Consider the following 144,179-nt stretch of genomic DNA (forward strand, 5'->3'; position numbering starts at 1 on the left):
TATCTGTTAGGAAACAATACTTAAGAGTCCAAATGAAGAAGTTAATAAAAATAAAATAATAAAACTTTAGATAAAAAGAAGGAAATAATCAAGATCAGAGCAAACATTAATGAAATAGACAATAAAGATAAAATAGAAAGGATCAACAAACTCAAAAAGGTAGTTCTTTGAAAATACTAATAAAAATAAACAAACCGCTAGAACAAATGATGAAGAGAATGAAAAGAGAAAAAATATTAGCATATAATATACGGACTCAAGAGGATATAATTTTCAAAAGAACAGAAAATTTAAAGGTAACTATAGATCATTATAATGCCAATGCATTTGAAAACATTTAGAAAATGGACAATAACTTGAAGAAACAAAACTTTTTACAGAGTCTCACAAAGAAAGAGAAAACCTGAATATGCCTTGAACATTAAGAATTTAAAATCAGGGGGCCCCTTCAAGATGGTGGAGGAGTAAGATGTGGGGATCACCTTCCTCCCCACAAATACATCAAAACTACATCTACATGTGGAACAACTCCTACAGAACACCTACTGAATGCCAGCAGAAGATCTCAGACTTCCCAAAAGTCAAGAAACTCCCTACGTACCTGAGTAGGGCAAAAGAAAAAAGAAAAAACAGAGACAAAAGAATAGGGACGGGACCTGCACCAGTGGGAAGGAGCTGTGAAGGAGGAAAAGTTTCCATACACTAGGAAGCCCCTTCGCTGGTGGAGACGGCGGGAGGTGGGGGAAGCTTCGGAGCCATGGAGGAGAGCGCAGCAACAGGGGTGTGGAGGGCAAAGCAGAGAGATGCCCACACAGAGGATCTGTGCCAACCAGCACTCACCAGCCCAAGAGGCTTGTCTGTTCACCCACTGGGGCAGGTAGGGGCTGGGAGCTGAGGCTCAGGCTTTGGAGGTCAGACCCCAGGGAGAGGACTGGAGTTGGCTGCGTGATCACAGCCTGAAGGGGGCTAGTGTGCCACAGCTAGCCAGGAGGGAGTCCGGGGAAAAGTCTGGACCTGCCTAAGTGGCAAGAGACCATTGTTTCGGGGTGCGCAAGGAGAGGAGATTCAGAGCACCGCCTAAACGGGTTCCAGAGACGGGCGCAAGCTGCGGCTATCAGTGTGGACACCAGACACGGGCATGAAATGCTAAGGCTGCTGCTGCAGCCACCAGGAAACCTGTGTGCGAGCACAGGACACTATCCACAACTCCCCTCCCGGGAGCATGTGCAGCTTGCCACTGCCAGGGTCCTGTGATCCAGGGACAACTTCTCCAGGAGAACACACGGCACGTCTCAGGCTGGTGCAACGTCATGCCAGCCTCTGCCACCGCAGGCTCGCCCCGCATTCCGTACCCCTCCCTCCCCCCGGCCTGAGTGAGCCAGAGCCCCCTAATCAGCTGCTCCTTTAACCCCGTCCTATCTGGTCGGGGAAAAGACACCCTCAGTCGACATACATGCAGAGGTGGGGCCAAATCCAGAGCTGAAACCCAGGAGCTGGGCGAACAAAGAAGAGAAAGGGAAATCTCTCCCAGCAGCCTCAGGAGCAGTGAGTTAAATCTCCACAGTCAACTTGATGTACCCTGCATCTGTAGAATACCTGAATACACAACAAATCACCCCATAATTGAGGCGGTGGACTTTGGGAGCAACTGTAGACTTGGGGTTTGCTTTCTGCCTGTAATTTGTTTCTGGTTTTATGATTATCTTAGTTTAGTATTCAGAGCTTATTATCATTGGTAGATTTGTTTATTGATTTAGTTGCTCTCTTCCTTATATATATTTTTTTCCTTTTTCTCTTTTTGTGAGTATAGATGTATATGCTTCTTTGTGTGATTTTTTCTGTATAGCTTTGCTTTTGCCATTTGTCCTAGGGTTCTGACTGTCTACTTTTTTGTTGTTGGTGGTAGTGGTGTTTTAGTATAGTTTTTAGCACTTGTTATCATTGGTGGATTTGTTTTTTGGTTTGGTTGCTCTCTTCTTTCTTTCTCTATTTCTTTTTTTTAATTACCTTTTAACTTTTTTATTTTTAATAATTTTTTCTATTTTAATAACTTTATTTTGTTTTATTTTTCTTTCTTTCTTTCTTTCTTTTCTCCCTTTTCTTCTGAGCCGTGTAGCTGACAGGAGCTTGGCGCTCTGGAGGGGTATCAGGCCTGAGCCTCTGAGGTGAGAGAGCTGCATTCAGGACACTGGTCCACCAGAGATCTCCCAGCCCCATGTAATAACAAACAGCGAAAGTTCTCCCAGAGATCTCCATCTCAACGCTAAGACCCATTTCCACTCAACGACCAGCAAGCTACAGTGCTGGACACCCTATGCCAAACAACTAGCAAGGCAGGAACAAAACCACACCCATTAGCAGAGAGGCTGCCTAAAATCATAATAAGGTCACAGACACCCCAAAACACACCACGAGACGTGGTCCTGAGCACCAGAAAGAGAAGATCCAGCCTCATCCACCAGAACACAGGCACCAGGCCCCTCCACCAGGAAGCCTATGCAACCCACTGAACCAAACTTAGCCACTGGGAGCAGACATCAAAAACAATGGGAACTACGAATCTGAAGCCTGCGAAAAGGAGACCCCAAACACAGTAAGTTAAGCAAAATGAGAAGACAGAGAAATACACAGCAGATGAAGGAGAAAGGTAAAAAACCACCAGACCAAACAAATGAAGAGGAAATAGGCAGTCTACCTGAAAAAGAATTCAGAGTAGTGATACTAAAGATGATCCAAAATCTTGGAAATAGAATGGAGAAAACATTTAACAAGGACCTAGAGGAACTAAAGAGCAAACAAACAATGATGAACTGCACAATAAATGAAATTAAAAGTTCTCTAGAAGGAATCAATAGCAGAATAACTGAGGCAGAAGAACTGATAAGTGACCTGGAAGATAAAATAATGGAAATAACTACCGCAGAGCAGAATAAAGAATGAAGAATGAAAATAATTGAGGACAATCTCAGAGACCTCTGGGACAACATTAAACGCACCAACATTCGAATTATAGGGGTCCCAGAAGAAGAAGAGAAAAAAAAAGGGACTGAGAAAATATTTGAAGAGATTATAGTTGAAAACTTCCCTAATATGGGTAAGAAAATAGTCAGTCAAATCCAGGAAGTGCAGAGAGTCCCATACAGGATAAATCCAAGGAGAAACACACAAAGACACATATTAATCAAACTATCAAAAATTAAATACAAAGAAAAAATATTAAAAGCAGCAAGGGAAAAGCAACAATTAACATACAAGGGAATCACCATAAGGTTAACAGCTGATCTTTCAGCAGAAACTGTGCAAGCAAGAAGGGAGAGGCAGGACATATTTAAAGTGATGAAAGGGAAAAACCTACAACCAAGATTACACTACACAGCAAGGATCTCATTCAGATTTGACAGAGAAATTAAAACCTTTACAGATAAGCAAAAGCTAAGAGAATTCAGCACCACCAAACCAGCTCTACAACAAAGGCTAAAGGAACTTCTCTAGGCAGAAAACACAAGAGAAGGGAAAGACTTACAATAACAAACCCAAAACAATTAAGAAAATGGTAATAGGAACATACATATCGATAACTACCTTAAATGTAAATAGATTAAATGCTCCAACCAAAAGACATAGACTGGCTGAATGGATACAAAATCAAGATCCGTACATATGCTGTCTACAAGAGACCCACTTCAGACCTAGGGACACATACAGACTGAAAGTGAGGGGATGGAAAAAGATATCCCATGCAAATGGAAATCAAAAGAAAGCTGGAGTAGCAGTTCTCATATGAGACAAAATAGACTTTAAAATAAAGACTATTAGAAGAGACAAAGAAGGACACTACATAATGATCAAGGGATCAATCCAAGAAGAAGATATAACAATTGTAAATATTTATGCACCCAACATAGGAGCACCTCAATACATAAGGCAAATGCTAACAGCCATAAAAGGGGAAACTGACAGTAACACAATAACACTAGGGGACTTTAACACCCCACTTTCACCAATGAACAGATCATCCAAAATGAAAATAAATAAGGAAACACAAGCTTTAAATGATGCATTAAACAAGATGGACTTAATTGATATTTATAGGACATTCCATTCCAAAACAGCAGATTACTTTCTTCTCAAGTGCTCATGGAACATTCTCCAGGATAGATCATATCTTGGGTCACAAATCAACCCTTGGTAAATTTAAGAAAATTGACATTGTATCAAGTATCCTTTCTGACCACAACTCTATGAGATTATATATCAATTATACGAAAAACTCTGCAAAAAATACAAACACATGGAGGCTAAACAATACAGTACTAAATAACCAAGAGATCACTGAAGAAATCAAAGAGGAAATCAAAAAATACCTAGAAACAAATGATAATGAAAACACGACGACCCAAAACCTATGGGATGCAGCAAAAGCAGTTCAAAGATGGAAGTTTATAGCAATACAATCCAACCTCAAGAAACAAGAAAAATCTCAAACAAACAACCTAAACTTACACCTAAAGCAATTAGAGAAAGAAGAACAAAACAACTGCAAAGTTAGCAGAAGGAAAGAAATCATAAAGATCAGATTAGAAATAAATGAAAAAGTAATGAAGGAAATGATAGCAAAGATCAATAAAAGTAAAACATGGTTCCTTAAGAAGATAAACAAAATTGATAAACCATTAGCCAGACTCATCAAGAAAAAAAGGGAGAAGACTCAAATCAATAGAATTAGAAATGAAAAAGGAGAAGTAACAATTGACACTGCAGAAATACAAAGGATCATGGGAGATTACTACAAGCAACTATATGCCAACAAAATGGACAACCTGGAAGAAATGGACAAATTCTTAGAAAAGCACACCTTCCAAAACTGAACCAGGAAGAAATAGAAAATATAAACAGACCAATCACAAGCACTGAAATTGAAACTGTGATTAAAAATCTTCCAACAAACAAAAGCCCAGGACCAGATGGCTTCATAGGCGAATTCTAGCAAACATTTAGAGAAGAGCTAACACCTATCCTTCTCAAACTCTTCCAAAATATAGCAGAGGGAGGAACACTCCCAAACTCATTCTATGAGGCCACCATCACCCTGATAGCAAAATCAGACAAAGATGTCACAAAGAAAGAAAACCACAGACCAATATAACTGATGAACATAGATGCAAAAATCCTCAACTAATAGTAGCAAACAGAATCCAACAGCAGATTCAAAGGATCATACACCATGATCAAGTGGGGTTTATCCCAGGGATGCAAGGATTCTTCAGTATATGCAAATCAATCAATGCGATACACCATATTAACAAATTGAACAATAAAAACCATCTGATCATCTCAACAGATGCAGAAAAAGCTTTTGACAAAATTCAACACCCATTTATGATAAAACCCCCCAGAAAGTAGGCATAGAGGGAACTTTCCTCAACATAATAAAGGCCATATATGACAAACCCACAGCCAACATCGTTCTCAATGGTGAAATACTGAAACCATTTCCACTAAGATCAGGAACAAGACAATGTTGCCCACTCTCACCACTATTATTCAACATAGTCTGCACAGCAATCAGAGAAGAAAAAGAAATAAAAGGAATCTAAATCAGAAAAGAAGAAGTAAAACTGTCACTGTTTGCAAATGACATGATACTATACATAGAGAATCCTAAAGACGCCACCAGAAAACTACTAGAGCTAATCAATGAATTTGGTAAAGTAGCAGGATACAAAATTAATGCACAGAAATCTCTTGAATTCCCATACACTAATGATGAAAAATCTGAAAGATAAATTAGGGAAACACTCCCATTTACCACTGCAACAAAAAGAATAAAATACCTAGGAATAAACCTACCTAAGAAGACAAAAGACCTGTATGCAGAAAACTATAATACTCTGATGAAATAAATTAAAGATGATACAAACAGATGGAGAGATATACCATGTTCTTGGATTGGAAGAATGAACATTGTGAAAATGACTATACTACCCAAAGCAATCTACATATTCAATGCAATCCCTATCACACTACCACTGGCATTTTTCACAGAACTAGAACAAAAAGTTTCACAAGTTGTATGGAAACACAAAAGATCCAGAATAGCCAAAGCAATCTTGAGAAAGAAAAATGGAGCTGGAGGAATCAGGCTCCCTGACTTCAGACTACACTACAAAGCTACAGTCATCAAGAGAGTAAGGTACTGGCACAAAAACAGAAATATAGATCAATGGAACAGGATAGAAAGCCCAGAGATAAACCCACGCACATATGGTCACCTTATCTTTGATAATGAAGGCAAGCATATACAATGGAGAAAAGACAGCCTCTTCAATAAGTGGTGCTAGGAAAACTGGACAGCTACATGTAAAAAAATGAAATTAGAACACTCCCTAACACCATACACAAAAATAAACTCAAAATGGATTCAAGACCTAAATGTAAGACCAGACACTATAAAACTCTTAGAGGAAAACATAGGCAGAACACTCCATGACATCACTCACAGCAAGACCCTTTGGACCTACCTCCTAGAGAAATGGAAATAAAAACAAAAATAAACAAATGGGACCTAATGAAACTTCAAAGCTTTGGCACAGCAAAGGAAACCATAAACAAGAAAAAAAGGCATTCCTCAGAATGGGAGAAAATATTTGCAAACGAAGCCACTGAGAAAGGAGTAATCTCCAAAATATACAAGCAGCTGATGCAGCTCAATATCAAAAAAACAAACAACCCAATCCAAAATGGGCAGAAGACCTAAACAAACATTTCTCCAAAGAAGATATACAGATTGCCAACAAACACATGAAAAGATACTCAACATCACTAATCATTAGAGAAATGCAAATCAAAACTACAATGAGGTATCACCTCACACCAGTCAGAATGGTCATTATCAAAAAATCTACAAACAATAAATGCTGGAGAGGGTGTGGAGAAAAGGGGACCCTGTTGCACTGTTGGTGGGAATGTACATTGATATAGCCACTATGGAAAACAGTATGGAGGTTCCTCAAAAAACTAAAAATAGAACTACCATACGACCCAGAAATCCCATTACTGGGCATATACCCTGACAAAACCATAATTCAAAAAGAGTCATGTACCATAAAGCTCATTGCAGCTCTATGTACAAGAGCCAGGACATGGAAGCAACCTAAGTGTCCATCAACAGATGAAGGGATAAAGAAGATGTGGCACATATATACAATGGAATATTACTCAGCCATAAAAAGAAACAAAATTGAGTTATTTGTAGTGAGGTGGATGGACCTAGAGACTGTCATACAGAGTGAAGTAAGTCAGAAAGAGAAAAACAGATACCGTATGCTACCACATATACATGGAATCTAAAAAAAAAAAAAAAAGTGGTTCTGAAGAACCTAGGGGCAGGACAGGAATAAAGATGCAGACATAGAGAATGGACTTGAGGACATGGGGAGGGGGAAAGGTAAGCTGGGACAAAGTGAGAGAGTGGCATGGACATATATACACTACCAAACGTAAAATAGATAGCTAGTTGGAAACAGCCGCATAGCACAGGGAGATCAGCTCAGTGCTTTGTGACCACCTAGAGGGGTGGGATAGGGAGGGTGGGAGGGAGACACAAGAGGAAGTATATATAGGGATACATGTATATGTATAGCTGATTCACTTTTTATACAGCAGAAACTAACACACCCTTGTAAAGGAATTATACTCCAATAGCGATGTTAAAAAAAAAAATGAAAAAAAAAAGAATTTAAAATCTACTCACAGAACCAACAACAACGAAGTCAGGTTCAGAGATCCCCACAGCTGTGTTTATGAAATGTTTTCAGACATAATCTGATCTCAGACAAGCTCTGCCAGTTTGTGGACAAGGGGACCTGCCACTTCACTCACGCTAGGAGACTGAGGGAGCAGTGATGTCCAGGGTCTCCCCTGGGCGGGGTCCGCCTGGCCGGCCCTCCTCCTCCAGCACCCTTGGCTTTGTCTCTCATTCTTGCACACTCACGCCACCAAGGAAGGTAATGAGGCAGCTGTTCACCCACTTGGGGAACCAGTGGCCACACCACTGTCTCCACTGGTTCATGCTGGTCTCCCCATGAAGCAGCAAACTGGCAAACCTGAAGGACCCCCTTCCGTCTGTTGTCCCCTCCCTGGCCCTGATGGCCACCTCTCCCCTCTGCTGTCCATGCCCCATGCCCCCCTCCATGGGGCCCCCTTGCTCTCCCCACCCCCACCTGCCCGCCAGCTGCCCTCAGTCTGCACACTCCCAGGGGCCTCTGGACCTTCAGTGACCAGCTCACTGGGAACACTGCGATCACGGTGACTCCAGCTTGGGTCCCCCGCACTTCTGTCTCACCCAGTCAAGGACACCTCCTGTTCCATGGGTCCAACACAGAGCCAGCCAGCTCCCCTGGAGGAATGGATCCCCTCGACCCAGCCCTGGACACCCGAGCCGCACTCTGGGCAGGCCCTTGCCTCACCTCAATGCCCGTTGGGTCCCCGAGTCCTTGATCTCGCCTCCTGCCTGCCTCCCCTTCCCCCACTGTGGCCGACTCAAGGGACTTTGACACCTGGCCTTGATCACCAGAAGCCTCCTGGCCGACCTCTGCCTCCCCCTGCCTGTCGTCCTTGACTGCAGCCTCAGGACCTTCCAGAAGCACAGTCTGACCCCGTGGGCCCCCTGGATCAAACCTATTGGTGGCTCCACACCACACAAGGGCCCAGTTGAAGCTCCTGGGCATGTCTGTCACCCTCTGAGCTGGGCCTGCTTTCCTGGCCTCTCCTCTTATACCCACACCCTGCCTCCCAGCAGGGGGACCAACCATCCCATTTGGGCTTAGTTTTCTGGCCCGTGGGATTTTTATTGCTAAAACTAGGGAAGTCCTGGTCAGAGGGACGAGCTTTTCACTCTGCCCACCGTGTCCCTCACCTCCAGTCTTGTGCTGTCTGTCGCCTCAGCCTGGATCACCCTCTCCCCCTCGAGGTCAGCTCCTCCCTCTCTAGGGCTTACCTGGGGAGCCTGTCGCCCCCTGACCCCGATCCTGTGTGCTCCTGAAGTCCCCCAAGAACTTAATGCCTTAACCCCGTAGGCTTTGGCTCCTGGAGAGAAGGGGCCACAGTTTTTAACTCTGCGTCCCCCATCCAGTTAGTGCCTGCAGGCATGGGGACATATTCACTTACAGCTTGTTTAATAAGCATGAAAGATGGATTTGGTGTGTCTCTGACCTCAGCCCTCGGTCTCTCTTGGGGGAAGCAGAACCATGGAGAACATGGTAAGGCTCAGTGCCTGATTCTCATGACTCACATCCACCTACAGGGAGAGGGGGACGTGGCGGGAGGGACAACAGGGATGCCCACAGAGGCACCTCTTAGGCTGGGCTGTGAATGCGACGGCGATCCCTTAGAGCCCAGAAAGGGGCGAGGCTCCAGGGAGGGGCCCCAAATGCCTTAAGGGTCAGCCCTGGGTCCCTGGGTGTGGGGCAGACACACAGAGAGCCCTTGGTGACTAAGAGCTCCAGGAGGGAGGTGTAGGTGGCACAGGAGGGCCGGGCCGACTCCAGATCTCTGTCCTCTGACATGAGCACGCCTCTGGCCTCGCGTCTCTGACATAGCCCCATCCACCCCTGTTTCCAGCTGCCCAAGGGGCACTTCCAGCTGTCGCCACTTACGTAGTAACAGGGGTGGGGGCAGCGAGCAAAAGCTGCCCCACGAACCTGCCAGGAGTGACTGTGGGTGAGGCGTGGCCCAGTTCCCACGTGATGCCCACCAAGGTGGCGGAAGGGGCTCATCTCTAGGTACCATGCCGGCACCAGGGACTCTCAGCTCCCCATTGGCTGAGGCCATCCATCGCTTACCAGGCCCTGTGCCATACTCCTGACTCCTGCTAGGGGCCAGGAAGACTGCAGGTAACGCTGTGGAAAGACCAGGTGAAGGAGCGTGATGGGCCCTCTGGGCCTGGGCAGGAAGCATGACACTGTCACGAGGAGAGGAAAATAGAAGATGCCCCAGGGAGGGAGGCGGAGCGGGATGCTCCACATCCTCAGAGCCCGGCAAGGGCTGCGGCTCACGCCTCCCCTGCCCTGGGCAGTCTCTGCCTCAGTGCCTCCTGTAGGATGTAATGAAGACCGAAGATACAGCCCATCAGCCTGGCCAAGTGCCAGCTGCCCTGTCTGGGGTGGCTCCTGTGGGGGCTGGCAGCTCCCCAAGCCCCGTGCTGCTCCACGGACCTGCTGAGCTTCTCCCACCTTTGCACCCGCAGCCCCCCATGAGGCGGGTGGTGCCCACAGTGCTCTGTCCTCTACAGAGGCTGGCCATCCTCATGCATCCCCCCAGCATTGCCATGGCCCTGCCGCTGCCGGCACAGGGTCCACCCTCTGCGCCTCTCTACTCATTCGCCAAGAACTCAAGCCCCATGAGGACAGACAGGCAGCTTGTCCCTCCCTGGTTCCCTAGACCAGGGCCCAGCGCAGGGAGGCACTCAGTGAGTGTTTTTTGGATGAAGAAAAGGGAGCAATTCGTGCTTGGAAAGTTTTCCTACTTAATTCCAACAGGGATATTTCATCTGTTTTGTTTTGTTTTTCATGGCTGGCTGGGCTGTTTTGATCACCTTCATATCTATGTTAGTCAGGGTTCTTCAGAAAAAACAGAACTAATAGGAAATGATAGATAGATAGATTAGATAGATAGATGATAGAGATAGATAGATGATAGATGATGATAGAGAGAGAGATGATAGATAGATGATAGATGATATATAGATAGATAGATGATATAGATAGATAGATGATAGAGAGAGAGGTGACAGATGATAGGTAGAGAGAGAGATGGTAGGTAGATAGATAGATAGATAGATAGATAGATGATAGACGATGATAGAGAGAGAGAGAGATGACAGATGATAGATAGATAGGTAGAGAGAGAGATGATAGATAGATAGATATAGATATATATATATATATAGAGAGAGAGAGATAAGTGACTGACGACTTATGAGGAATTGGCTCCTGTGGCTATGGAAGCTAAGAAGCCCCAGGATCTGCAAGCTGGAGACTCAAGAGAGCCAGTGCTGTAATTCCAGCCTGAGTCCAAAGGCCTGAGAACTGGGGAGCTGATGATGTTAGCCTGAGTCCAAGGACAGGAGAAGACTGGTGTCCCAGCTCAATCAGACAGGCAGGAAGGGAACAAATCCCCTCTCCACTTTTTGTTCTATTCAGGCCTTCAACTGATTATATGAGGCCCACCCACATGGGAGGGCAATCTGCTTTACTCAGTCTAATCTCATCCATAAACAGCCTCACAGACACACCCAGGAATCATGTTTAATCTGGGTGCCCCATCATCCAGTCAAGTTGACACATAAAATTAGCCACAATATCTTAGTTATCCATACCTCATGCCTCATGGCTGGTGCTCTCTTTGTCCTGTTGACAGAGGCTGCCAGAACTTCAGGGACATTGTCAAGCAAAAGGACCCCCATCCATCAACGTAAATGCCAGTCACAGCACCTCGTGTTCCAGGCTCACGTGGCCCAAGGAGGACAGTGTTGAGAGGGTAGGCCACACAACTCACTAGTGCAGAGCTGCAATTTGAACACCGGTCCAGCAGGCCTCAAAGCCAAAGCTCCCAACCATTGGTCCACTGACTATCAAGGGTCCTGCAACTCTGTGCTTCCAATGCAGGGGGCACGGGTTCAATCCCTGGTTGGGGAACTAAGATTCCCCCATGCCGCGATGCAGCCAAAAAAAAGAAAAAAAATTGAACATCACAGCTAGACCATGGTTGTGTGTGTGTGTTTATGGAACTGTATCATACAAATACCGATTTGTTGGCTCATGCAGGCACACGTGTGTGTATCAGCCACAAGCCCACATGCACACGGGTCTGCCTATTCTTCTAGAAATGGAGCAGGCACAGCCTTCCGACCATCAGCAGCGGACTCGCCTTGCATTTGGAAAATGCATTTGATGAGAAAGTCCAGGAAAAGAAAATGGCAGTGTGAGGCTGCAATGATTTCTTAAGGACATGTTGCTAAATGATTTAATCCCTTCCTGAGACACTGCCCATGAATTGATGACCTCTGCTTTTCCTTTCTCCAGTCTGATGAGCGATGGCTTTTCTGACAGGCCAGTAAATTTCTCCCATTGCTTCTGTTAAGAAAAATTTTTTAAAAGATGATGAGGGGGAAGTGCTTTATTGCAAAGCACTCTGCACCCTGCCCCCATTTTTCACAGAAGCATAAAGCTACAGTAGAAGGAAGGACAAACCAGTGGCCGTGCTCCCAGAATGAGCCGAGTCCCGTTAAATTAAAACAAATGAGGGCAACTTGCAGATGGTGACTCATACACAAAGGAGGCCGGAGACAGGGGGAAGTCTGGCTGCCTTCCGGAACTGTGCCCAGGCTCTGCAGTGAGGCAGAAAAGGAGCACCTCCCAGCCTCCCACTCCACTCAGAGCACCCTGAACTCCACACTCCCATCTTAAGGGGCTGAGGGGAATCCCACAGGGACCTGAAGGGAACCTCACTTGCCTGCCAGAACCTACCATCCAACAAACACATTAGTCTGACAACCACCTACTGCGCCTAGCTGTGGGCCGTGTACACTGCCAGCCTGTGCCTGCAGGGACACCTCTACCAGGAAGTCCTCCAGGATGCCGCGCCAAGGAAGCATTGCACAGAGGCCTGGGGATCGACTGCAGCAGCCGGCAAGGGAAGGGTCGTGGGGAGAGGACAGTACGTGATCAGCGAGACTGTCTGCCAAGGAGCCCCAAGGGGAGGGCGAGGTGGGCAGAAGGCTGAGGAGATGCTGGGTCTGCAGAACAAGAAGAGCTAGGAGGGGTCTTGCTCAGTGCCTGTGACTCAGCCCCTCCCTGTTTCTGACTCTGCCGCACAAAACCCTCCACTAGGGGTGCTCCCCACCCCACCCCTACAGTGTCCTCCAGGGCTCGTCCAGCACAGACCAGCATGGAGGGCCATGTGGCCCCTGAGGGTCATGGGACCTCCCTTCTCAGGTGGGGGTGGAGAGCCACACAGCGCAGGTAAGAATTCCTTTTCAGGGGCTTTCCTGGTGGTGCAGTGGTTAAGCATCCGCCTGCCAATGCAGGGGACGCAGGTTCGAGCCCTTGTCTGGGAAGATCCCACATGCCGCAGAGCAACAAAGCCCGTGTGCCACAACTACTGAGCCTGAGCTCTAGAGCCTGCAAGCCACAACTACTGAGCCCGCATGTCATAACTACTAAAGCCTGTGCGTCTAGAGCCCGTGCTCCGCAACAAGAGAAGCCACTGCATTGAGAAGCCCGCGCACCGCAACGAAGAGTAGCCCCCGCTCGCTGCAACTAGAGAAAGCCCGCGCACAGAAACGAAGACCCAACGCAGCCAAAAATAAATAAATTAATTAATTAATTGAAAAAAAAAAAGAACTCCTGGGCTTCCCTGGTGGCGCAGTGGTTGGGAGTCCGCCTGCTGATGCAGGGGACGCGGGTTCGTGCCCCGGTCCGGGAGGATCCCGCATGCCGCGGATTGGCTGGACCTGTGAGCCATGGCCGCTGAGCCTGCGCGTCCGGAACCTGTGCTTCGCAATGGTAGAGGCCACAACAGTGAGAGGCCCGTGTATCACACACAAAAAAATAAAACATTCCTTTGCAACCGCCCTCCCGGGGCTGAGTGGGAAGCTCACCCACCCTGGTCCTTCAGGAGGCACCGTGTGCCCCCAACCCCTGTCCAGGTGTCCACCTTGCCCCAGGTCCCAGGCCTCTGGGGCCCGAGTGGGAATAAAGCACGATACGTCCAGGCCTCAGTTCCACAGGATGTGCCCCCCAAGACCCCTCCCAGCCAGGCTCAGTTGGCCCCCAGACTCGGGGTGGAGAACTGCATCGGGACAGGGACGGTCCCCTCTCACCAGCAAAATCAGGGCCTTGACTTGAGTAGAAAACAATCTGAATTTCTAAGAAAAAAACTAAAATTAGAAGGAAACCAGCCTAGACACTGTCTCTATCAAATATGACTGACCTATAGCTAGTTTTACAAAATATTCACTCAAATTTTAATGAATTCAGCAAGTCCTTGATTGATAAAGGTGTGATGGGTCTGAACAGATAGTTTGTGAGAATGAAACACAAATGGAAAAAAAAAAATCGCACAAGAACAAAAACTAGAGCAAACTGTCCAAGCACATAGCAGCCAAAGAAATTCAGATTCAGTGCTACACCAAATTAGTGTCTTAATGCCAAACCCAGCAGTGACAAGTTTGGGGTACAAGAGCAAGCATCTGGGGGGGCATGGCCTGGGAACTGGCCCCGTCCTTCAGGCTGGTCCCACACATTGCCTGCATTCAAATGCTCCTCCTCGGGCACACTAATTCCACATTTGGGCGATTACCCCCAGAAATGACTGAAGAGAAGGGAAATGCTCTAGGCTCCAGCAGGCGCACTGTAGCACTATCTTCATCAGGGGAAAAAAATAGGGAAAATCTGGGTCTCAGCAAGACGTAAGAAGGCCACTGTCAGACACGAGCTGGTGTAAAGCCTGAGGCTTCTCTTTCTGCCACAAGGTTAGTGAGCAAAGCACAACACAGACACATGCAATGTCGCCACAAGTACAAGCCAAGACAGTCAAGAAACAGGAAAGTAGTGACCACTGTGATCCGGTTTTCCCTCCTGTGCACAGTGAGGTTCAGTCATGCTCATCTGGAACACTTCTGTGTAACTCTAGTGTCCATGTCACATGACATGCCACGACACCCCTGTAGGTGTGTGCTCCTTGACACTTGTTCCCGGGTTACCACCCCTGAGGCCTTCGGTCCCACTCCTTCCCAGCCCATAAGCCATAACTCATCTTGGGCAGAGAGCCTTTCAAGGACAAAGTCACCTGCTGTCATTTCTTACTCACTCTTTATGCCTGACCTCCTTCCAGAAAAGATGTCCCACAATCCGCAATAATGGGGGAAAATGTACGAAAATTGAGCAACAGCCTCATGCGATAGAGAGAGACCAGGGGCCGTACCAGAGAACCAGGCCAAGGAAAGTCAGTCTGGAGCTGAGCATAAAACTTGGCGCTGAGCTTCCTAGAAGCCAAGGTAAAAAGGAAAACAGGATATATTATAATTCTCATTACCCAGGACAAGCAGCCATAGTCATTTGTTCGGAAAGATCAGTATTTTCCCAACCCACTGCAGGAGACCTGTTACTGCGTGTTTGCTCATACAAAGGCCTGAAGACATCGGAGGGTCCCCAGTGGTTGCGTGACTAATACAGGGACGTTCTTCGTGGGACCAGATCTCACTCCAACCTCCTCAGAATGCCATGTTTTAAGTTCTGGTTCTGGACACATTTCTGTGGGAACTCAGTAATGTAATCAATGTAGGTCACTTTCCGAATTAATCCAAAAGTGAGTACTGTCAGAAACTGGTGGCAGGCAGGAAGCCAAACCGTGGGGCTTTCCAGAGGAAAAAAAAAAAGAGAGAGAAATGGGTGGCAGTCTTGGCCACCGCCCTGGTTCCCTGACACAGCCTTGCTTTTTGTTCTGTGACAGGCACGAACATAAAGGAGGAAGAAGTGGCAGAGCAGCAAGCAGTGCTCGGGCTCCTGGGCCAGGAGATGGGAGGACGCCCGCCTCTCAGGGGTCCTGGTCCCCTCGGGGGCACAGAAAAGCTCACCGCCATGTGGCCCGAAGGCACCCAGAGGACTCAGGCAGAAAGTAGGAAGGAGGGAGTGCCCGCCCTCCAAGCTCCCCCAGGGAGCCCAGCATGCGGTGGCTGGCAGGTCGTGGGGACCCAGCTCTCCCAAGGGAGCTAAGCCCACCGTCCACTGACACCCTTTCCTCTCACAGCGCTGCCTGTGGAGGGAGGGCCAGGGACCTGGACAAACCTGCCTCCAATCCCAGCCTCACTTCCGCGTCGGCACTGCCATCTGGGCCAGGTTACCTGGACCCTCAGGGGAGGGTCACTGAGCCTCCAGGAGCCCCATTTCCTCCTGTGTCACCGGGAGGGTGATGGAGCATAACCTGCAAGATTGTTTTAGGGAATCTTAAAGCTCCTGGCATGTAGTAGGGTCTCAACACATGGTAACGGTACTTTTTTCTAATTTCCTGGGTTCCATCCTGACCCACAGAAAGAGCAACCGTCCCAGCTCTCACTTCAGGCCTGGAGCCCCCAGAACTGTTAAGCAGGAAAGGGAGAGAAGTCACAGGTGGGACTGGATCAGGCTTGTGTGGAAATCAACGACGACGTGGCCGTGTCATCATCACCATCCTGTCCATGATTGCCCCCAGGTCCAAGGCCCCGTCTGTTCTCTGTCCAACCGACAGCTACTCTGCCTGGTCAGAAAGCGGGGCCGTGGAGTGGGCTCGTGGGGACCTCTGCTGAAGCCAGCGGCATCTGTCGGGGGACCCTCAGCCCATGTGCAGATCCGGGCCCAGAGCCCAGGGCTAAGAAACCCCCAGGGGACAGCTAACATCGCACCTCCTTCCTGACAGCTCCACTCTCAGAAGCCACAGCGCGCTGCAGAGGGTGCAAGGAGTGAGGAGGCCAGGCCAGAGGGAATTCCACTCGGGTCACATGGAGAGGGCACATGGGACAGGCAGCATGTGCCCCTGGAGCCGGGCCCCGGCCGCCCGATGCACCTGGAGAAGTGGCTCTTCCGGCCACCTCTTGGGAAACCTCCGCTGGTCCTGCATCATCCTCACCTTCAACCTCTAGCTCCTGCCGGGCTGGGAAAACCCAGACCCTCAACTCAGCCCCAGACCCTGACCACCACCTACTCTGCACTGCCCCCAAGGCCCCCGCTTGCCCAGCTGCAGCGCACACTCATCCCTGGAGGCCCTGTCCCCACGTTTTCAGATGGCACGACACCGAGTTGCCTCTGAGGTCAGTCCTGGGTGCAGACTGGAGCGAGGAGGTAGAGGCACAGGGAAACCAAGAGCAAGGTGTGCCCCAGCCCTACCCGTATCTGCTTCCCGGACTGTTTCACCCCATCAGTGCCCTCTCACCCCGACTCCCCGTGTCTGCTGACGCCACACTCTGGGCAATCCCAGGAAGAGAACCCACGGGAATTAATACATCTCTTTGGTTCTGATTACAGATTATACTGGAGAGAATTTCTGGACTCTCCCCAATTTTCCTCTCTTCTTAAAATCTTCAATTAAGAGCCTAACCTTGATGGAAAATGGCCATTGTCTGGAAGGTCTAAGGTACTGATTCCTCATTGCTGAGTGCTTTCTCTAAACAGATAAAGACTCTCCATGATTCTGAATAAAACCAGAGCCAAGGCCCTCAAAGGGTGGGAGGAGAGAGGAAAGCAACAACAAGACACTCTGGCGAGGCCGTGCCCCAGAGCCGGCCCCTCCCTGTGGGCACTGGCGTGGATGGTGGAGGGTCTCTGAGGCCCGTCCAGCCTGGACAGAAGCCGTGAGCCAAGGAGCAGCGTGGTCATCCAGGGAGCCAGGCCCAGTTGCCGGCAAAGCAGCTGAAGTCTTGAGGAAACTTCCTGATTGCATTTGCGAGGTGGCACCACCAGGACATAAGCAAATCTCCCTGGAGGATGTGGTTTCTAGAAGGGCTACTGCTCACGCGGGGCCGATTTAGGGCAACCAGTGCCAGAGAGAGCAGAAGGAGGGAAGGCCGGGGCTTGGGACCCAGGGCAGGAGGTTGGAGGGGCCGCCCCACCTGGGATCAGGGCCATCAAGCGGGTAGCGTTGGTTGCCAAGCCCCAGGCACTCTCCCCAGCGATCACGTGTGCAGACACCTGTCAGGCAAAGGCCCAGTTACCTGCCCAGCGGGCCCACATCCTAGGCCCTCCTAGTTTTACAGGTAAGGAGGGCTGCCTAGAAAACCTGCGTGCAGCAGGTAGGCGTGGATCTGAGTCCACCCCCTCACATCAGGGCCCCCTGCTCAGGGGAACGAGCTCTGGACTCTCTTTCCAGCTCCACCATCCTCGCTCCAGCCTGCCTGCGCCTCAGTGGGGCAGGACCAATCACATCTGCTTGTCAAGACTGCTGTGAAGAGACTGGCACAGAGATAATACGATGCGGCTTTGTGGGTATAAGCCCCGGAGCTCTGGGGATGAAGCCAACTGTAGTGCTGCCACCTACTGGCTACGGGACCTTGGGGAAATCTACTTAACCTCAATGGGGCTCAATATCCTCATCTGTGAAATGGGGATAAGTATAGGGTTGTTTTGAGGTTCAAAATAACAGAATATATATAAAGCACTAAACACAGAGCCTGGCCCAGAGAGATTACTCAGTAGATGATAGCGGCTGTCTTTAGTTGATTGTTATTAGAAAGAGAAGACAGGACCATCCCTCCTGGAGTTAGTGGCTGGGGTGGGATGGGGTGAGGGTGAGGGGATGATCTCAAAGTCTGCTTCTACATTTTTGCAGTTCAGTACCCTGGGGACACAACTCCTATTAACCCAACCACAGAAGACTAAGGGATACACCCAAGGCCAATGTCCTATAATGCTGCCTCCTGGTTTCCTCTCTAAGAATACTTTATGTTAGCTGCCCAGAGTAGCTAACTCTATAGTCCTATGTCCTGACCATGGTGAGAAAGTACATATGAGAGTTTCTCAACATCAATTTGTTGAACAAATGTACAAATGCAGGCATGAAGGAACACACCTAGAGACTAGGACACAGACCTGCTGATGCACACAGGGGCAGCCCACCATGGGACTCCCAGAGGAGCCTGGGCTCGGCACACAGATTGCACTTGGTAGCTGCACCTGACACAGGAGGGCCCGGCACTCACTAAGCACCTAACGAACGTTTGGTGACAGAGGACAGCATCACTTCTTCTATGAGGAAGGGAAGAAAAGAGAACCAGAGATGGCTGAGATGGGGTTTTGAGGATGGTCCTGAAGGATAGGCAAGAATGGGCAGGGGAGCGTATAATTCAAGGTTCAGAGACAAGAGGGCATGGGGGTGCGTGTGTACATACGTGTGTGCATGTGTGTGTGCACACGTGCAGGGTGGGGGGCTCATAGAACAAGATCTCTCCAGGACCCCATGCCAGGCCCTGTGGAGACCCTGATGGCAAGACGCGCACCTTCCCAGAGCTGGGAGAGACCAGTCAGCTCTGTACCTCAGGGAAGCCCAGGGACTGAGGGGCTGATGGAGCCCCCAGAGCCCCCTGGCTGGACCCAGCGAGGCTCCTGATGGTATCTCTGTTAAGGTGGGAAGGGACGTGGACACAGGGAGAAGGGCTGGGCTGGTGGCAAACCAGATAGAAAGTGATGCCTTTGGTCTTGTCACTTAACCTCTGCAAGCTCCAGCACATCATCAGTAAAGGAAGTGACGACCATGCCTCTGCTTCTAGTACAAGGGCTGAGAGAAAATTCCTGTAAAGCACCTGAAACTGGGCTTGGTGCATGGAAAGCTGTCCACCAGTGCTGGCAGTGACGGTGAGGATGGGGACAGCAACGCAGTGCAGAGCGTGGTCCACCCCGTAAAGTCCACGCCAGCCGGCCTCAGGGAAGCCCCGAGGCGGGAGAGCAGAATGCTGACGACAACCAGAGTGCCCAGCCGCAGGGAGGTCTCAGCAACAGCAACAGCCGGACTAAGCAGTATCATAAGAGAGAGATCCAAGTCCTAAAATTAAGTGGACTGGGACTTCCCTGGCGGTCCAGTGGTTGGGGCTCTGCGCTCTCACTGCAGGGGGCCTGGGTTCAATCCCTGGTTGGGGAACTAGAAGCCCACAAGCTGCATGGCCAAAAAATAAAAATTAAAAATAATAAAATAAAGTGGATAAGTCAAGACTGCTTAGCAGCATACCCTTCCATGATTGCAACCATGGAAAAATATGTGGACCTAAAAAAGGCGTGGAAGGGTCTAAGCAAGTTCAAATAGGTCCTCAAGCCGCAGTCTCCAGGTCGGGACTTTTCTCTCCTTCCCAAACCTACGGCAGCAGGTGCCCAGGACACTCTCCGGGGCCCCTGACTTCAGATGCTGCATCTCACCTAACGCTTCTCTTACCTGACTCAGGGAGACTGTGTGTGCGAGGCATCCAGACCTCAGAAGACCTTCTGGGGGAAGCAGTGGCAGGAGGAACCCCGATGAAGCTGTCAGCCTCAAAGTCCCACAGTCAGCATCTGACCCACCTCCTCCCGTCTCCACTCGCTCACTCCTGCTTCCTGGGATAATCCCCCAATTAACCACCTTCTCACAAGTCTCTTCAGTTTTCCTCTTTTTTTTTATATTTAAAGTTTTAATCTATCTGGAATTTATGTTAACCATAGTGTAAGGAGTGACTTTATGTTTTTTCAGTGGATTAACTAGTTGTCCCAACCACACTTGTGGAATAACCCACCTCTCTCCTGCTTGTGGCACCGTCACTGCCTTATGCCCACTCGGCCGTACTTCATGGGCCTCCTTCTAGGGCTTCTGCTCCAACCGGCGAGCACAGTCCCTACGGCAGCCTCCTTCCCAAGGGACAGCGTCAGCCCAGGTGCCGAGATGCCCTCCCGGCAGCCTGTGCATTTCTCGACGCCCCCTATTTCCACTCCCTTCTCTGACCACTCTCTCCATGTTCTCAGGCATGCTCTCCACCTCCCCGAAGCACAGGACTGCCATGGTCCAGCCCCCAGCGCCCCTCTTTCCTTACTGTAAGCAGGTTCTGAGCCTCTCTCCCCAGAACACCCCCCGCAGGATGCATGGGGATCGCTGCTTCTCTCCTGGGCACCAAATGCCTGGTGTCAACTGCCTTCCTGGCATGTCCTCTAGACTCCTCAAACTCCAACTCCAGGGTCTTTAATGTACACGTGCAAACACACACACACATCCATGAAAACACATGTGTGCATGCACACACGCACACACTTGCACACACCTGTGTGTATGTACACACAGTTAGGCTAAAAAAATCTATTTTATGTAGAAGAATCTCAGGCTCAAAGACGTGTCCAGAGTCACACAACTACTGAGTGGCAGAACTAGCTCAACTCTGGGAGCTTTTTAATAACAGACAGGGTTCCAAATAGGAACGAAATAATGCACGTTATGCAGTCAGCCCGGTGCCTGGGAGCATAAGCGCTAAATAAGCAGTAACTGTCGTGTTTAATAATTATTATTATTCCCATTGTCAGCGGCAGGCAAGGATCCGAGTCGTGCGCTACCCCGTCCCTGGCAATCAGGCGGAGGCCCACCTGCCGTCACCCTGCATTTGCTTGTCTGGGGCGCCCCCTCCCGGCCTCTGCGTGTAGCTCCCCGAGGAGCCCAAGCAGAGCGAGCGGCGAGTTTAGAGCGAGCGGCGAGCTTACTCACCGAAGAGTTCGGAAACGGCCCTCCTCCTCTACGCTCCAGGGTCTGGAGAGGAAGAAAGCCTCCCGCCCTGCTGGGAGCTGGGGCCTTCCTCCGTCTGAACACACAAATATGCATATTTGCCCGCACGTACACGCGGCGCAGTCGCACCCACGCACACGCACGCACACGTGTGCACGTACAATCTCTCTCACCTGGGTGGCCCCGCTAAGCTTACACGGGCTTGACACCGCTCCCCGTCAGAAAGGCACACGGTATCAGAGCTACGAAGACCTCGTTGGTTTACATCACCGACGGGGAAAGTGAGGCCCCCAGAAGAGGACCAGTCCAGCCCACAGCATTTGCGGACAGGCAGCAGGGCCGGGTGTTAGGGCAGCAAAGAACGCGATATCTTGGTCAGTTCCCGGGAGGGGGTCGCACTGCCGAGCCCGGTAGGCAGGCAGGCTGCGGTAGCGGAGGACCCAAGAGGAGCCCGCGGCCTCGGTCAATCACAGCCGAGCACCTTGTCCAGGACGTTGACGGCCAGTGGGGGAAGCAGGTGTCTCAACAAACAGATGCAATAAAGTGTTGGGAGAAATCAGATGGACGCCTGCGCCGAGCCCACGGGGAACCGAGACGCCAATGGTCAGGGGCTGGTGCCTGCCACTCTAGAGCTGAGCATGAACGAGATGTTATTAGAGGTCAATGAACAAGTAGGGCACGATGGGCAGGGGTGCTGAGGCTTGGGTGGGAGGAGAAGCATGGCCAAGCCCTCCTGGAAGAGGGCTGAGGATAAACAAGATGGTAAAAAGAGCTCCTTTCTCGCAATCCCAGCCCCATGGAGGCAGCCCAGGGAAGGTGGCTGCAGTTGTCCCTAACACTGGGCCAGGCCGCTTTAACAACTCTGCCAGTGTTACCCACCAGAGCCACGCTTTAAACACTAGGATTCCCATGTTACAGATGAGGAATGAGGAACAAGGAGGTTTAGCAACCTGCTTAATGCCCAGCGACTTAATGGCCAAGGCAGGATTTGATACAGGCAGACTGGCTCCAAAATCCATGCGTTTTTTTTAAAATTTTAATTGTGATAAAATATGTATAAAACTTACATTTTAACGATTTTTAAGTATCCAGTTCAGTGGTATTAAGTACATTCACAATGTTGTGCAAACGTCCCCACCATCCATCTCCAGAAAATTTTCACCTTCCCAACCTGAAACTCCAAACCCATGAAACAATTCCCCGTTCTCCCTCCCCCCAGCCCCTGGCAACCACTGTTCTATTTTCTATCCCTTCGAATTTGTCTTTTCTGGGTACCAATATAAGTGGCATCACATCATATTTGCCCTTTTGTGTCTGGCTTATTTTACTAAGCATATCTTCAAGGTTCATTCACCTCATAGCATATGTTGGAATTTCCTTCCCTTTTTAAGGCTGAATAATAGTCCATTGTGTGGATACACCACATTTTGTTTATCCATTCATCCACTGACGGACAATTAGTTGCTTCTAAGTTTTGGCTATTGGGAATAATGCTGCTGGGAACATGGGTGTGCAAATATCTGTTTGAGTCCCTGATTTCAGAAACTCCAACTCTTAGCACCCTGCTAGAGCACCATGCTAGAGCTGTTTCTCATAAACCTCAGGGAAGACGTGAGTCAGTTTGGGAGAGCAGAGGATAAGGAGGTGACGGAGTGGGGTAAGACGGAGTGCAAGGCAGACAGCTGCAGGCTGAGGGGGGCACCCTGAGAATCACCACAGGAGGAGGACGGCCCGCTGGGGAAGACGTGTGGGGCTTCCCAGACACGCTGGTGTCAGAGCAGCAGTGGCCCTGGGAGGCCCTGGTACTCTCCCAGGAGCCTGCATTCCTCTCCATCCCTGCGGGGACCATCTCCACACAGTGGGCCGGCCAGGAGCCCAGGCCAGGTGGGAGCCACCTGACCAACAATATCTGTCACGAGGCAGGGAAGTGGGCAGTGTCTCCCCTACAACAGCAGAGATGGCACACACACCCCCAACCCAGGAGAAATGCACCCCACCCTGCAACTCCTGCCTACTGTGCTCACTACGCTCTGAGACAGGGGAGCACTTACCTGGCAATACGCAAGGAGAGCAAATGAGAAGGTGCCAGTCCTGGACAACAGGTATCTGGCCTCTCTCCACTCTACCCCTTCAGCCTAAGCAGAGAAACATCCTGGATATGTTAAAAGATTCACCAGCGCCAGAGATTTCAGCAAACAAAACAAGTGAGGCTATTACAAAACAGTAAAATAGCTCAGAATATCTGTAACTCGCTTTTTACAGAAAGATTTGAACCCAACAGAGAACATATGTTCTTGTCAGGCTCCCGTAGAGCATTTGGAAACATTGATGCTGTGCTGGGTGAGCAAGAAGCCCTCAGCATCTTTCACAGATCACATTCGGTCCCCAGGTTGCAATACAATTAGGGACAATAAGAATGTTAAAAATGCATTTTGGAAACAAAATTAATTTCCACAATGGGAATTATAAAATGTTTGGATCTCAATAGCAGTAAGGTATTCATATAAAAATATGGAATTCAACAAAACTGGCATTTAGAGGGAAATCTCTATCCTCAAATGAATTTGTAATAAACAGAATAAAAGGGGAAAAAAGAGAAAGGCAACTTATGTTAAAGAGAAAATAAAAACTGAAATGAAAAACTCTTTAGAAACAGACTATACAGATGGTCCCTGACTTAAAATGTTTTGACTTAACGATTTTTCAACTTCACAATAGTGTGAAAGCAATGTGTATTCAGTAGAACTGTACTTCAGATTTTGAATTTTGGTCTTTTCCTGGGCTAGCGAAATGCAATATGGTACCCTCTCGCAATGCCGGGCCACAGCTCCCAGTCAGCCACATGATCAAAAGGATAAACAACTGATAACTTTCAACCATTCTGTACCCAGACAACTGTTCTGTTTTTTACTTTCAGTACAGTACTCAATAAATTACATGAGCTATTCAACACTTTATTATAAAATAGGCTTTGTGTTAACATGATTTTGCCCAACTATAGGCTAATGTGAGTGTTCTAAGCATGTTTAAGGTAGGCCAGGCTAAGCTATGACGTTTGGTAGATTAGGTATACTAAATACAGTTTCAACTTATGATATTTTTTACTTACAATGGCTTTATCAGGATGTAACCTCATTGTAAGTTGAGGAAGAGATGTACAATAAGAGCATGACCTATCAAAACCTGTGGCATATGTCCAAAGGGACATTTTATAGCCTTGATATACACATGTATACTTAAATATAAGAAAGATATAACTAAGCTTTTTTAAAAAGGATGAAATAAGTTAATTTAATTTGAAAACAGCAGTAATAAAAGTAGATTTGATAAATAAAACCAAAAGCCAGTTCTTTGAAAAGACCATTAAGATAAGCAAGCCTCTGGAAAGTCAAGCAAAAGAAAAAAGGGGAAAGGTACGAAACTGAAAATGTGAGGTTAAACAAAGGGACACGACTGCAGATATGAAGGAGGTGATTTCAACCACAAGAAGATGGTAGGCACAGCTTCACCCTGGTCGGTTTTGTTGTATCTGGATGAAATGGAAGATTTTCCTGCAATATCTAAATCACCAAAATAGGCTTAACAAGAGGCAGAAAACCTGAAAAGAACAATAAACATAGAATGAAAAAGGTAAAAAGGGATTAGAGGGGCTCCATCAGCCTCCAGGGACAGGGGATGCTGTTACGGATGTCACCAAAACACAGGGGAAAATGTGAAGCTCCCAGTTCTCTACAGGATTAGCAAACCAAACAAGGATCACACACACACACACACACACACACACACACACACTGCAATGATATAGAAAGATCCTCTGAGACACATACAGTAGTTAAAAATAGAAAGCTTCCAAAAGGAATAAAATTGGGTCATTTGTAGACACGTGGATGGACCTAGAGACTGTCATACAGAGTGAAGTTAAGTCAGAAAGAGAAAAACAAATATTGTGTATTAATGCATATATGTGGAATCTAGAAAAATGGTACAGATGAACCAGTTTGCAAGGCAGAGATAGAGACACAGATGTAGAGAACAAATGTATGGACACCAAGGGGGGAAGGGAGGATGGGATGAACTGGGAGATTGGGATTGACATATATACACTAATATGTATAAAACAGGTAACTAATGAGAATCTGCTGTATAACACAGGGAACTCTACTTCGCTGTACAGTAGAAACTAACACAACATTGTAAAACAACTCTACCCCAATTAAAAAAAAAAGTAGAAAGCTTCCAAACAAGACAATCCTATTTGTGTTTTTTTTTTTAAAGATAACACACGGAGGAAAATAAATATACATGAATATAAGTGTCCAGAAAAGATCTGGAATATACACATCAATCGGATCACTGTGGCTAGCTGTGAAGCAGAGAGTTTGGAAGGAAGTTAAAGAGAAAGGCATTCTTTTTACACTATTCCTGTAACGTTGGAATGTTTACAAACTAAAAATGTGCATATATTACTTCAAAATAAACTAAATGAAAAACAAATCAATAAAAGTAAATTAAACCAATAATTAATAGCTTGATAATATTAATTTGAAGAGAAAAGTAATACTTTAATAATTGCGAGTTAAATATTTTAAGCTAAAAATTAAAAATTTAGAAAACAAATGGAAAGATTTTTTTTACAATAGGAGGATATTTAAAATAGAGGGTCATTTTTGTAATTAAATAGGTAGGAATGACTCACCCTGACAAGACACAAAACCTCAAAGCCATAAAGGAAAATACCAGATTTGATTGTTATGGACATTTAAAACCTCTATACAAAGAAAGGCATCATGGACTTGTCAAAAGACAAGTGTCAGGGCTTCCCTGGTGGCATAGTGGTTAAGAATCCGCCTGCCAATGCAGGGGACACGGGTTCAAGCCCTGGCCCGGGAAGATCCCACATGCTGTGGAGCAACTAAGCACGTGCGCCACAACTACTGAGCCTGCGCTCTAGAGCCCACGAGCCACAACTACTGAGCCCATGAGCCACAGCTACTGAGCCCATGCGCCTAGAGCCCGTGCTCTGCAACAGGAGAAGCCACCGCGATGAGAAGCCCGCACATCACAATGAAGACCCAACGCAACCAAAAATAAATAAATAATATATATATGTGTATAAAAATCTTAAAAAAAAACCCAAAAGACAAGTGTCATATTAGGGAAAAAATATTTATAAGGTTTGTAAACAGCCACAGGGTTTACATCCAGAATATATAGGGAGCATTTGCAAAGTCACTAATGGCCAAGAACCCAACAGAAAAATGAGCAAAGGAGATGCACAAATTACAGAAGATATGAGAATGGCCGATAAACACTTGAAGAGATGCTAAAGCCCTCTAGTTATCTGATAAAAATGCAAATTTAAACAATAATGAAATATTTCTTGTACCCAGCAGACTGGCAAAAATTAAAAGCATTGAGCACATGCATCGCTGGCAGGAATCAGAAATGGGAAAATTCTCAGTTACTTTACAAAGATTTCCTCTTATCTGTTGATCTTTTCCTCCCCCTCTGGCACTCCTAGGAGATGAATGTGAACAAGCTTTCCCTTCCCGCCTCCGCCCCTCCTTAGCTCTCCGTCTCGAGCCCTCAACCCCTTCATGTTCATTCGTTTGTTCTTCTGCCCTTTAACCTTCCCATTGAGTTAACCATTTCAGCACTTCCATTGTTCACAGCCATGTAACCCCAGCTGGTTCTTCTTCATAACTGCATCATCTAGCCTCGTATTTCCAATATCCTCCTGAGGACATGTGTCATGCACATGTAAATGCTTTTCCTGTCTGTTTACCTGTCCCCTCTGGTGTTCAGTTTGCTTGTGGTCTTTGTCTCTCGGAGTTTACTCTTCTCACAGTCTCCTTTTTCCCTACAGTTGCTCACTTGCCCTGAGGAAGGTGAGCCACCTTAGCTGGTCACTTGGGAGGAGGAGCCGGCAGCCATAGCCCCAGGCAGCACCTTCCAGGGACGGCTAGGGAAGGTGGGCAGGATGCTCCTCAGGGCAGAGAGTAGGGTGAGATTACCTGGCTCAGCCTCCCCTTTTCCACTCATTTCCAAGGGGCTAGTCTGGGCCTCAGGGAACTTCCCTGTCTTCCAGCCTGGGTGCTGTCTTTGTCCAGCGGCTGTCAACCTGCATCATAGTTGACTATCCGCTCAGGTAGGGACGTGCCATGGGGCAGCCCGCTAACCTGCCGAGGTGGTGTGGCACTCACTCCAGGTAGGTTCCGGGCTACTCTGGCATTGCCTAGATGCCTGTGTCTGGCACAGGATCTCCTCCTCACAAGAGCAGTGCTGGGCAGGCAGGGACCCCAGGGAGCGGGTAGGAAAGAAGCTGTCCCAGCCTGGTTCTCGTTAGCTAAGCAGCAGCTTCCAAACTGGAATGTGCCTCCCCTCCCCTCCCTCACCCCTCTGGGCTCTGCCTCCATGGGATTTCTCCTGGGTTTTCATCTTCGTTCTGGGCTCTATCAATTAATTATCCCTCTTGTGGCATCTCCAAGGTTTGGATTCATAGACTAGAGCCAGCAGCCCATATTAATTAATCATCTTATTAGGAACAAGAAGCAAAATTTAAAAACAAAATCACAGCATCAGATGCTTTTTCATGGAAGAAGAAAATGGATGCATGCAGACATTGCCAGTGGGAGTATGAATTGTTACACCTTTCCCAAGGGACAGACATTGTGACGATACGTTCCAAACACTTGAAAGATTGACTGGGCATTCCATGACAAGATGGTGTACACCACTCACCACTCACTCCTTCCCTCGAAATGTGACTAAATGCGCTGGAAATAATCTAAGAGACGATCGTAAAAGGAATCTGTAAGGTGGAAAGAGAAACTAACACAACCTTGTAAAGCAACTATACCCCAATAAAAATTAATAGATAAAAAATAAATAAATAAAATATAAGGTGGAAAGAGGAAAGCAGACTGGCTGGGAAGCAGAGGACTTGAGGGATGACACTGCACTGAACTCCTGGGTTTTCTTTTTATCTCCCATTGTCTTAGTCCATTTGGGCTCCTAGACCAAAAACACCATTCAGCTGGGTGGCTTAAACAACCAAGGTTTCTCTCTTACAGTTCTGGAGGCTGAGAAGTCCAGGATCAAGGCACTGGCAGAAGGGGAGGGGAAAGGAGAGACTAGGCAAAGAGTTCTTAGACTTGACACCAAAAGTATAATCCATAAAAGAAAAAGTTGATAAATCTGGACCACACTCCATCAAAATTAAAATTATTTTTGCTCTGCAAAAGATCCTAAGATGATGAAAAGAGAAATTACAGATGGGATAAAATACTTGCAAATCACATACCTAACAAAGAACTTATGTCTAGAATTTATAAAGAACTCTCAGGAGTCAACATTAAATAAACAAAATTGAAAATGTACAAAAGATTTGAACAGATATTTGACCAAAGAGGCTATATAGATGGCAAATAAGCACATGAAAGGATGGCCAACATAATTAGTCATTAAGAAAGTTCAAACTAGAACCACAATGAATTATGACTACACACCTATTAGAATGGCTTTTAAAAAGCAATAACACTAAATGGTTGCAAGGATGCAGAGAGCTGGAGCATTCATACGTTGCTGGTGAGAATGTAAAATGGTACAGCCACTCTGGAAAATTGTTTGGAAGTTCCCTTCTTTTTCTTTTTCATTTTTTTTGCGGTACGCGGGCCTCTCACTGTGTGGCCTCTCCCGTTGCGGAGCACAGGCTCCGGACGCGCACGCCCAGCGGCCACGGCTCACGGGCCCAGCCGCTCCGTGGCATGTGGGATCTTCCCGGACCGGGGCACGAACCTGCATCCCCTGCATCGGCAGGCGGACTCTCAACCACTGTGCCACCTGGGAAGCCCTCCACTATTTTCTTTTTAATTTTTGGCCACACTGCGCCACATGAGGGATCTTAGTTCTCCGACCAGGGATCAAACCTGTAGCCCTGGCAATGGAGGCACAGAGTCTTAACCACTGGACCGCCAGGGAAGTCCCTTGAAGTACCTTTTAAAATTAAAAATGGACTTTCCAGTTGACCCAGAAAATACAATCTTGGGCGTTTTTACAGGAGAAATGTAAACTTACTTTCACACAGAATCTTATACGTGTATATTCATTCATAGCAGCTTTGTTTGTAATAGCCAAAAACTGGAAACTACTCAAATGTCCTTCAATGGTGAATGCTGAACTGCAGAACATAATAGACATTATGGAATACTATCCAGCATTAAACAGGAAGAGACTATTAATACTAGCAACAACTTGGATGAACTCAAGGAAATTATGCTTAGTGAAATAAGCCAGTTTTAAAAGGACACAAACTATATGATTCCATAAAGTTGTGAAGTAACATAAATATAGAGATACAATACAGACTAATAGTTGTTAGAGGTTACGGATGCGGTGAGGGTGTGTGGCTCTAAAGTGGTAGCATGAGGAAGCCTTGTAGTGATGGCACAGTTTTGTATCATGATTGTATCATGATTGTGATCATCAAAGCTACACACATACAAAGCTACACACGTGATAATACCACAGAGTAACACACACACAAAAATTAGTACATGAACAACGCATGAGATCTGAATAAGCTCTGTGGATTGTACCAAGGTCAATTTCCTGATTTTGATATTGTATTACAGTTATGCTAGATGATAGCATTGGAGGAATGGCACAAGGAACCTCCCTGTAATTTTTTGGCAACTTCCTGTGAATCTTTAATTATTTCCAAATAAAAAGCATTTTTTAAAAAATGGCCTCAGAATCTTACTTGTAGGAATTTAAGGAGAAAAACAAAGAGGATTTCAGATCAGGGAAAAACAGAGTAAGTAAGTACATTTTGCTCTGTTTCCCACTGAAACGCAAGTGTAAAAGCTGAATAGAATGCACGGAGAAGCTATTTGAGGACTTTTAAAATCAAATAACAGCAGGAGAATTGGGACACGAGACCATAATTCAAAGTAACACTGAGCTGGTGGTGAGTTGTACCATTTTCCCTTCCCTAGAATCTCACAGTTATCCTCACTCTAGGCAGCCTGAACTCGGAGGTGGACATAGGTGCAAACAGAGCGCTCAGGAAAGCCCTCTGGTTCTGGCTGAGGAGCAGAAAAGTGTCTCCTAACACCCAGAGAGAGTGCAAGAAATACCCCCTCTTCTCTACTCCATTTTCTCCTGCCCCAGCCCCCTGCAGCCCACAGGCACACCCTTTTTTTTTTGATCCAAGTAGGGTGGGTTTGTTTTTTTCTTTTAACCATTGTTTTCTTACTCTCTGTCCTTTGACTGCTTGACCCTGGATGTGGGCACAGTCATGGTAAGGAAGCTGCAGTGTCTTGGATGGAGGGCTAAAAAGGAGAGCCCAGGTGACTGGAAAGTACCGGGAAATCATGGAACGGGAGGAGTTCAAGACAGTGACCCCCCAGATTTGTTAATGATCTCCTGGGCTCCCTCCTTAGCTGTGCATGCATAGATCTGACTCTAAAGAGCGTATCATTGACTCTGAGAATGGGCCTAAGAGATAGATCAATGTCCCGGTCCTACCCAGGCTACGGGTAATCCACACGTGGGACTGACCCAAATAACACTGCAAGGACTTTGTAAATGGAACTGACACTGTGACCACAGCCCACAGAAGTTTGGTTGGGACGTGCAGCTACACAGTGCTTACAGGGACATGTATGGCACTGAATGCTTATATTAAAAAAGAAGAAAGGTCTCAAATCATTAATCTAAGCTTCAACCTTAAGACATTAGGAAAAAAGAACAGAAAAAAATCAAGGCAAGTGCAAGAAAAGAAATAAAGAGCAGACACCAATGAAATTGAAAACAGCAAAAGAAAAGAGAAAATCAATGAAACCCAAAGCTCATTCTTTGAAAATAAATCAATAAAATTAATAAACTTCTAGGAAGACTAAACAAAAGAACAAAAGTAGAGAAGACACAAATTACCGATATCAGGAACGAAAGAGGTGATATCACTACAGACCCAAAAGATAGTAAAAGGGTAGTAAGGGAATCCTTCCTACAAATAACTTTATACTTATAAATTTGACAACTTAGGTGAAATAAATCAATTCCATTTCATAACCTACCATAATTCACTCAAGATAAAATAATCTGAATAGCCCTGTAACTATTAAAGATATTAAATTCATTGTTAAAAAAAATTTTTTTTAAATGTCCAAGCCTAGATGGTTTCATTGACAAATTCTGTTTTGTTTTGTTGTTTTTGGCTGTACCACGCAGCTTGTGGGATCTTATTTCCCTGACTAGGGATCAAACCCATGCCCCCTGCAGTGGAAGCACAGAGTCCTAACCACTGGACCGCCAGGGAATTCCCTCATTGACAAATTCCATCAAACATTTAATGAAGAAATAACAACAATTCTACCCAATCAATTCCAGAATATAAAAGGGGAGGGAACATTTCCCAAATCATCTTATAAGGCCAGCATTACCCTGATACCATCATCAGATAAAAGACAAAAGAACTCTACAGAACCATATCCCTTATAAATATAGATGCAAACATCCTCAACAAAACATTAGTGCATGAAATCTAGCAAAATATTAAAATAATAATACACCATCCAGGGATACAATATTGGGATAAACGTCACTCAATTGTAAATATTATTTTTTAATATTTTGTTTGCTACACTTGATGCAATATCTATGTAGGTTCATCCATGTAGGTTCAAATATGGTTTGAAAAATAAATCAATGTAATCATTATATTAACAGTCGAAAGATGAAAAACTACATGATTATATAAATTGATGAAGAAAAAGCATTTGGCAAAATTCAACATTCATTCATGATAAAGATTCCCAGCTAACCAGGCACAGAAAGGAATTTCCTCAAACTGAGAAGGAGCATCTACAAAAAACTTGGGACCAAAGCAAGGATGCCCACATTGAACAGTCCAATTTCCCATTATACTGGAAGTCCTATCCAGTGTAACACATAAGAAAAGAAGGCATACAGTTGGAAAGGAAGGAATAAAAACTGTCTCTGCTTGCAGACAACATGATAGTCTAAGTATAAAATCCCAAGGAATGTGTTCCCCTCCCCCACAAGAAAGATCGAGAACTAATAAATGGGCCTAGTAACATCACAGAATGTAAGCTCAACATACAAAAATTAATCGTTTTTCTAAAAACTAGCAGTAAACAGTTTGAAGCCAAAAACAGTCCTAAATAAATGGGGAGATATGCCATGGACTGGAGGACCCAACAGAGTGAAAATGTCAATGCTCTCCAAGTTGATCTACAGATTTAATGCAATCAAAATCACAGCAGGATTTTTTGGTAAATGTAGGCAAGCTTATTAAAATTTATACCAAAAGGGAAAGGCCCTAGAACAGCTGAAACAATTTTGAAAAAGAGAAATAAATTTATTTAGAGGAATCACACTTCCCAATTTTAAGACTTACTGTAAAGCTACAATAATCAAGATCTTGCAGCAACAGTATAGACGCATCAATCAACGAACGGAACAGAACAGAGAGCCCAGGATATACCCTCACAAATATGCCCAAATGATTTTGGCAAGGATGCAAATGTATCTCAATGGAGAAAGGATAGCCTTTCAACAAATGGTATTAGAACAATTTGTTGTCTGTAAGTTTAAAAAAAATACCCCAATCTAAATCTCACACCTTATACAAAAGTTAACTCAAAATGAAAATCGTAAAGCTACAAAGTTTTTAGAAGAAAACATAGAAAATCTTCATGATCTGTGGTTAGGAAAAGAGTTCTGAGCCATGACACCAAATGCACGATTCATAAAAGAAAAAAAGCAATAAATTAGTCTTGACAAATATTTTAAATTTTGCAAAAGACACCGTTAAGAGAACGAAAAGACAGCAACAGACTAGGAGAAAGTATTTGTAAATCACATATGTGACAAAGGACTGCTTCCAAAATATATTAAAAACTCTCAAAATCAACAATAAGAAAACGATCCAGGGCTTCCCTGGAGGCGCAGTGGTTGAGAGTCCGCCTGCCAATGCAGGGGACACAGGTTCGTGCCCCAGTCTGGGAAGATCCCGCATGCCGCAGAGCAGCTGGGCCCGTGAGCCATGGCCGCTGAGCCTGCGCGTCCGGAGCCTGTGCTCCGCAACAGGAGAGGCCACAACGGTGAGAGGCCCACGTACCGCAAAAAAAAAAAAAAAAAAAATGATCCAAATAAAAAGTAGCAAAAGACTTGAACATAAACTTCACCAAAGAGGACATAGTATATGAAAGGCAAGTAAGCATAGGCAAAGATGCTCAATATTATTGGTCATTAGGGAAATGCAAATTAAAACCAGTGAGATGGAATGCAAAATGGTACAGCCCCTCCAGAAGAGTCTGACAGTTCTTTTAAACCATATGACCCAGAAGTGCTACTCCTGGGTATTTTTACCCTGGAGTAATGAAAACTTATGTTCACACGAAAACCTCTACACAGATATTTACAGCAGCCACATTCATAACTGCCCAAAACTAGAAACAACCACAATGCTCTTCCACTGGAGAATGGATAACCAACTGTGGCCTGTCTGTACAGCTGGTAACTATTTAGTAATCAAAAGGAATGCACCATTGATACACAGGACAATTGGGACGAATCTCAAAGATATGATCCCAATTTCAAAAGATTACATACCGTATTGTTCCACTTACATGATATTCTTGAAATGACAAAGTTGTAGTGATGAAAAACACATCAGTTTTTTTGGTAGTGGGGAGTGGGGAAGCGGGGAAGGCTTGGGTTGCATAGCATGAGGAAGTGCTTTGGAAAGATGGGACTGTTTGGTATCTTGATAGTGGTGTTGATTACATGAATATATAGGTATGTTTTAAAACCTATATAAGTGTTCAAATTCACAGACCTATACAACTCTTTAAAATGGGACCAGAAGGAGAAACAAAAAATTTAAAAATCTGTTCTGTACCAGTCACTTTGCATTTTGTCTCATTAAATCCTCACAGACTGCCAGATTAGTTTATCATCCCCATATTACTTGGGGATGATAAACTAATCCCCATAAGAAACTTGAAACTCCAAGATACTCAGGAACTTACCCAGTCACACCATGAAGAGTGGCAGAGCCTGGAGCCCTACCCAGACCCTCCCTGCACCTAGCACTGGGATGGTCAAGTCTGCAGGAAGTAGTTTAAGACACTGGGAAAGACAGGCTGCCCTCTTTGTTCATGTCACTTACGTGTCTGGCTTCTGTGCACAGCCTTGCTAAGCTGGACCTGCTCAGCTTTTGGTCAAATGGACATCTCGGCAGGATCATCTGGGCTTCTTGGGCGCTGGCCTGCATATGCGGATTGGACTTGGTGATGTTCTTTGAGGTAGTGAAGATACTGAGGAAAGAATGCTGGACTAAGACCTGACTGTTTCATCTTGATCCCTTCCTATTCCTAGAAGATTCTACCCACTCCCACCCAGCAAGGTGCTGATGGCTCTCAGGCATGCATTTTAGACCCAGAGGGTATATCAACATGAACTTCAGAGAGAATGCTAACTACCTCCACAGATGTCATCCCTAGTCTAAAAGCATTAAAACAGTATTTAGTGTTAACTAGCTATTATACTAACTTGAAAAACATGTGAAATAAGATGTAAAATGTCCATTAGGGTCAATAATCAAAGAATATAACATATGACAGACAAAAAAATAAAAATAACTATATATCCTTCTCTAAAATTTTACCTTAATGCTGAGGATTCAAGTTAATATTTTTTCCCTTCTGGAAGACTCATCATGAAGGTGGTAGAGTAAGCAATTATCAAGCATTCATTCCCTAATGAAAACTACTAAGCCAAAATTAACAAGAAAATATTTTAATGATACTTTTGTAGCACAAAATTAAACTGAGACAGGTTAAGAGGAATGTGAGAGAATCTAGAAAACCATCAATTATATTGCTTTATTGTGACATAACCCAGATGTTGAGAATGAACAGGTGTCCTATCAGCAGTCTCCATTTCTCCTCTCAAAGGCACAGTCTAGGCAATATATCCAACAAAGAGGTTGTGCTTAGGCTCCAGTCCCCTGACTTGTTATTTAAAAGTACTACAATATATGAAACCATTTATCACTGCAGATTCAAATGACTGTCTGTCTGTCTGTCTGTCTGGAGATCACTTCAATTGCTCCTCAGGCCCCTTCAGGCTGGACTTTTGATTTCTTCTTTCTTTCTGACCCTGAATTCGGTAGAGCTTCTTCCTGAGGTCCTTCTGTCGCTTCAGTTTCTCTTCTTCCTCCTTCTGCTTCACTTTGAAGTGTTCTTTGTTGTGCAGATGCCGTTGCTCCTTGGCTTTCTTCATCTTCTCACTGTGCACTGTACTCAGAGCATCCAGCAGCGCAAGGATCTGACAATGGCAAAACCCAGTGAGCATCAGAATATTCTTACAGCTACAGCATGCTTTCCTTCTAAGTTTCAGGAGGCCTAAACACCACAGCTGATGGCATCCAAGTTACAATCAATTCATGATCCAAATGAATATTAACCTAGTGAAAATTTATCCTGAACTAGGAAATTATAATTTGCATGGAAATATAAGTAGGAGCATATTTACTTAGTAAAATACTTAAATAATGGCCTTGACCACAAAACCACCTTTGTTAAATCACTCTGTGGATACTCTGTACAACTAAGAGCGACTTGCCAGCTGTGTGCCTATTATTCCCCATTAAAATGCATAAGGCAGAGCATGACTAAACAAAAGAAGCGAAATGGACTCCGGCCTTTCTTCTAACTTCCAGATCAAGTGCCTTGAATAAGTCTGGCCCTTATCCCTTCCTAATGAAAAGTGAGAATGCAGTAAAAATGCCACGTGTGTTACTGAAAGCATTATTTTCACATCTAAATGCAACATGCTGGAAGCCATCCATCAACAGTACCTTCCTTTCATGAGGCTCCCGTACGACAGCTGGTCTCAGTCTGTCCTTCGGAATCTTGCCTGCCTTTGCTTGGGTCTTGGGCTTGCTCTTAAATGGCAGGGCCTTCTGCAAGGCTTTTGGAATGTGCAGTGAATTAAAATGTTTCTTTTGCCTCACAATTGGCTGAAAAAGAAAAATAAAACAAAGACTGTGACATATATTATGATCTATGTACATTTAAAACTTGCATAAAATCTTCTCAATGGGTTGATTTTTCCACAAGATCAGTAACACCACAGTTTGCTGACCATCAGAAATGAGGACTCAATCATCCATCAGATATATATTGCCTCAATGGCCATGCACAGCTGCAAACAAAGGAATATACAGAATATACATATTTACAATTCTTCCAAGAAATCAACTGTGCCCATATCTACAGTATGGACGATAGGATCTCAACAGAGCAGATGAAAAGATCCAAAGTTTCTGTTAATGAAAAACTCTGGCCTTATCTTTGGGGCACTGAGATGGTTTTTTCTAGCCTAACAAGAATAACTAGCTTTTCATCTTGACTATAAACCTCTCTGGATTTAAGGACATAGTTATTCCTCCAATGAGCAGCTGAAATGCCCCCATCCCTGATTCTCATTAAGAAGTTTAACTTTATTCTGTTTCTAATAGAAGGCTGGTTGAGAAAAGTGACATTTAAATGACTAATGAAGGCAAAACTCCTTCTACATTCAGTTTTCAAGCTAACCAAATTCTATGCTTAAATTGAGATGACCAAAATTCTTAACTGTCTCAGAAGTAGTTAATAAGTTGAAAGTTTTGCCCTAGATCTTTACCAAGGTCGGCAACTATATAGAGAATATGTCTGCTGTATCTTTATAAATTTACTGTTAAAGACATCACCCACAATAATATTCAATATTCTCTGTTTAAGACACCAAAATATTTTAGAATGAAAGAAATCAGAGAAATCTCCTTCTCAAAAACAAGTAAACACCACAGACCGGACAACAGGTACTATGTTCTGAAGTATATTTTAAGAGAAATTCATGGCAATGTGATTCAAATTTTATTAACTATTTTACAGAAAAACTAATGTCTGGAAAACTTCTGTTTCTAGCAGAATGGCAGACCGATACCCTGAATTACCCTCTTATTACAAAACAATTAAATATCCTGCATTATCACAAACAAATCTTCGAATGCATTGTTAACCTGTGAAAAAATAATGGACGTTCTCAGAGACCAAAACTTGAATGAAAATGGGAATCCAGACAGGCACTGAGAACTTAACATTTTAAAATACTGATGAGGCCAACTACTGGAAAGGATGTGGAATAACTAGAACTCTGATAAGCTGTTCAAGTCTAACCTGGTATTTCAGTATACTACAGGGATCACACACTGATGTTGAACACATGTACCCTGTAACCTGGCAATCCCACCCATGGGGATCTATGGAACGGAACTGTGTGCACATGCACACCAAACAAGTTGCATATAAGTGTTCAGGGCAGCATTTATAATAGCCAAAAATTGGAAACACTGTCCATCAATGGATAAAACCGACATTCTCATACAATGAAATTCTACTCAACAATAAAAACAAATAAATGTCTGCTATATACAAGAACATGGATGAATCTCATAATACTGAAGGAGAGAAACCAGGCAAAACAGTACATGGTATATTTTATAAAACTCAAAAAAAGGCAGAAGTAACTTCCGTGTCAGGGGTTGGGATAGCGGCTATCTCTGAGGTGGAGGTGGGGTAGTGACTGGGAGAGGTCACAAGGGGGACTTCTACTGTGCTGGTAATTCTATTGCTTGCTCCAGGCGATGGCAACTTAGGTATGCTAAAATTCGATGAGCTGTATACACTTATTATTTGTGTACTTTTCTGTGTGTATGTTAACACTTCAACAAAAAGTTTATTAAAACTCAAAAAAAACCCTCCCCCTTGCTTCAATAAGAATCAGTACATTAATGTTTTTCAAATTAATACATGTATATAGTACCAAAAAAAGTTCAAAAGAGGTATATAGTTCAAAAGAGGTGAAAAGTTTAAGTCTCCTTTCCAATCCACAGAAAACCACTATTACCACTTGTCCTGTGTTCCTTCCAAAACAGTCTATGAATATACAACATGTTCATTCAAATTTAATGTTAGACTTTCTACTTGAAAATTCAAACCACAAAAAACATTACATATGAAGCTTCTGGGTGACACCCATCTACAGAGCACATGGGTGATTGACTGTACCTTATACAGAGAATCCTTGCTAGCCTTTAGTTTGATGCCATGGGAGAGCCGGAGTTGACCAGTTGTCCGCATTCCTGACCAGGTGTCTTTCTCACCAGCTGGTTTCAACAAAGATGTTACTGGGTTATAGAAGGCTGGAACAGAGACAGGATACCAAGTTCTCATGAAGACAATGTCTGGAAAGAGAGAAAATTTACATTAACATTTTCAAAAGAAGATTCATATCCATCTCGGTAAACAAAAGAACAAAATATTCACTCCAAACTTCTCTAGCTGGTTGCACAGTATCTGAAGAGAGACTTCACCAAGTGAACTACTTTTGAATAACACAAAGCTTTTACTGGGTGTGGCTGGGCGTGCTACACAAGATGCTCCAGCTGGGGAGAGCTACAGCTGACGCCTGTTTCTAAAGACCTAAACTACCAGCTATAGTTCACACTGGCTAGAAATCAATAGTGAATGGTAGGTAACATGCTGTTAAGAACACACCACAAAGGATACTTACCACTCATCAGCAGTTTATCCTCAAAGGTGGCCCGGAAAGCTCCTTCTGGAGCCCGGAGCGCCTTCTTGATCTGTCCCCTTATTCCACTGACAGTTCGAATCACAGCACCTTCAAATTTGGCCACTTCCAAAGCAGAATTAAACATTCCCTACAGGTATATATATACATATACATATATATATTAAAAAAATACATACACACAAAGTCAGATATTTTACTTCTTAGTTCATAAATATATCCTTGGTTAAAAAACAAAAAATAATTCATTGAAAGGTGATAAAAAAATCAACTCTATTTTTCCCCCAAAGGTGGAATTACTAGGTCAAAAGGAATACAACTCTATCTTCCCTGAAATAACACTAATTAAGACTCTATTGTGGGCCCATTAACATGTTCATTACTGCTATCTTTGTAGAAGAGAAGATCAAAAAGATATTTATTGGTCTGAACTGGCCTAGATGGCCTTTGCTGTCATCTCACAGGGCTTGACTACAGTTCATATCCGAATACTTAGGTGCACACACTCAGAAAATAAAGAGACAGCAAGATAAATGCTGATGGTAGTATTATGTTATAAGAACATTTTATGATCATCTTAACTCTGTGTTTTTAATGGAAACACCCTCTACTGATGAAATTTTCAATAAATGTTGCTCAAACTACCCTCCCATATTATATTGCTCTGTGTTACTTAAATATGCTCAGAAATCTAAAGAAGTAAACTAAATATAAAGAATATAAAATATAAAGAAGTAAACTAAAAATATCAAAGACCAAGTTTATAAAAGATTTCAAATACTTTTCTGAAAACATTAGAACTATATCTTAGACCTATATTAGAATATTTCATTCCTCCTTTAAAAATATACACATTTATAAGCATATGAATATACAGATATATATATATATATACCTTAATGAATGAAGTGTTCTTGAAAATTTTATATGGAAAGCCAGTTAGCTTTAATTTCTTCACAATTTTTATAGATTTATCCAGATCAAGGACAACTCCTGTGGCAGCTATCCGGAAATCAGCCTAAAAAGGAACCCCCAAAATGTGAATACAGGAATAATGTCAGCAAGAGAAGAAATACATTTCTCTGTAATGCAACAAATTACCAAAGTGCAATTCGCTTACAATCACCTAAGAAAAAGTAAGAAAGAATATATGAACATGCAAAACAGTATTTTAACAAAAGCTATCTGAAACTATAATACACGTACGCCAAAATTAATGATGGTATCTTGAGCATTTTCCTGAGGGTGATTTCACAGTAACACAGTTTCACAAAGATGAATGAATGAAAAGGAATAATGAAGATTTGGTTACAATGTTTGAGAAATTAAATTTTGGACATTAAGGATGGATTCCATTTGCCCTTATTCTGTTTTCTTTTCTGTTAAATAAGGCCAATAAAACCTGCTCTGATTGGTCAAATGAAGACTGTGTGAACATACCTTGCTAAACCAGATTACTAGGGGGTAGTCTTATGTCTAGCTGGTATCCAATGTATGCCAGAACCTAGTCGAGTGGTTAGCTCATGGTGAGCACTGCTTAAATATTTTTAGAATAATATTAAAAAGCATAAAATATAAAAGCATAAAAATATAAAATGTCATCAGTACCATTACAATTCTTCTACTTCCCTTTTCTCTACTCTCACACCTTACTTAAAAGGATGCAGGAAAGGGCTTCCCTGGTGGCACAGTGGTTGGGAGTCTGCCTGCCGGTGCAGGGGGCAGGGGTTCGTGCCCCGGTCCGGGAGGATCCCACATACCGCAGAGCGGCTGGGCCCGTGGGCCATGGCCGCTGGGCCTGCACGTCCGGAGCCTGTGCTCCGAGGCGGTAGAGGCCGCAGTGGTGGGAGGCCCACGTACCGCAAAAAAAAAAAAAAAAAAAAATGCAGGAAATTTAAAAGCAAAGAGAAGTTTACTATAAATACTTAAAATGAATAATTTTCAACTTAAAGTTTCAGGTACATATTCCATAATCCAGACATTATTTCTCAAACACAATCTATAAAATAAACGATCAAAGATAGTTACCATTATGCCACTGACAGACTGTATTGCCAAGAACCCAGTACCCTGCGGAGTGATAGGACCTTAAAGGAAACAGGAAAAAAAAAAAAAATACAGTGAACCACACATTCTAGATCCTGCTTTACATATATACTCCAATCCAAAAAAAAAGAGAAAAATCTTATGAATTGGGATTTCATGAAAGGAAAAAAGCAAAACTACAATGATAAAGCTTAAAAGATTTAAATTAACCTACAAGCAAGTTTATTCTAATCCCTTTTTACCCCAAAAGGTTGCTCCACAATGCATGTGCTGTGGGGTGTATTTCAGAAGCCTCTGTCTTCCATTGTGGTCTTCAATATAATAAAGTGGGATGGTCTGAAACCTCCTCCACCCTACAGAAAAAATGACTGGATCTCGGGACTTGAGGATTTTCTTATACCAACGATGTTTCTTCAGACGCATCTGAAAGGAGAAGAGATTTCAGTAAGATTACTGGTACAAGTATGACCAAAGAACCTCAATCGTTAAGCATACAGTGAAGGGTACCTACCTGTACATATCCAACATTGCCCTCACTATTGCCCAAACCACCCAAAATAATTGGGTAATGTGGGTCAAAGTTAAGCACGAATTCACAGGGGACGTTTTCTATCTCAATTCGGACATACATCCCAGGTCGAAAACCCTCATACTGAACTCTGGCTTCATCATCTTGATCTTCGAATTCTGCCCGGTTAAGCTATACATGAGAGGGGGAAAATAAAACAAAAACAATTAAAAACCCATAATTCTGTTACTTTTAATAAATGTAAGATTAACATTAAAAAAAAAGAGCAATTTCTAAAGAAAGGAACCATGTACAGAATTATTTAGGCTTTATCCTAATTAAAAATAATATGTTTTATCTATACAGTTTGTTCAGGATATGCCCCGACTGTTTACTTCTCTGTTGCTCCAAGCTATACTATAGTAAATACAAACAACTCTGAAAGCAGCCCTTAATGTTGGTCGACACTCTGAACTTCCCCATCCACACTTTCTTTTCTTACTCTCCCAATTATTTCACACTTTTTCTCTTTTCATCAAACACCCAGTTATCTCCTCCCTCATCCTCACTCTCAGCTGTTGACTGTTTCCTAATTCACTCAAAATTTAAGCAACCTAAAAGAACTTCCACAGTTAGCCCCTCTACCAGGGTTTACACCCATATTCAGCCTTTTATTACAGCTCTGCACTGTTCAATATAGTAGCCACACATGGCTATTTAAGTTGAAATTAAATAAAATTTTAAAATTCAGTCATTTAATCACTTTAACTGTATTTCAAGTGGTCAGTATCAATATGTGGCTAGGTGGCTACAATATAAGACAGTAAGATATACATTTCCTTAATCACAGCAAGCTCTACTAGGCAGCTGTTAGAGATTATCCATGCCTCTATTTAATGCCAACCTTTACTTGCACCCTAGATCATCCACTCCTGTTGGACTTTATTCCAACAAATCTTTCCTGTTATTTCTCTCATCTTAAAACCTTTTGACTGCACGTCCTCTCACTATTGCCCCCTTTCTCCGCTTATCTTTGAAGCAAAATGCCACAGAAGTTTTCTAAAGTCTGGTTCCAGTTACGCTGCACATATTCTCATAAATCCCCTAAAATTGTACTTGAACCAATATTCCACTGAAATGCTTGCAAAAGTCACTAAAGGCCTCCATGTTCTAATCCAGTGGTCAATTCTGTCTTCACTGTAGTTAACACAACAGCAGGATTTGAAACAATTTATCACTTCCTTCTACAGTGGTTTCCAGCATACTGCACGTCCTCTTACATTTCTTCTATCTCCTGGGAGCCGCGCAGCCTCCACTGCTGCTTCCTTGTCTCTGCCCAGTCTCCTGAAGTACCCAGTCCTGGTCCTCTCCTCTCCTGACTCCATGCTTACTCCCCAGGTCATTCCACCCATCTCATAGTTTTAAAAAGCACCCAGATCCTGAGTACATCACATTTAAGTCCCTGGCCTCAACAGCTCTCCAGAACTGACCACCTGACACTCCTCTTGTCTGAAAGGTATCTCAAACCTAACAGATCCAAACTTCATCTTCCCAGGTAGACTGACATCAATGAAAGGCTTTCCTCTTACTGATGACAACCCAATGCCTCCAGTAAGTCATCCTTATCTTCCCTCTCACACATCTCACATTCAATCCACCAGGAAATCCTACTGATCTACCTTTCAAAAAAAGTATAGCCAGAATTTGACTCTTTCTTTCCTCTCATCACTGCAACCCCCCACCCCCTCCCCAGTGTAAGTCATGTTAATCTTACTGAACTTGTGCCAGGGTAATCCTTTCAAGGGGTAAGCAGATCATGCATGTCTCTCCTCTACTCAAAACCCCCGATGCGGGCTTCCCTGGTGGCGCAGTTGTTGAGAGTCCACCTGCCGATGCAGGGGACAACGGTTTGTGCCCCGGTCCGGGAAGATCCCACGTGCCGCGGAGCGGCTGGGCCCGTGAGCCATGGCCGCTGAGCCTGCGCGTCTGAAGCCTGTGCTCCGCAACGGGAGAGGCCACAACAGTGAGAGGCCCGCATACCGCAAACAAACAAACAAACAAAAAACCCGATGGACCCCCATTTCATTCACAGTAAAAAATTCGAAGTTCTTTACAATGACCCACAAGGTTTTAGGTGATTTTATTTTATTATTATTATTGTTTGGTTGCATTGGGTTTTCATTGCTGTGCACACACGGGCTTTCTCTAGTTGGGGTGAGCGGGGGCTACTCTTCATTACGGTGCGCGGGCTTCTCATTGCAGTGGCTTCTCTTGTTGCAGAGCACGGGCTCTAGGTGCGCAGGCATCAGTAGTTGTGGCTCGTGGGCTATAGAGCACAGGCTCAGTAGTTGTGGCACACGGGCTTAGTTGCTCTGCAGCATGTGGGATCTTCCCGGATCAGGGATCAAACCCATGTCCCCTGCACTGGCAGGTGGATTCTTAACCACTGCGCCACCAGGGAAGCCCCTAGGTGATTTTAAATTATAAATGGCCTAAAGCAAAGACTTCAGAACCAGCCTTACATTTCCTAGTCACTTCTATCAAAGGTCAGAACACACTTTGAATCACTATGTTAATGACTAACCAGGAGATACTTCTTTAACTAGATGAAGACCTAGGTTGAGCAAACCCTGTTAGCTGCATTTTCACAAATCATATACTTAATCTGCAGAAGACATATTAGGGTATGCTCCCGTTTACAGGGATTCTTGGTGGCCCCACTTGTCAAAGCGCATCTCAAACACTTGCCATCAACTGTACACATCTTTGCCTCCTTCAGAGTCAGTTCATCAACTCAAACAGCCTGCTCAGCATCCCCGGACGGCAGGGCCACACTATCTCCCTTTCAGCATTCCACAGGCTTTATCTTTGCATCTGACCTTACATTCGAAGTATCCTCTGAACTCTGACCAAGGTGGGTTTTCAGAAAACCATCCCCAGAGAGCACTGGTATATGCATAAGCCACACAGGCCAAGAATCACGTACACATTCAAATTATTCAGTTATGGTTCCAGGGAGTGGCAATCAGAATACTAAGGCAATGCTTGCATGTAAATAAACACACTGTCTCAAATCACTACTCTGTAAGATCCTCAAAAATGGTGGCCGTGTCTCAGCCATTTCTGCTTCCACAACATTTAATGCTTGGTACAAAACAGACACTGATATTTTTCTGGTGAATGTCTGACTGAAGAAACAATTAGATAACTGCATGAATAAACACACCTATTTGCATCTTGACCTAGGAGGCCCAGAAGCAGGCAGGGAGCAAAGACCTAAACAAAGTTACGTATTCACAGCACTATTACAGCCCTGAAATGAGGCTGATAGGAACTGAGTTTTCTCACCTGTGCTTGTTTCTGCATTTCTCCTTTAAGATCATCAAAGTATGTGCTTTCTCCTTCATCATATTCTGCATCAAACATCTCTTTCAATTTTCTCTTTTTATCCAAATGCTTTTTCCTGGCACTTTCCTCTGCATTGGGGTCAATTTCTTCTTTAACTTCTTCCTCCACATCTTCAACCTTAAATTTCCAGAAGAGAAAATTTTGTAAAAATTTGTGGAGAACTTCTTCTTTAAACATTAAGGCAGATTTTAAAAGTTCTATTTGAGCTGCGAAAATCTTAGTTATGATCATCATGAAAACAAAATAAAACAGCCTTTGTCTCTAAATAACATGTACTGCAACAAGAGACATTTAGACATCTGCATTACAATTAGCCGCCATTCCTTAATATGGCTGGGAATGCCAAACATGAATAAAAATAATAGCAACTGTTCCCAACCCAGATGCTCCCAGATACTGTTCTGAAGAAATTTTAGGGAGAACAGGGAATTATTATTTTTTTAAAGCGGCACTTAAAATTAAGTGGAGGAGAATGATGGCAAGACAGTGACCCAGGAGCTAAAACTTTCAATGACTGAAGAATCATAACAAGAAGAAGAGGTAATAGGTATCACTCAAGAAAATTAACAATAACAAATAAACCAACAACTTTTGGTCCGTTCCCACCCTCTTCACTTTTAGGAAGGAATCCATCCATCTCATATGGGGCCTCTTGCAGAACATACTGACCACAGATCAAGGACCAGTGGCTGATGGCTGGCCATGGCCAGGTCATACCTGAGTATCCGGGCCTGATTTTCCCTTGTGCACGTCCCCTGTTTCCAGGTCTTCAAAGTCACCATAGAGCTCCTCTGGGAAAAGAACATCCAAATGACTCCCCTGTAAGTAGGGCCTGCACGTGACACTCTAGCACCACCCAGCACCAAGTGGACTATGTGCTCGGCATCTCAAACTTCATTTTTACTGTGCTTATTGCTACACACCCCTAAAGAATCCCACACTTACACAGCCTTCTTTTTCTTGTTAAATTTTGTCAGTATTTCATCACCTGTTTAGGTTAAGGAAATGGGCCCAATCCACTTTTCCATATTCTATTTCAAAATGCCACTTAGCCACAAGCTATTTTTCCAGGATAGGTGATGAACATTCTGTAGCACTGATGCATACAGAGGTGGCATGCATGGCCCTGCATGTCAGTCCCCAAACCAACAGTTCAAAGAGTGACTTGAAAAGTCATGGCATGATAACAGCACATATGAAAAAGAGTCTCAACAATGAGATCAACACAGCACAACCATGTGACATACCTAGGAAAGATCTGAGATTACATAAAATACATCATTTAGAGTAACAGTAGTATCCAAAACAATGTCAAGCCCATAAGAAGAGCTCATTAATTTGTTTCTGGAGCTCTAAGTTTAGTTATGGATCCTACCCTTAAAAGAAACAGGCAAGTTAAAACCCTGGGAGGCAATATTTAGAAAGGTATCAAAACATTTTCATATAAGAAAGAGCCAAAGAACCAAAGGACGTATAAAAGATGGGAAGATTTCATTTGTAATAAAAAACAAAAAAGGATAAAGTACTTAGGAATAATCCCAACAAGAAATGTACTAGAACTTTAGTTTCAAAATTTTTTAAGTTTTAATATGCTTTTTTTTTTTGCGGTACACGGCCCTCTCACTGTTGTGGCCTCTCCGTTGCGGAGCACAGGCTCCGGACGCGCAGGCTCAGCGGCCATGGCTCACGGGCCCAGCCGCTCCGCGGCATGTGGGATCTTCCCGGACCGGGGAACGAACCCGTGTCCCCTGCATCGGCAGGCGGACTCTCAACCACTGCGCCACCAGGGAAGCCCTAATATGCTTTTTAAAGGACACATGGAGACACAACTAGGGTGCCAGTGGGACACTGGTGGGGGTCCTCGATGCCCAAGGTGACGGGAGGAACCCCAGAGCGACTGGGTAGGACATGGGGGAGTGAGGGGGGAGGAGAAGTGGAGGTCGGACAGGAATGGCACCCCTGAGGGATGGCTGGGATGGGGGGTGGGTTCCCACGCCTAGAGGAACCCTCAGGGGCTTGGAGGATCAGGCATTTCCCCTGTCCAATTGGGCCCCAGGAGGCCTGCGGGGCTCCCGGGCCAGGTCCTCCTCCCTCCAAGGCCTCCTCCAGTCCGCGTTGATCCCAGGGGCATAGGAGGGAGGTACAGGGAGGAGAGGTGGGATATTGGGGCCCTCCAAGACCAGAGGATCAGGGGAGGTGCCGTGGGCGTTTTCCCCCACTCACTCGGCCCTGGGAAGTCTGCTGGGCTCTCAGCCTAGTCATCCGTGCTCGTTCTCCAGGGTCCCCTCTGGCCTCATGGGTCCTAGGGGTGTGGGAGGGAGGGAGGAGGGGGTAAGAGGAAAAGAGGTGGACAGTGGGGGGGAACCCTCTAAGACCAGGTCAGAGGAGGTGCCACTGGTGTTTCCCCAGCCCACTTGGGCCAGGAGGCCTGCTGGGCTCCCAGGCCAGGTCCCCAGCCCTCTAAGGCCCCCTCCGGGCTGCATTGGTCCTAGGGGCGTAGGAGGAAGGGAGGAGGGGGGAAGAGGGAAAGAGGAGGAGAGGTGGACAGGGGAGACCCTCTGGGGCCGGGGGATCAGGGCAAGCACCGCGGGCATTTCCCCCGCCCACTCAGCTCCAGGAAGCCTGCTGGGGTCTGGTCCCCTGCCTTCCGGAGCCCTCTCCTGTCGCGTGGGTCCTAGGGGCATGGGGAGGGGTGGGGGTGGGGGGGACAAGAGAGGCCAATGGGGAGGGGTCCTCTGGGATCGGAGGACTAGGGGGAAGGCGCCTAGCATTTCCCCTGCCCACTCAGGCCCAGTGAGCCTGCTGGGGTCCTGGACCTGGTACTCTGCCCTCCAGGGACAGAGGCACTCCTGGCACCTCCTGCTGTGTTGAGCCTAAGCCCCAACCCCCACCACCCTGCAGGGCCTGTTCCAGCCCTGTGGGTTCTAAGCATAGGCCCCACCCACCACCTAAACCCTGTCCCTGCATAAGCCCCACCCCCATAGCCAAGGCCTTGTTTGGCTTTTTTTTTTTTTAACTCCTCTTTTTTACTACTGCAGTTTTCTTTTACCTTCTGGTTGCTTGTTTGAGCTATATTTTCCTTTTTTTATTCTTTCTAACATATCTGTTAGTTTTCTAATCTTATTTTATTTTCTCTTTGTTATTGTTCTGCTCCTTTTTTCCTTTTCCTTTTTTTTTTTTTTTTTTTTTGCCACCCCACATGGCTTGCAGGATCTTGGTTCACAAGCCAGGGGTTGGGCCAGAGCTCCTGTGGTGGGAACTCTGAGTCCGAACCACTGGAATAACAGAAAACCTCATACCCCAGGGAATAGTCATCAGAGTAAGGTCTCCCAGAGGTCCTCATCTCAGCACAAAGACCGAGCTCTACCCAAGAGCCTACAAACTCCAGTGCTGGAAGCCTTAGGCCAAACAACCAGTAAAATAGGAATACAATCCCACCCACTAAAAAAAAAAAAAAAAGAGAGAGACAATAAAAAAATATGTCAAGTGTCAAGATGAAGGAACAAGGTAAAAACCTACAAAACCAAGTAAATGAAGAGGAAATAGGGAACCTACCTGAAAAAGAATTCATAGTAATGATAGTAAAGATGATCCAGAACCTCGGAAATAGGATGAAGGCGCAGATTGAGAAAATTCAAGAAATGTTTAACAAAGAGCTAGAAGAACTAAAGAACAAACAGAGATGAACAACACAATACTGAAATGAAACATACACTAGAAGGAATCAATAACAGAATAACTGAGGCAGAAGAACGAATAAGTGACCTGGAAGACAAAATGGTGGAAATAACCGCCGAGGAGCAGAATAAAGAGAAAAGAATGAAAAGAACTGAAGACAATCTCAGACACCTCTGGGACAATGCTAAATGCACCAACACTTGAATTATAGGGGCCCCAGAAGAAGAAGAGAAAAAGAAAGGGTCTAAGAAAATATTTGAAGACATTATAATGGAAAACTTCCTTAACATGGGAAAGGAAACATGGGAAACCACCCAAGTCCAGGAAGCATAGAGAGTCGCATAAAAGATAAACCCTAGGAGAAACACACCAAGACACATATTAATCAAACTAACAAAAATTAAATTCAAAGAAAAAATATTAAAAGCAGCAAGGAAAAAACAACATACAAAGGATACCCATAAGGTTATCAGCTGATTTTTCAGCAGAAACTCTGCAGGCCAGAAGGGAGTGGCAGGATATACTTAAAGTGATGAAAGAGAAAAACCTACAACCAAGATTACTCTACCCAGCAAGGATCTCATTCAGATTCGACAGAGAAATCAAAAGCTTTTCAGACAAAGAAAAGCTAAGAATTCAGCACCACCAAACCAACAAGTGCTAAAGGAACTTCTCTAGGCGGGAAACACAAGAGAAGAAAAAGACCCACAAAAACAAACCCAAAACAATTAAGAAAATGGTAATAGGAACATACATATCGATAATAACTTTGAATGTAAATGGATTAAATACTCCAAACAAAAGACACAGGCTGGCTGAATGGATACAAAAACAAGACCCATATATATGCTGTCTACAAGAGACCCAATTCAGACCTAGGAACACATACAGACTGAAAGTGAAGGGATGGAAAAAGATATTCCATGCAAATGGAAATCAAAAGAAAGCTAGAGTAGCAATACTTGTATCAGATAAAATAGACTTTAAAATAAAGACTGTTACAAGAGATAAGGAAGGACACTACATAATGATCAAGGGATCAATCCAAGAAGAAGATATAACAATTATAAATATTTATGCATCCAACACAGAAGCACCTCAATACATAAGGCAAATGCTATCAACCATAAAAGGGGACATCGACAGTAACACAATAGTAGGGGACTTTAACACCCCATTTACACCAATGGACAGTTCATCAAAAAAGAAAATAAGTAAGGAAACACAAGCTTTAAATGACAAAATACACTAGATAGATTTAATTGATATCTATAGGACAATACACCCGAAATTGGCAGAATAGAGGTTTTTCTCAAGTGCACGTGGAACATTTTCCAGGATAGATCACACCCTGGGTCACAAATCAAGCCTCAGAAAATTTAAGAAAATTGAAATCGTACCAAGCATCTTTTCTGACCACAGTGCTATGAGACTGGAAATCAATTAAAGGAAAAAACCTGTAAAAAACAAATACATGGTAGCTAAACAGTGCACTACTATACGACCAAGAGATCGTTGAAGAAATCAAAGAAATAGAAAAAATACACAGAAACAAGTGACAACAAAAACACGACGACCCAAAACCTATGGGATGCAGCAAAAGCAGTTCTAAGACGGAAGTTTATAGCAATACAATCCAACGTCAAGAAACAAGAAAAATCTCAAATAAACTATCTAACCTTACATCTAAAGCAACTAGAGAAAGAAGAACAAAGAAAACCCAAAGTCAGTAGAAGGAAAGAAATCATAAAGATCATAGCAGGGTGGGATAGGGAAGGTGGGAGGGAGGGAGATGCAAGAGGGAAGAGATATGGGAACATATGTATATATATAACTGATTCATTTTGTTGTAGGGCAGAAACTAACACACCATTGGAAAGCAATTATACTCCAATAAAGATGTGAAAAAAAAAAGTTCGTAACAGAAATAAATGAAATAGAAATGGAGAAAACAATAGCAAAGATCAATAAAACTAAAAGTTGGTTCTTTGAGAAGATAAACAAAATGGATAAACCTTTAGCCAGACTCATCAAGAAAAAAAGGGAGAGGACACAAATCAACAAAATTAGAAATGAAAAAGAAGAAATCACAACTGACAATGCAGAAATACAAAGGATTTTAAGAGACTACTACAAACAACTATAACCCAATAAAATGAACAACCACAAAGAAATGTACAAATTCTTGGAAAGGTACAATTTACCAAGACTGAACCAGGAAGAATTAGAAAACATAAACAGACCTATCACAAGTAATGAAATTGAAACTGTAATTAAAAATCTTCTAACAAACAAAAGTCCAGGACCAGATGACTTAACAGGCAAATTTTATCAAACATTTAGAGAAGAGCTAACACCCATCCTTCTCAACCTCTTCCAAAAAATTGCAGAGGGAGGAATACTTCCAAATTCGTTCTACGAAACCACCATCACCCTGATACCAAAACCAGACAAAGATATCACAAAAAAAGAAAATTACAGACCAATATCACTGATGAATACAGATGCAAAAATCCTGAACAAAATACTAGCAAACAGAATCCAACAATGCATTAAAAGGATCATACACCATGATCAAGTGGGATTTATCCCAGGGATGCAAGGATTCTTCCATATATGCAAATCAATCAATGTGATACACCATATTAACAAATTAAGAAATAAAAACCATATGATAATCTCAACAGATGCAGAAAAAGCTTTTGACAAAATTCAACACCATTTATGATAAAAACTCTCCAGAAAATGGGCATAGAGGGAAACTACCTCAACATAATAAAGGCCATAAATGACAAACCCATAGCAAACATCACACTCAATGGTGAAAAACTGAAAGCATTTCCACTAAGATCAGGAACAAGGCAAGGATGTCCACTCTCGCCACTCTTATTCAACATAGTTTTGGAAGTCCTAGCCACAGCAATCAGAAGAAAAAGAAATAAAAGGAATACAAATTGGAAAAGAGGAAGTAAAACTGTCACTCTCTGCAGATGACATGATACTATACATAGAAAATCCTAAAGATGCCACCAGAAAACTACTAGAACTAATCAATGAATTTAGTAAGGTTGCAGGATACAAAATTAATGCACAGAAATCTCTGGCATTCCAATACACTAACAGTGAAAAATCAGAAAGAGAAATTAAGGAAACACTCCCATTTACCAATGCAACAAAAAGAATAAAATACCTAGGAATAAACCTACCTAAAGAGGTGAAAGACTTGTATTCAGAAAACTATAAAACACTGATGAAAGAAATCAAAGATGACATAAACAGATGGAGAAATATACATGTTCTTGGATTGGAAGAATCAACATTGTGAAAATGACTATACTGCCCAAAGCAATCTACAGATTCAGTGCAATCCCTACCAAACTACTGATGGCATTCTTCACAGAATTAGAACAAAAAAATTTTACAATTCGTATGGAACCATAAAAGACTCCAAATAGCCACAGCAATGTTGAGAAAGAAAAACAGAGCTGGAGGAATCAGGCTCCCTGACTTCAAACTATACTACAAAGCTAGTCATCAAGACAGTATGGTACTGGCACAAAAACAGAAATATAGATCAATAGTACAGGATAGAAAGCACAGAGATAAACCCACACAGACTAGTCACCTAATTTATGACCAAGTAGGCAAGAACATACAATGGAGAAAAGACAGCCTCTTTAATAAGTGAAGCTGGGAAAAGTGGACAGCTACATGTAAAAGAATGAACTTAGAACACTACCTAACACCATACACAAAAATAAACCCCAAATGGATTAAAGACCTAAATGTAAGACCAGACACTATAAAACTCCTACAGGAAAACATAGGAAAACACTCTTTGACATAAACCACAGCAAGTTCTTTTTTGACCCACCTCCTAAAGTAATGAAAATAAAAACAAAAATAAACAAATGGGACCTAATGAAAGTTAAAAGCTTTTGCACAGCAAAGGAAACCGTAAGCAAGACGAAAAGACAACCCTCAGAATGGGAGAAAATATTTGCAAGTGAAGCAACAAAGGATTAATCTCCAAAATATACAAACAGCTCATGGAGCTCAATATCAAGAAAACCCCAAACAACCCAATTAAAAATGGGCAGAAGACCTAAATAGACATTTCACCAAAGAAGACATACAGATGGCCAAGAGGCACATGAAAAGCTGCTCAGCATCACTAATTATTAGAGAAATGAAAATCAAAACTAAAATGAGGTATATCACCTCACACCAGTCAGAATGGCCATCATCAAAAAGTCTACAAACAATAAATGCTGGAGAGGGTGTGGAGAAAAGGGGACCCTGTTGCACTGTTTGTGGGAATGTAAATTGATACAGCCACTATGGAGAACAGTATGGGGAGGTTCCTTAAAAAACTAAAAATAGAACTACCATATGACCCAGCAATCCCATTACTGGGCATATAGCCTGAGAAAACCATAATTCAGAAGGACATATGTATCCCAATGTTCACTGCAGCACTACTTCCAATAGCCAGGACATGAAACAACCTAAATGTCCAATGATAGATGAATAGATAAAGAAGATGTGGTACATATATACAATGGAATATTACTCAGCCATAAAAAGGAATGAAATTGGGTCATTTGTAAAGATGTGGATGGACCTAGAGTCTGTCATACAGAGTGAAGTAAGCCAGAAAGAGAAAAACAAATATCGTGTATTAACACATATATGTGGAATCTAGAAAAAGGGTACAGATGAACCTATTTGTAGGGCAGGAATACAGACGTAGACATAGAGAACAGACATGTGGACACATTGGGAGAAGGGGAGGGTGGGACGAATTGGGAGATTAGGTTTGACATAATTACACTACCATGTGTAAAACAGATAGCTACTGGGAACCTGCTGTATAACACAGGGAGCTCAGCTTGGTGTTCTGTGACAACCTAGATGGGTGGGATGGGGGAGGTTGGGAGGCCAAGAGGGAGAGCATATAGGTATACATATAGCTGATTCACTTCACTGTACAGCAGAAGCTAACACAACACTGTAAAGCAATTTTACTCCAATAAAAAAATAAAATAAAATAAAGGACACATGGAATAACCTTAGCTAATGCTTTTAAGTGCTTCACATACCAGGCAGGCACTGCTCTAAGTGTTTTACACGCCTTAACTATATTCTTCAACATGACTCAATGAAGGAGGTATTATTAATGTTATCTACTGAACAAGTAAAACCACCATGTGTTTGGAAAGGAAGCCTCAATATCATGAAGACTCTAATTCTCTCTTTTACATAGTAACTGATTCACTTTGTTATAAAGCAGAAACTAACACACCATTGTAAAGCAATTATACCCCAATAAAGATGTTAAAAAAAAAAAGAAATAAAAGAAAATAACCACCAAGGATTTCCAGTCTGGAAAAGATGGTGTAGACATATCTCCTCTGTTCCTCCTGACTGTGTATAACCATCAACTCCAGAAACGATGCAAGAGCACAAGAGACAACCAAAGGAGAACTCTGAAAGGTGGAAAGACAAAGATGGGCTGGTGAGCGTCCCCATGACCAGAGGAATGACATAGTGGCCTATGTCTCACTATACCACAACCCACAGAAAGGCAACTTAGGGCCACCATTTCCCAATCCACAAGTGGCAACAGAAGGCAGCCGCAGAATGAGATAGGCCCATTCTTTCTTCAGATTGAACCAGATCTCACCAGCAATCCAGGTAAACTGGGTATCCCATTGACAGCAAGTGATGAAGGAAAGTGCTAGCCTTCCCAACGAATTTGAATCTCCTTTCCTCCACCAAGATGTACCAGGTGCCCAAGGGTTATCAGCAAGGAGGGATTCCACCAGGCATGAGACTCTCCTCTTCTACCTTAAAAACAATATGCGTCCAGGCAGGACCAAGCAAAGAAGATGCCCCCAGAACAAGTAAACTGGCCCCAGAGGCCAAAACAACTTTCCCCAACCTAGCCACACTAGGTGGCCCAGCCTAGGGAAGCTCCTCTGCTCCCCCCAGGTAGCACCAGCAGGAACAAGTAGCACCAGATAAACCAAGTACAGCAAAACAGTACCACAAAGGCTCTGAAATTAAATTGTCATTGGAACCACAGCCCATGAAGTAGACCAGGGCCTGTACATTAAACCTAAACAGGATGATCGCCCGATAAAATTTAAAAATTACATAGGACCCAGGGTCTCCAAACAAAATGTGTGGCTACAATAGAAAATCACCTGTCATACCCAGAACCAAGAAAATCATCATTTGAATGTGAAAAGACAACTGAAAACAACACTGAAATGAATCAGATGTTGGAACTATCTGACTTGTACCATGAAGCATCCATTATAAATAAAATTATAAAAGCCAAAAAAAAAAAACCCTTCAACAAGCAACTATAAATCTTACAGCAACAACCAAAAAACTGAAAACCTCAACAAGAAATTGAAGAACAAAATGAAACTATAGAACTGAAAAATACAGTAACAGAAATTAAAAAACTGGCTACATGAGCTCAATAGTAAGAGTAGAGATGAAAGAGGATGGACTTAGAGAACTTGAGGCCACATAACAGAATTCATTCAGTCTGAACAACATAGAGAAAGCCTAAAAACAAATGAAGAGCACCTCAAAGACCTGTGGGACAGAAACAAAAAAATCCCAACATCTGTATCATCAGAGTCTCATAAGGAGTCTGGAGCTGAAAGAAATAATGACTGCAGATTCCTAAATCTGTTGAAAGACACAAACTTACAGATTCAAGAAGATGAGTTAATCTCAAACAGAGTAAACCCAACAAAATTCACACCAATCAAACTTCTGAAAACTAAAAGCAAATAAAAAATATCTTAAAGCAGCCAGAAAGAAATGACAGATTACCTGTAGGCGCACACCAAGTAAAATGACAGCCTATGTATCTATTCTTTAGAAATGAAGAAGGAAACAGACATTCTCAGATGAAGGAAAGCTACAGGAATTTGTAGCTACCATACTTACCCTTAAAAAATGGCCAAAGGAAGTTCTTAGGCAGAAAGGAAATTATAAAAGGAGAAATCTGAGACCATCAGAAAAAAAAGAAAAAACAAAAGAGAAAAAGAACAGAAATATGGATACACAGAACAGACTATCCAGCTTATGAATTTGTAAAATCATATTTCATAGTCAAAAAAATTATACCACTATCTAATATTCAAGCCAATATTTAAAAGTGGGGAAACTACAACAAACTACTAAATATAACAAAAAAAAAAGCAAACTCACAGATACAGAGAACAAACTAGTGGTTACCAGTGGGAAGAGGGAAGTGGGGCGGGCCAATAGAGGGGTAGGGAATTAAGAAGTACAAACTATTAGGTATAAAATAAGCTACAAGGATATATTCCCCATACAACACAGGGAATATAGCCAATATTTTATAATAACTATAATGGAGTATAACCTGTTAAAAGTGTGGATCACTATATTGTACATCTGTAACTTACATAATAATAAAAAAAATCTTTTTAAGTGGGGAAGATAAAAGGGCCTAAATGGAAGAAAAGTTTCCACATGTTACTCAAAGTGGTAAAATGTTGGTTAACAGTAGGTGTAATATTACAATATGTACATAGTCTATTTTGACCACTTCTAATCAACATTGTACTGGAAGTTTAAGCCAGTGTACTAAGGCAAGAAAAATAAAGTCATCCAGATGGCACAGAAAGAAGTATAACTGTCTTCATTCACAGATCATATATGATGGTCTTTGTTACACAATGGGCAAAAATTGCAAATTCCATGTGATAAAGGATTGTATCAAAAGTAATTTAGAATTAAACTTCGATAATAACACACAACCAAAGTAAAATAATGGGCAAAAGATTTGACAGACACTTCACTGAAGAAACACAGATGACAAATACGCATGTGAAAAAAGGCTCATTATCATTAATCATTAGGAAAATAAAATGAGATACCACTCTAAACCTTAAAAAGTGTCTAAAATTAAAAAGACCAACATATCAAGCACTGGCAAGGATGTGGAGCAACTGGAAGTCTCATAAAGTGCTAGTGGCAATGCAAAATGGTACAACCACTAAGGAAAACAATTTGGCTATTTCTTAAAAAAAATTAGAACTACATCTACCATATGATTCATTTAGTCCACTCTGAGATATGTACCCAAGAGAAATGAATGCAGTTGTTCATACAAAGACTTGTAGAAGAATGTTCACAGTAGCTTTATTTGCAATAGCCCCAAACTGGAAATAACATAAATGTCGATCAAAAGGTGAACAGATAAACAAACTGTATTGCATTATACAATGGAACCCTACTCACCAATAAAAGGAAATTAACTACACAGCAATAAAAAGGAATGAAGATGCAACAGCATGGATGAATCTCAAAATGATTATGCTGAGTACAATAAGTTAGAAAAGACTGCATACCGTATGATTCCATTTATATCAAATTACAGAGGATACAAACTCTTGTATAGTGACAGAAAGCAGAAGAGTGGTTACCTGGTAATAGGGAAAGGACAGAAGGGAGGGATAACAAGTGGCATGAGGAAATTTTTGGGGTGAAAAGTATGTTCATTATCTTGATTGTGGTGATTGTATACTCATGTCAAAGCTTATCAAACTGTACACTTTAAATATGTGCAGTTTACTGTATATCCATTAAACCTCAATACAGCTACTATAAAAGACACAAATCCACCACACTTTCTTTTGGAAACGGAAAAGATGATTCTTAAGTTTCTGTGGAAAAGTAAGTAAGAGAATAGTCGGAAGAATTCTAAAAAACCTAGCAGAGACAGGGAGAGATAGGAACCAGTCATACCAGTTTTAATAGTTGGTGTCTTAATAGCATACTATAAAGCTATATAAGGGTTTTAAACATAGCAATGATGAATGAACCAACAGAAATCAATGACATAAACTAGAAAAGTCCAAAAACTTTTTTCTGTATCTATCAATTAAGAATACAACAAAAAGAGCATTTTAATCAGTTAGGAAAAGAACAAATAGTATTGGAAAGAACCTGGTGGCCACCTGGGAAAAACTCTATCTATGCCTCTCAACTCACACTAAAATAAACAGCAGATGAGTCGGTGATTTAAATGCTAAAAAAAAAAAAAAGGAAATCAGGAAGCACTAGAAAAAACAATGGAAGATTTTTCTTCTCCTTTTTTAGATTTTTTTTTTTTTTTTTACAAAAGACCTTTTTAAGTATAAGACAAATCCCAAAAGTCATTTAAGGCAAAACTGATAAATCTAATAACTTCATTAAAAAAAAAAAATTCCACATGAAAGAATCATAAAGTTAAAATACAAATGTTAAAATAAGGGGGTTAAATGTGGTACCTCATATCACAAAAGACTTATTTCTCTAATATATAAAAAATTCTTATAAGTAAGTATGAAAAAATATCAACAATAACCCAATAGAAAATGGGCAAAGCATATTCAAAGACAGTCATGGAAGGAAATACAAATGGCCCCCTAACACACAGAAAGGTGCTCAAACTGTCAGAGACCCAAGATTTTGTTAGTGCTCTGTTCATTAATTGTGACAAATGTACCATCCATATGTAAGATGATAATAATCGGGCAAACTGGGTGTGAGGTATGTGGGAACTCTGTACTATATTCACAATTTTTCTCTAAATGTAAACTATTATAAACTTTAAAAAAATAAGCAAAAGACTTAAATGGATACCTCACAAAGGAAGATATTAAATTGGCCAATATGCACATGAAAAGATATGCAACGTCCTTAGTCATCAGGGAATTACAAATTAAAACCACGAGATACTATTTCACACCCACTAGGATGTGAACTGAAATTGTCATCCACTGCTGGAGTTCTCTTTGAAGAACTGTGGGGCAGTTTACTTTGTAATCAACCCACAGAGACAGGATGAACCTCCCACCCAAAATATGGTTTGCATATTGAAACAGATGACACACACATGAATCAAGAGGATATGGAAAGATTTATAATTCACATAATGAGACTTTTTGGGGAGAGTTGGGCAGACCTCCCAAGCTAGTTCAAATACAGCTTGGGAGAGCGGGCAGAAAAGGAGAACAGCTTGAGCTATTGGTAGTTAGGAGGTGGTGGGACTTTGGTGACAGCTGGAGTGTATATGGTTTGAACTCCCTCCTGATGCCAAAAGAGGAGCAACTTGGCTTTTTTATCAGCTTGCCCAGATGCAGGACAGAAAGGGGGACAGAACAGGTGGGGCTTAAGAGCTGTCATCAGTCTAACATTAAAAATGGAGTCAAGGGCTTCCCTGGTGGCGCAGTGGTTGAGAGTCCGCCTGCCGATGCAGGGGACACGGGTTCGTGCCCTGGTCCGGGAAGATCCCACATGCCGCAGAGCGGCTGGGCCCACGAGCCATGGCTGCTGGGCCTGCGTGTCCGGAGCCTTGTGCTCCGCAACCGGAGAGGCCACAGCAGTGAGAGGCCCACGAACCGCAAAAAAAAAAAAAAAAAAAAAAAAAGGAGTCAAACTCTGTTAGTTTCTTATCAAGTTGGTTGTCCATCTACCCACCCCATAGCTCCGCCATTCTACTCCTAGGTATTACCAAGGAGAAATGAAAACCAATTTCCACAAAAAAAGACCTATACGTGAATGTTCAGAGCAGCCTTAATTGTAATAGTCAACTACTGGAAACAACCTAAATGGCCAACAAGAGAAAAATGGATAAATGATTGGCATACCCATGCAACAGAACACTTATTCAGCAATAAGAAGAAACAAATTATAATATGAATGAACCTCAAAAACAGTATGCTAAGTAAAAGAATCTACAGACAAAAGAGAGTATTTTTATTATGTAATTCTAGAAAAGGCAAAACTAATTTACAGTGAGAGAAAGCAGATCATTGGTTGCCTTGGGACTGCTGTGATGGTGGGAGTAGGGAATGACTGCAAAGGGGCATGAGGGTTCTTTCTGTGGTGATGGAAATACTTTATTTCTTGATTGTAATGGTAGTACATGAACATATACAATTGTCTAAACTAGCCAAATAAGAATATTCTTAAAACAGGTATACTTAACTGTATGTAAAACATATCTCAACAAGGTTGATTTATCAAAAAGTAAAACATTGTGTTGAGGGAAAGAATCCAAACACTAAAAAATACATACTGTCTGACTACATCTGTATGAAGTCCAAGATCAGGCAAAACAAATCTATGGTGATAGAAATCCAAAAGTGGCTGCCTGGGGTAGGGGGTGGGTGCTGACTGCAAAGGACACAGACAAACATTTAGGGTGTGACAGAAATGTTCTTATTCTCGTTTTGGGTGATGGATATAAATGTATGTAATTGTCAAAATATATTAGGTTGAACATTAAGCTATACCTTAATTTTTAAAAGTGCTTTCCTTGAAAACAAAACCAAAAAATTCCTTTTCTAATCCCACAACTAACAAATACAAGAAAAAGAGAAAAAACAAATCTTGTTAATTTTTTAATCATGAGAAAAATAGTAAAAAGAAAAACAAATCCAAAAGTTATGGATCTAACAAAATAGAGAATGTGCAAATCTAACTAAAACACACACAAAAAAGGAACAATGTTAGAAATGAGAAAGTGCAAATAACAGATGAGCGCTTTATTCTGTTATAAATTCAAAATTTCACTGAAAGTCTTGTCAGAAAATATTATGAAGAATATCTCATGGGCTTCTCTGGTGGCGCAGTGGTTGAGAGTCTGCCTGCTGATGCAGGGGTCACGGGTTCGTGCCCTGGTCCGGGAAGATCCCACATGCCACAGAGCGGCTGGGCCCGTGAGCCATGGCCGCTGAGCCTGCGCGTCCGGAGCCTGTGCTCCACAACGGGAGAGGCCACAGCAGTGAGAGGCCCGTGTACCGCAAAAAAAAAAAAAAAATCTCATGAAAATGTCAAAATATAAACACAAAAACCACAACCACCACTACAAGAAAGCCAAATTTGACCAATGATCATAGAAGAAACTGAAAATGTTTCTTAGGAAGCCTCTACATACCTATGCATGCCTGCCAAAAATGCTTAACCTGAATCTTAACGTGAATCTAACCACAGCACATAAACAAGAATGACTATTTTTAACAATGCATGATAAAATTTATGGAGAGCTTCCCACTCTTCTTCAATGTCCATATCTAATAAGTCAACTAACCAGAGGGAGAAAACAAGACCATCATGAAAGGAGGAACTAGAATGTTACTCCTGTCAGAACTCTTGTCAGAGTTCCCCAAGCCATTTCACAAGTGACTAATATTTTCAAGTTGACTATTAAAGATATGGAAGAAAATAATATAGAGAGAAGGCAGTCTTCTCTGAAGAATACAGCCGTTTACTTACCATCTTCTGCTAAGATCTTGGCTGCATCTTTATCCTCTTCCCACTTCCCAGTCACGAAGCAATCTCTGATACTGTTCATAACCTTATACAGAAAAGTCAGCTTAGTTGACAGGCTCCAATCATTCAATAAATAACTGCTTTGAGAAACAGTAGGTGACAATTTGCCTTTAAATACTTTTCAAGACAGTTCTATGGATATTTTCATTCCAAGTGGACCTATGAAATAACTTTGATGTATATAGTATAACAACAGATACAAAAACATAAATATTATAGCATTAACCAGTGGATAGGGAAAATAACGTCAGCCCACTGACTTCATAAGTAAAGAAACAGATATTTACTAATTCGTTAATCCAGACTTATCATGGCTATTTAAAAACATAATTCCTCTGCCAAAGACAAAATGTCTTGTATGAGCCCAACAGTACAAAGAGTATTGATGAGGCTCCCAGTCCCAGATCTGCCAGATCATCCGGTACACACATGTAGTGGATGCTGGATGCACCTCTCAAATACAGGCTAAAACTTGTACACAACTCCTATTTCAGACTGCTTCCTGGGGAACCTGACTTAGGACAGCACATGTCAGTCACTGCCAAGGGCTCAAAAGCACATATAAAGAAATCTTCACATGGGTCCCGGCTTTCAATCATATTTTGATCATGATTCACATTTTTCAGATACAACCTCACTCTCAAAAAGTAGCCTTGAAGCTAGCACGATTACAATGGATGCAAAAGCAAATCTGCTCATTTATTCATTCCTTCATGCCTATAATCACTCAGTATTTACTGAACATCTACTCTGAGCCAAGAAGCTTTGCAGGCACTGAATGGCAAACTGTTCCAAAAGATCCTTGCTTTCATGAAGCTTAACAATTGACTTAGGGGTACCAGGGACCAAATAAATTTTAAAAAATAGACCCTCCAAGATAAAAACCCTCAACAAACTTAGAAGGGCACTTCTTAAATCTGATAAGAGGCATCCATAAAAAACCCCACAGTTAACATCACACTTAATGGCGAAAGACTGAGAGCTTTCCCCTTACGATCAGGAGTAAGACAAGGATGTCTCCTCTCATCACTTGTATTCAACATTGTACTAGGCGTTCTAGTCAGGGCCATTAGGCAAGAAATTAAAATAAAAGGCATCCAGTTTAGAAAGAAAAACTATCTCTATTCACAGGTGGTATGATCTTGTATATAGAAAACCCTAAGGAATCTACTGAAAAACTATCAGAATAAATGACTTCAGCAAGATTGCAAGATACTAGATCAATACACAACAGTACGGCTTCCCTGGTGGCGCAGTGGTTGAGAGTCCGCCTGCCGATGCAGGGGACACGGGTTTATGCCCTGGCCGGGAGGATCCCGCATGCCGCGGAGCGGCTGGGCCCGGGAGCCATGGCTGCTGAGCCTGCGCGTCCGGAGGCTGTGCTCCGCAACGGGAGAGGCCACAACAGTGAGAGGCCCGCGTACCGCAAAAAAAAAAAAAAAAAAAAAAATATATATATATATACACACACACATACATATATATATATATATATATATACACAACAGTAAACTTTATTTGTATATACTAGGAATGAATATCCAAAAATGAAATTCAAAAAACAGTTCCTTTTACAATCACATCAAAAAGAATACTAGGAATAAATCCAACAAAAGACGTGCAAAGCTTATACTCTGATAACTACAAAACATTCTTGAAAGATCTAAATAAATGGAAAGGCATCCCATGTTAACATATTAGAAGACTTGGTATTGTTAAGGTCTCAATACTACCCAAGTCAGTGCAATCCCTATCAGAATCCCAGTTGGTTTCTTTGCAGAAGATTCTGCAAAGAATTCTTTGATTCTAAAATATAGAAAACCCAAGGGATCCAGAAAAGACAAAACAATCTTGAAAAAGAACAAAGTTGGAGGATTCACACTTCGTGATTTCAAAACTTATTACAAAACAATAGTAATCAAAATAGTATGGTACTAGCATAAGGACAGATGTATAGATCAATGGAATATAATTAAGAGTCCATAAATAAACCCATGTATCTACGGTCAAGTGATTTTCACCCCGGGTGCCAAGACAAGGCAATAGGGGAAAGAACAGACTTTTCAACAGGTGCTAGGACAACTAGATATCCACATGCAAAAGAATGAAGTTGGACTCATCACACACCAAATACAAAAATTAACTCAAAGTGTATCCAAGACCTAAACGTAAGAGCTAAATTATAAAACCCTTACACAAACCATAGAAGTAAATCTTCATGATTTTGGATTTGGCAATGGTTTCTTAGATATGATACCAACAACAACAAAAATACAGAGAAATTGGACTTCATCAAAATTTAAAACTTCATGCTTCAAAGGGCACAGAAAAGATAACCTACAGAATAGGAGAAAATATTTGCAAATCATATACCTGATAAGGGACTTGGATCCTGAATACATACTCAATGATAAAAAGACAAATAACCCAATTTTTTAAATGGGAAAATAGTATGAATAGATATTTCTTCAAATAATATATACAAATGGAAAACAAGCACATGAAAAGATGTCTAACATCATTAGCCACCAGGAAAAGGCGAATCAAAACTGCAATGAGATATTACATCACACCGCCTAGAATGGTTATAACAATAAAAAACAAGAAAAACAACAACAGGTAATAACAAGTGTTGGTGATGTTATTCCAATGTGGAGGACTCAAAAGCTATATATACTGCTGGTGGGAATGCAAAATGGTGTAGCCATTTTTGAAAAAACAAAAGGGAGAACATATAAGAAAAAAACTTCAGGGGACTTCCCTGGTGGTCCAGCAGTTATGACTCCATGCTCCCAATGCAGGGGGCCCGGGTTTGATCCCTGGTCAGGGAACTAGATCCCGCACGCTGTAACTAAAAGATACCGCACACGGCAACGAAGATCCCGCGTGCCAAAACTAACACCCCACACAGCCAAATAAATAAATATTTTTTTTTAAATAAAGGAAAAAACTTTAACTGTTTTTAGTAATCATATTAATAGAAACATGTGTAATGTTATTCTCACACTTCTATGTATAAATGGGATAAAGCAAATAATTACACAATTTTCTAATTTAATCATCTTCAAGTTCAAACAGGAACTAATTCTACAGTGGAAAAACAAGAGATATAAACAGGAGATAAAAGAGATTAAGTAAGAAGCCTGTAGTCCTGAATCTGAATTGAAAATGTATGTATGAATTTTCCTAGCTCTGGTCACTGAAAAGGCCTAGAAACAATGACCAACCCATAGCAATGAGTATACATAGACCTAGACTGTGATGTTGAAATACCATTTTGTACTAAGAAAAATCAGGACTTCTTATGGCTGTTTCCAAGTCTGGCATCAGAAATGTACAAGATGATACTGGAACACCTTATCATATCAGAAAGCAATGAAGCAATCTAAGAACTACTAGGATCATGTCAAAAGGACTCAGGAGCCAATTTGAAGAGACTCTCACTGGTCACAGATGGGATAAATATGATCATCAGCAAGGATAACAAGTGCAGTGAAAGGAAACACGTCAACTATATTTAAAGTCATAAGTTAAAAAAAAACACTTAAAAAAAAAAAGAGTCACCTTTGGAGAATAGTTCTGAAAACTGATAAAAATAATCAAGCATTTATACTGCTTATGTGGAACTGGGTAACCAAATAGTAGATGAGAAGTTTCTCTTTATAGAAGTATTCCGGCTAACAAGAGGAATTTGAACAAAATATCACCATTTTACATCCTTAACAAATGAATGGATCTAGGCATTGAGCATCAATAGCTAACATCACAAGATGACTTTATGTGCCTCCTAATGAAAAATCGCCACCACCTAGGAAGCAGTCTTGCCAAAAAATCCGAAAACAAAAAACGAAAACCTCAAACCTAAATCTAATCAAACTTCTAGATGCATTGTCCAGAGGGTAGCTACAACATGCGGTTATTTAAATTCTAATTAAAATTAAACAAAACTTAAATAAAATTAAAATTTTAGTTCTTCTGTCTCACTAGCCACATTTAAAGTGCTCAACAGCCACAAGTAGCCACATAAGACAATTCTTTACCCATCACCATAGACAATTCTATTGGTATTGCTCTGTACCAATTTATAGGACATACAGAGAAGAGTGAAGTCTGACAGACCGCACATAGGGATGCAATGCGCCCAGGAAATCCAGAATATGAGAAACTCTACACATCAAATACTTGGTTTCTTAAACAAGTGAAAAGGTAAGGAAAAAAGAGATGGGTGGAGGGGAATATTGTAGATTGAGAGATTTAAAAGGCATAGAAAAAAATAAACAAAAATAACCTGGTAAAACTAAACTTTGGTGTTCACTGATACATACTTGAAGGATGAAATTATAAAGAAAAGAAGGAAACGATTACCATAAGAGTCGTGATTCCTTCTGCAGGGAGGATAGGCCTATGACTAGGATGGACACATGGTGGTTACAGAGGTACTCACCTAGTAATCCATTAAGTTAAACAATTACTTTTATGTGGTTTTCTATAATCTGTATTAAATTTTACCCAAAAAATGCTTACATAAAAATCTCGTAAAGTGCACAAGTGCTACCCAGTGAATTAAAATACATAATATGATAGTTATTGGGCCTCCCTGAGGAGTGACATTTTAGCTAAACCGAATGATCAAAAGAAGTCAGCCTTGGGAAGATCAGAAGAACATTTCAGAAAAGAAAACAGAAGACAAGAGGTCTAAGATGGGATTAAACCTGGCAAGTTTAAGAACTGAATGAATTCTCTAGTGTGACTAGAGGGTGATGAGTGGGGGAATAAAATTTACCAGTGTCATGGATTCCTGTTTGCTTACAAATAGTAGAAATTATAAATGTTAACTCAGGGATACTACGTATCTCCTAGTTATAAAACACAAAGTATCTCAAATGTATGAAAACCTACGTGCAATGCTTCAAAATAAAGATTAACAATACTATTCACACTAAGAGTTGAAAACTAACACACCATCGTAAAGCAATTATACTCCAATGAAGATGTTAAAAAAAACACAAAAAATAAGAAGCAAATAACATGCAGGCAATACTGAAATCACATAATCTTTTAAAAATATTCCCTAATTTTCTCGTAAGTCAAACACGCTATTTATATTCAGCCTCACCTCCTCCAAATCCCAATCATGGGGCACCTCCACATGAAATCTGGAGCAGTCCAAAGAGTCAGCCTTGTGCTTACACTCGCTGGCAGACTGGCTGACACGAAACAACCCTCCGAGCTCTTCCTTGGTATCACCATCTTCTTCTTCGTTATCCTCTGTCACTAAAGAGACCACCATGATAGAAAAGTGAGAATAAATCCACCCACTAGAGGACTAGGGACTGAGGGTCTCTGTTTGCAGTAGGTATGGTGTGTGCCCCTGAGCGCATCAGCCACAGACACAGAAAGGCTGTGGAACTACTGCTGAGCAGCTCTGGAGGACATCTGCCCTCCTGCAAGGCAGCAGCAAAGTGTCCATTGAGGAGGGAGAATACTGGGGGATGGGGCAGGGAGGGGACATTTAAAGACAGAGCTTTCAATTATCATAAAGAGTTTCTCTTGAAGAGTGCTGAGTCTCTAATCACTAAGAGTACTTAGACAAAACCTGAATGGAAGTCAGTAAATACCAACCCCCGATTCCATGCTCCTACCTCACATATACTCCTTGGCCTTGTTCTAACCATACAGTAAATAGGGACCACAATATCAGGTTCACCAGTTTATTTTTTGCATTACTGAGTCAAGCTCTTTCCAAAAAGAATATATAGACAAATTTAATAAAATATAAAATCAGAGGAGAAAGGCAAAAGGAAAAAACAGAATGAGTAATACAGAGCACTCATTCTCAGAGAGGAAAAAACACCTTTTCAGGCAGAATTATTTTTCTGGTACTGTATTCTACAAAAAAATTCATGAAGGATTTTCTACAGGGGGTACAAAATGACATAATGAAGACTATTCTTATCAAAAGTTTTATGGCAAACCCATAAATCTACTTCGTACGACTGATTTACGGTCCTCATGAGCTGATGATTAAAAACATCTGCCAAATATAAACTATGACGCCCAGGAATATCTTATGGAAATCAAAAGTACCACCCAAATCCTCTAACCAATTTCTTCATCTCCTTTTCAGAAAATAGTCTAAGAAACTAAAATGTTTCTAGATCTGAACCAGAGCTCCCTTACCTGTCCCATAAATGAGCTTTCGAAGGTTTGGAGTTGTTTGTTGCTGCCTCAGAAAGGCCTCAGCTGCCTTCCTGGAAAGGTCTTCCTTCCACTTGAGGGCACCTGAAAGGACCAACACAGACATCAGTTAAGTCTGTCTGTCCTCTCTGCTTCAAGCTCATCACTCATTCATCCTGAAATCCTTTAATGAGGTGTAATACTTGAACAGTTAACAAAGTCTCCAAAACAGCAGACCCCAAATGGTAGACATTCTATTTGTAGAACATTTTCAGTGCCAAGTTTGTAACAGCAGTTAAATTAAATTTAAGCATACCTGAAGTTTCTGTGGAATAGTCATTTTCTTCCTTATAATCTTCTTCCTCTCTGAGTAAGTCTTCTATATCACTGGTCTCATCAGTTAAGTTCTCTGACCCCAGTTTCTGACTACTGACCACTTGAGAAGGCTTTGGAAACTTTTTCTCAATAACCTCTTCATTTTCTGAGTCCTCCTCCTCTGTACTGAGAGAGTTTTCTTCAGATTCATCTTCAGATGCAAATGCCTCTTCAGCTGTGCAATGACCTGAATCTGAAGTGGTGAGGGTTGCTTTTTTCATTGTCAAAGACTTCTCCAGATTCAAACTATCACTCAGATCATTAGTTTGTAACAGTCCTGGCTTACCACCTTCTCTAACAGCTTTTGATTCTAAAATATCCCTCTCTTCCTCTGCAGTGGAATCCTCTTCTTCAATGCTTTCATCAGCTTCCTCTGTTGCTTCTTCTACTGAGCTTCTCTCAAGGTCATCATCACTGTCAGCAAACGCTGGCAAATCCACCTCAACATCTTCTTCCATCTCAAGTTTTTGCCGTTTGATACCTTTACCAGACATATACTGTTTAGCAGTCATTTCAGCATCTTCCCCCTCTTCTGTTTCATCATCACTAGAGCTATTTTCCAACCTGTCACCTTCAGACATTTCTTTATCATCTTCATCATCACTATCTCCAGAATCATCTTCTTCATCTCCAAAAATAGCTTTCCGACGCACTCGACCAGTTTTTAAATCCACCTGCTTTTCCTCTTTTGGCATCCACAGCCTATATTAAAGAGAAAATGCAAAATAATTCCGTTTGTATAATAACCAGCTAATCTGCAAGTCAATAAATATGCAAAGAAATAGAAAATAATGTCAAGGAATGGTTTTAAATGACATAGCATATAAAGGAATGATGTGATAAATACTGGAATAGTTAATAAGCAAACTCATGCATATTTCCATAATACCACTCTACAAAAGAACTTATAGAGAAAATAAAGAGATAACCTTTATTAAAAAACGTCTAATTTTAGAAAGAAACTGCTCAAAAGGGAAGTGAGTGCTTAATAGATCTTTTAGAAGACCCATTACTTCCAAGCTTGAAACAGATGATCCTTAGAGAAATGGCTGACTGCAGGTCCAAGGCAGGGAAAGTACAAAATAAGCCTGGAACATCCTGCTGTCAGAAAGCAAAAAGTGCTCAAGCACTAACAGGGACACACCAAAAGGACACAGAAGACAGACTGAAGGGACAATATAAGCATCACAAAGACTAGTGATAGCAATGGGATAATAACAAATATTTTTTTAAAACTCCATTCGTCAACAGTGATACCAAAATAAAGGGGTGAAAGCTCTTTGTTAAAGAATGCCAGGGCTTCCCTGGTGGCGCAGTGGTTGAGAGTCCGCCTGCCAATGCAGGGGACACGGGTTCGTGTCCCGGTCCGGAAGGATCCCACGTGCCGCAGAGCAGCTGGGCCCGTGAGCCATGGCCGCTGAGCCTGCGCGTCCGGAGGCTGTGCTCCGCAACGGGAGGGGCCACAACAGTGAGAGGCCCGCGTACCGCAAAAAAAAAAAAAAGAATGCCAGCTAACGAATGGAGAAGGAATAACTGACTAAGAATATTCCCATTTTGAAATCACCAATGCAATGCTTGATAAAGAAGAATCATCAAGATGCCAAAAATATGGGATGAAATAAAAAACTATCAAGCTATTTAATGTAACAGTATTATATAAAACTGTAAAAAAAAACAATTAGAAAAATACTAAAAATTGTACTAAAAGAGAATGGATAAGTTTGAACACATCAATAATAACAAAATGATGACTATATATAAGAAACTATATAGAGAAAAAGAAAATGTTCACAATATAGATACAAAAATTTTACCTGTATTATAACTGTAACTATGTTAGAGTATCCATGTACACAAGGATAATAACAGGAATGCTCAAAAACGAAAAGAGCTAATAATAATGATCATAATAACAGGGATATTTTAGTGATACTTCTTATCTGTCAGGCACCATGATAAGTAGCTTATGTGCACTATTGTGTTTAATCATCACAACTCCTGTGAGATATTAGGAAATTAATTGATTTCCTCAAACTAGTAGGCCCACTGCACTTAATTACCATGCTATACCATCTGCTAGTTAGAAGGCAGCAGATGATTTTTTCCAAAAAATTTTTCCTGCTTTTGTATATACTTATAATAAATGATACATTAGATGATCTCAATCATTTTCAGACTAATTTTTATTGGCAGTCATAAACCACTATAATAAAACCAAAATACCCACTATGTATAAATATACAAATTCCCAACACAGACTGATAATAATTCACATAAGCCCTACATTAGTGAAAATTAAGCCACAGGAGATATTACAACACAATCTAAGTAAAAATTTTAGCGACAAGGTATGTGGCTTCTGGACAGCAACCTGAAAAAGCTCCCTGACTCTGCTTGTTATTTTGGCCATTAAAATAAAGCCAAGTGGGCTCAGGACTCCTAAGAAACAAAAGCAACCTATGGAAAAGGTTTTGTGAAATTTAAGGAATATTCTGAGTTTGTTAAAAAACTGAATCCTTCATATGATTTCAAGAAAATACTTCCATGTAATGTCACATAAGTAAAGAGCCCTCAGAAATACAAGCATGTACAAAGCAAAAAGCAAAACCAAACAACCTGGAATGAATCCCACCAAAACGTTTTATGATGGCAGAATGATGTATGATATAACCTTATGTAATATAATTTTTTTTTTTAAGAACACAAAAACAGCACACTTACCCTTGATTATCTATATCCTCTGACACCAGTGGTTTGGAATCAGAAAACAGTGTCACTCTACTTGAAGCCATCTTGGCATCAATAGTGGAATGGGTGGAAATGAGACTCTGGACCAGTTCATGGGTGGGCCTCACCTCCTCCTGTCAAGGTCACCAAGAAAGGGAAAGTGAGGAATGCACAAGGATTCTGAAGAAAAATACACTGGTTTCAATCAGTTTCTCAAAATTACCTTAAACACAGTTCCTGAGAACCTTTCTTACTGCCTCAAAAAAAAAAAAAAAGAAGACGAAGAAAAAGAAGAATTCTTACAAGGCCTAAAATTGATCTCTGTCCTCATTAAACTTTTCCAAAGTGCATGGAGTATACAGTCTGATAACCTAAATACTGTGTTGCCAATGCTACAGAAAGCATTTACAGAAAAATCCCATTTCAGAACAGTCAAAGAAATAAAAATCTGGAGTCTGTATTTTTTAAAAATCTGTTACCTTTGATAAAAAATTGCACTTCAAGGAATTTACTGCATAAAAATACCCCTCCCAGTGGGCAAAGCTGCATGTGCGAAGGCACTCACTATAGTACTTGCTCAAACCAGGGGAAACTGGGACTGAGCCCCATAGCCCTCCAAGGATTGGTTCAGTAAACAAAGTTTATCTATACGATGAAATACTACACAGCTATGAAAAAACTGAAGCAGTTCTATGAATACTAACAGGGGAAAAACAGATTCACATATTCTTAGGTGCCCTCAAAAAGTTGCAAAAGCATTTACAGTTGGATCCCATATAACAAATACTATTTCTAACACACACACAAATACCATATATATGGTATCTGCAAATAATATATAATAATTTAGATATATAATCTAAATAAATATGTATATGTTTAGAGAAAAACAGAAAAAAAAAGAGAATGACCAAAGAGAGCTAGAAAACATATTGATTTTATATGATGAGAAATGGGAAGTACAGGCACCAAACTGCTTCCAAAGCTCACACTGGGGACATGGGATCCCCTGTGTGTCTCGGCAGCAGGAAAGTATGGAGGATGTGACTTTTACTTTCTGCTTGGTGCAATTTAAGTATTTTGAACATTTACAATATGCACTGTGGCCTTTATCATAAATGTGACTAAAGATAAAAAGCTTCAGTAAATAAAAGGTGACAACATAACTTCCCGTGACTTCCCTCACCGATTCCTGGAAGCCATGGCTGCCCCCAAGGTCGACATAGACCGCATCTTTGTCATACAGCACACCACCAACTCCAGAGAAAGGTGCATACACCAACTTCTCCTTCTCATTTAAACAGCGCTTCTTTTGCTGTTCAGGAAGGGCACAGGGGTCTGGGAGGAAACTGACGTCACTCACAGCAAAATCTCCTACACCTGGAAGACAGACACAGGAAGATAGCTTCAGCTGACAAGTGACTGGTGGCAGAAATGGCCCACAGTAGGAAGGCTTCAACCACAACAAGGGCACGGTTTGACACTAGCACTGTATCTCTTTAGCTAAACACCATCAGAGCAGAGGAAATTTGGTCAACTCAACACCTTGGGTGGCCAATGCAGAGCTGAGTTAACTCTTAAAATCTCCAGGAAGATGGCTCTATCTTGTTTGGCCATTTTTCAGTTTTCCTGAGAAATGAAGTCATCCCAAGAGTTTTACAAATATAGTATATTTTACAACAAAAGGATACCTGGTATGTGAATTTGGCTTTTATTTTTCAAGTGTCCTCCTCTTAGATAACCATAAAGAGACACCTTTCGGTCACACTTGATATTTGTTCGAATATCTTCTGGGTTTGTCAAATCTTCCATCCTAGAAAAATAAAACCCAATTATATGGCAGAAATAAATGTCATAGTTCTTGTACCTCTCTTCACATTTCAGTGATTCATCACATTCAGTAATCCACTACACATATTGTTTAGAAAAGTACAGAAAATACAGAAATAAGGGAGCAGAGTTCACCATCTACCAGGGGCAAAGGGAAAAACACATGACTGCATCTCTCTCAGGCTCTACAGGATACACATTCCACAAGCCAAGACACCAAAAATGGGAAACAACATGGCCCTGGAGTTGAGGAAAAGTAGAGAACATATCCAGAAAAACCATTTATGGAAGAAGATTAAGCTTTGACCTGGATTTTTTAGTGTGGCTTGGATTTTGGCAGGTGGAGAAAGGGTTTTCCAGGCTGACAAAATATATGAAAAAAGCATAAAGGAAGGAAAGCACAAGGCACATCTGAGTGACTGGAGCACCACGGTCCAAAGGCAGCATCACTGAAAATTAAGGATAAAAAAGCAGGATGGGGCCCACATCCTGTAGCCTTAAATGCTTCAGAATCCTCACATTTTTCTAAACATTTCATACTTTACTCCTGAAGCCACAGCATCTTTAAGTAATGATACAAAAAAAGTAGATATTTTCCATCAAGTACAGTTCTCTCACCACTATTCAATAATAAGACAAAATAAGCTCTATTATTGTTCTTTTCCAAACTTTTTAGCTTTGAAACATATGGGTCAGGAAGAAAAAGTTTGCATTCACTTTTTACCTGTCTGCCAGGATATAAGGGTGAGAAGTCTGCCATGTAAGAGGCCTAAACTTCATAACTGTAATAAAACGGCCCAGATTGTGAATTTCTTGGTTTTGATATTCTCCGTGTACCATTCCAGAAAGGTAAAATAGCTTGGCACCCTAGATATTAAGAAAAACAAAAAATTAAATTTCAATGAAATTCTTGTCAACACTGCACCAAAATAAAGGCCTTTAAATAAGAAGCAATCCTAAGAAAGGGAGACTTCTAGTGACCCACTATGCCAATGCTTCCAGAACTTCTCTGGCTTCTTTCAGGACTCATCTTTTTAGGGCTTTGTATGAACAGAACTGCAAATATATTTAGTTTCAAGTCAAGCAGTGGCATCTATCTGGAGTATGGATACATAAGGAACAGTGAGGCTCCTGGGCACAGAAAATATTTTATGACCGATGGGACACAACACAGTAGTATGGGGGAGAGGAAGGAGTGGCAGTATGTGTGCGCTATAGTTCCTGGTCCTGTAACAAGGAAAAACTTTGGACAAATTCTATTAAATCACAAATCCAAAATACTTAGAGCCAGACACTGCCTGGTCCTGGGGGATGCAGAGACAAATTAGACACATCAAGAGGTCCGGAATAAAGACTATCTCAAGGAAATATTCTAGGGACTATGAACAGATATAATAAGGAAACTAAGGAGGTGATCCTGTAAAGATGTTTGTTAATCTCTCCCACTCATTCTATTTTTAAAGGATTAGTGTTAGTATTCAATAACTAATTCGCTTCCTACCGGGTAGACTTCTGTCCAGAACCTGTGTTTTAGTCGCTTCTTTGTCTTCTTCAGTTGCTTATTATACTTAAAGGAATCTAGGTGAGTGAGAACGCCCATAATTTTAGGAAAGCCATGTACTTGACAGATGTTTAGGAACTCAAACGTTTCCATTTCAAACCCAAAGCTGGCATCTATAAGCATCAGAACCTAAAAACAGAAGACACAATTTCTCAAGGAGGCTACCCAAAATAGACCATCACCAAACTATGGCTCATGAGCCAAATCTGGCCCATCACTTGTTTTATAACTAAAGTTCTATTGCAGCCAGGTTGACTTATTTACATATTGTCTACACCTACATTTGTGCTACAACCGCAGTTCAGTGATCGTAATAGAAACTGGGACCTACAAAGCCTAAAATATCTACTATCTGGCCCTTTATAGAAAAAGTTCACCAACTCCTGCTCTAGACTAAATTAAATAATTATTTAGGAAATCACCATGATAGAGAAAACACTATCCTTTGACTTGCTCTAAAAGGCAACCTTGACACAGTCTCAACCATGTTTCAAGAATGTGCATATATGAGAAATAACTCAGAAAGGGCCGGATCTAATTTGGCCCTTACCTGAAAAGTCCTCACTTCAAGAAATAAAATTTGTTTGTTTGTTTTTTTTTTGTGGTACATGGGCCTCTCACTGTTGTGGCCTCTCCCGTTGCAGAGCACAGGCTCCGGACGTGCAGGCTCAGCGGCCATGGCTCACGGGCCCAGCCACTCGGTGGCATGTGGGATCTTCCCGGACCGGGGCACGAACCCACGTCCCCCGCATCGGCAGGCGGACTCCCAACCACTACACCACCAGGGAAGTCCAAGAGATAAAGTTTTTTGTAAGGTGTTCTTAAGCCAAATAACAGATCTCTAACAAGGAAACCAAATAACAGATCTCTGATATCCAAAAGAATGGGAGGAAGTGGTAATCAATGAAAAACATCAAAAACATGAAGAAAGCCAAACATCTTTGTTTCAATCTCCTCAGGGGAAAAAAAGTTTTCCACTGGGAAGTATGTAGTAAGAAAGCTCTACCTTAGAAGTTAATTGGTAACATGCAATTGCTCAGAAACTAAAAAAGTCTACCAGTTCAGAACTGAGTCAAAGGATAGTCATGGATGGTAATCTGTAAGAAAATATAAGTACATAAGACCAATTTTTAAAATTTATACTCTTCAAACATGCAAAACAATTTCATAGTTGATTCCTAGCGACTTAAGACATCTCTGTCCTCATCTTTCTGTAGCTAATTAAAAATAATTGGAAAAAAAGAACAGAAAAACTTAATCTTTGATTAAACTAGAGAACATTCATAATCCTAAACCACAAAATACATGAAGGTGGACCACTGAGCATTGTGAGGAAGCATAGCTGTGTGGTCTGGCTGTGGAGTATTCCTACACCCCATTTGATACCATGGCATGACAAGTTGCAAGCAATCGGTTGTAGAGTCAGAAAAACAGGTGGGTGGCAAACAGTCCCTGAGCTGACAATCTTTGTCGACTAAAGATAAGTAAAGCCTCTATTACTCCTCCAATGTTCATACATGTATACGCGCACACACACACAAGCGCGAATCCATGTACTGTGTGCCTTCGCTGTGACTTCGGAAGCTTTATAACCCAGAACAGAGCAATCAACATTAAGCTAGGCTGGGCTTCCCCGGTGGTGCAGTGGTTAAGAAGCTGCCTGCCAACGCAGGGGACATGCGTTCGAGCCCTGGTCCGGGAAAACCCCACATGCCGTGGAGCAACTGGGCCCGTGCGCCACAACTACTGGGCGTGCGCTCTAGAGCCCAAGCACCTAGAGCCCACGCACCTGGAGCCCATGCTCCGCAACAGGAGAAGCCACCGCAATGAGAGGCCCGCACACCGCAACCAAGAGTAGCCCCCGCTCGCCGCAACTAGACAAAGCCCGCACACAGCAACAAAGACCCATTGCAGCCAAATATAAATAAAACGAAAATAAAAACAAAAACAAAAAAAAATTAAGCTAGGCTAAGTAAATAATGGTACATACAACAGAATACTTAAAAATAATGAGGTTGAACTTAGTGCTTATTTTACACCTCCAAGACATACTAAGTGAAAGAAAGCAAAGCACAGAACACTGTGTATGATAAACAGTGTGTGCTTTAAAAGGGTTATATGTGTATTTATATACGTATCTGGAAAATACTGCTGAGGGGGACTGAGAGACTAGGGGTCAGAGCAAGGAAAGCAAAATCATGCATTGTGCATACCCTGTAGCACAGTTTGAGTATCTTACCAAATGCATGTGTTCCTTTTTAAATCTTAAAAAGATGTATATGAAAGGCATCTTTCTTAATATGTGTATGCTTTTAAGATTAGTATACAATATATGTTACATAAAAGAGAAACTAATGACATGCTGAACTATTTCAATCATTTCAAGTACACAAGATTTAATAAGTTTATACTATTTTGTGTTGGCAATAACACATTTATTTTTATTAATGGCAGCATTACATATTCAAACTTTGAATGGTACTTATTTTCTGATATTAAGATGGTACAACTGTAACATCTATATTAAATTACTTTTTATTTTAGTTTTAGGAGACTTCCTGAGTCAAAGGGTAAAATCTGTAGCTCACTGTCCCAAACAGCTCTTCAGAGGTGTTAAATAAAAAAAAAAAAAAACCAACGAGGTATCCGTTACCCCGCACTTCCTAATCAATATGGTTTAATTTTTTTTCCTTTTTGGCTTATTTTTGCTAGTTTTTTTTTTTTTTTTTTTTTTTTTTGCGGTACGCGGGCCTCTCACTGCTGTGGCCTCTCCCGTTGCGGAGCACAGGCTCCGGACGCGCAGGCTCAGCGGCCATGGCCCACGGGCCCAGCCGCTCCGCGGCATGTGGGATCTTCCCGGACCGGGGCACGAACCCGTGTCCCCCGCATCGGCAGGCGGACTCTCAACCACTGCGCCACCAGGGAAGCCCTATTTTTGCTAGTTTTAAAGGTAATTAACAGACATTAACATTTCTGTAAATGCAATCAAGGCTGTACAATTTCCAGATGCTGAGTGCAGTACAGATTTTCTATTATAAACTCTGACAACTTCTCAAGGGTAATCCATGAGATTTTTTACCCAATATGGTAAAAAGATCCATATTTTATTATAATCATTAAGAACAGAGTTTCTGGCACGATCAAGAGCAGAATTCTCATCCTCAGAAAAATTGCTTAAATTCTGGGAGCCTCGACTTCATCATACGTAAACTAGAGATAACACCTACTTACCTCTAAGGCATACTGGGGGAACAGATGAGCTAAATTTGTAGAAAGCTGTTAGCACAGTGCCTAGTAAGGGTCCAAGAAATGGTACTATTATAAACTTGTATGTATGCATGCATATCTTAATGAGCTTTTATTAGCTACATTCATTAAAGGTTTTCTCTGACCTACGGTCTACTTTTAGATTTCAGAATACATTTCATTATGCACATTCTGTTTTTACTATAACAATTATTGTCATCATCAATTCAAACACATCTTTTGTATCCCTGATGATACTCATCATTTTTTTAATAATCTTAAATCTTTCTTCCCTTCAACATGGGATAAATAACTTATCATATTGCTGTAAATCCCCATCAGAAACCCATGCTGCCCCCAATGACTTACCAAATCCGCTACTTTAGCCAGATCAATCATCATGTTAATGTCACATCCACATTCAATAATGGTGAGTCTGCGCTTTTTACCTATAAGTGAAAAGATGAAAATTTTACTTTTAAAAAGCCTTGGAAAAAAATCTGTTAACTCTAATTATTATTTTTAATTGCATCTAGTAAAGCACCTTGTACATTCACAAGAGTATGCCAGAAGTTCATTTTTATAGGAGAAAACTGATCAAATAAAGTAAATATCAAATAAAGTAAATTAGTTTTCTTGTTAGGTTCTCTAATTTTAAAATAATATCAAAAGCCTACCCATAGGAATCAAGTGCTCAAATAGGTAAAATTCCAACTGGAATGGGCAGACAAGTAGGCTTCATGATGGCTGTGATCCTACTGTTCAGCAGTGGGCCAAAGCTTCTATCTCTATCAAAGCTTCCCCTGTTCTCACTACAGCGAAAAAACCCTCAAACCTAATGCAACAGAATGTTCATGGAGCAATCATTATTTCAAATTAAGCTAAAAAAAATCAGTCAAAATGATGGGAATGCCTTAAAGAAAAAGAAAAGCCTCAATCCAACTATATTATTACTATGAGAAGAGATTTCAGATTCTACCACTGCCATCTGGGAATTTGTTTCATCCTCCCTCAGACTTTAGAAACATCACCATTTCCCAGAGCAGACAAGTTCTCACAGGAAAAAGAAAGGAAAAACTCCCTCACTTCCACAAGAACGTGGCTTCAGGAGGGCAAACAGGTGCACCTGGTACATAGCAGGTACTCACTATCTGTTAAATGAAGGTGCTCACCATAACCAAGCCAGCCTGCCCAGGCCTGCCAAGCCTTTCAGAGGAGCACAGCTGGCAAATCCATACAACAGTTACAATAGGTATACATCTACACCATTATTATCTCTGGGAATCTATCCTTTTCTGAAGCTACAGCCACCTGAAAAAAAGTACAAGAGCAGTAACATGGAGTGACAATATTACTTTACCATTTACCAGTGAAGAAAATGTTAAACAAAGACATGCATGTCCCACAGATGACAACACCTGCCATGTCAGTCTGTGATAGCACCTCCTACCTGACACGATTGTCACAGGGCCTCTGATCTCTGTCAGCTTCTGCCTGGTAAAGTTCCGAATGAGGCACTGGATCAAAGTGCTCTTTCCAACTTTTGGAGGCCCCATCACCACTACCACTATTGGTGGGGGCTCTAGTGGAGTTCGATCAACCACTGGAATGTGATGTTTTTTTGTCTTCAAATCCTGAGTCCTATTTGTTTAAAAAAAAAAAAAAGTAAATTCACTTTCAAAATATAAAAGGCATCATCCCTAGAAGCACAAACTTTAAAGAGAGCAGAACAGACAATATGTGAATACAATTAGCTTGTTAACTTCTGGCGCCAATCCAAATAACCACTTCAGTAAATATATACAACACAATAGCAGAGCTGAAAACTATATACACCTTAAATCTGATTGCCTTATTAGTTGACTTTAATAGTTTAAAAAGAAAACAAGAGGCAAACATGGAGGCAGTGTACCATAATAAATAAAAGGAGAGGCTATTGGGTTCAATTTGGCTCTCCTACTAGGAGAAGTTAATTCAATAATGTTTAAAGTACACTGCCTTTAAAGTACATATAATAAGGACCCATTAAATAAAGCTATTTAATACTACATACTCCAATTATATGAAACATATACAGAAAATAACACAAGCACACCTGTTACCATAGAGATTGTTTAAAGTTTACAAACAAAAAAATTCTATAAAGAAAAACTCTTTTTCTCTTGGACAAAAGAACCCAATCAGCGTGCAGATGCTGGAGGCAAAGTGGCGTCCACAGCAAAGACTTCTCACATTTCAGTAAAAGAAATATGACTTGCACCTCCATGTCCTTCAGAGTTGGAACAGACTCGTGAATCCAAACCTCTGGAGAGGCTCCTACTATTTAAAAAGAATAATTGGAAGAACCACTAGACTCCAGCTAAACATACCTGTGAAAGGATCTCGCCATCCGCACAGCAGACTGGACTGCAAATGCTTTGGGGTTTCGCTTCCGGGCATCTTCCTCATCTCCAATTTGGAGATCCTGCAGATGACGTTTCTTCTTCTTTTCAGCTTTGGGCCCACTGTTTTTCTTTCTATGTTTCTTCTGGTCCTTAGTCTCCATAGTAGCTTTTTACCAATCCACAACTAACTCTAACCTACAGTGAGTTGGGTGGGGGCAGGGGAAGCATTTTACAATCCAGAAAACACCCAGAGAAAAACAGTAAATTTCATTTACTTCTTTACGAAGAGCTATATATTTGTTTACCCAACAGGTGTGGAAACTGCTTAATATTATCCCGACTTTTGGCACTTCCCTGGTGGCACAGTGGTTAAGAATCCGCCTGCCAATGCAGGGGACACGGGTTTGAGCCCTGATCTGGGAAGATCCCACGCGCCGCGGAGCAGCTAAGCCCGTGCACCACAACTACTGAACCTGAGCTCTAGAGCTCACGAGCCACAACTACTGAGCCCTCGTGCCACAACTACTGAAGCCAGCATGCCTAGAGCCCGTGGTCCGCAACAAGAGAAGCCACCGCAACGAGAAGCCCGTGCACCGCAACGAAGAGCAGCCCTCGCTCACTGCAACTAAAGAAAGCCCGGGCACAGCGACGAAGACCCAACGCAGCCAAAGACAAATAAAATAATTATCACCAATTTCACTTAACTCTATTATGCTATAAATTAGTTACCTCTGCTTAAGTTACTTTTTATTTGTCTTAAATGTCTACATTAGCACTGTCCATTTCTGCAATGATGAAAATATTCTATATTTTTCAGCACAGTAGCCACCAGCCACATGTAGCTACTGAGAACTTTAAATGTACCTAGTGAAACTGAGAAACTGAATTTTAAATTTTATTTAATTTTAATTAATTCAACTCTAAATTTAAATAGCCATATGTGACTAGTGGTTACCATACTAACTCAGTCCTAAATATCAACTGGATTAATGAAGTGGCCTCCAAACTTACACTATTTTTAAGATATTTTATTCTGAAAAACTAAATCATTTTAACAACCCTCCAACATAATAGCAGTATTACTTTTACAACTGTTGAATATGTAAAATTTTCAAGTTCTAATACTCATCTATATGCCTTTAAAAAACAGCAGTATCTCCGTGCGTGAGATCTGACTGACTCTGGATGATGCCTGGACACCACATGGATTTGTAGAAACCCTTACAATGATTTCTGAGAGGCCCAGGAATTTATGGCCCATAAGTGGGAAACCACTGGATTAGAGAGTTCTTTAGAAAATTGGGTCGCATACAATCTGCTGCGCTTGCTTGAAAACAAGAAGGGGTGGGGTGGGGGGCGTCACTTCATTCAATTAAGGTACTGAATTCATTTCAGTTCGATATATATTTGCATCGGCCTATAATGCACTAGGCATTGTGCATGGAGACGGCTACAGCTGCGATCTGAACTAGTGGAAGAAATATAAACCCATGTCTTCTGTACCATGCTATAAGGGCCGCATCAGAAGTCTGCACAACCGCTGGAGGTCAGCCAGAGGTTTCCCACGGACACACACCAGAGGAAACAGAAAGTCCACATATACCAGCATAATGTCAAAAAATCCTAGCCGGGAGTCAGGAGAGCTGGGTTCTAGGAATGCTTTCACTAAACAGCTGTAGAATTCCAGAGACATTATTTTTCTTCTCCACTGTATTTGGGTTCCGACTTGTACTGATGCCTTCCTCTTTTTTTCGGGGTATAGGGGTGGGAAAAGCACAATTTGGAGTCCACAGATCTGGCTCCGGTTTAAGTCACCTGCTAGGATTACCCCGGTAGGAAACGACCTCCTACCTCTCCCTGTCACCTCCCCTCCCGGTCCCGGCTCTCTGCGTGAATTCATTCAGCACTTCTCCGGCAGGTACCAAATATGTCTGCCCGGGCCACGAGGCGCTGCCCGGGGGCAGACTGTCCGGGAGAACCGAGCGAGGACCTTACCACGCGCGCGACTCGCGACCCTCCCGCAGTCCCAGCCCCGAAGACCCCACCGCCGCCGCCTATCCCAGCACGCGACCGTTACCGGGAACGCAACTGCTGCTCCTCCTCAGGCCCGCACAGACAGCGCCGGAAACGGAAATGCAACGTACCCGAGGACTCTACACGCCGGCGGGAAACAAGGAGGCCAAAGAAAGAGAACTGCGGAGGGACGACTTTCAGGGGAAGACCGAAGGACGGCTCGTGATTGGCTGAGGGCGGACGCAGGCAAACTCTGCGCGGTGCTCTCCACCTGGAGCCCCGCCCCGCCCCCGCTGCCGCGCCGTGGGGCGCCGCTTCGCAGCCCAGTGTCCGCCCTGCACTGGTGATACCCTGAGTCTCCGAGCCCCGGGTGCAGCGCACGACCGAGTTCACCCGGAGGCAGTGGTGACGGTGCGGCATGGTACCAGCTCCCTGGTTCGGGACAAAAGCCAGAAATAACACATTTATCCTGGTCATCCCGGAGTCACTGCGCCGGCCCACTCCTGAAGCCCCAGGCACTGCGTCCTCCGACTGGCCCAATGGAATAGCACTCGGCTGGGAGTCTCAATGGTTGGTCCGCTTGCTCATCCTTAAAGATGACAGGGCTGGAGATTTCTCGGACGTCTTTAGTGCTAGGACCCTCTTTTGCTGGGACCAACAGCCTCTTAGGGCAGGGACAGACTCTGACCCAGCACGAAATGCTTTGGCCTTTCTCTGTTGCAGGAAAAAGAGCTTTCCCTGGGGGATGCCCGTCTTGCTGTTTTCTTGAAGCATAGCTTTGCCTTTTCAGGGCTCTGCCCATTCCCACCTCTCGGGTGAGCTGGAATGCCCTAGTGCCTACAAAGCTAGGTACATTTTCAGAGTTTGAATCTCCCTCTTGTCTTGGAGGCTTTCTTTTCAATATGATCCCACCAAAGCACCCGAGGCTCAGTTCTTCTACCTCACAAAACTAGGCTCATCTATGCTTCATGCCTTTCCACAGCGGACCTGTTCTCTCCCTCAGCATCCCACAGGTATTCACTCTGCCTACACTACACATTCTGTGCTGTGCTTGGGAGGCTGCTGTATAGGGCACACACTTCTCTCATCTGTGAAGAGCTTATAATTTTGTGACACCTGCAACACTGTTCCCCTCACTTCTTGGAGATTTCAGCGTACAGGTACGTAATCCTTCTAACAACCTCTTGGCTCCATGAATCCCACTCCTATCCTCTTTCTTACCTCAGACTCTCACTCTCCCTGTGATCACACACCCTAGACTTTGTCCCGTTCAAGGAATGGAACCCTGGAAGCATCCCACTATAACCACCACCTGCTTTCTTTACAGGTTACTCCCTCTAATGCCCTGAAATCAAGACTTCGTAACCCTACCCACACCTCCAACCCACATCGTACTACCTTATTCCCTTATGACTTCTCCCTCCCTAGTAACCTAGCTTAAACTCCATGGTCAATCATTATCAGCAGTGTCTTGCATCCTCAACTCCCTCACCTCCCTGTCGCCTCATCATACCTGCTTGGTAAATTGAGAGCCCTGGATAAAGCCAATTGCCCATCTACTCCATACTACAGCAGTGCATGGCTGGAGGAAAACCCAGAACCATGCTGACTACTCTCACTTTAATAATTCTAACTTTGCCTGGTCTATGCCATTCTTCTAAATGTGTATTTCACACCTCCTCTTCCCTCTTCAATCCTTCTCACCACCTCCCCCTTCCTTGCTTTCTACTTCACTGAGAAAATGGAAGTGGAGACTCCCGCCACCAAAGACTTCCACCACATCCAGCTGTGTCCCTCTCTGCTGCCGGCCTGTTACTGTAGATGAACTACCCCTGTGTCCACCTAAAGGAATTCTGTACTTGAGTGCTGGATCCCATCATCCCTTACTACTCCAGGGCGTCACTCCAGCCCGTCTATTCTTTCCCCAGCATCATCAGTCTTTATTGGACTATTCCCATCACACAGCACGTAGTTATTTCTCTCATCTTCAAAACGAACTCCACTTGACCCCATTTCCTCTGTCTGTTACTGCACCTTTCCCCTGCTCCCCTTTGAGGCAAAATTTCACAAAAGAACTGTCAATATGTTTTCTGGTTCCTCTCCTCCTATTCTTTGATTCACTTTGCTCCCAGAATACCACCTACCACCCTGGCTGCTCCTCCACGGTGGCCTTTGCTGGTTCTCCCACTCCTGCCTGACCTATTAAAGTGACAGCCCACAGGGCTCAGCCTTTGGTCTTCTTCTGTGTCTATACTTATTCCCTTGGTGATTTCATTCTGTCTTTTAGTTTTATATGCCATCTGTATCAGTCACTGATTGACTGTAACTGTGCTACAAATTCATCCTTCATTACCCACTCTGCAAAAATGGAGTTAGGCCCTTTATATTTACTTTGACACTGGTATGATGTTAGGTTTTGTCAATAGAGGGTGACGGAGAGACTTTGCAGGAGGAAGCAGTCTTTCTTCCTGGTTCTGCTGTGCTTCCTGGCTGGGCTTCTGAAGGTGGGTACTTCTCCAGGGCCAGCTCCTCTGGTATGTGGTGGCCAGCAGCCCCCCATTCCCCCATTCCAACTTCCCAGCAGTTCTGTCGTGGCGTGACTCTCCCAAGACACCGCCCCTTTCCCCAGCACCTAAAGAGGGATTTCCAACAAGTTCCAGTGGTGCAGCACCACAGGGACTCCCCTGACACTGGTAGGCCATGGCCACACCCCTCCAATGAGGTCTGGATCTCAGCGGTTGGGGGGCAAGTATGGGGCTGGGGGAGGGACCTCTTCCTGGGCCCTTCACCTCCACCCTAGGGTAGCGGCTGCTCCTCACATCTGCTGTTCTTATAGGCTTTAGAGTTCTCTTTACTTCTTACTAAGTCCATTACTCATTGCTCTAATTCCCTGTTGTAGTTAATAATTCTTGGGGTTTTTTGCACAGTGAATTCAGTAATTTTATATTCTCCTTTTATCATTTGTTATAAGTTTCTTAAATAAGAGAATTTCATAGGCTATGATATGTCCCCAATGACATGTACAAAATAAGTTATAGGAAGAGATTATGTTTACACACACTTCAGCAATAGTGATATGGATGATTTATTCTGGAACACACCACAAGCCTTAAAATTCAGTAATTGGGAAATTAAAGGCTAAAAATATGCAGATTTGTAGCAAAACACACTGCAGAATAAATCAAATATCTCTCAGCAATGGAAAATAATAACAACCACTATTTAATTGTTAAACAGTAAAAATAGCTAACATTTAATTAGCATGTGAAAGACACCTTAGTAAGCATTTTACATTTCATCTCATTTATTCCTCACAAAACCACAGTCAGTAAGGTATATTTTTATTGTCAATTTATTACTAAGGAAAATGAGGCAAAGAGAGCTTTAGTAGCTGGTGATTTCTTAACAGTGTCAGGATCAAGACTTAAACTAGGTACTTTGACACCAAGGCTAATACAGGAGAAATGAGAAACTAATATTTCTCAAGAAAATACTGCAAACACACTGAAAACTAAGCATCTGTATTATAACTCTTCCTGTAGTATTAGAAAATAGAATCCAACCTGGATTGGGCAAATGGAGAATGCATTGGTTAATAGAGCTGACAGGCCCAAGAGTATAAATTACTTCAAGAAAAGCTTGATTCAAGGGCACACATAATGGCACATCTCTCCATTTGTGGTTATGTTTTCCTTTATCATGGATTCTGTATTTAGGCTTCATTTGGTATCAGGATGGCTCTCAGCAGCAATAAGTCCACATCCACCAGGTTAAATTTCAAAGAGGAAAGGAAAGGAGAGGGTTGAGGAAGAAGGGAAATGAGAAAGAGATACTTCCACAGAAGTCCTAGCCTGTAACTGTTGAATTGTAAAATACCATCCTGTAATAATTCTTAACATAAACTTTGCCTGTTCAAATTACAGTGTGGTTTCTTTTTCCCGATTGGACCCTGATCAATATAATATCATTTGCCAACGACTCCCAAATTTGTATCAATGACTCAGACCTCTCTCCTGAACTCCAGCCACCTCCCTGACAATCCAGCTGGATGTCAAATAGACATCTCAAACATAACAGGCCCTAATGGAACTAATGATCTTCTCTCTAACCGGCTGCCCAGCTTTTATCTCAGGTGATGACAGTTCTGTCCATAAACATGATTAGGCCAAATGCCGTGGACACATCCTGGCCTCCTCTCTTTTTCTATCCTCCATATCTAACCTGTCAGGAAATTGCTGTTGATCCTACCTTTAAAATATAACCAGTATCCAACCACGTATCACCATCTCCAGTACTCCTGCTCTGGGCTGAGCCCCATCTTACCACACATGGGTTACTGCACGACCTCTTAGTCCTCCTCCAACCACCCTTACCCTTGCACAGTCACTTCACAATGCAGCAGCCAGAGTGATCCTGTAAAAACATAAGGCATCAGTCGCAATTTAAACTGGTATAAACCCCTTGGAAGATGGTTTGGCATATCTATTATTACTGAGCATACACCTACTCTACAAGCCAGAGACAGAAATATATACTGAAAGACATGTACAAGAATGTTCATAGCATTGTCCAAACTTGGAAAACCCCAAAAGTCCATCAATAGAAGCAGGAATAAACTATAGTATATTCATACAATGGAATAATAGGTAACGATGAAAATAAGCTGCCTTGAGCAACAACACAGATGATATTTAGCAAAAGAAGCAAGACACAAGAGAATATGTTGTATGACTCCATTTATATAAAATTTGAAACTAGGCAATAGAAGTCAAGATAATTTACTTTTGTAGAGGAGGGGATGTATGACTAGGTTGGGTCCTGGGGACAGCTTCTCGAATGCCAGTGACGTTCTCTTTCCTCATCTGGTGCTAACTGATGGGTATGTTTACTTTGTAAATATTTATTGGGCTGTACACATGTGCTTTGTGTGCTTTCTGAGTGTATATTGTATTTAATTTTCAAGTTTATAAAACAAGTAAGATCATGTCATTCATCTGCTCAAAGCCCTTCAACGGCATCCATTTCACTTCAGGAAAAAGTCAAAATCCTTACAATAACCTCCCAGCTCTGCAGACTTCGGTCCCATCTTCTCAGACCTCATTTCCTATTACACTCTCCTTTGCTTACTGGACTTCAGTGCCACTGGCCTCCTTGCTCTTCCTTGAAGATGCAGGCATGTTCCTGCCTTTGAGTCTCTGCACTGGTTTCTCTTCCTTCAGATATTCATGTAGCCAGTTCCTTCACCTCCTTTAAGCTTTTGCTCAACTGTCCCCTCTCTCTGAAGCCTTTTCTGACTTCCTACCCTCACCCCCAGTGCTCTTATCCTGACCTAATTTTTATAGCATTTATCACCTTGAAACATACAAACATATAATTAACTATCTCTCTCTGCTAAAGGCAGGGAATTTTGTGTGTTTTATTCACTGGTACAAGTGGCTAGAACAGTGCCTGGCATATATAATACCTGTTTGTTGAATAATGAATGGATTTAAATGAAAATGTGGTGGCATCTTCTGACATGATCCCAATGACCCCCACCCGCTGGTAATTCACACCTTTGAATTCACCCTGGAGTTCGAAGCCGGACCTACTGACTCGCTTCTAATGAATGGAATCTAACAAAAGTGATTGGATGTCACTTCCGTGGTTAAGTTATAAATGACTGTGACTTCCTTCCTGTGGGTATACTCTCTCCTGCCATCTCAGATTGCAAACTTTCATGAAGCAGGCTGAGGACAGCCTCCAAGTGTTCCTCTCAAGTGAGGGACTGAGGCCCTCAGGCTAAGAGCCTGCACAGACCTGAATCCTGCCAACAACCATGGTGAGTGAGCCTTGAAGCTTATCTTTCCCCAGTCGACCTTTGAGATGATAACAGCCAAGACTGTGGTCTGTCAGAGACCCTAGGCCAGAGGGACCCATCTAAGCTGTGCCCAGATCCTGACCCACAGAAACTGTGAGATAAAAGTGTTGCTGTAAGCCACTAAGTTTTGGGGTAATTTGTTACACAGCAATAAATAACTAATACAGAAAACAAAACATGAACCTGTTAAACAATAAAGATAGAAAGCAGAAGTCGGAGAAAAAACATGAATGCTTATAAGTACCTACAATTTGACAGGCACTTCCAGATGCTTTTAATATGTTATCTCAAAAATGGATATACAGTAAGTGACATGTTAGAGTTCTCCAGAGAAACAGAATAGGGGTGTGTGTGTATGTAGAGAGAGAGAGAGAGAGAATCTATTTTAAGGGACTGGCACACATGATTGTGGGAATGGCAAGTCTGAAATGTGCAGGGTAAGCCACCAGTCTGAGACCTAGGGAAGAATTAATGTTGCAGCCTGAGTCTCTAGAGACAGAATTCCCTCTCTTAAGGCCTTCAACTGATTGGATGAGGCCCACCCACATTATAGAACGCAATCTGGTTAACAAAGTCTACTTATTTAAATGTTCATCTCATCTCAAAAAAAAAAAAAACAACCCTGCAGAGCAACATCAGAACTGGTGTTTGATGAATTATATGGGTACTGTGACCTACTCAAGTTGACACATAAAATTGACTATCACAAGTGGCAAAGCTATCGGATTTCAGGTAAGGGAAAGAACAGCATGGGCTAGAGCTGTCAGAGCATTTTTCAGAAGATTCATCAAAAATGGGTTAACAGGGACTTCCCTGGAGGCGCAGTAGTTAAGAATCCGCCTGCCAATGCAGGGGACACGGGTTTGAGCCCTGGTCCAGGAAGATCCCACATGCCACAGAGCAACTAAGCCTGTGCGCCACAACTGCTGAGCCTGCGCTCTAGAGCCCACGAGCCACAACTACTGAACCTGCATGCCACAACTACTGAAGCCTGCATACCTAGAGCCCCGCTCTGCAACGAGAAGACACCACAATAAGAAGCCCAAGCACTGCAACGAAGAGTAGCCCCCGGTCGCCGCAACTAGGGAAAGCCCCTGCGCAGCAACAAAGACCCAACACAGCCAAAAATAAAAATTAATTAATTAATTAATTTTAAAAAATGGGTTAACATAGGGACTTCCCTGGCAGTCCAGTGGTTAAGACTTTGCACTCCCAATGCAGGGTGCATGGGTTTGATCCCTGGTCAGGGAACCAAGATCCCACATGCCGCAGCCCAAAAAAAAAAAAAAAAGAAGGGTTAACATGGTTGAAGAAGATAAGGAAGAGGTTTACATATGAGAAAAAGACACATGAGCAAAGACTGCAAGCATTTAGGGTAAAGAGAATTAATATTTTTGCCTATCAAGTACTTATTTCTTTGCATTATGAAATAGTGCAATGCCCCTGGCCACCAGTATAAAAAAATGCAATGTAAAAAATACATATTTGATACAAAGAATGAAACACAGGCATACATATTACCCAACTTAAGGAAAATAATATAACCAATAACCTTAAAGCTCCCTATGTGCCCTCCTCAATGAGATCCTGGAAAAAGCAACCCTTATTAATAATTTTATCATTATGAATACCATATTCATTATAGTTTTATTGCTATGTACACTTCCATAAATTATGTATTAAGTTAAATATTTTTAGACTGCTACATAGTATTCTATTATATGAATATAATATTATAAATTTATTCATTTTTCTACTATATGTTTGGGTTGCTACTAGCTTTTGGTTTTGCTCTTATAAACAATGTCTCTTGGTACATATGTGAAATTGCCAGATCAGAGGAGCTCACGTGATACTGCCAAAGGATTTTCAAAGTAAGTCTACCACAACGATGAGATAATACTACACGCATATTAGAATGACTAAATTTTTTTAAAAATCTACAAGACCAAATGGTGGTGAGGCCGTGGAGCAACAGGAATGCTCATTCATTGCTGGTGGAAATGCAAAATGGTGCAGCCCCTTTGGAAGATAGTTTGGCTATTTCTTACAAAGCTAAATATACTCTTACCACACAATATGGCAATCATGCTCCTAGGTATTTGGCCAACTTACTAGAAATTTATCTCCATGCAAAAACGTATTCATAATAACCCAAAAGTGAAGCAACCAAGATGTCCTTCAACAGGTGAATGTATAAGTATGATACATCCAGACATTGCAATATTATTCAGTATTGAAAGGGAATCACACAACAATATGAATGAATTTTAAATGCCTTTTGCTAAGTGAAAGCAGTCAGCCCCCAAAATATGACATTGCAGAAAAGGCAAAACTCTAAGGATGGAGAACAGATCAGTAGTTGCCTTATTATTGTCAGTAACCCTTATTTCAACAAAAGGACAGTGGGGTCAAAAGAACACAGGAGTCATTTTGAAAGGACTCCCAGTGACCAAAGATGGGACCATTTAAGCACAGAAGAATAGACTGCAATTGATTGAAAACCTTTAAATATGTAAAAGTCCAAGAATTCAAATAATACACAGGAGATAGATGGAGAGGGAGCAGAAGAAAAACAGAACCTCATTGGTCAGCATTGGAGAAAGCTAGAAAATCAACCCTTTACTCTGAGATTAATGATGGACAATTTTCCTTTAAATAACTCCAACCATAAATACGGAAATGATCTAATTAGAAAAATACATTTTTGACCCTCATGAAACAATTGTTTCATGCAATAATTATTAATGATGATATAAGGATTAGAAGAAACTTGATGGGGAACTTTACAAAACCACCAAGCTGTCATCACCTAAAACCAGTGATCAATCTTAGGGTCACTATAAGTGTGAGTGTCAAAGATTATACGACTGTCTACTCATATGATGATGACGACGTATACGGCACCACCTATCAAGTATTCGGGCCCTCAAAAGCTGAACCTGAATCTAGTCAAGGCTTCAGTTCTAACTTCCCGCTTATAGGAAATACAAGGGATTTGAGAACAATTTCAAATGCCACCACCAGGAAGCAATCAGCCAAATCAACAATCAACAATATATTACAGGGCAATGGACCTGTTTTCTTCAAGTCAATGGCATAAAAAAGAGGGGTGGGAGACAGCATTCAATTTAAAAAAGACTTGAGAGACCTAACCACCAAATGCATAGTGTGGACTGTGTTTGAATCCCGATTTGAACACACCAACTATAAAAAGATATTTTTGAGACCATCAGGAATTCTGAGTGTAGACTGGACATTAAATAACATTAAAGAATTACTGAAGTTATTGGGTTTGATAACAGCACTGTGGTGTTATACAAGAAAATGTCTATTTTTTAGGATCCATACTGGAGTATGTAGGAGTAACATGACATGGTATCAGAGATTTGCTTTAAAAGTTGACAAGAAAACATAAAAGAAAAAAAGATAAAAGAAGTGTATCAAAATGTTGACATTTGTTGATCCAAGTGAAGGGCATCATCCAATCCCCCCTACTTTTGTATATATTTTTTTAAACTTATATAATAAAAAGCTTTTTAAATGGCCTCTCTCCTTTGGCCTCACATTATCCAGCAGCCACATACTTTTTCTTTCTTCCCTCATAAAGAGATGCTTCTTAAAAGTATTGTCAATTTTCAGTCTCCATTTTCTCACTTTACCTTACTTTTCAATGCACTACAATTTTGATTTCACACCCACGGCTCTAAATTACCTTCAGTAAATTCCCCAGTGATTTCTGTGTCATCACATTGCATAGTTTCAATTTTTATTTCATTAGATGTCCAAGGACCATTGAAGAGTTACACATTTTGCTCAAAAGTGACTTCCTTGGGCTTCATGTATATATATATATATATATATATATATATATATATATATATATATATATATATCCTACTGATTCTGATTCTCTGGAGAACCCTATCACCTTTTTTTACTATATTGAATACCTTCTGTGCTTACTGGCTGCTTCCACCACAAGAATGCAAGCTCTGTTCCGATTAGAACTTTGTCTCGTTTGCTCACTTTGTGCCTAAACCATAGAACAGGATCTGGCACATAGTTGACGCTCAGTAAATAATTACAAAAGCGACAGAACATTTTATTAATATTTTAAAATACTTTTGACAGGTCAGTTTTTAAATGCTAAATCTTGAATCCATGTGAAACTTTTTGTTACATGCTAAAGATCTAGCCTTACCGAGATAGTCAGCAGTACTTTTTAAAGCCACTAGTATTTGGTATCCCAGGAGCTAGGAAACCCACCCCAAGAAACTCCACCAAATTTCATCACATTTATGGTACCTAGACATTTGGGTGAATTGCTCTTTCTCAAAATCCTCTAAATCTGCGAATGTTCCTGGCGTTCCAGAAAATCATCTTTCTGACTGCAAGGTAAGGCTGGAATTCAGTAAGACACTATCAGGCTAGTTTTCCTTCGAGGGCTTTGTAGGCACTGGCTTCATAAATAGACCTTGTTCCTTAAAAATGACATCATACCCAGGACTTGCCTGGCAGTCCAGGGAACTGGACTGTTTTAATGTTTCAGTTTCCGTTTACAAAAGCAGAGTCTACTAAATTGTTTTGGATTATAAATAGAAAAGTTTCCTCATAAATCCAGTGAATTATTTTGCTAGGCTGCTGTAACAAAATACCAAAGGCTGAGTGGCTTAAACAACAGAAATGTATTTTCTCACCGTTCTGAAGGCTAGAAGTCCAAGATCAAGGTGTCAGTAGGTTTGGTTTCTCAAGAGGCCTCTCTCCCTTGGCTTGCAGATGGCAACCTTCTTGCTGTGTCCTCATGTGGACTTTCCCGTGTGTGTGTGTTTGTGTGTGCTCCTAATGTCTCTTTGTGTGTCCAAATTTCCTCTTCTTATAAAGACATCAGTCAGATTCATTAAGGCCACCCTAAAGACCTCATTTTAACTTAATCATATCTTTAAAGATCTTATGTCCAAATACTGTCATGTTTGGGGTACTGGGTGTTGGGACTTCAATATATGAATTTGGGGGGAACACAATTCATCCCATAACATACAGGAAATAGAAAATTAAAACAACATAAAATATTCCTATGAACAGCAATAATAAAATTTTTCTCATCAATTCATTTGATCCAATGTAATATATTCTTGTTCCTCTGGGTCTTGGGTTACTAGCCTGCTCTCCTGAAGCCATCTACTTTTGGGCTGAAGAGTCTTGGAAATCCCGAGTCCACTGGTAAAGTCTGAAAGTTGTCCAAGTGATGTTATCTCAGAAGCTGTAACCAGGAGTCTATTCTTTGAAATATCCATCATTGAAGTACTTTGGACAGTACTATACCATGAGGCTCCATGACTGTCCTTTGCTGAAGACAGAAACTCTGACCTGTTGAGCTTATAGCAGAGTGCTCAGGCAAGCCTCAGAATGAAAAACTACCTGCAGATGACAGACACTTGGTGGCTGTGGTTAATTTATATCTGTAGCAAATAATAACAGAATGAGAATACACTTCTCTGTTGAAGAATTGTACGTAACTACTTCATAAGAATTTTATTCCTAAGGTTATAAACATATTATCAACAGAGAAGGCACTGACAAATCTCCAGAGATATCCATAAAGTATAAAATTTCTGAAATATTTATATTAATAACACTTTACCTTTACAAATTTAACCTAGGGCAGATTGAGGAGTATCTCTTCTGATTTGTTAACTCTTCGCATGCAACTTTTACAATAGTAACTCATCAAACCAGCCTAGTTGTTACTAGCATCTCTCCTAAGTTGAAGGAACAAATCTTTGCGATTTTTATTTGAATAAAACCTCAGACAGTTCTAGGTGTTAAAGCTATCCTGCCCACACAAAGATCATTGTCCTTACCTATCCTCAAGCAGAAAGAGACCTGATATCTTGTCCTTTATCCCTCACTTCAGAGGAAAAGGGCTCTGATTGAGCCAACGAGGGAAAGCTCCTTGTTCTGTGCTAAGAAAGATCACAAGACAAGGAAGGATCAGATGGATTCCCTTGAACCTCTCTTGGAGCCATCTACATGATTTTTCATGGCCACTTAAGTTGTCATAGGAGCAATTGCTGAGTCCACACATTTGATCACAAAACTCCAAATGAAGCTCTGACACTCAGCTCCAACTCTTTAACCTTGCTCTCCAGGCAGACTGAACCAGTGAAATGGTGATTGGGGGGCATAGTCTAGGACATCTGAGAGCTTCCTGGGGGTCTCATCTGAACTGCATTCTTGAGTTATCAACTTTTCAGAGAATATGATGGAAGCTACTGACACTCCCAAGGAACATGTAGTTCGTGTATGAACAAGATTATAAAAATCTGGGGTTGCTGGTTAGGAAGTATGCTGAATTAACAATGTCAGTTTCCTCATACCTGCTTATGAAACCCTGAATATATTCCAAAGGGGAGATGGTGGGAGCTCCAGAACCCATTGACCTCCAAACCCAACATCATTGCATGGAACTGAAATTCCAGAGGAGTGTAAAGTGACCAGATGAGGCAAACCATTTTTTATGCACGATTCTGGTGCTCAAGATGAAAAAAGAATTCTTATTTAAACAACTTATGACAATATTCACTATATCAGTGTCAGTACAACAAGATTCACTGATGGCATCTTCAAGATGACACCAACACATGTCACTCAATTATTTACTGTGCACAGTCTAGTACTGGGTTATACTATGCCACTGATTTATGCACTGACAATGAAAGGATGAGAAGACACAGATATACATGTATGAGAAAGTACTTGAATTTGCATGGGAAAGAAACCTCAACATTAACCCTTCATCATGCATGATGAATTTCAAGATTGCAAATATCAGTAAGATTCAATTCCCCTTACCAAGTGCATAAGTAAAAGGATGCTTGTTACACAATCACTGTGGTAAAACATGTCTTCTTTGGATCTAACGCCAGGGTATCTGACAATGTACAGTAACACCTGTACATCCCTGTTGTTTGAACTTCCATTTGCCTATGGAAGTTATAAATGAAACTTTTGAGTACACTGTGGAGACTACAAAAGAAAATTTAGATACCTAATGGATTATGTAGAGAGAGTGTATGTTCATGGAAGGCATGGCAGAAGCAGAAAACCAGAAACTGCAAGATTTCCACCAGAAACTTGGAATGTGTATACATCAGTACTAACTGGTGATCAGAGGACAAACAACACAGTGAAAGGCTGGCATAACAAATTTCCAAAGCTGATGGTAGTGCATCATCCTTCAATTTGGAGATTTACTGAAGTGTTAAAGGATGAATAGCAAAGCAATGAATAAGTTATCACCCAGTTCTTGGTGGTCACATTCAAAGAGGGCCACCAATTTCACAATGATACTAACAAAATCAAATTCATATAACCAAAATTGTTAGCAGATATAACGAACATGAAACCAATAATCAGGTCAATATACACTCAGGAGCAGTTGGTCATCGACTGAAGAGCAACCCTGCCAAACTTCACGACGAGGAAGAATAAATGTGAAATCCAAAATCCATCATGAATTACAACAAAAATTACATAAATTTTTAATGAAGTTAAATGTTTGCATTATTTAATGGATCAGGGACCAAATGTCGCAATGGATGTTTTGGACAGGACCAAATGTCCTGAAAGGGTTCCAGGACTCACATCAGATACCAAAATTCATGGATGCTGAAATCCCTTATATAAAATGGTGTATTACTTGCATATAATTTATGCATGCCTTCTCATGTACTTTAAACCAACTCTAGATTAAATAATACCCAATACAATGCAAATAATATGTAAATAGTTGTAAACACAACTCTAGATTAAATAATACCCAATACAATGCAAATAATATGTAAATAGTTGTAAACACAATGTAAATGGTATGTAAACAGTGCTGGCCTGCAGTAAATTCAAGTTTTGCTTTTAGGAACCTTCCAGAATTTATTTTTCAAATATTTTCAATTCGTGGTTGGTTGAATGCATAGATGTAGAACCCTCGGGTATGGAGGGCCAACTGTATCTTACAATTTTATTTATCAGTCATAGTCAAAAAGCTGAAAATAAATTAGGTTAGATAATTATCTCCTGTATCATACAGAGGAAAGGTGGACAGTGAAACAAAAATAACATTCTGCTGGCATGGAACAAGTGAGAGACAGCTGGTGAATAACTGATCACAAGTCTGTAAAAGCTCCTACAAATCTGTTGCAAGGAAATTATGCTACTCATAGAAAAGCTAATACCACACTATCCAATGGTCTAAGTACTTTACATTTACTAACTTACCTAATCTCCACTAGAACCCTATGGGGTAGGTAATATCATTATCATCATTTTGCAAATAAGGAACTGCAGAACAGATAAGGGATTTGGCCCAGGTCACACAGCTAATATGCAGTAGAACTGGGATTTGAGTCTAGTAACTCTGGTTCCAGAGTCCATGCCCTTAACTGCTGCATCAGAAGTCAGCAAACTTTGGCCCACAGGCCAAACCTGGCCAACAACCTGTTTTCCAATGGGCCATGAGCTAAGAATGGTTTTTACAGGTTGTAAAAAAAAAGTGACAGAAAGCACATGTGGCCTACAAGGTTAAAATATTTACTATATGGCTTTTTACAGAAAACGTCTGCCAACTTCTGCACCATACCATGGTTGCTAATACTAGGAAGTAAAGACAACGATATATAGCATGTTACTATACAAGTAATTCCTAATTCCATCTAAACTGGGCTGGTACACTCAAACCTACTTAGGGTCCCCATTTAAACATTTCAGGATATTGAAAGAGGGGGTTGTTTTCTCAAGCATTACTGTTCACAGCTGCTTTCTTAAACTCAGGCTTATGCTAGAGGTAAAAATTGTGAACTTAGCCTCTATTTTGTATGTAAATAATTGTTATTAGAGAAACATGTGGCTGGCAAAAATACTGTTGGCTTCTTTACTGAACAGACCATTCAGTAACAATGGCCATACCCATTAATATACACCAGGACATAGTAGAGAAGATGTGTGTACAGTTGACCTTTGAACAACACAGGTTTGAGCTGTGTGGGTCTACTTATATGTGGATTTTTTTCAATAGTAAATACTACAGGACTATATGATATATGGTTGGTTGAATCTGTGAATGTGGAACCATGATACAGAGGCCAACTATAATTTATACTCTTATTTTCAACTGCACAGAGGTTCAGTGTCCCTAACCCCTGCGTTATTCAAGGGTCATGTAGCATGATACTTTAAATGTGTCACATATAATCTCACATAAAATATATATTGTGTTTGGACTTCCCTGGTGACACAGTGGTTAAGAATCCATCTTCCAAAGCAGAGGACACAGGTTCAAGCCCTGGTCTGGGAAGATCCCACATGCCATGAAGCAACTGAGCCCATGCGCCACAACTACTGAGCCTGCACTCTAGAGCCTGCGAGCCACAACTATGGAGCCCATGTGCCACAACTACTGAAGCCCACGTGCCTAGAGCCCGTGCTCCACAACAAGAGAAGCCACCACAATGAGAAGCCCACGTGCGCGCACGCACCGCAACAAAGAGTAGCCCCTGCTCTCCACACCTAGAGAAAAGCCCACACGCAGCAATGAAGACCCAACGCAGCCAAAAATAAATTAATTAAAATATATATATATATATATATAGTGTTAAAATATAAAAGACTGCAGTGACATTTACAATGATAATTATGTCATAATGGTCATTAAATTAAGGATCTTGATGTTTTAGTTTGATTCTATTGGGTTCCAGTGAAAATTTTAAACACGGAAAATATTATACAATACACTCATATAAAAGTCTCCCACAGCTCAAGGAATTTTCACACATACATAACGCTGTATACATGATTCATTCGAAATATTTGTGATATTTTACAAAAACACATGTACTACAGCGGCTACATACATATAAATATTTTATTATATTTAGCAAAAGTTTTGTTACCAAAACATTTTTCTAAAAAAATATTTCTGTTTTCTAAATTGTTTCCCTCAGTAAAAATTCTCTGAAATATAATAAAGTATGTTTTACTGAAAACTTTCAGAAAGCCAAACGTTTATAAAGTTTTACTGTACTCTGATTCACCTAAGGTTCAGTGAAATATCACCTTTTAGTAAAGCCTTTCTACATTTGTTGTAACCAATAGATTTCTTGACTCTGATTTTTCCCATTACAGTGAGTTTGATTCATGGATGAGGCTTCCAAGCATTCAGGATTTTGACAGGAGTCTCCACTCTTGTGTGAGTTCACCAACATACAGTGCATACAGACCTCTCAATGGAAGGCAACTACATTCCTACCCCACAGAGAACACAAAGGACTGCCACGGAGCCCATTATGTCTCAGACCTAGAAGTGAATGACATCATTATGCTCACATTCCATTGGCCAGTTCTCATTCACATTGTCCCACGTGGTTGCAAGAGAAACTCAGAAATACAGACTAGCAATGTGCTGAGTAGCAAAATGAAATGTATATTGATAAAAACACTGCCAGGGTTTCTTCCGTGTGAGTTCTCTGATATAAACTGAAGGCTAACTTCTGGCAGAAGGACTTCTCACATTCATTACATGCATAGAGTTTCTTCCCCAGATATAGTTTCTGTCATACCAAAGGCTCTGAATTGTGGGAGGAGTGTTTTGTATAAATGTCTTTACACTGTTTCTCTTCTGTGTGTATTCCCTGATGTGTGGCAAGAGTGGGTCTGTGGCTGAAGGTCTTCCCACACTCATTACAATTATAGAGTTTCTCCCCTGAGTGAATTCTCTTATGTTTAACGAGGGATGAACTATTATAGAAAGATTTTCCACATTCGTTACAATCATAGGGCTTCTCTCCTGTGTGTGTTCTCTGATGTACATTGAGGGAGGCCTTCTGGCAAAACATTCTCCCACATTCGTTACATTCATAGGGTCTCTCCCCTGTATGAATTCTCTGATGTTGAATGAGTTGTGACTTTTGGCAGAAAGCTTTCCTGCATTTGTTACATTCAAAGGGTTTCTCCCCGGTATGAATCCTCTGATGTTTACTGAGGGTTGACTTCTCAGAAAAGGTTTTCCTACATTCATCACATTCGTAAGGTTTCTCCCCTGTATGAGTTCTCTGGTGTTTAAGGAGAACTGACTTCCCACAGAAGGTCTTCCTACATTCACTGCATTCATATATTTTCTTCCCGTGTGAAGTCTTTGATGTTTATTGAGGGTTGACTTCATATAATACATCTTCCCACATTCACTACATTTGTAGAGCTTCTCCCCTGAGCCTATTCTCTGATGTATAGTAAGTTTTGACTTTATACTGAAGAATTTCTCAAACTCATAACATTTATAAGGTTCTTCTCCTGTGTGAGACCTCTGATGCACAGTCAAGTCTGACTTTTGGGAGAAAGATTTTCCACACTAACTACATTTATAAGGTCTCTCCCCTGTGTGTGTTCTTTGATGTTGACGATGGAGAGCTGACTTCTGATAGAAGGTTTTCTCACACTTAGTACATTCATAGGGTCTCTCTCCTGTATGAATTCTTTGATATACAGTGAGGGCTGGCTTATGGTAAAAAGATTTCCCACATTCGTTACATTGATAGGGTTTTTCTCCTGTGTGTGTTTTCTGGTGTACTGTAAGGTTTGACTTCTGGAAGAAGGCTTTTCCACATACGTTACGCTCGTGGTATTTCTCACCCATGTGAAGTCTATGACGTTTCTTCCAGAGGACTGACTTATCACAGGTTTCCCCACATTCATTAAGTTTATAGTGATTCTTCCTTGAGTAAATTACCTCATGTAACATGAGGTTTGACTCATCCTTGACCGTTTTCTCACATTCATCATAATCACAGAGTTTCTCTCTTGTGTGAGTTCATTCTTGAGTAATGAAGAGGGCATTACCGTGGAACGCTTTAATGTGTTCATTATATTCAAATAGTTACTCCACACTGTGACTCTCCTGTTGCTGAATAAAATCCTCATTATGATAGCAAGTGCTCTCATTTTTATTAAAATCATTAAGTTTCTCTCCAATATGAGTTTTCTCATGATTAATTTCAGGAATCAATTTCTCACACCCATTGGTATCATCAGATTTCTTTCCTGAATAGTTTCTATTATTATTGGTTAACTCTGATGTATTTTCTAAACTGATTCCATCTAGGTTATATTTACTGGGCATTCTTTTGGAAGGAATACAGTCTATGCAAAAATTAAATGGTTTTCTTAATACATGCTCTTTCACAGTAACTACTTTTTTGTTATTGATAAATGCAGCCTGCCATAAATGTCTGTCTTGGTTTTCTTTGCTCTTTATCATGCCATCAACTTTCAATTCACCTAAAAATAAGAAAAATTAAACATACATTATGAATTAAACTACTTATAAAATTGGGCTAATACACAAATACTATTTATCTGACTCTTTGGTTTCAGAATCATTCTTTTGAGATAAAAGTTCCAAATAAACTTTTCCATTTCCTCCACTTTTCTGAGGAGCTGAGGGGACGGGGTGACAGTGAACCAACTAATCAAAGCTACCGTGGTAGAAAAGGGGAGAGTAAAGTTGGCAATGAATGTACATATATTTATGTGGCCCTTCACGAATATACCTTCCAAAATGGATAGAAGGGGTGAAAGAAACATCAGGAATAGAGAATTAAAGGTTCAATAAGAATGGATGAATTACAAAGAGTGGAATTCACAGTAAAATATGCCCAATCAAGAGAATTATGCAGTAAATGTGACAGGGAGCACAAGTAGACAAGGATATTGTTCTAAGAAATTACCAGAGGAATGAAGTATTTAGAGGAGGTAGATTAGAGTCCATGTGCCAATTTTGTTAACCCCACTGTCAACATACACCCAGAACTCCATCACTTTATACACTCTGTCCCCCTAAACCTAGTCAATGCCATTATCTCTTTTCCTGACTGGTCTCCTTGCTTCTACTCTTGCCACACCTGTACATCATTTTCTCACAGGGCAGTCAGGTTACTGTGTCTGTTTCCTGCTAATAAGTAAATTCCCTGAGAGCAAGGGACTTATTTCACCCACTGCTGTATCTCTTTCATTTAGAGTATGATCGGCATGGACCAAGTGCTCAAGCAGTATTGGTTAAGTTAATTAATTAATTAACTCCTGAAAACAAAAGGAGTCCTTCATAGAAGGGAATGTGGGCAACTGAGAATGCTTAGAGGAAAGGGGACTAACTAAGATAAAATATTTATTATGAGATAGGAATGAAATTCAAGGTACAGGTAATAGGGATTAAACTCCTAAAAAGCCAAGCGAAAAAGAAAACCTTTATGTGTGAGACTATATCTGGTGGTGAATTTAGGTATCTGAGGCATGTAGGCTAAATATCCTTAGTCAATTCCAAACAGATGGCGCCTCTAAATAGATTTGTTCAAAATGCTCCAAAGATGCTTATATCTAAAACAACCACCTGGGATCTAATTTCCCCTGGATTACTCACCTGGGTAACAATGGCTTGCAAATTCTTCCTCTAATATCCATGGTGCTTCTTGCTCTAACTTGAAGATCTCCTCTGGTTTGGCAATGCAATGCCCTGATAGTGGAAAGTGATACGGGATATAGAGAACACTGCCTGGCTTCAGGAACTCAGAAGAAAAACCAAGGACCAGCTTCAGGAACTGCACAATGAAGGAGCCCACTGGAATCTTTCAATGGGGAGGTGAAAACACAAACAATATTCCTAGTGTCCAAACCTAAATATCATTAAACTCTACAAACGATCCATATGCTTTGGTAACAAAGAAAGGATAGGTCTGATGTTGTTACTTAGAGAAGCTCTGCTTACCCAATGAGATGAGGATTCTGTAGTTCTCCAGCGTCACATCCCTGCACAAAGTCCTCTGATCAGGGTCCAGCTGACCCCACTCCTCCTGGGTGAAGTTCACAGTCACATCCTCAAATGAAATTGATCCCTGTAAGAGCATATATCTGATCAATCTGAAATATTCACAACTGTGTGACAGAGAAAAGATATTTAGGAACTAATTCCTCACCATGTTCACTGTTGAGTTTATTAGAAAAAGTTTTTATGTTTACCATATTCCCTGTTTTGTGTATATGTGGTGGGACAAAGAGAAACATAGTGAAAATACCCAATTAATCTATTAATTCATGCGTAATGTTGTCAGAGAGGAAGAAATTTTCCTCCACCCTTCTGGGTTCTTCTGGCTGCTCTAAAAATTAAATTGACATGAGAGTTTTACCTCTTCATTTCCAATTTGGATACCACAGAGATATAAAAAAAAAATCGTAAGAGAGGCTTTGACACAGTTATATGCCAACGAATTGGACAACCTAGAAGAAATGGACAAATTTCTAGAAACACAGAGCCTGCCAAGACTGAGTCAAGAGGAAACAGACAAGTTGAACAAAACAACCACTAGAAGTGAAATTGAATCTGTAATTTAAAAACTCCCTTCAGGAATTCCCTGGCAGACCAGTGGTTAGGACTCAGTGCTTCCACTGTAGGGGGCACGGGTTTGATCCCTGGTCAGGGGATCACAGGGGAATTCTACCAGATACATATCTCAAACTATTCCAAAAAACTGAAGAGGACGGAACACTCCCACATTTATTCTATGAGGCCACCATTACCTTGATACCAAAACCAGACAAAGACACTACAAAAAAAGAAAATTACAGGCCAATATCTCTGATGAATACAGATGCAAAAATCCTCAACAAAATATTAGCAAACCAAATCCAATGATATGTAAAGAGGATCATACAACATGACCAAGTTGGATTTATTCCAGGGTCACAAGAATAGTTCCACATTTGCAAATCAATCAATGTGCTACACCACATGGATAAAAGGAAGGATGATATTCTCTAGGTCAAGCTTGTTTTCTGTATCTGTGAGTCTGTTTCAGTTTTGCATATGCATTCATTTGTATTATTTTTTAGATTCTGCATATAAGCGACGTCCTACAGTACTTGTCTTTCTCTGCCTGACTTATTTTACTAAGCAAATATTCTCTAGGTCCATCCACATTGCTGCAAATGGCAGAATTTCATTCTTTTTTATGGCTGAGTAACACACAGCTTCTTAATCCAATCATCTGTTGGTGGGCTCGTGGGTTGCCTCCATGTCTTGGCTATTATATATAAAGTTGCTATAAATATTGGGGTGCATGTACCATTTTTTTTTAAGATTTTTTTGATGTGGACCATTTTTAAAGTCCTTATTGAACTTGTTACAACATTGCTTCTGTTTCTTATGCTTTGGTTTTTTCGCCACGAGGCATGCGGGACAGCTCCCCGACCAGGGATCGAACCCATTGGAAGGCGAAACCTTAACCACTGGACAACCAGGGAAGCCCTGCATGTACCTTTTTGAATTAGTGTTTTCATTTTTTTCTGGGTATACACCCAGGTGTGGAATTCCTTGGATAGTATGGCAAATCTATTTTTAGGTTTTTGAAGAACTTCTATACTGTTTTCCATAGTGGCTGCACCAATTTACATTTCTACCAAGGGGAGAGGGAAAGGAGGAGGGGTATGGGATTAACATATACAAATTACTATGTATAAAATAGATAAGTAACAAGGACATACTGTATAGCACAGGAAATTATAGCCATTATCTTGTAATAATCTATAATGGAGTATAATCTGCAAAAATACTGAATCACTATGCTATATAACTGAAACTAATATAATATTGTAAATTAACTATACTTCCATAAAAAAAAATAAACTGACATGAGAGAGATTAACAAAAGAAAATCAAACAAAAGTTTAATAAAATGTATACAGCGGAGAGACCCAGGAAAGCTAAGTAACTTGCCAAAATGGCTGAAACCCTCACTTTAAATACCATCTTGAGCAAAAGACAAAAAAGGATGTTAGTGGTAGTGATTTGGGACTTCAAAGGGGAGGAAGGCAATTTACATGGAAATGGAAAAGCAAAAGTTTGGTGAACAAAGGTTTATTGGGCCTGCAGAGACAACGGGACACAGAATAGACACTGATCTCTAGGCCCTGTAGAGCACAGGTCCCCAAACCCTGGGCCTTGGACCAGCACAGCAGGAGGTGAGTGGTGGGCAAGAAAGTGCTCCTCCCCATTGCTCCCCATCACTCACATTACCGCCTGAACCATCCCCGAACACCGCCCCCATCCCATGGAAAAACTGTCTTCCACAAAACTGGTCCCTGGTGCCAAAAAGGCTGGGGACCGCTGCTGCAGAGTTTCCCCAACCACATATAGCCTTCATTCTTTGCAGCTTCTCTGGTGACAGCTCTACTCCAGGAATAGGCCCTATATCTAAATTCTTTAGGTAAAAAGAAAGACTTCCTGAGTCTTCTGTTTCTTAAAAATAATCAGCCTAACGTATATACAGTGGTATATTACTCAGCCATAGAATGGAAAAAAATTGAGTTGTTGGTCATGAGGTGGATGGACCTAGAGTCTATCATACAGAGTGAAGTAAGTCAGAAAGAGAAAAATAAATACCGTATGCTAACACATATATATGAAATCTAAAAAAAAAAAAAACGGTACTGATGAACCCAGTGGCAGGGCAAGAATAAAGATGCAGACGTAGAGAATGGACTTGAGGACACGGGGAGTGGGAAGGTTAAGCTAGGAAGAAGTGAGAGAGTGGCATGGACATATATACACTACCAAATGTAAAATAGATAGCTAGTGGGAAGCAGCCGCATAGCACGGGGAGATCAGCTCGGTGCTTTGCGACCACCTAGAGGGATGGCATAGGGAGGGTGGGAGGGAGACGGAGAGGGAGGAGATATGAGGATATATGTATACAAAGTCGATTCACTTTGTTATACAGAAGAAACTAACACAACATTGTAAAGCAATTATACTCCAATAAAGATGTAAAAAACTAATAATAATAATCAGCCTAAATTAATCCTCATGCCAAAGAGACACATTTTGGTGTGGCAAATTTTGCTCCCTTACAGTGTATATACATACATAGATGTCCACACAAGCATAAAATACATTATATGTATGAAAGTGTCCTAGTTTCTGTGGATATATAAAGTACATAAAACACTGTTTCTACCCTCAGAAAGCTTAGAAACTGGTATGGATGCAAACTGGATTAACAAATAGCATAAAATCAGGAGAGAACTGAGTTTGGGGCTTCAGTGATATAAAATGCCCTGGTCTAGGGACTTCCCTGGCGGTCCAGTGGTTAAGACTCCACGCTTCCACTTCAGCGGGCACGGGTTCGATCCCTGGTTGGGGAATTAAGATCCTGCATGCCGCATGGCATGGCCAAAAAATAAATAAATTTTTAAAAATGCCCTGGTCTGTTCAGGGAATAGATGATGTGTAATCTTGGGATTATTTCTTTACACAAGAGTTCTCCTAAGTCTCTGATAACCTACACTGTCAGGCACAACTTTTAAGCATCTACAAATTTGTGTTAATAGATAGGTATGTATGAATGTTCATGTCTATACAGATAGTCCAACTTCGCATGGTTCTAATAGGCATGCATTTCAGTCACCACAATTTAGTTAAATAACACCAGCCCAACAACACGGGTCAGATTTTTAGTTACTAGGATAACTGTAATTGCACAAAGTAGAAACTTCACTGCTTGTTTTTCAGTCCACAAATCACTACGCAATAACAGACACACATCATGAACAATGATCAATCATGTCGGTTTTTCCAAAGTCTGCCTGTGACTGGTTGCTGTGCATTTACCACACACAGCAAAGCATGTAGTTGTGTTGCCTCTTGTCTCTCAGCAATAAGACATTTGCAAAAACAGTTAACTGCAACAGGCAACTGGCCAACAAAGATGAAGGAGCAATAAAGAAATGAAAGGGGTTTTTTAGAAATGAAATTCAAATTGAATATAAATGGTGTTTTAGAAGAAATAGCTGTGGGACTGCTGACATTGCTGCCACTGGAGACATTCTAGACCTGCAGCTAGAGGAACTCAGGGAAGGGGAACTTGGTACTAAATATTAGCTGTATTATTTTTCAACTTCCATATATATATTTATAACTGACAATTTCCAGCCTACCAATTTGCCCTACAAATTTTAGACTTGCCAGTCTCCACAATCACGCGAGCCAATTCCTTAAAATGGATGAATACATACATGTATGAATATATATGGGTATGTGTACATGTGTTATATGCATATATGTGTACACACACACACACACACACACACACTATTGGTTCTGTTTCTCTGGAAAACCCTGACTGATACAGGGTTTAAGGAATATTTTTCTTCATCTTGGTTTTCTTTCCATTCCATCTCCTCCCTCTCTCCCAACAGCCACCAGAAGCCAAAAGAGATGGGGAACAGAGTCTTCTCTAGAACCTTAGGCAGGAGTGCAGCCCTGACAACAGCTTGATTTCAGACTTCTGGCCTCCAGAACTGCGAGGCAATAAATTTCTGTTGTTCTAGGACGCCAAATTTGCAGTAACTTGTTACAGCAGCCATAGGACACTAATATACTAACTCTTTGCAAAAACCCTATAGGAAAAAATTAACAGTTTGCTTTGAAAATATGTCTGACCAGTGATAGGTCTTACTTACTTAACGAGGCACAAAATTCAGCTTCTGAATTTCAGATTTGGAGCGGTTGTCTCATCCTCGGATATAGTTAAAAATCCACATGGTATGAAATTAGTCAAGAACAATAGTAAGGTAAGAATTATAATGGACCGAGGAGGAATGCGTGGGGATAAGCTTTGCTAAAAGGCAACAGGAAGAAGACCATACCAAGAAGCAGACAGAAGAAATCATCACCTTACATCAACTGAGTCATGCTTTGGCTCTCTGCCTCCTGTGCCCACTAAAGAACAGTCAGAGAAGAGAAACAGAGGTAGCATCCACTTCACGCTTGTTAAGTGAGGTTGTCAACTACCACACTTTCATTAAGACAAAGAAATTTTTTTCACACTTCAGTCCAGAAAGTCTTTATATTCCATGATGAGTTACTTTTGTTTATTCTTAGAGTCAAAGCAAAGCATTTTCCTTTTGTACAAAGTATTAGAGATAAATCTGCACATAATTATTATTGTAAAAATGAGTTATAAAATATGTGTAATATACATACTAACTAAGCAACTATGATTATCTCCATATAATTAAATGTTGACTTTTCCTTGTTTTAGATCTGTTAACTCTATATATTCCTTAATAATTTTTATCATTTTAATCTTGAATCATTTTTGCAATGGAAGACAATGTGAGAAATGAATAAACAAACAACTCACCGGGGACTTGTTCTTTTTCTGTTCCTTTTGGGAAAGTACAGAGAAGGCTGTATGTACAGCTATGGGAAAAGAAAACAGGAGTGGGTCATGTGAGATCTGGCTGCTAGGAATCTTTGAGCTTCCTAAGAACTTCTGCCTACCGGCTGGTTAAATGCCCCTCTGTGGGAAAAAGTTTCTCTGGCCTCTGAGGAGTCAGCAAGAACTATGTGGAGGGAGAATTCACATGTGCAACTCTGACAGCCAAGTTATAGAGCCTGGCTGAGCAATTTAACCCCGGATTTACTTCCTAATGATTTATTAATTTCATTTTTCTTTTAGAACCAATTCAGGACTAATTGAACAAATAATATTACATCAGAAGACAAACCATTATTTTCATCATCAACGCTGTAGGAAAAGTACTCAAGATATGTTTGCTTATATCCTACTGAGTTGCCTACCCTTCGAGTCAGAGAAATCACCCTGCAGAAAGGGATGGGGGAGTTCCTTCAGGAAAAGGTCTATTTAAAAACTTGTTTGTTTCTAACTGAGTTGTAATAAAACCTGGTGGGTGACTTACCCGTTATAACATGGACAGCCTTTTTCTACTCCTGGCTCCACCACTAACAAACTGGGTGTCTATGGGCAGGTTACTTGTACACTCACAGTCAAGGTTTCTCAGCTTTGAAATGAAGCAGACACAGATGACCCTATTCTATGATGTCGGGGTAGATGCAGCAGCCAGCATCCCTCTAGGGGGCACACACACACATGACGGATGCCATAGGAGAGCAGCTCAGAATTTGGAGAAAGTGAGTGGAGGCTGAAGGCATGGTATGCTTATTAAAAGCTGGGCCTAGTGATCTCTCTCTGCAGACCATGCCCACGTGAACCCTCCAAAGAATGAACACTTCCTTGCCCACTACTCTCAGGGCCCCACTCACCTATCTTTCCTGAAACTTGGTCCAGACCTTTCACCATCATGGTGAGGTCTTCTGGATGTAGTGATATTAGCGAAGCATTGCTCATTCTGAGCAGGATAAAGATTGCTACTTGCAAAGGAACAGGAACCTAGGCTTAAAGGACAAAATCATCTTATTTAGAAGTTTCATTCCGGGCTCCAAATGTCACAGAACTTACTTGTCTAAACTCCAAGGCCACTGAGGATGCTGAAGATTGGACAGTGTAGCAGTCCAAGCAACACATTATGTAGTCTGCCCCAAGGGTTCTGAGATGGCAAGAAATCCCAGAATACCTGACCACAAGGTGAGATTCACTCCACACACTTTGGGATTGTTTCCCTGTGCCCCGCGGGAAGTGCTGTGAGGAATACAGTGCTGGTTTTAGGCTGGATATCTACCGTGGCTGTGTGACCTGGTGTATTTCACTTGAACCCTCTGAGCCTCAGTTTTCCTTTTTTGTCAAAATAGAAAACAGTTACATAAAGGCTGTTGTGAAGATTAAACAAAACAGCTAATGAAAACAGCAAAGTATCTTCCAAACACCTTATCAGCTAATATCAACTATACGTTCTGTGCTATATGTAAAAACTTTACGTCCGTATTTTCAAAACGTATGTAAAAACTTAATCCTCAGAACAACCCCGTGTGGTACATATCAATACGCTGGTTTTACAGATGAAAAAACCTCGTCTCAGGTAGATCAATCATCTTGCCAGCAGTAATTAATTTACACCTAGCTCCGCCTGGATACAAAACTCACGCCCCTCCCGCAGTCGCGTGGATTCGGCAGCCTCTCGGGGCTCCGTACGTCCGCATCCCCACGACCGAGGCCGCCCCTTCCCCTGACAGAGGCGCCCCGACCCCGCCATCCCTCTTCGCAGCCGAGGCCGCCCCCATCCTTCCGCGCAAGCTCTCTCACCGGGGGTCACACCGCGGGGTTCCTTCCCACTGCTACCTCCCACCAGTCCTCAAGCCGCACCGGAACCCCTCGGCCCTCACCCAACTCGGGCTCACCCGCAGCTCTGACTCAGGTAGTACCCGCTCTCTGAGCGCGCGCAGACCTAGACGGTCCAGGATTTTCTCCGCAAGACACGGAAAAGCGACACACCGGGGCTAGTGAACTGCACGTGCGCAGGACGAGCGGCGGCAGAGGGGCTTACTGAACGACGCGCAGTGTGAGCCAGGGAACGTAAGACTACATTTCCCATAAGCCCTGGTGCTACACCCTCCCGGAGGGTTTAAAGGGTTATGCATGAAAGAGGAGGCTTCTCAACCCCGCGTGGCTTGGCTCTGTAGCTCACTGAGGCTAGTTCTTTCAGGACTGCAAGAGACAGCGAAACACCGCAGTGGGATGCGGAGCCGTTGAGTGAATCTGTTTAAAAGAATAACTTTCAGGGCTTCCCTGGTGGCGCAGTGGTTGAGCGTCCACCTGCCGATGCCGGGGACACGGGTTCGTGCCCCAGTCCGCGAAGATCCCACATGCAGCGGAGCGGCTGGGCCCGTGAGCCATGGCCGCTGAGCCTGCGTGTCCGGAGCCTGTGCTCCGCAACGGGAGAGGCCACCACAGTGAGAGGCTCGCGTACCGCAAAAATAAATAAATAAATAAAAATTAAAAAAATAATAATTATTATTATTATGGCAAAAAATGTTCAAGAGGAGCTACAGAGGACTTGAGATGGTACAGGGCCCAATTGTAAGCTTTCTTAAAAGTGATGGGCAGGCGGATTCTTAACCACTGTGCCACCAGGGAAGTCCTCAGCACCAGAATTTTTTCCTTTTTTACCTCTTTACTGGTATTTCAATTTTGTTTATACATTGTTTTCTTGACTTTGTCCATATCATCTTTTAGCTCTTAGAGCATGTTTCAGACAGTTTTAAAGTCTTTATTTACTACGCCCACCATCTGGTGTTTCTCAGAGACATTTTCTTTAAATTCTTTTTTACCTCTTTCTTTGTATGCCTCGTGGTTTTTTTTTTTTTCTTGAAACCTGGACATTTGAATCGTACAACGTCGTGTCTCTGAAGATCAGATTTTCTCCCTTCCCTGGCTTTTAAGTGTGTTATTTGTTTGTTTAATTGTTATAGGATGTCTTTGGGCTGGGATCAGTGTGAGGTGAAAACTTAAGGTCTTCTCTTTTCTGAGCCTGCACCTCTCCTTGGGCATGTGTGGTACTTTCTAAATTTTCCTGTATTTGTGGTTGCTTTTGAATATCCTCGTCTTTAAATGTATGACTCCCAAAGGGTGAAAAAGAGAAAAATGAAGGAGAAAAGAGTGCCAGCCCTTTAAATCGTAAGAAGTCAGTTTATTCAGAGGGGGCGTGGCTTACAGCAGTGGTATGGGGGGTGCAACAGTGGCTGCCTGTCTCTGTGTCTGCCTCTCCACAATCAGAAGCAGCAGTGAGCAAACAGAGCACAAATCCCTCATATTTAGAGGACAGGGTTCTTAATGTCCACCCTGTCTCCTGCAACCTGCATGCAAGGCTCCTGCAACCTGCATGCTCCAGGAACATGTGAATAGCTGACTGCCACAGGACTAGGAAGTGGGGAATGGATAACCACTACTATGCTAATAACTAAAATTGACTTAAATTAACTGCAATTTACTACCCAAGCCTTTCTGTGAAAAGTTTTTGGGTATTTGGGGTCATTTTGATCTCAGGTAGACTCTTATTCGTCTTTTCCTTGCTTCTCTCTAGTAAACTACCTGTTCTGTGGTTTAGCCTAGATCTCTCATGAAACTACCAGCCTCTTTTTAATTGCTTTTCACCATACCTTCACTGATTTTTGAGTGCCTTTAGGCTTAACCATCCTGTACACTCTTTTAAATAAAGTCAGTTCCTTGGAGAGAGCTTTGGACCTCTTGATTCTATGACCTGCCTTTCCCCCTTGGCAAAAATCTCTGAGCCATGCCCCAGATATAGGAGTGGATACAGCGGCATTCTTCTCTCTGTGACACAGGTATTTTAGGAGCATAGTGCCGTATGGGCATAGTAGCCTGTGGTCTTCTCATTTTCCCTTTTGGCCTGGAAGCTCTACCCTATTTAGTCAAAATGAGGGTGAGTGGGGCCTCAGTATTCTCAGCATGGTACACCTGAAACAGGAGTGGGGTCTGGAGGAACAGGAGCTCTTGACTTCTCTTTAAATGGCACTCGCCTACAAGGCAGCCTCTAAAAGAGATTGCTGGAGAAATACAGGAAACACTGGGAGCCTGCCCCTCCCAGACAGATGCCATTGCGTGCAACTGGGAGCTGGGAGGCAAGACAGCTGTTCTTTTGGCTGCACGCGACTGGAGTTACTGTCACACTGAGCTGGGGGGCAGGGGAGCTAGTTGAGGTTCAAATATGACAAACTCTTGCTGTTCTTAATGAGTTTTAAGTAGATTTTCTTGAATGTTTCTTTTTCACATATGCCTTTAGGACAATTTCCAGAGACTACTTTTTAAAAAAAATTTTTTTTCATCAGTTTTGCTTGCTTCATGTGGGAGTGGATCTGTGGAGTGAGTCATAAGTACCTGTTTGTACTTTGTTGTCCCTATTAGAAAATAAGCTCTATAAGAAAACAGAGGTTTTTCTGAGCTTTATTGAGATATAATTGACATATAACATTGTGTAAGATTAAGGTGTACAATGTGATGATTTGATACACTTGTATATTACAAAATGTATACCACAGTAACGTTAGTTAACACATTCTTCACTTAACATTAATTACCATTTTGTTGTTATGGTGAGAACAATGAAGCTATGCTCTCATAGCAACTTTCAATTATACAGTACAATATGGTTGACTATAAAGTCCCCATGCTCTTCCTTAGATTCACGGAACTTACTCATCTTATGAATGAGTTTGTACCGTTTGCCCAACATCTCCCCATTTCCCCCACCTTTCAGCCCCTGGCAAACACCATTCTACACTGTTTCTATGAGTTATTATTTTTATTTTATTTTTTTTGCGGTACGCGGGCCTCTCACTGTTGTGGCCTCTCCCACTGCGGAGCACAGGCTCCCGACGCGCAGGCTCAGCGGCCATGGCTCACGGGCCCAGCCGCTCCGCGGCATGTGGGAACTTCCCAGACCGGGGCACGAACCCGTGTGCCCTACATGGGCAGGCGGACTCTCAACCACTGCGCCGCCAGGGAAGCCCTCTATGAGTTTTTACATTCCACATATAGGTGAGAACATACAGTATTTGTCCTTCACTGTCGACTTATTTCACTTAGCTTAATGCCCTCAAGGTCTATCAGTGTTGTTTCAATGGCAGGATTTTCTTCTTTTTTAATGGTTGAATAATACCTCATTGTATATATATAAAATATGTATATATTATTTCTATATTTTCTGTTTATTCATCTGTCAGTGGACACCTAGGTTGTTTGTGTATTTTGGCTATTGTGAATAATGCTGCAACGAACATGGGAGTGCAAGTATCTCTTTGAGATAGTGATTTCATTTCCTCTGGATATACAATGAGTGGGGTTGCTGGATCATATGGTAGTTCTATTTTTAGCACTTTGAGGAATCTCTGTACTGTTTTCCTTAGTAGCCTTACCAATTTATATTCCCACCAGCAGTGCACCAGACTACCCTTTCCTCCACATCCTCACCAGCATCATTTGTTAACTGTCTTTTTGATAAGATTCATTCTAACAAGTGTGAGGTGATATGCCATTGTCATTTTGACTTGATTTTCCCTGATGATTAGTGAGGCTGAGCACCTTTTCGACATCATTTGTATGTCTTTTTTGGAGAAATGTCTATTCAGTTCCTCTGTCCATTTTAAAATCGAATTGTTTGGGGGTTGTTTTGTTTTGTTTTTTGGCCATTGTGTTGTGTGAGTTCCTAATATATTTTGGATATGAACCCCTTACCAGATATATGATTTGCAAATATTTCCCCCCATTCCATAGTTTGCTGGTTCATTTTGTTTCTTTGGTTGTGCAGAAGCGTTTTAGCTTGATGAGGTCCTACTTGTTGATTTTTTCTTTTGTTGCTTGTGCTTCAGGTGTCTTATCCAAATAATCATTGCCAGTGCCAAGGAGCTCTTTCTCTATGCATTCACCTGGGAGTTTTACAGTTTCATGTCTTATGTTTAAGACTTTAATCCATTTCTATTTTTGTGAGTGATGTAAGATAGGGGTCTACTTTCATTATTTTGCATATACACAGCCCAATTTCATTCTTTTGCATAAAGTATACTTTGATTCCCTTTTCTTTATCTTGAGTGTATCTACTATAGGTTTCTGTTTTGTGGTTACCATGAGGCTTACTTGAAACATTTTATTGACATGACAGTTTATTTTAAGCTCAAAACAACTGAACTTCCATCGCATATAAAAGCTATACTTCTTTATCCGTCCCATTTTATGTTGTTGTCAATTTACATTTTTGTACTGTATATCCATTTACTATTATAGCTATAGCTATTTTCAATGCTGTTGTCCTTTAAGCTTTATACTAGAGTTAAATGTTTAACACACCACCATATTATAGTGTTAGAGTATTCTAAGTCTGACTTAGAATACTTATATTTACCAGTGTGTTGTATATTTTCATGTTATTAATTAGCACCTTTTGTTTGTACTTGAATAACTCCTTCTATTGGTAATGAATTCCCTCAGCTTTTGTTTGGGAGAGCATCGTGCCTTCATTTCTGAAGGACAGTTTTGCTGGGTAAAGTATTCCTGATTGGCAGTTTTTTTTTTTCAGCACTTCAAGTGTATCATCCTACTCAGTCCTGGCTTGCAAGGTTTCTGTTGAAAGATCCACTGATAGATTTATGATGGTTTCCTTGTATGAAAGAAAATTTTTTTCTCTTTTTGCTTTTTAAATTATCTCTTTGGCTTTGATTTTTGGCAGTTTCATTATAATGTGTCTTGGAAAAGATTATTTTGGATTGAAATTATGGGGTGATCTATTAGCTTCATGTAGCTGGCTGTCCAAATCTCTCTCTTGGTTTGGGAAGTTTCCAGGCGTTATTTCTTTCTTTAAAAAATAAATAGATAAATAAATAAATAAATTTATTTATTTATATTTGGCTGCATGGGGTCTTCGTTGCTGTGCGTGGGCTTTCTCTAGTTGCAGTGAACGGGGGCTATTCTTCATTGCGGCACGCAGTCTTCTCATTGTGGTGGCTTTTCTTGCTGCAGAGCACAGGCTCGAGGCGTGTGGGCTTCAGTAGTTGCGGTTAGCAGGATCTAGATCACAGCCCAGTAGTTGTGGCGCATGGGCTTCGTTGCTCCACAGCATGGGGATCTTCCTGGATCAGGGCTTGAACCCATGTCTCCTGCATTGGCAGGCAGATTCTTAACCACTGCACCACCAGGGAAGTCCTGCCATTATTTCCTTCCTTCCTTCCTTCCTTCCTCCCTCCCTTCCATTCATTTATTTTATTTTATTTTTGGCTGCCTTGGGTCCTCGTTGCTGTGCACAGGCTTCCTGTAGTTGTGGCTTGTGGGCTCTAGAGTGCAGGCTCAGCAGTTGTGGCACATGGGCTTAGTTGCTCCATGGCATGTGGGATCTTCCCAGACCAGGGATCGAACCCATGTCACCTGCATTGGCAGGCAGATTCTTAACCGCTGCGCCACCAGGGAAGCCCCATTATTTCTTTAAATAAGCTTTCTGTCTCTTTCTCCCTCTTCTCCTGGGTCTCCAGTGATGTATACATTGTTTCACTTAATGGTGTCCCATTAGTCCCATAGTCTTTCTTCACTCTTTTTTTGTTTTCTCCTCTGACTGGATAAATTACAAGTGATATTTTTTCTTTTGGGGGGGTTCATTTATTCTTTCTTCTTTAAAATCCAGTCTGCTGGTGAAGCTATTCAATTCTTCATTGTGTTGTTCAACTAAAATCTTGTTGTGGTTTTTTTTCACGTTTTCTCTTCATTGAACTTCTCAATTTGATTTTGTACTATTTTCCTGATTTCACTAAATTCTTAATCTGTGTTCTCTTACAGCTCTCTGAGGATATTTAGAACAATTATTTTGAATAATCAAGCAATTCATGAATCTCTATTTCTTTGGGGTCAGTTACTGTAAGTTTACTGTGTTCCTTTGGTATTGTCATATTTCCCTAATTTTTCCTGATCCCTGTATCCTTGCATAGGTGTTTGTACATATGAACAAGCATCACCTCTTGCAGACGTTATGGACTGACTTTAGTAAGGAAAGACTATCACCTGTGAGTGGGGACATGCCAGAATGTTCTGTGATGCAGGTTTACTGGTGCAGGGTGCCAAGTGCTAGAGTGTGTGGCAGCTCTGGCTTGGTGGAGGGGAGGTGTGATGTCTCACTGGCTCAGGCCACTGGGGGCAGGGCACTAGCAACTATGTGGCCCTTGGTGAGTGCTGTGGGGGTCCCCAGTGGCTGCAAGGACTGATAGGGTTCTCAGCAGCACCTCCAGGTCCAGCAGCTAAGGATCAGGGCAGGCAGCAGTGGTGGCCAGAGCCAGTGGCACGCATACACTCAGCTCTGGGGCCGGCCGCAGTTGCTGTGAAGTGGCAGGGGTTGGTTGCAGACACAGAGTGGTGAGGACCAGGGCCAGAAACAAGGACCTCGGCCAACTGTGGGCACACTGGCTGCCGTGGGGCCCCTGGCTGTTGGTGTGCACTCCTGGGGCTGCAGCATGTCTCCACAGGCACTTGCATGGCAGTGAGACCAATGAAGGGAGTCAGGCCAGGAGCGTGTAGGTGCACAGCTGCAGGGGTAGCTGCAGGTGAGCCCAGTGGTGCAGACCAGTGGTGAAAGAGGGCCGAATCTGGGCCCCGATGCAGTTAATGGGGCCCTGTTGCCGTGCGCTCTTGTGGCTGTAAGGTATTGCCACAGGCACACAGCAGCGGATGTTAGTAACAAAGTTCAGGCCTGGGAAGTGCAGGTGCACAGCTGGCAGTGGGCCTAGCTGCCTGTGAGCCCAGTGGTGCAGGCCAGTGACTTGAGATACGGCTGAATCCAGGCCCACCAGCATTTATGCAGACCTTGGCTGACAACATGCACTTCCATGGCCGTGGGATGGCATACCAGGTGTGCCCATGGCAATGGAAGTTGCTGACAAGAGTTGGGTTGGCAGCATGCAAATGCACAGCTGGAGGAGGTAACCCCAAGGGTGCATATGGTGGTGGGGGTTAGCTGTGAGGGCTAGGCTGGTGCCTTGCACTCCTGCGGCTGTGGAGGCCTTCACTAGCTGCTGCTGTGGATCTCAGGCTCTGGTGGACAGGGGTGGAGCAGAAGGGCCTGAGGCGGACTCAGGCAGCTGGTGTCTGTAAATGCAAATACCTGTTGGGCAAAAACTGGTGACACCTGCAGGGAGTTTGTGGCTGTGCTATCTATTGGTTTCTTCAGTGGGAAAGCTGCTGGGATCCTCTGCAGAACAGGTCACTGGGAACCGTGGTTGCTACTGCTGTGTGGGTGATACTGGTAGCCTCTGTTCTTCTTCCGTGTTCCTATCTACCTCTATACATCTCACCTGTGCCGGTCTCTGGGTGGAGTGAAACTGAAGTGGGTCCTTCCTCTGGAACCCTGAAAGGCTGGGGAGGCTGGTTGCTCACCTGCTCCTCCTTTTCCAGTGAGAGCTCTTTCTAGCTGGGTTGGTCCGTCTGGCATTGAGCAGCGCGGGCCAGCGGGGTGGGACGATGCAGGCAAAATGAAGTGGTTCTTCCTTCCCTTTTTGAGTAGTTCTTCTCAGGTTTTTTGTTCTACTCTGTTGCTGAAGTTTGTTAAGTGGATTCCTGAGCTCTCCCACAGCTGTTTTTGTTCCTGGATAACTTGTCTAATTGTTGACCTTTGTTTGGGAAGGCTGGGGTCTCCTACTTCGCTGTCTTGGTGATGGAACTCTCCACAGAGTTTTTTCTGTTTGATTTTCAAACAACTCCTAATCAACTGAGAAACTGACTCATATCTATTGATTGAATAAATATATTTAGAATTTACTTGCTTATCTTATTTAAGTCCTACAACTCTATAAAGTAGGTACTGCCGTCATTCACATCTTAGGCAGGGATAAACTAAGGTTTTCAGTGGTTAAACTGCCTATCTAGACTCATAAATGTATTAAGTAATAGAATCTGGACGTGTATGCAGACAATAACTCCAAAGTCTATGCTCTTGAACCGTGTGCTTTACTACAGACCACTAACACCCCACAGCCCCAGCTCTTACCAGACAGCCTTTAACAACCCTTCTCAATCCCACTCATGGACCTCACGCCCTGGCGTACACAGCTTCAGAAAGATCTTCTGGAATAGAGACGTATACATTTTACTGCACACATCTGGCCACCGACATAGGGAGCTTTCCTCAAAGAAAGTAACCAATGCAACCACAGCTGATCCCCTGCTCAATTCCAGTCCTCACCCTCTCTCCTCTGCACCCTCCCCTTCACTCTAAAACACAGACCCTGGAGCACAGCCTATCCTCAAAGGCCTTTATCTGAAGGTAAGTCCAGGGTAGGCACAAAAATATTATGGACACAAATTAAAACATTAATGGGCCCAATTCAGAGGCATTTGGAGAAATTTTGGATCCTACCCACTGTAAGCTAGTCTCAACTCCTTTTCTCTCTGCCAAATTCCACAGAACCCAAAAGTGCACAAACTTCCTTTCCCGTTCTCTGTCCTGAACCAGGTCTCCAGAAGACAAAGGTTGGAGCCTTAGGAGGCTGGAGACAGTGAACTGCACATGTGCTGAGCAAAGGGCTGCACCTTCCTTCCCCAGTGTCATCAGGCCCAATATGTCACATTTCTGAATTCAGCATCCATTAGCCTCAATGGTCCCTCCTTTAGTGCTCCCCCAAATAATCTCTTCTCTCTGGAGGTATTGCTCTTTTACAATTCCAAGGACATAGTTTAAAAATGGGCTATAATCACACCCTGACTCTATACTAACATAAAACTGCCACAAATATATCCATTTCAATTATGGATATACGTAAAACATTTAAATAAAGCTGAAAACAGAAGCCAACAATTAAAAAGTGTCATATCCATGATCATCAGGGTTTCTCCTGGGTTGCAAAATACGTTAGATTTGAAAAATTACACAATTATTAAACAAAAATGGAAAAAAATCCAAAAAAGAAATACAATCCAAAAGAAGACCCCTGCTCTCAAAGTTAACTTTAAGCACCAACTCTGACTTTTTTTTACAAAGGGTATAATGCTGTGTGACTGTCTCTTCATTAAATATATAGTGAAAATCTTTATTGGTAAATATATATATATATATGTATATATATATATATTTTTTTTTTTTGCCGTACGCGAGCCTCTCACCGCTGTGGCCTCTCCCGCGGCAGAGCACAGGCTCCGGACGCGCAGGCTCAGCGGCCATGGCTCACGGGCCCAGCCGCTCCGCGGCATGTGGGACCCCCCGGACCGGGGCACGAAGACGCGTCCCCCGCATCAGCAGGCGGACCCCCAACCACTGCGCCACCAAGGAAGCCCCGGTAAATATATTTTAAGAATATAAAGTGTCCCCCTTCTGTCCATGATGATAATATAGTCAAGAGGTATACAAGTTCAAAGAAAATAATATCTAGACATAAATAAAAAACATGCAGAGTCTATATGAAGGAAACGAACTTTACTGAACAATAGTTTAAAAGATTTGAGTAATAAGAGGTACAAATCATTTTCCTGACTACAAAATAAAGTATGTTACGGCACAACATTCCAAACAAAATCTCAACGAAGTTATGTGTCTTCACATTTTTTTTGTTCCATTGCTAGAACAAATGTAAATTTTATGTGGAGTAATGGGAAGAGCCAAACATTTTGTGAAAATAAAGACTAACGCTTATCTAAAGATGTGTTGTTAATGGCTATAATAATCTAAATATTTTAGTTTTGAGTCGGGTAAAAAAACATGTGAAGTCCTAAGATTGTCATACGAATTCAGTATATGATATTGGTAGTGTTTTAAAAAAAGTGAAGAGAAATGGGCCTATTTAATAAATGGTGTTGGGGTGGCAGAAGATTAAGTAAAAATAACGGATTCAACAGGATAAGCCTTCCCCAGAAAAACACAGATAAAGGGGTAGGTTCAGGGCAACTACAGCTGCAGTCTCCAACTGGGGGCAATAAACAGGGGTAGTGGCTGAGGACATCTAGGATACCCATGAATTAAACCCTCCCAGAGGCTATGGCTCCACCTTTCCCTGCCAGGCATAGGCATGATGATAGCTCATACCAAGCAAGGGGAGGTCAAGTTCAAGACAGAAAACGGGCCCAATTTTTAAAAAAAAAACAAAAAACAAAAACAGGTTACACATGTGTATGTATTACACACATATACACACAACTTCCTCCAGATATCCAAGTGGCTCTTTTCCTCCACTTTGGCCTCCCCAATGAGGTCTTTCCCTCTCCACACTACATAAAATCAAACCATCTTTCTGACAACTTTTCCCATTTTATTTTTATAACACTTGTCACCATCATCTTCTCCCTTGCAGATATATTTTCTTGATATGGCTGCTGGTAACAAGAAGGATACAAACTATCTGGTCATGATGACTTCTCAATAAAAATATTCTAGGATGGGTTCTCATTGGCCCATTTTAACAAAGGATCATTCCTGGATGAATACAGACGTGGAGCCAGGAATAGATGGTGCCATCTGGAGTAAATGCCAACTCCATGCTCACAAGAATAGGTAACATTACTAGAACAATGTAGAAAAGTTGCAATAGCCACTACATAATCTTGAGGAACTGACGTCTACTCTTACACACCACTGTTTGAGAGCAAGTTCCCCTCAGACGCTTGAGGAGGTAGAGAAGTGATGCTTAATATCCTGCATGCCCCACCTTGAGCATGTCTAGAGTCCACAGGATGGAATGGTTGATGCTCTCTGGGCTCAGTATCCTCATCTACAAAATAGGGGTAGTTATCCCTATGTGAAAGAGCAGATCTTACCCTGAACTTACTTCCAATAACACACAGCCAAAAATTCTCAGTTGTCTAACCCCCCACAAAGAAGCCCAAGTCCTTGAAGAATAAGACGGGGTTCAGAATTCCTTGAAGCCCCTTGTGAAGACATGCTCTGCTCTTGTCAGTCTTTAATCATATTCCTTAAAATAGAAGAAGAACTTGGAGAAGCATGGTGGCCATGACTGGTGCCCAAGGAGGTAGCGAAATTTCCTAAGCTTTCCTAGGACTGTGCTGATTAACCAGGGCCCATATTGAGAGAAGAGGGCATAAATACTCTTTGGAGTATAACGGATGACTACTCTTCAGACTCTACCCCAACAGTTACCTCCCCCAAAGTAACTATTGGCTTTTAGTTCAGCAGGTATCCTGGGCCTTTTGCCATGTATTTTAATCCATATATATCTACCTATAGAGAATTTATAATACACTGGAGTCTTATTTTATGGGCATTTGAATTTTGCCAATCAGAAATACTGTCAAAATATTATATTTCAATTAAAAATCCACACAAAAATGTACTCATTATAATATGTGAGGTAAACACCTACTCTTATTATGCTCTCGAGGGGGGTAACCAGTTATCCCTACTGGTCATATCAAGCCAACAAGAAAAAGGATGAATTAATCAAACAGTGCAGAGGACTGGCTATTTGGAAGAACAGAGAGCTGCTAACCTCACACCACATATGACAAGAAACACCATGTAGGGCTATATGAATAATCAGTTTAACATGTCTGCTTCACATATGCCAAAGGAAAGACATACCTGCCACAGTGCTCAGTTCCAAAAGGAATTTACTTTATGACAACGTAACAGCACAATGAGGCAGAAACACTTAACTTTCAACTAGTAGAATAACTTTATTTCTAATACTGAGCCTTTATATAGGAATTTACAGGAATAAAATACATTGTGATGCTTATTCTCCAATAGCTCCACCCAGACCTTCCCTTCTACATTCTGAGCCCACTTGTGCACACCTGCACGTGGCACCTGAGGGCTCTGGGGATTTGGTGCCAAAATTTTGGTAGTGACAATATCTCCTATGAGGAGGCCCCTCCTCCATAAGAGCAGCTCTTATTGGGCTCTGGTAACACTTGCTTCCATCCTTTGCCCCTTAAGAACTTAGAATGGTAATGGCTTCCTGGTGACACTAGTCTCTAGGTGCTTCAATATCCCTTGTTTTTGGCCCAAACTACTGTACTGTAATAAGTCTGCCACTAAAGTCTTCTTAGTTGAAGTAGAATTCTGTTTTTCACCAGAACCATGGCTGATACTAACAGCCATCCCTATACTAACTTGTCAAAAGAAGTAATTCTTCCCTAAAATTGCTGTATAGAACATTAACACTTAGACAAGAATTCATCTGTATCAGGGAACTGCCTTCAGGTCTAAGTAACAGACATCCCTGAGAATAAATAAGAAGCCACTATTGCCACAGTAATACAAACTCCTAGTAGAGAGCAGGTCCAAAAAGAGTTGTGCAGCTTAGTGACGTCATCTCTGAGCCAGGCTTTTCCCATTGTGTACTGTTATCTTCAGGCTATTGTCCTTCAGGGTCACAGCTATAATCTAGTGTAACATACAGACATGAAAATGTCCAGCAGAAGAAAGACAATCTCTTCCCATGTCATGACAATACTTTATCACTGAGATCTTTCCCCAAAGCACTGCAGAATATTTTCCAAATATCTCACTGCTCACATGTCCATCCCAACAAAATCATTAGAATAGAATCTTCATGATTAACTTAGACTAATGTGGATTTACCCCTAAATCATCTGGGGGAAGGACGGACAAAGAGACAAAACAGCCCAGCAACTAAGAAGTAGGGATTGGCTGTTGGGTGGGCAGTATCTCTTGGAACTGCTTTCAATGTGTTCCAAGGAAGCAAAGGAAACACTAAGACAAAGGAGAGAGAGACAGTATATTACAGTCTATTAAATTAAATACCTAGTTCTTTTGTTACATACAACTCGGGTTACACACATCATGCCTAAATAGATACAGCAACAAAGCACCAAGAATATGACAGAGGCATTTCATTACACACCACTACTTTTTATTTGTAGAATGCAGTGAGCATTACTGTTCAAAACTGATGTTAACCTTTGCGAAATTTATGTAACTATCGTTGTTATTAATAGCATTTGCATTATTGACTGACCCAAGGCAGCTGAGTAACCTCAGAAAAATATTGTTTGGCTCTTTTATGGAAGTGGAAGCTCAGTAAAAATGGCCATACTCATTCACATATGCCAGCAAAGTCAGAAGAAAGGTAAGCAATATGGTTGTAAAATAGCATATACTGGCCATACTACAGAGAGACTCTGGTAGTATTTAGAATAGGATTGATGCAGAGGTAGTTAAAAACCTCACAAAAACATATTTTGGCTTCTTTATTCAAGAGGCCATTCAGCAATAATGGCCATAGCCATTTATTTATATCAGAAAACGGAAAAAGGGGTATGTGGCTTGTACTTTAAATTTTCCAAATGTATTTTCATAAATACACAGTGATGTGCTACTGTAAATATGTGACTACAGGTTCTCTGAGAAAACAAAACCCTGATCTGTAGAGTTTGCCAATTATCATGGTGTAAATAAATACTTCCACTAAAGCCAAGCTACCAACATGATGGCACTGAATGTAGAGCTGGGAAGAGATGTCCAGTAGCACATCATTATACAGTATTCACCATGCAGATTCAACAATACAAATAACCTAAAGAACAAAGATAACAGCAAAATACTGTAAAATAATTAGGAAGTAATGAGTGTTGAGTACTTATTACCTTGCTTTTTTAATATTTAACTGTAAGTTTATATAGTTTAATTTTTAAATAATGACTCTTTTTAACAACTGGCTCACAAAATTCCTGAAAATTTAACAATCAGCAGTACTTGCAAGCCAGTATAAGCTTACTGCAGTACACCACTGTGTGTTGGTATGTGTGTATAAACATATTTACATATACATATGTACATAATTGTGTCAACCTATAAAGACACTGATGATATCTAGTGTGGGAAATATTAATATAGACCATAATAGTTACTTAACTAAGGGTTCAGAGTTTCTCTTCACAAGCATGTTGGGCTCTAATATACATATCAAGAATACCTCAAATTTCTATGATATTAGCATACTCACATAAGGCCTGCAAACATCAAGGACTCTTCACATAAATGTTTAATGCTGTTGTCATTTAACTTTTTTAAACTTACGATTCTGTGAATATGACTGTAAAAGAGTATCATCCATTAGATTTACAATACAATTTCGGCATCACATCCAGAATATGGCACTACACAACATAAATTTGAGATAAAGGTTTTTGCCATATTATTTAAATGAATTTCCCCTCAATATAAATTTTCTGATGGAAAGTTTTAATTTTTCTTGAAAGCTTTCACATATTCAAAACATTATAAGGTTTTATTCTAGTACTAATTATCTGAAGCACAACAAAACTTCACTTTCTAATAATTTGTGGCATTCTTTGGGTTTCATTAATCTCATTTTAAAAACCTGTATAATGAATTTGAAAGAGTGGATAAAGGCTTCAGAATGTTCAGGATGCTGAAAGAGCTTTCACCCTTGTGTGAATTCTCTGATGTTTAGTGAGTACTGACCTCTGACTAAAGGTTTTCCCACATCCATTACACTCATAGGGTTTCTCCCCTGTGTGAGTCCTCTGATGTTTAGTGAGAGCTGATTTCTCACAGAAGGTTTTCCCACATTCGTTACATTTATAAGGTTTCTCTCCTGTGTGAGTTCTTTGATGTACAATGAGGTTTGATTTCACACAGAAGGATTTCCCACATTCATTACATATAAAGGGTTTCTCTCCTGTGTGTGTTCTCTGATGCACAGTTAGGGCTGACCTGTGGCAGAAGGATTTTCCACATGCATTACATTCATAGGGTTTCTCCCCTGTGTGTGTTCTCTGATGTTCAGTGAGGTTTGACTTCACACAGAACGTTTTTCCACATTGCTTACATTCATAGGGTTTTTCTCCTGTATGTGTTCGCTGATGGTTGGTAAGATGTGGTTTCTGACAAAAGGCCTTCCCACATTCAGTACATTCATAGGGTTTCTCTCCTGTGTGTGTTCTCTGATGTTGAGTGAGGTTTGACTTCTCCCAGAATGTTTTCCCACATTCACCACATTCAAAGGTTTTTTCTCCTGAGTGAGCTCTTCGAAGTTGGGTGAGATGTGACTTCTTGTTGAAAGTATTTCCATTTTCATTGTGCTCATAAGGTTTTTCCCCCATGTGTACTATCTGATGTCTAAAGAGGGTTGACTTTTCCCACATTTTGTGACTTACTTTATATTCATGGGGGATCTTTCTTGTGTAATTTCCCTGATGGATAATGAAAGCTGAACTGTCACAGAAAATCTGCCCATATTCATTATAAGGATTTTCCCCTGTAAGAGCTCTCTGATGCCCCAATCTTAAATCCATATAGAAGGACTTCCCACAAATACTGCATTCATATGGCTCCATTTCCAAATGAGTTCTCTGAGATAAATTAAGCTTTAAACTTTGGATGAAAGTTCTTCCACATTCATTATACTTACAGTGTGTCTCTCCTATCTGAGCTTTCTTGTTTGTGAAAGAGTCTGCCTCCCCATGGCAGCCTTGTCCATTTTCATTATATTCAAAAGGTGGGTCAAAAATTGGCTGAGTGAGATCCAGGCTACGATTCTTTTTTTGATTATATTTATAAGATTTCCCTCCAGTAGGAGTTTTCTCATGCCGAATATCAAGGAGCAATTTCTCATATACATTAAACTCATCAGGCTTCTTTCCAGAATAGTTCTTTCTATTAATAATTAAGCCTGAAATATTTTTCAAACTCATTTCACATGTGTCACATATCTTATACAGAAAATTTCTTGAAGGAACAGAGTCTGTACCTAGATTTAAAGTTTTCCTTACTCTGTCACCACTATCTGTACTTAACGTTTGGTTGGTGAAAGCAAGTTGCCAAAAATGTTCATCTTCATTTTCCTGGCTGCTCTCTATCAGGTCATCAACTTTCCAGTCTTCTAGAAATGAGAAAAATAACCACGTCTTATAAATCCTAGTACATTTCTAATGGAATTGGACTTTTACACTAATGCCCTATTACGCAGTCGATTCTTTTGTTTTAGGCTCAGTTTTCTGGTGTAAACTAAATCCAAGTATACATTTCCTTTACCCTTCTAGTTTGAGTGGAAAATAAATACATGCTGCAGTGGAATACTTTATTAATATAACCTTTAAAGCTGGACAGAAAAAGGTGAAATAAATTCAAAGCACAGGGAACCGGTGAGTGGCTGATTCAGAAATCAGGAAGCTCAAGAGAATGGAGTGAGCCCAACAGAGACACTGAACACTGAATAAAGTGACACTGAAGATTAGCAGACAAGGGCTTTCAGGGGATGAACTATGTTTGGTGGAGACAGAACAGTCTAGTCCTAATCCCCTCAGACACTGATAGCTGGGTGGGATTCCTACTAGAGTACTTGCTTCTACTCTACACATCAACACCAGCCTAAAGTTCTGAAAACACCAACTTCCTCAGGTTCAGAAGAATTGTCCGCTAGCCCAGGATCTAGTTTTTCCTTTAATTCACAAGGAATAATTATTTTTTTTAATGCTGTAAGAGCAGCAGGCTAGAGAAGGTGAAATGAACTCAAGACACAGTGAGCAAGGGATGGAGATTTTCTGAGCATTGTTCATGTAGGGAGCAGGAAACTCCGAGAACTGGATGAGTTCAACAAAGGAGGTTTTTTGTTTTTGTTTAGTTTTTTTAAAGGAAAATAGGCTGTCTGAGAAACATATTAGAGGAAGCACTCAGTTTGACAGAGACAGATTATGGTTTCTTGTCCTTATCTTCCCACACCTTGATTACTGTGGTAGGATCCTCACTAATATGCATGTTGCCATTCCTCTTTTTCTCATTTGATATAGCAACATCAAAATAAATTTCTGAAAGCACCTATTTCCTCATGTTTTAAGGGACAGTGCTTTAACCCAGACTCTAACTCTCTATCTAGCTGTGATTCACAACAACACAAATGTCCAACAGGAAATACAAAATAGAGGAGGGGCAGACCATCTCTGCAAAACGACCAGGTTCATTTGGTTTTCTCACAGCTGTTAATGAAGTTGTCCCAACCATCAAGTCATATGTTTCTTTACTTCAGTCTGCTGGTCTACTTTTCCCCATAACAATTTTGTTTCTGAAGCAATACTGATTTTTAAGTCTGCTTTTATATCTAGGTTTATCTTTACAGTGAGGTTTTCTGCTTTCATATCTAGCCTCATCTGTGGCTTTTACTTACTGGTGAGACCCATAATGATCACATTTTTCTATATGGTTCTGAGACCTTCAACAAACTTTATCATAAAAAATTCTTGTCTATACTTTACTGTTGGTACCCAATGCAACAATGTTAATTACGTGTTAAAAAAAAAATCTAGAACTGAGCCCACTGCTCCAAAGGCTAACTGATAATTGTTTTTATACTGGCAAACACAAATCAAAACAAAAACTAGATTCACAGTAAGAGCTCAAATCACAAATCCACTAAAAACTATCTGTGCAACTCTAGCTGGAGCGCTCATAAACTGTTCATTCCTAACAACACACATTTCACTTAATTAGCTACACTCCAGCCTTGGCTCTCCTTGGGACCTGGACATCCTTCAGGAAATGCTACTTACTTTAATTTAAAACGACAAACCACAAAAATATTAATAAAAGAACAAAAGCCAACAAACTCTACAACATCCCTACCATGTTTAGCTTCCACTTGCTGCCTTAGAAGAAGTTACTGTCTGTTTAATTCACTGTAAAATAAAACAAATCCAGTGCTCAATGCTAAATCCTTTGTCATGACCACAGTCTAGCTCTTGACAGGTGTTACCAAAATCCTGTTTCCTCTGACTTCATTGAGGACACGGTACATTAATCATTCTTAGAAAGTAATGTGCATATGAATTACTTCCAACCTGTACATGAGGACAAAATAAGGAAATGTGCATTTAGGAAGAGTACTACAGAATGCTTTCTGAATAGATGAAAAAGAGTGATCTCTTCTAAACTTGGCTCAACAAAGTAATTATTAAAATATCAGAATCAGGAAAAATATGAAAGGGCCTTCTCTTTGGGAAAACAAAATCTCAACAATGATAGAAACCCCAAGCAGCAGTCATATGGTCAGGTCTGAGTTTTGGGGATACAGATACTAGTGGGTTAGGGTTACAAAATATGGACTATTTAAGTTGCAGCAAAAAATTGATCTCTAACTTAAAATAAGTGAAATAATAACAAGCCATTACTATATACCATGCAATATTTAAACACTTTACATTTACAATTTTAATTAAGTTTCTGAAAAGGCAAAATAAAAGTAAAAGTTATAGAAAAAGGATAAAATATTTATAAGTGAAATTTAAGACATAAGATAGTATGAGTTTTAGTATAAACGCTGAAGAGCAGAAAGAAACACTCTGAGATATATAGAACAGGACCACATTGTGACAGTCAATGGAAGGAGACTGTAAATTCATTTATTAATAAGGAGCAATTTTGTTAGGTTAGTGAAAGATAAATTGGATGCTTTAGGTAAAAAAATAAAAACCAATTAGGAATTAGATCAAGTCAGGAACGACAGAACAGAGACACAGTTATGGTTTTGAGTGACATCAGTGAAAAGTGAGAAAATGAAGACATGAAGAAGATAGAAAGGAAAACAATATCAGGAGTATTTGAAAAAACTAGTAATAGGGGATAACGGGTTCCATATCCTGATCCCATGGTTGCCATTTAAGGCAGTAATGGATGGTTGAATGTTCCTTATTTGACCCCTGGGAAACCAGGCTCTCTAATTTTCTTGTACCTCAGACTGTTCCTCTCAGTCTCCTCTAATGACGAGATTTAATGGATTTACACACCTTGTAAAAGTGGTACCATCCCAGGACTACCTCTCTCATTTACAATCACTCTCTAGAAAAGGAGACAGCAAACTATGATTATAAGGCAGTGGTCCTAGAACTCAGGATGTTTTTTATGTTTTTAGAGGGAAAACAACAGAAGAGGCAGCAGAGAGGAGTGAGGAGGAAGAGGAAGAGGTAAGAGGAGGAGGAAGAGCAGCAGCAGCAACTGAGACCATGTGTGGCCCACGAAGCCTAAAATATTTACTCTCTGATTTTTTACAAAAAAGTTTGCCAATCTCTAATCTAAAACTCTTCATCTAGCCCCAACCTTTAACGCCACCTAAAGCTGATGGCTTTCGAATGGATACTTCTAGCTCTGGCCTCATTATGTACTTCACACGATGTATATATGAAATCGCCTTTTCAATACCAGATTCTAACAGTTACCTCAGCTTCTTGTGTCCAAATGTAAAATTCGTAGTAACTCCCCTATAATCTCTCCTCCAAATTTTCTCTATCTCAGTAAATGGTATGCTAAGTTATCAGGTGCTTGAGACAAATCACTGGAGTCATGCTCAACTCCTCTCTCTCTCACACTCTGTATCCAACCCAATAGCAAATCCTCTTGGCCTCGTCTCCAAGATATATGTACAAATCCACCATTTCTCAGCACTTCCAACATAGCCTTAGCCACTAGCCTCTCTCCTCCCGAGTACATAGTAGTGTCCTGTTATTCCTTCCTTGATCGTGCCTAAGCATCATCTACCCACCACATGTTCACCACACAGAAGTCAGAGAGATCCTTTAAAACTGTAAATCCAATCTTATAGCTTAATCTGATTTATGTTTACTCAAAAAAGCCTGAGGATTTCCCACCTCACTCAAAATAAAATTAATGGGTCTCCCATGGTACATGCTACTTATGACATCATCTACTACCAATCTCCCCCAGGCCTTCTAACCTCCAGCCACACTGACAACCTTGCCATTCCTCAAACACCCTAAGAGCACACCTGTCTGAGAAGTTCAGCACCTGATGTTCCCTCTGTCTGGAATACTCAGAATCCACAGAGCTCACATTTTAATTTATTAGAGACTTGTCTATTGTGGACCTCATCAAAAAGGTTTTCTCTTGACTTCCATACCAAATAGCACATGCCATCATTCTCCAACCCCCTTTTCACTGCTTTAACTCTCTACAGTATTTATCACCACCCAACAAAATGTGTGTGTATACAAGCATGTATAACTCCGTATACATACACACATCTACACCTATACACACACGTATGCTTTTCTGTCCCTCACTGTAATAGACACTCTGTGATAATAGGGACATTCTTTTAATTACCTATAAACATAGTTGGGTCATATTGGGCGCTCAGCATATATTTGTTAAATGAATATATGGAAGTATTGCATGAATACATACTACCTAACAAGAGATATCCAAAGACAATACAGAGAAGGTGAACAATTTTAAAAGAGAAGGTGAACAATTTTAAAAGATAAAGTAACCAAGAAAAATTATCTCAGATGAAGCCAAATGAGTTTGGATTATGGATATAGGTAAATCACTCTAAAATGTCAAATAACAAAGGGAAGCATTTATGAGTGAAAGTGACATATGGAGGAATGTGATTAAGGTAACAAAGGGATGTGGGCCAACTGTCCTTAATCACTTCCAAAGGTCTGGGGCTAAAAAATGTTTTTTTGGAAAAATAGTTCAAAGTTAATAAACCATAAACCAGTGCCCTAAGATCTCATTTCCTCTGGCTTCCATCTGCCTGTGAACTCACTAACTCACCTGAGCGGCACTGTTTTGGGAATCTTTCCTCTAATATCCAAGGTTCTTCTCCTTGCTCGATCTTGAAGATCACTTCTGGCTTAGTAATGCAATTCCCTGTAAAGAAAATAACACAGGACTATGGCTGAACAGCCTGGCTTCGGGGACTCTGAAAAAACGATAGGGAAGAAATGTATAGCTTCAGGAGCTACCTAAAAGAGGTGCCTAAATGAACCAATCCTTAAAGAGGTAAGAATATAGCATTCTTCATAGTGGCCAAAAGGGATCAGTCATCTGATCCCTTGAATCTCCATCAGAAAATTCCACAGGGAGTTCTTATGTTTCATCAACTAAGAAATGCATGCTCCTCGTTCACATGGAGAAAAAATTCTTACCTACTGAGACAAGATGGCTGTAATTTTCCAGGATCACGTCTCTGTATAGTATCTTCTGAGCAGGATCCAGCAGGTACCACTCTTCCTGGGTGAAGTCCACACACACATCTTTGAATGACACTTGTTCCTGTAACAGTATATTCCTTTTCTATAATGAAATTGTCAGAGCTCTATGAGTGGTAAATATTTAAAAGAACCAATCTCTTTAGAGTTTACTAAAAATTGGTATATAGGATTGCCTTCTTTTATGCTATTCTATGTAGGAAAAAAGTAATATCTTGTACAAATTGAGTTTCCACTAAGGGGGTGGAACTAGTTGCTACAACTGTTATTCCTGATAAGGAGACATACACATTAACATTTATTAAATTAGACATTGTAGGAGCTAGCATTATGCACAAAGTAGAATGGGGTTACCAAGGAAATGTTCTTTCATATTATCTTTTATATTATAAAGTTAACTGTCACTAAAGAAGTAAAACTTTCCGTTGTTAAAATGAACAGAGGGATTAAAATTAATATGGTACGGGCCCTAACCAAGCTCAACCCGTGACTGATTAAAGTGACCAGTCCTGTACTCTACCTGCCCAACAGAGAAACGGATGAATCCTCTCTGCTAAAAGAGATCATTTTCTGGAGCCTCTACCAATATTTGTGTTGTTAAATACAATGTTTGGCATCCAATAAAAAATTTCATGTTATATGAAGAGACAAAGACCAAGGAAAAAAAGAAAATAAAAGCGTACCCATAGGACACTCAGATATTGGAACAAACAAGAACTTCAAAATGAGTTATGATTAATAGGTTCAATAAAATAGAGGAAAATATGAACAAAATAAATGAAAGGATGGGAGAAGTTCAACAGGTATGTGGTATGTGTGTTGTGGAGAAAGAATTAACAGAGCAGGCCTGAGACTGCTATCCTCTGAACGATCTGCTACAAGGGTGTTCCTTGGCTGGCATCTGGGAACTTGGATTTCAGGAGGGTTCTTACCAGTCCTTAGTAAGAATGATTCACTGAGCCTAAACTGTTTGTGTAAACAATATGGTTTTTGCTGCACACATACATTCCTTCTGGAGTCTGGAATTCTGTTATATGCTAAGCAGAAAGTACCTATGTTACTAGCCCCTGATAAACATGCTGAACACTGAGTGTCTGTTGAGCTTCCCTGGCAGACATTTCACATCAGTTGCCACATCTCACTGCTAGAGGACTTAGGTGTGTCCTGGGAGAAGACTCTTAGAAGCTTGTGCCTGGTGTCCTCTGGACTATGCCCATGTGCCTTTTCCCTTTGCTGATTGTGCTTTGTACCCTTTCACTTCAATAAATGATAGCAGTAAGTACAACTACATACTGAGTCATCTTAGCAAATCACTGAACCTGGTGATGGTCTTGGGGACCTCTGATACATGTGTATACAAACACACACAGATACATACATACGTGCATAAAATGGGCATTCCAAAGTTGAAAATTACAATATCTGAAATTAAGAACCATTAGATGGGTTCAAATCATATTAGAGAAAGAAGACACAATCTGAAACATATTCATCTAACAAAAGAGTTTCAAAATACATACAGCAAAAACTGATAGAAATGAAAGGAGAAATAGACAAATCTAAAACCATAGTTGGGGTCTTCTATCTTGAGCGATTGAGCAGGCAGAAAATCAGAAAGTATACAGATGACCTGCACAGCACTATCAATCAACATGATCTAACTGGCATCTGTAGAATATTCCACCCAAAAAAATAAAACACACATTCTATCATTCTATTCTAGCTCATATGGTCCATTCACCTAGATAGACCATAGTCCTGGCCACAAAACACACCTTATCAAATTTAAAACAATAGCTATCATACAAAATATGTTCTCAGACCACAACGGAATTAAATAGAAATCAATAAGCAAGAGATAACTGAAAAATCCCAAAGAGTTGAAAATTAAACAACATACTTATAAATAACCTGTAAGTCATACTTATAAATAACCTATAAGTCTAACCTATAAGTTTTAAATAACCTATAAGTCAACTTATAATAACCTATAAGTCAAAGAAGTCTCAAAAGAAATTTTAAAGTATTTTAAATGAAATGGAATAAAAATGAAAATACCATGTATCAAAATTTGTGTGATGCAGTGAAAGCAGTGCACAGAGGACATTTATAGCATCAAATGTATACATTAGAAAAGATTAAAAATCAAAACCCTAAGCTTCTATCTTAGTAAACTAGAGAAAAAAGGCAAATTAAGCCTAAACCAAGCAAAGTAAATAATAAAAATTAGAATAAATCAATTAAATTGAAAATGTGAAAAAAATACAAAAAGCCAATGAAACTCAAAGTTGCTTCTTTGAAAAGATCAATAAAATTAATAAACCTCCAATCTAACCAAGAAAAAAAGAAAAAAGAGGCATATTGGAAATCTCAGAAATGAAAGATAGGTTGACACTACTAAGCCTAATGACATTAAAAAAATAATAAGAGAATACTACAAATAATTCTATTCCTGAAAAATTGGTAACATAGATGAAATTGACAAATTCCTTAAAAGACACAGCTACCAAATTCACACAAGGAGATACAGATAACCTGCATAGACTCATTTCTGTTAAAAAAAAAAAAAACTGAATCAATAATTAAAACACTTCCAAAATAGAAAGAACCAAACCCAGATGGCGTCACTGGTGAATTCTACTGTACATTTAAGGAAAAAATAATAACAATTCTCCATAATCTCCTCTGGTAAATAACACCTCCAAACTCATTACATGAGGCCAACATTACCCTAATACCAAAACTAGATAAAGACATTACGAAAAAAATAAAGACTAATGTCTCTCAATAACATAGATGCAAAAATTCTCAAATATTGGCAAATCAAATCTGACAATGTATAAAAAGAAATACAAACCACAACCAAGTGGAATTTATTGCAGGTATGGAAGGCTGGGTCAGCATTAAAAAAAAATCAATCAATATAATCCAACATATCAATAAGCCAAAGAAGAAAAATTACATGATCATATCAATTAATGAAGAAAAAGCATTTGACAGAATCCTACAGTCATTCATGATAAAAACTCTCAGAAAACTAGGAATAGAGGGGAACTTTCCCGACTTAATGAAGAAGCTAACATCATACTTAATGTTACGAGACTGGACACTTTTCCCCTAAGTGCAGGAACAGGGCAAGGATGTCCTGTCTTAGTACTCCTATTCAAGTCCTAGCTAGTACAGAAAGACCTACGACAAGACAAAACAAACAAAAAGGGCTTCCCTGGTGGCGCAGTGGTTGAGAGTCCGCCTGCCGATGCAGGGGACACAGGTTTGTGCCCCCGTCCGGGAAGATCCCACATGCCACGGAGCGGCTGGGCCCATGAGCCATGGCTGCTAAGCCTGCGCGTCCGGAGTCTGTGCTCCGCAATGGGAGAGGCCACAACAGTGAGAGGCCCACATATCGCAAAAAAAAAAAAAAAAAAAACTGAAAAATAAAAAACTGAAATGTGATTAGAGAGAAAAAATAAAACTGTCTTTATTTGAAGTCAACATTGTCTATGTAGAAAGTCCCAAAGAATCTACAAAAAGAAAAAGAAAAAAAATCCTGGAAGTAATAAGCAAATATAGCAACATCATAGGATATAAGGTCAATATTAAAAAGTCAACTGTTTTCCCATATCAGAATAAACAATTGGAATTTCAAATTTTTGAATGAAAAAAATACCATTTACAATATGACTACCAAAAACAAAGTATTCAAATATAAATCTAACACAATATATTTCAGGGATATGCAGAAAAACAAAAACTGATGGAAGAAATCGAAGATCTAAATAAATGGAGAGATATTCCACATTCATCAATCAGAAGACAGTATTGTTAACATGTCAATTCCTTCCAACTTAATCTATAAATTCAGTGAAATTCAAATAAAAATCCCAGCTATTTTGTAGACACTGAAAAAATGATTCTAAAATTTAAACAGGAAGGTAAAGGACCTAGAATAGCGAACGTAATATGGAAGAAGGAAAAAGAGGATATACATTACCTGATTTCAAGACATATAAAACTACAAGTAACCAAGACAGTGTGTTATTGTTGAAAGAGACATATAGATCTGTGAAACAGAACAGAGGTCCCAGGAACAGATCCACTGATATATAGTGAACTGATTTTTTTTTTTTGTAATTGAGGTATAGCTGATGTACACTACTATATAAGTTTTAGGTGTACAACATAGTGATTCACAATTTGTAAAGATAATATTCCATTTATAGTTATTATATAATATTGGCTATATTTCCTATGTTGTACAGTATATCTCTGTAGCTTATGTATTTTATACATATTAGTTTCTACTTCTTAATTCGCTACCCCATCTTGCCCCTCCCCCTTCCCTCTCTCCACTGGTAACCACTAGTTTGTTCTCTATATCTGTGAGTCTGTTTCTTTTTTGTTATATTCACTAGTTTGTTTTATATAGTCAACTGATTTTTGACAAAGGCACAATGGCATTTAAATGGAGAAAAGATAGTCTTTCAACAAATGATTCTTCAACAACTGTACACCTATGCAAAAAAATGAACCTAGACACAGACCTTACACCTTATACAAATATTAACTAAAAATGAATCACAGACTTAGAAGTAAAATGCAAAACTATTAAATTTCTAGAAGACAATATAGAACATAGGAAATCTATGTGATCTTGGATTTGGTGATGAGTTTTTAAATACAACAGAAAAAAGCACATTCCATTAAAAAAGTACATGGGTTGGGTTTCATTTAAAATAAAATATTTTGCCCTGCAAAAGCCATTTGTAAGAAAATGAAAGGTCAAGCCACAGACTGGAAGAAAATATTTGCAACATATATATCTAATAAAGAAGTTACATTCAAAATACGCAAAAGAACTCTGAAAACTCAATAGTAAGAAAACAAATCACCTAATAGAAAAATGGACCAAAGATATGAATAAACATGTCAAGCAAAGACATATGGATAGCAGATAAATTTATGAACAAATGCTCAATATCATCTGTCATTAGGGAAATATAAATTAAAACAAAAATGAGATACCATCACACACCTACTGGAACAGTTAAATCCAAAACAATGACAACATCAATTTCAGTTCCAGATGCAGAAGAGGAATTCTGATTCACAGTTGGTAGGAATGTAAAATGATACAGCACTTTTGTAAAATTGGCTGGCAGCTTCTTACAAAGCTAAACAGTCTTAACATATGATCAAGCAGTTTCACACCCTAGCTATTTAAAAATGTATGTCTATGTAAAAACCTACATGTTTCTAGCAGCTTAATTCATAATGACCAAAAACTGGAAGGAACCAAGAGTCCATGGGTTAATGACTCAGAAATCACTTATACATGTATGCTGGAACTGAACAATTAAGTAAATGAAGTGCGGATGGTGGTAGACAGATTGCTAAAATGGGAGTTACAGACAAGCAAGGAGAGAACGCTAGAATGTTCCATGTGATAATGATTACAGCAGGGGACATCAGTGCGAAATAATACTTAGCTTAATGCAAACACAGACGGTTACATACTGAAATATTTATAGATATGTGTATACATGTGAGTTAGTATACATATATATTTTCTTGTTCAGTCAGCTGAGAGGGTCTCTAAGGAATTAGAAACCAGTAGCAATCCAGCCCCCCAATCTTGGTTTCTAATACCATGCTCCAATAAAAGGAACCAGAGCTCTTCAGGGAAAAATGGCTAATTGTAGGGCAGGAAATATAAGATGAGCCTGGAATATCTTCTACTACCAGAAAGTATAGAAGAAGTACTCAAACAAAAACACAATAATGGGGTACATCAGAAAGACACAGGAACCAGTTGAAAGTGCTCTATTTAATAACCAAGCTGAAACAATTTCAGCAACAAAATGACCAAGGTAGTACTGGACTATAAACAAGGTAAAAAATAACTAGCCGTGAGTTCATATTGATAGTAAACACTGACTGAGTTAATAAATATACAAGTCTCCTGTGCAGAACTCCTAATAATTTATGTGGATACTCCACCATGAAGGAGGTGTAGCATAACTCCCCACTTTCTTCCAAAGGGTACAGTATGAAAACAGACGAAAAAAGAATAACTTTGCAGTGGAGAAAGTTGACCACATGACCTCAGCCACGTGATCAAAAGTGATTCATCATCTGTTGAAAAGTGAAAAGTCATGTGAAGAGCATTTACCCTGATAAGATGTTACCAAATGGCACTCTACCTCTGTGGCCTTTCTACACGAAAACAATTACCCCAATATAATCACGAGAAAAACAGCAGACAATTCCCAAGTGAGGGACATTCTACAAAACACCTGTCTTGTACTCCTCAAAAACTGACAAGGTCATCAAAAACAAGGAAAGTCTGAGAAACTGTTACAGCCAAGGGGAGCCTAAGGAAACTTGATGACTAAGTGAAATGTGGCATCCTGAAGCAGAATACCTGCACGGAGAAAAAAAAACATGAACAATCATCAAAAGACAAATGATATACCAGAAAATAACTCATATAAAAGACAAGCATTAGTATCCCTAATATACAAAGAGCTAACCAGACATTGAAAAAAAGAAAAAAGCCAGAAACCTAAGAGCAAAATGGGCAAATGATATGAACAGACAGTTCACAGAAATAGAAAAATAAGACACCTTTTAGATGCATGAAAAAAATCTTCAACCTCCCTCATAGTTAAGATAATTACAGATGTAAAGTACATAAAATACTAATTTTTACCTATCAGTTGCCAAAATCCAAAAGTGAACCATGTATTTCTATGGGAGAAGCTATGGAGAAAAAGCACTATCATGCAGTACCAATGAAAATACAAAATGATACTATCTATAATCCCACCAAAAGGATCAAGTTCATCAATTGTATTCAACCCTTTGACCTGGCAATCTCACTTCTGGGAATTTATCTGGTAGAATAAACCTACATGTACAAGGCTATTCATTAAAACATGGTTTGTAGTAGCAAAAGGTTGGAAATAGTTAATAACTAGTTTAATAAACTATGGAACATTCGCAATTGAATTACCATGTGATTGTTAACAAAGAAAGATGTTCTGTTACAGAAAGATCCCTGGGAATAGGCTGAAAAAAGAAGTGAAAAAAGGAAAAAAAAAAAAAAGAAGAAGAAAAAGAATGGGAAATAGTGTATACACTCATTACTCAGTGTGGTTCCCTGAGCAGCAGAATCAACTCCATCTGGGAGCTGATTAGAAATGCAGACTCCAGGGCCCCACCCAGATATACTAAATCAAAATCTGCATTTTAACACGTTGCCAGGGATGTACAGGTGCATCTAAATTTAAGAAGCTCTAATAATAGATTCCCTTTTAAATAAAGGCGGGGAGCACATATTTTCTTTCAACTGAATAAAGAAACACTGGGAGGACAAACAAGAAATAGAAATAATGTATACTATAGTAGGGTGACAGTACACTGCAGCTCATCTGGGACTGTCCTAATATATGCCAGCTGTCTCAGCATAATTGTTAATAAAACTTCTTTCACTCTCAGTGAAAGTATCACAGTTTAGATGAGAAATAAATGTCACCCTACCTGGAGGAAGCATCAGCTACAGAGAGGATGGGGTGTGAATTTTTACTTACTTTTTTTTTTTTTCCATGTTTTAGCCGCACCAAGCAGCATGCGAGATCTCAGCTCCCCGACCAGGGATCGAACCCACATCCCCCCACAGTAGAAGCACGGAGTCTTAACCACTGGACCAGCAGGGAAGTACCTTTACTTACTTCTTTTGTATCACTTACTTTTTTTTAAAACCATGTTAATATACTAACAATTTTTAATTATTTCATTTTTTAAAAAAAGACAAAAGCAGTCAGGAAAAATAGGTATACTGGGAAGGGCAGTTGGCTAAGGATAGATAAGCAGGGGATAAGCAATAAATCCAGGGATAAGCAATGTTGGGGCAAAAGGCAAAGCCAACTTCATGAGGGACAGAAGTTAGGAAAAGGAGAGCTAGGAGGGTAGTATCATAGACAACAACAGAGGAGACTTCCAAAACAAAGAGACTATGGATAATAGTACTAAATGCTGCAAAAGGGTCAAGTAAGACAAAGACAAAAACATGGATTTGATTACAATTTGGTGATCTTTTCCAGAACTGATTCAGGTGAGTGGTGGTGAAGAAGCAAGACTGCATGTATTAGGTGGAAATGGAAATGCAGAAACAAAAGCCAGGACTACCTGCTACTTAAGCTAGAAATACAAATGAGCTAACATGAGGTTTTATAAACCTTTAGAAAACGCATTTTAAGACAAAATGGCAATAAACAACAAAAAAAAAACTCACCTGGGATTTGTTCATTTTTCACTCTTAGTGGAGGAGGGAGAGCTGAAGGAGAAGGAAGAAGGAAGTAAGAACTTGACCTGCCTTGTAGTTCCTGGATTCACCTGCCTACACAGCTCCACACACAAGATACTTACTTGTCCATGTGTGGCTCCGATTTATGTTGAGCTTAGACATGATACTTTTCACTGAGTGAATGTAAACATTTGTTTCTTATTGATTTATTACCAATTTAGGTTCTGTGACACAGAAAAATTAAAAACATGAGATGAGTTTAACATTGAACAGTAATCTAAAGGAAGGAACACTATGGATCTGCCAAAACTGATGTTGTAGGGGGAGAAAAACACCTCAAACCATATTGTTCATCTGGTTATCTGCTAACACCATTAATCCTATGAGGTCAGATAATCCAAGAAACCTCTGAAAAAAGGGATGGGAGTGTTTAAGGCAAATTCTTTTTTTTTTTTAATGTTCTCACCTGCTTACAATTTTCAGAAGGATCTTTTAATAAAAAAAACTAACTTTGACCTAACAGTCACAAAATGGGCAGTGGCCCACGAATCTGCAGACCTGACTTTCAACCTCGATTCTACCACTAACAAATTGCATGACGTCAGGCACTCACCTTCTCAGGCTCAATTCTTTTTTTTTTTTTTTTTTCATTTTTCAAGTAAGCAACAGATAACCCAAAAAGGACCTGCCTGCACTACCATCCTGCGCGTCTATCCAGCCGGGGAGCAGGAACCTCAGCATTTCTCTAGATGCCATGAAAAATGGGACACTGAGGGCGGCTCACCTCAGGAAAGAGTGACTGGAGAATGAGGGGAGGAGGAGGTGTTAGGGACAGACAATGACAGAATTTCCTTAGCTATGGCTGGTGAGCCTTTCAACCCCGACCATGCCTTCACAAACTCTCCAAACAGGTGACATTTCCTGTGCAGCCTGCATGCCCACCCATCTCAGCTCCAGCTCACCTCTCTCTTCTTAAATTTGTCTCAGACCTTCCACCGTCACACAGCCTTCGATGGCTTCAGGATACCGTGTCATGATTATACACAACAAATAACAAATGAATACATAATAAATAATAACTTGGGATCTGGGTGATGTTAGAGCCAGGAAAAGGCCTTGGTGGCTAGCTGGTTTAGCCCCCTCCAATCCCATTTCACAAACGAATTAACTGAGGAATGGAGGCCCTAGAGACTTATCCAAGCTCCAGCCGCCTGTATTACATACAAAACAATTAAATACAACAGCAGCCAACAAAACGTGAGCGCTCAAAACAACACAGTGGGGCAAGCACTCCAGATATCTGCATTTTACAGCTAAGCAAGACAAATCTCCCAGCGGCTATTTGGTCCAGGAAATTCATGTATTTCCGAGCCCCTTCCTGGGGCAGTCGTTCTCTCCCACATCCTCCCTGCGCCCCGTAATCCCAGCACGTCACTACGTAAAGCACACACACGCGCGCGCACACACACACACACACACAGACAGACACACACACAGAGACACACACACACAGAGAGAGACACACACACACACACACACACACACACACACACACACACACACACACACACGTCGCGCACGCGCACTCGCTCTTCCCCGCATTCCTCGCCCCTCCCCGCAGGCCCAGATCACACGTCACGCACGCGCTCTCCCCTTGACAACCCCGCGGGCCTAGCGCACACGTCACGCACGCGCACTCCCCACGGGCGGCCACACGACGGCGCCGCCCGCTCAGCTCAAGGGCTGAAGAGCTGAGGACCGAGCGAGCCCGAGAGTCCGCGTTTCCGCGCGGGACTCCGGCCTCTCCAGGCAGAGGCGCCGCCGCCTGCAGTCCCTTCAGTTCTGCAGGCGCCGCAGACTCCTGGGGTCCTGCCGATGTTCGCGGGGCTCCAACCTACCACCCGGCACCGCTGCCTCCGCCGGCTCCCCGAGCCGCGCGGGGTCCCCTTGGCCCTCGCCCCCACCCTCTGGGGCTCACCCGCAGCTCCCTCGCCGCGTGGACCTGGAGGCCAGGGATTGTTTCCCACGAGGGGCTGGAGGCCGGGGAAGGACGAGCCGGGAGGAGAAGGCGGGGATGCACATGCGCAGAGGGAGGGAGCAGCGTGGCGCGGTGGCGGCGAGTTGGAAGTTGGCTTCTGGCAGCTTGGGTTGGAAAAGTGGCTCTACCTTTAGAAGGAATGCCTCACTCCTAAATTGTACAAAAGTAAGCTAATAGTAGTACAGTACCTAGCTAACGGTTTTTATGAAGATTAAGGGCGTTTACATTGTAAAAGCACTTAGGATGACGTCTGGCACATAAATTGTTCAGTACGTTTCTTAAGATTACCTTGCCCAGTATACGCCATGCGCACTCCTTTAGAAATCAGCTGGGAGAGTTTCTGCCTTGTTGACTGGATTGAGATATTACTATCTGATATATTCACTCCTGCTACCTGGACCCTGGATTCTGTCCGTGTCCCAGAGATGTATGTCAAAGCAGTGTGCGTTTTCGACTAGACACAAACCAAGAGAAGCAAAGTGGTACGTGAATTTAATTTATGAACGTGGACAGATGTTATTTTAGTTTTGATAAATTTATCTTCTATAGTTTAGACAGTAAATCTATGTAAACTAAAATAATATCTGTGAGCAGCCTAGTTATTCCGCGGAATGAGGAAAAAAGCAACCTAGCAATTCAGTATTAATAATAAAAACTGTTCCTATGTAAGAAACTGTTCACACACCAAACTTACGAAGAAAGCACTTTATCATCTCTCAGAAATGCTTTACCTGGAACCAAATATACATTCTTTTATGTGGGCATCCTCATGACATTTTTAGCACAGTATGAGCATATGGGTGTATTATTTTATGATGAACTTTTCATAAAAGAATATGTAGTTAACTCTTTTTGATCAATGTCATTTAACTTTTTTTTACTACAGATTTACAGAAGAGTTGCAAAGATAGTTCCCATATACTCTTCACCCAGTTTCACCTAATTGTTAACATTTATTTATTTATTTTTATTCGGCTGCATCAGGTCTTAGTTGCGGCACACATGGGACCTTCGTTGCAGCGTGAGGATTTCTCTAGTTGCCGCGTGAGGATTTCTCTAGTTGCCGCGCGTGCGGGTTCAGTTGCCCTGTGGCATGTGGGATCTGTTCCCCCACCAGGGATCAAACCTAAGTCTCCTACATTGGAAGGCGTATTCTTAACCACTGGACCACCAGGGAAGTCCCTTTAATTGTTAACATTTTACATAACCATGGTACATTTACCAAAACTAAGAAAGTGATACGGGTACAATTGTATCAACTAAACTACAGAGTTTATTCCGAGTTCATCAGTTTTTCCATTAATGCGCTTTTACTGATCCAGGATTCAATCCAGGATACCACAGTACGTTTAATCATCAAGTCTGTTTGGTCTCGTCCCATCTGCAGTAGTTTCGTGGTCTTTCCTTGTCTTTCATTACCTTCAGATGTTTGAAGAATAGTGGTCAGATATTATGAAGAATGTCCCTGACTTTGAGTTTGTCTGATGTTTTCTCCTGATTGGACAGAGGTTATAAATTTTTAGAAAGAATACCACAGAGAGGATGTGTCCTACCTATATATGAGGGGACACATGATATCAACACAACTTATATTAACCTTGGTTACTTGGTGAAGGTGGTGTCTGACAGGTTTCTCCACTATATCTTTAGGATTTTTCCCTTTCCAATCTATGTTTAGGGGTGGGTTACTAAGTCCAGTGCACTCAGTGGGAGCGGAATAAGCTCCATCTCAAATTTAGGGTCATATTTTTAAATCACCACATTTAGTAGTAAATTTGGGGCGAGAACCTTTAAGGCTATGCAAATATACTATTCCTACTTAGAGTTTTGGCCACTAATTTTAGCTTTCACTGGTGGATCTTGCCTGCAACAGTTATTACTGTGGTGTTCTAATTGGTGATTTTATATTTCACCTCTTTCTTCTATATTTATTAACTGGGAATCCCCTGTAAGGGAAAACTTTCATTTCCAGCATTTATTTATTACATCATTTATTTATATCAATATGGATATTTATTTTATTCCCAACCATGGTTATTCAACCCACCTTCTCACTCAACCATTGGCACTCTCTGATCTGTCTTCTGTTCTATAATTTTACCCTTTTCAGAATGTCAAATGGAATTACATGTATCTCCTGCGTTTGGCTTAGCAAAATTCATTTAAGATTCATTCATGTGGTTGCTCCCTTTTTTTTTAGGTCAGTTCCTTTCCCTGACTCTTTTAATTTCATCCAATACTATTATGTTATTATGTTGCTCAAATTGTTCTGTGTTTGGGCATTGAGAGCTATCGTAGGTTAGCTTTTGGATCCTCTTAAAGTATTCTTATCATTTTTAAGAAATAACAGTTTTATTGAGATATAATTCATATAACATACAACTCACTCATTTAAAGTGTACAATTCAGTCATTTTTAGTGTATGCACAGATAAGAGTGATCATCACCACAGTCAGTTTTAGAGCACTTTCATCAACTCAAAAGAAACCCCATATGCTTTAGCTATCATCCCCCTATACCTTCATCTCCCCAATGCCATGCAACTACTAATCTATTGTTGTCTCCATATAAATGCAATCAAACAATATGTGGCCTCTTGTGACTGATTTCTTTCACTTTACATAATGTTTTTCAAAGTTCTTCCATGGGCTTCCCTGGTGGCACAGTGGTTAAGAGTCCATCTGCCGTGCAGGGGACACGGGTTCGAGGCTTGGTCCAGGAAGATCCCACATGCTGCGGAGCAACTAAGCCTGTGCACCACAACTACCGCACCTGTGCTCTAGAGCCCACGAGCCACAACTACTGAAGCCGGCACACCTAGAGCCTGTGCTCCACAACAAGAGAAGCCACCGCAATGAAAAGCCCACACACCGCAACGAAGAGTAGCCCCCGCTCGCTGCAACTAGAGAAAGCCCGCACGCAGCAATGAAGACCCAACGCAGCCAAATATAAATAAATGAAATAAATTTATTTTTAAAAGTTCTTCCATGTTTTAGCACGTATTAATACTTCATTCTTTTTTATGACTGAATAATATTCCCTTGTATGGAATACTTTAGTTTTGTATCAATTTTCTTTATCCCTTCATCAGGTGATGGACATTTGGATTGTTTCCACCTTTTAGATATTGTGAATAACGTTGCTATAAACATTCATGTATAACTTTTGCTTGGACATGTTTTCGTTACTCTTGGGTATTTACCTAGGAATTAAATTGGTGATTCACATGGTAACTCTATGTTTAATATTTTGAAGAACTGCCAGACTTTTTTCCACAGTGGCTTCACAATTTTTCATCCTCACCAGAAGTGTATGATGGTTCCTATTTTTACACATCCTTACACACACTTTTTTTTGGCCATGCCACGTGGCTTACAGGAGCTCAGTTCCCCGACCAGGGATTGAACCCGGACCACGGCAGTGAAAGTGCCAAATCCTAACCACTAGACCACCTGGGAACTCCCCTACACAGACTTGCTTTTATCTGATATTTTATTCTAGTCATCCTAGTGTTATGAACTACAACTGCACTGTAGTCTTGATTTGCATTTCCCTGATGAATAATGAGGATAAACCTCTTTTCATAAGTTTATAGGCCATTTGTATATCTTCTCGGGAGAAATTTCTATTCAGATCTGTTGCCAATTTTTAAATTGTGTTATTTTATTGTTCTTTTAGTATTGAGATGTAAAAGTTTTTGGTGTAGTCTAGATGCACGTCTCTTATCAGATATATGATTTGCAAATATGTAATCCAATTCTTTTTTTTTTAAACCGATCAAGGCAAATAATTATCTATTTATTTATTTATTTATTGGCTGTGTTGGATCTTAGTTGCAGCACGCGGGATTTTTCATTGTGGTATGCAGGCTTCTCTCTAGTTGTGGCACCCAGGCTCCAGAGCGGGTGGGCTCTGTAGTTTCAGCACGCAGGCTCTCTAGTTGGCGTGCGAGCTCAGTAGTTGTGGCAAGCGGGCTTAGTTGCCCCGCCGCATGTGGGATCTTAGTTCCCTTACCAGGGATCAAACCCGCGTCCTCTGCATTGTAAGGTGGATTCTTTATCACTGGACGACCAGGGAAGTCCTTGTAATCCAGTTCTGTAGGTTGTCTTTTCACTCTCTTGATACTGTCCTTTCAAGCACAAAAGTTTTGCATTTCAATGAAGTACAGTTTATATTTTGCTTAGTTGCTTGTACTTTTGGTATCATGTCTAAGAATTCATTGCCAAATCCAAGGTCATGCAGCTATACCCCTATGTTTTCTTCTAAGAATTTTATACTTTTAGCTCTTACATTTAGGTCTTTGATCTGTTTTGAGTTAATCTTTTCCTATAGTATGAAATAAGGGTTTAACTTTATTCATTTGTAAGTCGCTATCTGGTTGTACTAACACCAGTTTTTTAAACTTTATTGGAGTATAATTGCTTTACAGTGTTGTGTTAGTT

General features: G+C 41.2%; 2 protein-coding genes across 5 annotated transcripts; both read right to left on the reverse strand.

The window, feature by feature from the left end:
* Positions 1 to 35,137: 35,137 nt before the first annotated feature.
* Positions 35,138 to 81,350, reverse strand: BMS1 (BMS1 ribosome biogenesis factor). 2 transcript variants are annotated; one of them, XM_082854880.1, is made up of 23 exons: positions 81,318 to 81,350; positions 79,226 to 79,435; positions 78,307 to 78,497; positions 77,226 to 77,305; positions 73,551 to 73,739; positions 72,774 to 72,916; positions 71,911 to 72,032; positions 71,406 to 71,599; positions 70,214 to 70,353; positions 67,434 to 68,194; positions 67,121 to 67,222; positions 66,057 to 66,214; positions 60,884 to 60,965; positions 45,605 to 45,678; positions 44,828 to 45,004; positions 41,483 to 41,671; positions 41,214 to 41,394; positions 40,954 to 41,012; positions 39,821 to 39,943; positions 38,908 to 39,055; positions 38,403 to 38,578; positions 36,149 to 36,310; positions 35,138 to 35,616 (listed from the first exon to the last, which is right to left on the reverse strand). In XM_082854880.1, exons 2-23 carry the CDS (start codon positions 79,399 to 79,401, stop codon positions 35,386 to 35,388), a joined length of 3,858 nt encoding a protein of 1,285 aa, XP_082711006.1. In that variant the 5' UTR covers positions 79,402 to 79,435; positions 81,318 to 81,350; the 3' UTR covers positions 35,138 to 35,385. The 2 variants fall into 2 exon arrangements, with proteins under 2 accessions (XP_082711006.1, XP_082711007.1); XM_082854881.1 differs by lacking the exon at positions 81,318 to 81,350 and having other exon boundaries at positions 79,226 to 79,485.
* A 39,554-nt stretch (positions 81,351 to 120,904) lies between these two features.
* On the reverse strand, positions 120,905 to 139,757 carry ZNF248 (zinc finger protein 248). 3 transcript variants are annotated; one of them, XM_082854839.1, is made up of 6 exons: positions 139,678 to 139,757; positions 137,822 to 137,923; positions 137,688 to 137,729; positions 129,332 to 129,458; positions 128,958 to 129,053; positions 120,905 to 124,272 (listed from the first exon to the last, which is right to left on the reverse strand). In XM_082854839.1, exons 3-6 carry the CDS (start codon positions 137,700 to 137,702, stop codon positions 122,792 to 122,794), a joined length of 1,719 nt encoding a protein of 572 aa, XP_082710965.1. In that variant the 5' UTR covers positions 137,703 to 137,729; positions 137,822 to 137,923; positions 139,678 to 139,757; the 3' UTR covers positions 120,905 to 122,791. The 3 variants fall into 3 exon arrangements, with proteins under 3 accessions (XP_082710965.1, XP_082710963.1, XP_082710964.1); XM_082854837.1 differs by having other exon boundaries at positions 129,332 to 129,479; XM_082854838.1 differs by lacking the exon at positions 139,678 to 139,757 and adding an exon at positions 138,662 to 138,892 and having other exon boundaries at positions 129,332 to 129,479.
* Between the last annotated feature and the right edge of the window lie 4,422 nt (positions 139,758 to 144,179).

This window comes from Leucopleurus acutus, assembly GCF_964270905.1.
Source record: "Leucopleurus acutus genome assembly, chromosome: 14".
NCBI classification, from domain to species: Eukaryota; Metazoa; Chordata; class Mammalia; order Artiodactyla; family Delphinidae; genus Leucopleurus; species Leucopleurus acutus.

Excerpts from the sequence above, each read along its gene's own strand:
- BMS1 (XM_082854880.1), bottom strand. The coding sequence starts at position 79,401 with ATGGAGACTAAGGACCAGAAGAAACATAGAAAGAAAAACAGTGGGCCC. Across the intron at positions 41,672-44,827 it reads AAATGCAGAAACAAGCACAG|CTTAACCGGGCAGAATTCGA; the intron begins GTGAGAAAACTC and ends TCTCATGTATAG. Across the intron at positions 39,056-39,820 it reads AGAACACTTCATTCATTAAG|GGAATGTTTAATTCTGCTTT; the intron begins GTATATATATAT and ends ATATACCTGTAG.
- ZNF248 (XM_082854837.1), bottom strand. Across the intron at positions 129,054-129,331 it reads CAGCCATCTTGTCTCAGTAG|GGAATTGCATTACTAAGCCA; the intron begins GTAAGAATTTTT and ends TTTTCTTTACAG. Across the intron at positions 124,273-128,957 it reads CCCAAAACAGTGCCGCTCAG|AAGACTGGAAAGTTGATGAC; the intron begins GTGAGTTAGTGA and ends TCTCATTTCTAG.